This window comes from Temnothorax curvispinosus, unplaced genomic scaffold (genome assembly GCF_003070985.1).
Source record: "Temnothorax curvispinosus isolate PA1 unplaced genomic scaffold, ASM307098v1 QBEX01009666.1, whole genome shotgun sequence".
NCBI classification, from domain to species: Eukaryota; Metazoa; Arthropoda; class Insecta; order Hymenoptera; family Formicidae; genus Temnothorax; species Temnothorax curvispinosus.
The window spans coordinates 8,336-145,623 of NW_020219446.1; the positions used below are offsets into that span (position 1 = coordinate 8,336).

The 137,288-nt window shown below is 42.6% G+C and overlaps 16 protein-coding genes and 1 long non-coding RNA gene across 24 annotated transcripts in view; 6 read left to right on the forward strand and 11 right to left on the reverse strand.

Annotated features, from left to right (window-relative positions):
• LOC112459236 (NAD-dependent protein deacetylase sirtuin-1) overlaps positions 1–150 on the forward strand; it is a gene marked incomplete at its 5' end in the record, with an annotated part of 8,110 nt that extends 7,960 nt beyond the window's left edge. The window contains 1 exon segment of the mRNA XM_025023253.1: positions 1–150. This exon segment is cut by the window's left edge and continues 3,429 nt beyond it.
• A 1,999-nt stretch (positions 151–2,149) lies between these two features.
• Positions 2,150–28,925, reverse strand: LOC112459237 (ankyrin repeat domain-containing protein 17-like). 3 transcript variants are annotated; one of them, XM_025023255.1, is made up of 28 exons: positions 28,322–28,925; positions 20,148–20,588; positions 18,759–18,906; positions 18,317–18,597; positions 17,239–17,524; positions 16,850–17,151; positions 16,499–16,714; positions 15,445–16,140; positions 15,043–15,214; positions 14,359–14,954; positions 14,074–14,235; positions 13,784–13,994; positions 13,283–13,699; positions 12,839–13,183; positions 12,570–12,740; positions 12,010–12,375; positions 11,750–11,904; positions 11,504–11,679; positions 11,295–11,427; positions 10,465–11,198; positions 9,639–9,950; positions 9,335–9,529; positions 8,880–9,024; positions 8,590–8,800; positions 6,871–7,766; positions 5,303–6,622; positions 4,903–5,088; positions 2,150–4,776 (listed from the first exon to the last, which is right to left on the reverse strand). In XM_025023255.1, the coding sequence occupies exons 1-28, from the start codon at positions 28,658–28,660 to the stop codon at positions 4,753–4,755; spliced, it is 9,636 nt and encodes a 3,211-aa protein (XP_024879023.1). In that variant the 5' UTR covers positions 28,661–28,925; the 3' UTR covers positions 2,150–4,752. The 3 variants fall into 3 exon arrangements, with proteins under 3 accessions (XP_024879023.1, XP_024879024.1, XP_024879025.1); XM_025023256.1 differs by having other exon boundaries at positions 4,753–4,776; positions 12,848–13,183; positions 28,322–28,660; XM_025023257.1 differs by lacking the exon at positions 28,322–28,925 and adding an exon at positions 20,701–20,730 and having other exon boundaries at positions 4,753–4,776.
• A 1,908-nt stretch (positions 28,926–30,833) lies between these two features.
• Positions 30,834–34,857, reverse strand: LOC112459268 (phenylalanine--tRNA ligase beta subunit). The gene is made up of 13 exons (XM_025023299.1): positions 34,652–34,857; positions 34,144–34,298; positions 33,960–34,015; positions 33,717–33,871; positions 33,545–33,614; positions 33,206–33,472; positions 32,920–33,099; positions 32,576–32,751; positions 32,278–32,482; positions 32,123–32,203; positions 31,938–32,030; positions 31,285–31,564; positions 30,834–31,172 (listed from the first exon to the last, which is right to left on the reverse strand). The coding sequence occupies exons 2-13, from the start codon at positions 34,199–34,201 to the stop codon at positions 31,021–31,023; spliced, it is 1,773 nt and encodes a 590-aa protein (XP_024879067.1). The 5' UTR covers positions 34,202–34,298; positions 34,652–34,857; the 3' UTR covers positions 30,834–31,020.
• Positions 34,858–35,034: 177 nt separating this feature from the next.
• LOC112459259 (protein cornichon) lies at positions 35,035–36,871 on the reverse strand. The gene is made up of 4 exons (XM_025023288.1): positions 36,702–36,871; positions 36,510–36,578; positions 35,777–36,033; positions 35,035–35,695 (listed from the first exon to the last, which is right to left on the reverse strand). The coding sequence occupies exons 1-4, from the start codon at positions 36,780–36,782 to the stop codon at positions 35,671–35,673; spliced, it is 432 nt and encodes a 143-aa protein (XP_024879056.1). The 5' UTR covers positions 36,783–36,871; the 3' UTR covers positions 35,035–35,670.
• A 278-nt stretch (positions 36,872–37,149) lies between these two features.
• LOC112459256 (magnesium transporter NIPA2) lies at positions 37,150–39,460 on the reverse strand. Of its 2 annotated transcripts, XR_003041295.1 has the most exons (5): positions 38,842–39,460; positions 38,553–38,675; positions 38,329–38,471; positions 37,434–38,229; positions 37,150–37,237 (listed from the first exon to the last, which is right to left on the reverse strand). XR_003041295.1 is itself a non-coding variant. In XM_025023287.1 (4 exons), the coding sequence occupies exons 1-4, from the start codon at positions 38,939–38,941 to the stop codon at positions 37,498–37,500; spliced, it is 1,098 nt and encodes a 365-aa protein (XP_024879055.1). In that variant the 5' UTR covers positions 38,942–39,459; the 3' UTR covers positions 37,326–37,497. The 2 variants fall into 2 exon arrangements, 1 of the variants encoding a protein (XP_024879055.1); XM_025023287.1 differs by lacking the exon at positions 37,150–37,237 and having other exon boundaries at positions 37,326–38,229; positions 38,842–39,459.
• A 2,262-nt stretch (positions 39,461–41,722) lies between these two features.
• Positions 41,723–51,238, reverse strand: LOC112459251 (roquin-1). The gene is made up of 16 exons (XM_025023282.1): positions 51,031–51,238; positions 49,958–50,120; positions 49,559–49,784; positions 49,058–49,291; positions 48,546–48,721; positions 48,102–48,435; positions 47,662–47,944; positions 47,259–47,401; positions 46,761–47,053; positions 46,202–46,333; positions 45,857–46,098; positions 45,613–45,737; positions 45,188–45,356; positions 44,975–45,044; positions 44,680–44,901; positions 41,723–44,421 (listed from the first exon to the last, which is right to left on the reverse strand). The coding sequence occupies exons 2-16, from the start codon at positions 50,117–50,119 to the stop codon at positions 44,287–44,289; spliced, it is 2,946 nt and encodes a 981-aa protein (XP_024879050.1). The 5' UTR covers position 50,120; positions 51,031–51,238; the 3' UTR covers positions 41,723–44,286.
• An 88-nt stretch (positions 51,239–51,326) lies between these two features.
• Positions 51,327–53,873, forward strand: LOC112459252 (XK-related protein 6-like). The gene is made up of 4 exons (XM_025023283.1): positions 51,327–51,826; positions 51,921–52,245; positions 52,498–52,653; positions 52,732–53,873. Exons 1-4 carry the CDS (start codon positions 51,524–51,526, stop codon positions 53,226–53,228), a joined length of 1,281 nt encoding a protein of 426 aa, XP_024879051.1. The 5' UTR covers positions 51,327–51,523; the 3' UTR covers positions 53,229–53,873.
• Positions 53,874–54,259: 386 nt separating this feature from the next.
• Positions 54,260–55,635, reverse strand: LOC112459254 (dynein light chain roadblock-type 2). Of its 2 annotated transcripts, XM_025023285.1 has the most exons (4): positions 55,314–55,635; positions 55,162–55,240; positions 54,829–55,078; positions 54,260–54,345 (listed from the first exon to the last, which is right to left on the reverse strand). In XM_025023285.1, exons 1-3 carry the CDS (start codon positions 55,314–55,316, stop codon positions 54,867–54,869), a joined length of 294 nt encoding a protein of 97 aa, XP_024879053.1. In that variant the 5' UTR covers positions 55,317–55,635; the 3' UTR covers positions 54,260–54,345; positions 54,829–54,866. The 2 variants fall into 2 exon arrangements, with proteins under 2 accessions (XP_024879053.1, XP_024879052.1); XM_025023284.1 differs by lacking the exon at positions 54,260–54,345 and having other exon boundaries at positions 54,599–55,078; positions 55,314–55,634.
• A 508-nt stretch (positions 55,636–56,143) lies between these two features.
• LOC112459267 (NAD(P)H-hydrate epimerase) lies at positions 56,144–57,388 on the reverse strand. Of its 2 annotated transcripts, none has more exons than XM_025023297.1 (2): positions 57,300–57,388; positions 56,144–57,240 (listed from the first exon to the last, which is right to left on the reverse strand). In XM_025023297.1, the coding sequence occupies exon 2, from the start codon at positions 57,214–57,216 to the stop codon at positions 56,389–56,391; it is 828 nt and encodes a 275-aa protein (XP_024879065.1). In that variant the 5' UTR covers positions 57,217–57,240; positions 57,300–57,388; the 3' UTR covers positions 56,144–56,388. The 2 variants fall into 2 exon arrangements, with proteins under 2 accessions (XP_024879065.1, XP_024879064.1); XM_025023296.1 differs by having other exon boundaries at positions 56,144–57,243; positions 57,300–57,383.
• Positions 57,389–57,461: 73 nt separating this feature from the next.
• Positions 57,462–61,144, forward strand: LOC112459266 (anaphase-promoting complex subunit 5). The gene is made up of 11 exons (XM_025023295.1): positions 57,462–57,654; positions 57,940–57,989; positions 58,058–58,428; positions 58,516–58,672; positions 58,775–58,956; positions 59,106–59,222; positions 59,319–59,448; positions 59,527–59,829; positions 59,976–60,097; positions 60,172–60,442; positions 60,508–61,144. Exons 1-11 carry the CDS (start codon positions 57,486–57,488, stop codon positions 60,877–60,879), a joined length of 2,244 nt encoding a protein of 747 aa, XP_024879063.1. The 5' UTR covers positions 57,462–57,485; the 3' UTR covers positions 60,880–61,144.
• A 475-nt stretch (positions 61,145–61,619) lies between these two features.
• LOC112459261 lies at positions 61,620–66,342 on the forward strand. Its single transcript, XM_025023290.1, has 9 exons — positions 61,620–61,886; positions 62,370–63,093; positions 63,171–63,483; positions 63,560–63,900; positions 63,965–64,190; positions 64,274–64,612; positions 64,936–65,089; positions 65,175–65,338; positions 65,413–66,342. The coding sequence occupies exons 2-9, from the start codon at positions 62,444–62,446 to the stop codon at positions 65,710–65,712; spliced, it is 2,487 nt and encodes an 828-aa protein (XP_024879058.1). The 5' UTR covers positions 61,620–61,886; positions 62,370–62,443; the 3' UTR covers positions 65,713–66,342.
• On the reverse strand, positions 66,276–66,985 carry LOC112459262 (26S proteasome complex subunit SEM1). The gene is made up of 3 exons (XM_025023291.1): positions 66,794–66,985; positions 66,581–66,677; positions 66,276–66,386 (listed from the first exon to the last, which is right to left on the reverse strand). Exons 1-3 carry the CDS (start codon positions 66,876–66,878, stop codon positions 66,335–66,337), a joined length of 234 nt encoding a protein of 77 aa, XP_024879059.1. The 5' UTR covers positions 66,879–66,985; the 3' UTR covers positions 66,276–66,334.
• A 2,138-nt stretch (positions 66,986–69,123) lies between these two features.
• LOC112459255 (protein bark beetle) lies at positions 69,124–85,648 on the forward strand. The gene is made up of 28 exons (XM_025023286.1): positions 69,124–69,229; positions 70,004–70,850; positions 74,422–74,591; positions 74,675–74,868; positions 75,077–75,251; positions 75,330–75,499; positions 75,602–75,840; positions 75,940–76,189; positions 76,283–76,668; positions 76,794–77,446; positions 77,528–77,984; positions 78,179–78,569; positions 78,644–79,074; positions 79,143–79,388; positions 79,473–80,413; positions 80,491–80,972; positions 81,186–81,382; positions 81,464–81,862; positions 81,952–82,229; positions 82,313–82,566; positions 82,680–82,891; positions 82,983–83,107; positions 83,168–83,398; positions 83,526–83,651; positions 83,738–83,996; positions 84,104–84,305; positions 84,398–84,645; positions 84,830–85,648. The coding sequence occupies exons 2-28, from the start codon at positions 70,500–70,502 to the stop codon at positions 85,646–85,648; spliced, it is 8,886 nt and encodes a 2,961-aa protein (XP_024879054.1). The 5' UTR covers positions 69,124–69,229; positions 70,004–70,499.
• A 2,187-nt stretch (positions 85,649–87,835) lies between these two features.
• On the reverse strand, positions 87,836–122,278 carry LOC112459270 (RNA-binding protein fusilli). 2 transcript variants are annotated; one of them, XM_025023305.1, is made up of 12 exons: positions 121,874–122,272; positions 108,063–108,257; positions 107,187–107,415; positions 103,670–103,759; positions 100,093–100,147; positions 99,890–100,000; positions 99,146–99,416; positions 98,820–99,035; positions 98,523–98,750; positions 98,235–98,436; positions 91,643–91,845; positions 87,836–91,346 (listed from the first exon to the last, which is right to left on the reverse strand). In XM_025023305.1, the coding sequence occupies exons 1-12, from the start codon at positions 122,063–122,065 to the stop codon at positions 91,164–91,166; spliced, it is 2,175 nt and encodes a 724-aa protein (XP_024879073.1). In that variant the 5' UTR covers positions 122,066–122,272; the 3' UTR covers positions 87,836–91,163. The 2 variants fall into 2 exon arrangements, with proteins under 2 accessions (XP_024879073.1, XP_024879072.1); XM_025023304.1 differs by lacking the exons at positions 87,836–91,346; positions 91,643–91,845 and having other exon boundaries at positions 93,952–98,436; positions 121,874–122,278.
• Positions 104,670–107,172, reverse strand: LOC112459276. The gene is made up of 2 exons (XR_003041297.1): positions 106,215–107,172; positions 104,670–105,080 (listed from the first exon to the last, which is right to left on the reverse strand). It is a non-coding gene; the product is annotated as an uncharacterized LOC112459276 (long non-coding RNA).
• Positions 122,279–132,111: 9,833 nt separating the features above from the next.
• Positions 132,112–134,279, reverse strand: LOC112459273 (GPI mannosyltransferase 3). Its single transcript, XM_025023311.1, has 2 exons — positions 134,057–134,279; positions 132,112–133,893 (listed from the first exon to the last, which is right to left on the reverse strand). Exon 2 carries the CDS (start codon positions 133,808–133,810, stop codon positions 132,344–132,346), a length of 1,467 nt encoding a protein of 488 aa, XP_024879079.1. The 5' UTR covers positions 133,811–133,893; positions 134,057–134,279; the 3' UTR covers positions 132,112–132,343.
• Positions 134,280–134,910: 631 nt separating this feature from the next.
• Positions 134,911–137,288, forward strand: part of LOC112459271 (zinc finger BED domain-containing protein 1-like) — a 3,693-nt gene continuing 1,315 nt past the window's right edge. The window contains exons 1-3 of one of the 2 annotated variants that reach the window (XM_025023307.1): positions 134,914–135,129; positions 135,233–136,347; positions 136,626–137,041. In XM_025023307.1, the coding sequence (XP_024879075.1) occupies positions 135,328–136,347; positions 136,626–137,041 (1,436 nt within the window). In that variant the 5' untranslated portion in view covers positions 134,914–135,129; positions 135,233–135,327. Of the gene's footprint in view, positions 136,348–136,625; positions 137,042–137,288 lie in introns of both variants that reach the window. The other variant, XM_025023306.1, reaches the window with a different exon arrangement.

Consider the following 137,288-nt stretch of genomic DNA (forward strand, 5'->3'; position numbering starts at 1 on the left):
AGAGGAGGAGAGCGAGCGAGCGAGAGAAGTAAATTGATAAATAGCAAATTAAGTATGTAATACACCTCTAATCACGCGACGTAAGAGATTTTTTATTTTTCATTATTCCGCTATGTGAAAGAGGCAAGGTTTTCTCGCGGGAGAGCCCTGTATAGAGACGACTCGGCTCTCCGGAGGACTTTTCGGCTGCCACCCCACGAGACATGCGTTTTGGTTCCTTACAGTAAGAGACAGTTTTTATAAGATTATAGATTACGAGAGGATTATCTTTCGCTTTGTACAAAACGGCTTTATTTATCGCTATGGTTTCGCTGAATATATCCGCAGGAGGCAGATTAGATGTTATTTCGTAGATCATCCTGTCGTTTATTTATTTCATACATACATATGTATTTGCGAGTGTACATACGTATACGCCACGTGGTCGCGTCGAATGAAGCAAATCGTTTTTATTTTAATTTTTTTTTTAATTTTTTTTGTCTCCCGAATGTCGCTCGCGCGCGATTTCACAAATCCTTGGGAATTCGGACTCTCTGTGATCGACTAGATACGCGTATGTAAGGTGTACGATTATCTGTCGGATGAGTTGATTTCTTAAATCGTACCGATCACGCCGTCCGTCTTTAACGACGAATCGGTTTCTCGATTTCTTTTTTTTTTTTTCCACGTTTTTCTATTATACTTACTCGTTTTTACTTATGCGCCGACTACTTAAAGGGGAGTCTAACAATTGTGTGTGATCACGAGGCATGTCAATCGACCGTCATGTAATTATATATTTATTTTGTACGAATATATTTTTTTATATATAACGATTGTAGTAACGATTATATGTAGTCGATTCAGAGAGAGAGCGAGAGAGAGAGAGAGGGAGAGAGACAGAAAGAAAGCTGTCAACTCATGTTTGACAATCAATACCAACTTTTTCGAGCAGTACCTACTTTCTGTATAAAAATGTACTGTCACGTGTAAATAATTATTATTTTTACTGTACAATGTGAATCGCGGGTTTTACCGCATCAGCCGAAACGACGGCGAAATTGAAAAAGGATTTTACGTTGAATTCGAAATCGCAAATGTAATTTATAACAACAACTTGAGATACCCTCAGAGATGTCGGGGGGCTGATGCGGCAAAATAGCGTAAAGTTCTGGATTTTTTATAATTTGTTATTTAATGTAAAAAAAAATGACTGTTATAAAAAATGTTCTCTATTAAAGATGTTGTAAGTTTTATTTTTTTTCTCTTTTTTTTTAGTATATTATTAACGTACAAGCTTATCTCTTAAATTAAACATTTTTCTATGATAAACCGTTGTGCTTGTTTTTCTTTCCACGACCGTCGACGAAAGTCGATTACTCGTGAATATTTCCTCTCGAGAGACTTTATAATTAAAAATAGAGATTTGGAAAATAACTTATTTATCTTCGATAATCTGGACAGCGAAGGCTTCAATGAAGCGATGAAAAGCATGAACAATTTTAACTTTATAAACGTTGAATATTTATCATACATAGCATTATAAACCTTGAGATATTATTTAGGAATGTTATTCGTGGCCGTCTCTGGCATGCAAGGCGACCTTGTGCAAAAGAGTTAATTCACTAACCCTTCCTCGATCCCAAAAAGAAAACAAAAGCTTGGAAGTCTTAGAAACTTGACATTTCCAAAACTGGGAAAAACAGACTCTGTTCTGAAAGTGCTGATTTCCAATTGTTTAAGGTTGTAATAATGGATAATAATGGAACATAATGAGTTAAATAAAAGAATTTTATTTTTTCTACATTTGCACAAATATGTAATATATACATGTACTATAAATAATACGCACAACTTGTTATAAATTTCAGTAGATTGACAAAAAAAATGTTTTCTTATAAATGATTTATGTGATCTACATAAATTTTTCCCCACAAAAATTAACCGATAAAAGTTTTCGGCATTTAATATCAAAGGCGTGTTAATAAATGGCAAGAGACTCGTTCGAGATAATCGTACGAAGAACGAAAAGCAAAAAGTTGAAATTAAATGACATGCAGTTTCAACACGAGGATATTCGCGAAGAGAAGAGTCCTCGAAGAGAAGGCATCGAAATCAAGGGCGGGTGAACGTAAAAATGACAAGAGCTCGCAATGAATTTTCGTCGTCGTTATATTTATTTATTTGCTTTATTGTTATATGTCATATAATAGTTTTATATCATATATCGCAGTTATCATAAATCAAATTTGAAAATAGGCTTTAAATTATAACAATATATCCTTAGAGAATAATTGAAGCGCTCCCTGGAATATAGGTCAAAAAGCCCTCGTACGATTTCCATGAGCTTCATATCATTTATCATCATTATCCCTCACATTATCATCATCTCATTACGCGCGTGTGTGGGGACCGTTTCAATTATAGTATATCGTCGCTATGTATTGAACACTTGCCGAAATCCCCACCAAGAAAGATTTTCAAATGTTCAATCGAAATGAACATTTCATATATCCGAGTGTGTATGTGTGTGTGTGTATATGTGTGTGTTGTGTGTATCTCTATAATATTATTATATCATTACTAAGTCCAGCCGAGATAGCAGGGGTGACCTTTCTTTCTCTCTCTCTCTCTCTTTCTATGTACCTGTTTTTTTTTCTTTTTTCTCTCTTTCTTTCCTATAGTTACGTTTTGCGTGTAATAATAACCATAATATAATAATAAACATTATTACACCACCACAGCAATAATAATATTATAATAGCACTGTCGCACTAGAGACGCACGGCTACATCCTCATGCGTTTGGCGGCCCACTACCACTTTTACAATGAAACTGTATTCATTGATCTGAATAGGATTCGGTATATATAATATATTATTAGTTACATTGCGTATCTCGATTTCGTGACACATTTCCTGTTAACGCTTACGTAAATTCGAGTTTCATTTTTTTTCCCCCGAGAACCTGGTCATTTACGCGTGTGTACGGTACGTAATAGAATTTTCATAAGTGTTCTGCGTGTTCTGTGTGTTGTGGGTGAGCTCGATAAAAATTCGCTACGATCGTGACAATCTTGTGTCCGGTGGGATCTGCCTGGAAAACAGAGAGCACGATCTCGTGCTATCGGCGATCGTTAGCCCCCGATTGAAGGATTGACGTCTACGAGACAAAACGCAAAGATTATAAATGTACCGGAACCGGCTGGACAACGAAAACCTCGATTCGATCGGCTAATCGGTCGGAACAACGTCGTTATCGTATTTTTGTTCGTATTATCTTCGATCGATTTAATGACGCAACACCAACGTACACTCTCGTCGATGGGAAATCTATACAGTTGTTCGTCTAACGCGAAACAACGGACGCTCTTCAAGCGCGATCAGACATAATCGACGCTCGAGAATCTACAGGAAGGAACGCTCCTCCTCTTTGTCTTTTTTTTTCTCCCTAATCACTACATTATCTGTTCTGGGATACAGTTTAAAAGCGACAGTCAGACTCGGAGTGACAGTGACGAATTCAAGCGTAGGTGCAAGAGTGGAAGAAGAGTAATTATGTACCCAGGTGTTCGGTGAAGCCAATGGTTCCCCCAAGATCCCCCTTACATCCCTCCTTTTCGGGTTTTTTTCCTCATCCGGACCGTCTTCCCCGGTTCTCTCAATTTGCAGCATGGAAGTTCTCAGAATCACCCGTTTTGCGAAGCAATTATTTACACAATTGTATCATGCTCGTAGGATTACAGCATTTCTTTACAGCGCTCTAAATAGTAAACACGAAAATATTCACCGCCCTATATCGTTCGATATGGTGCCAAGAGCACAGCTGCTGTCCTCAACGTAAGCGGCTCGTGATTTAAAATCAATAGTGATCCGAAGCGAGAGCTTTATCGCATTTGTCTCCGACACGACTTTCTTAAATGTTCATCATCGCTGCTACAGAGACTGTAGTGGCGACTATATCGAAACGTCATAACGCGTGTATGACCGGATCGTCGCGATCGACCTGACGAACATTTGGCTTCGAAATGTTCCCATCACCACGAATCTGTTTCACAATAATGCGAATTTAACTCAGGCGAAATTTTGAACGTTCATGATCGCCGCGATGCCGATACAAAGCGTAAATTTCACGCGTGTCTAGATTATCGTGATGGATCTGGCGAATATATTTCGCGATGTCTCGAATATCGCGAATTCAGATCTTCGACAATAGAAGAGACATAATTCATTATTATTAGCATTCGATTATTGGTCTTCTTCTTCTTGAAGGAAAAGAAGAAGAAGATTATTGGTGATTGGCATGTCCCTGCTTAACGATAATTGATAACGGAGCTTACGACAGTCCGTGCGGTCAAGGAAATGATGACACAGATCCGAGGTAATTATGCCATTATAATTACGCCGTCATTTATCCTACAACGTAGGATATAGGCTTTCCTTAACCGACACTGACTCCGTTTTCCCTTCCTCTCGCTCTTGAACACTTCTTATACTCTGCAATTAACTCGGGAGATATATTAGTGATAGCAATAAGTTGAGTAATTAAGGATTTGTCGTCTTATCCTCTAGTGTGACAAGTAATATTAAGAATCTGGGTTTGAATGAATATAATAAGATCGTAATATAATTTATGTGCCTACAAATAATTGATCCAGTCCAGACTATTGCTATTACTATCTTTTTCAATTCTCATCGTCAGATCCAAAATATGAAAATATGTTATATTTAGAGGTTGAAGCTGTGCCAGCACGAACGACGATCTTCTCTCCCCTTAATGGGTCCATTTATTCCACGCCTGCAAGTAAACAAAGTTAATATATCCAGTTTTTTTTCTACAATAGCATTACCATATTGTTTTACAGTTTTAAAAGAAGAAAAAATGTTTCGAATCAGAGATCTTGCTAGAGAAGGATGATCTTACCGGATGTTGCTTGTCTTGTACAGCGTCGGGCATTCCCCATGCAGGTGGATCTATCTTATTCTGCTCGTTCGGCGGGATTTCTGTCATTTCGGATGCTCCATACTGTCCCGCTATTAACGCCATTGGCATGAGTGACAATGGCGCATTTCCGTTAGTCGGGAAAGGTTGTTGCGTATTCACATGACCCTAAACACGATAAAGTTAATTACATGTGTGTACAAACACGATGAATTTTCAATTTGTGTAAATTTTTTATCGCTTTTAGCGAGTACTGTTTTAAAGACCTTGTGCCCTTTTTTTTATCATCGTGCGTAGCAATTGCACGAAATAATAAATGGCTCGACAAAAAGTTACGAATAATAAAAAAATTAATCGTGTATGCGAGAGGATCGACAGTTACCTGGAAGGAAGATTCCATCATCTGATGGATCTCAGGATCGACGTTGGATATACGTGGGTTGTAAGTGGGGTTCGATCGAAACATCTGATGCCTGTCGATACCGGGCGCCAGATTGCAATTCGACCATGCTAGCTTATCAGCGTTGAGCATCCAATTGATAGAAGAATCGGCGTCTCCGCCCGGACCCATCCCCGCTGCCGAGTAATTCTTCCACGTTGCCCTTTCGGTACCAATCGGTCGTGGTACTTTGCGGTCCTCAATCTTCAATTGATTCATCTCCTGGGCGACCTGCGCCGGTGACGAGGGAGATATAGCCGGCGAGCCACCGTTCTCCAGACTCGTAATCAGATCGATACCACCGCCGGGTTGGCCGCTGATGTTCGCCAGCTGATTGGAGAACCCCATTTGGCTGATCATGGGATCCTGATGCGGCGGGTAGTTGGTATGCGGCGCCGGCGTGGCGTAAGACCAGCGGGTCGTCTGAGCAGTTGTCGAGATGCCGGTGTTCGCTGCTGGCGTTGCCCGCGAGGGCGCCTGATACTTTCCCAGCGGATAGTTGCTCATCATCCCCAGATTGTTGGATTGTATCGCGGAAGGCGGTTGCGCCGGCACGGGAGCGGCGAACATATTAGCCGGATGCAGTCCCGCAGATCCGGCGGCGGCATTGAACATCGTCACCTGCGGCTTACTGCTCAAGTGAAGCGAGCTGGAGAAATCGGGGGCGCGCGGGTTCAATCTTGACATGCTGACGGTGGTGTTGATCACAGAGGCGGACGGTGCGATAGTCTGAGCGTAACTCTGCATATGAGGGTGAAACGGTAGCATAGAATGGCCGGCACCACTCTGTGTATCGTTCGGTATCATTTTCAACAGGTTAGAGTTTACGTTCGGATGTTCGTAACTGCCGCCGCTGCTGTTCGCCGCCTTGAAGAGACCGACGTCCAGTGCCGGTTGCGACGTGGACGGTATCACGTGCGCCGCCGGCTGGTGCGTCGTCGCGTTCCGCGTTGTCAGATCACCCTGGAAGACCGCCGGCCTGTTAAACTGCGCCGCCATGCCCGTTCCCATATCGATGCTCTGTGGGGGTATTACTGGTCTAGCCACCGCTAGACTACCGGGCGGCTTGTTCGGTATGGGAGGATGCTCGCCGTAGCTCGTCGAAGACTGAAACTGCGCGGGCTGCATAGGATTGTTGTGTACGGAGCCCGTTACCACGCTGCCAATTACGTTGGTCGACGCGTTGCTCGTGTTACCCGGCTTACTGGAAACTGGGGAGCACATGGCTGTACCGCGGTACCCCGGAGCCTTAGATGCGTCTACCTGTGCTCGACAAAATTTAAAACGTGTGATACTTCATTGTTTTTTTTCCTCTTACCTGAAATGTTACAATGTATCATAATACAAACAAGAAAAGGATGACTCCATGTAGAAATTAACTTTTACTGATACAAACAATTGTAATATTCTCGTTTTAATCTTGCCAAAACTATTTGAAACTATCTCGCATGTGATTTCATATAAATAAATATTTAAAAAATCAAAATCCATAATCCATTGTCACAACATACCTGCGGTGGGGAACTGTCAAACTTAGCCGTAGATGGACCGGAGCTCGTGTTTGATGATACACCACCGCCCGCAACAGTCGCAAAATTCATGCCTTTTTGAGTTTCGTTTTCTCTTCCTCCCCACATTGACTGTTGCGTGACTTTAGTAAAAGTATCATTGAACAACGAGTACTCCTGAGGCGTGTTGCTAGATTGCTGCTGCTGCTGTTGCTGCTGCTGTTGATGTTCCTGAGTCACGACCGGCGTAGTGCTGCGAATACCCTGCTGCGATTGCTGTTGCTGCATCGATTGCTGCTGCTGTTGCTGCTGCTGTACCGTTGGTGGCGGCGGCGGCAACGTTTGCGCTTGCAACGGTACAATTGGCGGCGAGGGTGTCACTCGAACGGAACTGGCTGACGTTGAGACAAGTGAATTTTCCGGACAGTTTGTCGTTACCACGGCGTTCGTGGTCGATGACGGTGAAATCGCGATCGTTCCAAGTGGGTAACTCGATTTCCCGGGATAGTGAGATGCTATTGCCGACGGGGCGGATATAATGGGCAGTGATCGGCAGTGCTTCGGCGATGTACTGATTACGGACTGTTGTTGTTGGCTGGTTGTGTGAGCGGTTGCCGCAGATGTGGCTGACATAATAGTCACAGTCGCGGCTTGCGCCATGGGCTTTTGTTGTTTGATCACCGGTGCGGTGTGAGTCGACTGCATGACGGTGGTAGAACTGTGAGTCGAGGCAGTGATCTCGGATAGCTTCGCCGCAAATGTCTGCGTCGTGCTAGTGGTGACAATCTTTGTCCCTGCCCTACCGGCGGTCATAATCGCACTCGTATACGACATTGTCGTCTTTGTGTTAGACGAGGACGCCATTTGGGCGGCTGCGGCTTGCGCGGCACGTTTCTCAGCTAAGTATAACATCGATGCGTAATATTAATATGACTTACGTTTACACGGCTGCTTATAATTCGATTTGATGGTTTAGTTCACACCAATCTCTTGATACGCGTATCAAATAATATATTTGAGCTGATCAGCCAATAATCAAACTAGTTTACTAATTATTTATTATTTAATACGTGTATCAAGTGATCGGTGTAAACTAGGCCAATAACTACTGTGTATACTACCTGATCCAAAATTTTTCTTTTAATTATAACGATCATTTAAAAATAAAACTATTTTGATATTCTAAACATTTAAATCAATTTTTGATATTTATATACTAAAAAAGGTGTAGTAAAATTAAAGAATAATACATGGTGTAATATCTGCATAAATGTTTACTTCTTTTTGTCAAAATGTCTCTATATTTTTACGGGTTGTTTTAGAATTTTTATCCACTGCGTATGTATAGCAATATTTATTAATAAAAACTCGAAAAATCGTCCTAAACTATTTCCCTAGAATGCTTAACAGCATAAATATATTCTTGGACAAATTCAACGTATGTCCGTCTAAATTCCATTGTTGATTGAGTGGATAATAATTCTTCTTTCATCCACTGTAAAAAAATTTAGAATTTTTCGAATAGAAATAGCACTATGAAATTAATAAGGAATATTTTGTATGTATGATAGACACAAATATAAAAGTAAATAAAATATTCGATGCTAATGTATTACCTTTAAACGATTAAATTTTGTAAATTAAATTGACATAAAAATAAACATATATGATGATTGTTCGTTGCAATTAATAAATTATTTATATACATATGCTTTATATTACCTGCGGCCATGAGTCTAGGCGCCGTCGCACGTGGCAAAGAAGTAGGGAAAGCACCAGTGAGTTTCACACTGGACGATGAGCGAATAGGAACCAATGGATTAATAATGGACGCTCCGGAAGAATATCCTGATTTATTAATTTGGCTACTGGTTGTACTGGATGCCAGATTAGGTGCTTTATTAACGGATCCACCAATTTTCGTTTTACTTGTCTGAAAGAAGATATCAATTTATTAAATCGTTCTACATGTAATGGTAAAACTCATTATAGTTTGATTTCTTCGTGCTTACAGTAACATTGGGAACAGACTTGTCCCACGAAGAGGTTGTTGTATTGAGCTTGGATTTCGCAAGCATCTGCGAGACATCTGCCTCTGGATCCCTAATAAGCCCTGATATCAAATGATAAGCGTTCTTTGTAGCTTCAGTTGATCCTCTACAAACAACAGAACGACAATTTAAACACTAATATTTTTACTTGAAACGATCAAGACATCTACTCAAATCGTAAAAAAGAATTTCCTGAAAATTCTCTGATTCTCCAGATATTTTTATTTAATTTCTAAGTAAAATCAGATATATCTATTTATGTGAGAAAAATAAAATGTCGACATTTTGATATTAACTTTCTTTTTTCATTTCTAAATGACAAAAGAAACTAGAAAATTATTAGTGCGATCTATGGTATGCATCTTGTATAAAATATGTAAACTTTATTAAAAAAAATATATTATCTGATCACTCACTTAATTGTGATGATTCTTTCCACTTGGCATTTACTTTGCTTTTCTACTTCGATATGCGCGCCCGTTGAAACACGAATAGCATTTATATTACTGCCTCCTCTACCTATCACTCGGCTGATAGCATTTGGGGGAACGGATACTTTTTTAGAACGGTATGGTGAATTCATAAATCTTCCGGAATCATCAGACTGTCCCCTGCAAATCATGATAGTTGTAAGATTCTATTTGTAAAAAAAATATTAATATACCGAAGCAAACAAAAGAAAAAATTTTAAAAAGATCTCTCCAAGAACGTGTATCTTACTTTCGCACAACTTCCTTCCATCCTTCCTCGCGTTTTCCGCTTTGCTTGGGGCTAGTGTTACTCGCTTTCGCCGACGTATTTAAAGCATCTCCATCGTATTGATTATTATAAGACTTCTTTCCTTTGCCAGGAACATAAGTCTCATTACCGGTCGCTTCAAAATCTTCTCTTTCAGCAGGATGCCTCAAAGAGGATGCTTCAAAAACCAAACCTTTCAATTTTCGATCGGAACTGAGGACGGTGGATGTCCTAGTAGTTGTAACTGAGGTTGTTGATACCGGTACTGCGCTGGTAACATTAGTCATAATTCGCCTGTAACAAATTATTATCGATATGTAAAAAATAATATTAAGAAGGATAATCGGTATTTCAATATCGGTACTTTATTATTCTAGAAGCATAAAAATTACTGTCTTTACATTTTAATGTAAAAAAATAATTTAGCTGCTAAATAATAAAACATCGAATCTATCTTTTCAAACGTAATTATATAAAAAATGAGCCAAGAGATTTTTTCGAGCTAGTTCAGTTCCTATATATATATCGAAATATATTAAATATACAAATTTGAAAATATCAGTACAATAAAATTGTATCTACATTTGATATTTAGAGCCTATTCTGTAAACATTAACGACATCATTATGTGCTTTGCACGGATGTTTACAGAATAAGCCTTTATCCAACATTTTTACATAATCGGTATGTTAAATCTATATCTCTTTTCCGGTGTCTCTTTTATCATTTAAATTCTTGACAACTCCCGAGTTTTCAGATTCTAAAAACAGGCCAAGATACGAAGCAAGGAAAAAATGCATTTACTTACTTCTCCGTAGTGTTATTCTGAGACTTGGTCGATGTCGCTGTGTTTTGAGATAAATTGGTGTTTTGTGAAAGGAGGGTCTTGGACGAACGCTGGGGGGACGTATCCTTATCGTTGTTACTAGGACTATTGTTCTTCTTTTTCTTCTTCTCTTTCTTTTTCTCTCTCGCCTTCACATCGTTGCTGCTACAACTACCCTGGCTGTTCGCATCTATTCCACTGTCGCCCTCTTCTCTGTCGGGATCCTCCGGGCTTCTGTTTACGGGAGACGGCACGCTCTCCATTCTCTCGTCGCCGCCCTCATGCTCGCTGTCGTCCGCCCGATCGCATTCCTCGTCCGATTTCTTTCCGCTTTCTTCCTTATCCTCAAACGGTGTCTCGTTTTTCTTGTACTCCTCATGCAGCTTGCGCTTCTCTTCCTTCTTCTCGAGCTTTTTCTTTTTCTTCCTCTCTCGTCTCCGTGCGGCGGCCGCCTTTTTCGATTCTTCTCTCGTCTTTTCCATGTCGAGTTCTTCTAAGAGTATGGTGGCATTCTTATTTGCTTTAGCGGCCTGCGTCTCTTTGGCAGCTCTTATCACTTTCACACACTCGTTGCATTTTTCCGAAAGTTCTTTGTCATTAACAGTCGCTACATATCTTGTCATCTCTAGGTCACTGGGGAATTGCGTTACATGATTCACCATCCACTTCACCACTTTGATATGACCCTTTCGGAAGGCAGCCATCAAGCAGGAAACCTAATCATTATAGAATATATTTTACACATGTATTTTGTCTAAGATCGGATAAAAAAAATTACGTAGATCTCTCGTCAAACAAATTATCGTGTATACCTTACGATTATCTTGCGAGTCAATATCTGCACCTGCATGGTATAATAAATCTACGACATTTAGATGCCCGCCGTTTGCAGCTAACCATAGTGGACTGTTCCCTTTTTTATTTTTTACTTCGACTTGGGTCCCCCTGGAAAGAAATGACGAAATCTCCGTTACTGAGCTCGTTATTTCATAACGTTGGACATAACGTAGCGACAAATTACCTCGATAATAGAAGTTCTACGAAACGGCAGTGGCCTTTATCAGCGGCAATAGTAAGGGCAGTGTCACGAGATGATGGGACAGGCGTCGCGTTAACATCAGCACCTTTCGTAAGTAACACACGCCCAACTTCAACATATCCACCACTAGCGGCCTCCATCAATGGTGTTAAGCCAGTCTGTGTAAAAAAAAAAGATTATTTCGAAAAGTTATAGCAAAATTACATATATGAATATTAAATATGTTACCTTTGCTCGATGTTCAACGTTGGCTTTTCGATCGAGGAGGAGGCTAACAACCTCATGCCTCCCCTGAAAGCACGCGAGCGTTAACGCCGTATTGCGGTTTGTCTCAATTTGCGCGTTAATATCGCTGCCCATGTCCAAAAGTAGTTTAACTGCCGCTGCACATTAAAATGTCATATATATTTTTTTTAGTGTTTCAGTCATGATGAATTTGGAATTTTTTAGTGTCAAATATTAATTAATTTCAAACTCTGATTTCTTACCAGTATGGCCATTCATAGCGGCTAACATTAGAGGAGATATGCCTAGTTTGGAGCCAGTACGTGAATTAATTTCGGCACCATGGCTCAGTAGTAGCTTTATTATGTTCACATAACCGCCACTTGCAGCCAGGCTTAAGGGGGTGTAATCAGAAACGTTGCGATGTTCTTTGTTCGCGCCGCGATTGAGCAAAAGCTCGACTACTTCGTATCTGCCTCCACTACATGCGAGTGACAATGGCGTATCCTTGGTACGTTCCGATTGCGCTTCTATGTCAGCTCCGTGATTGAGTAGAATTTCAACTACCTTCTGATGGCCAGCCGTTGCGGCCAAAATAAGCGGCGTAAATCCCTTCTTATCCCTATGTTCTGTAAGAAAATTGCTACGTCAGCTTGCTTGCTCGATAAGTTTCTCCATATTTCATAATGCACGCGACAAATATTTCTTTTATATTGCATTAAATTAAATTATTAAATATATTAAACTCGACATATGAAATACAACGCGCATATATCAATAAAAACCATATGACGATACATATACAATGCGGCATTTCACCTACCTATATCTGCACCGCGACTTAGAAGAAGTTCCACAAGATCTTCATGCCCTCCCGCGCAAGCCAAAGTTAAAGCCGTGTCATGATTGCTGTCGGTTTCTGAATCAACATCCATACACGAGAACGGAGCGGGTGGAACTTGGTTGGACGCATACCCTCCTACCGTCGGGACACCTGTTGTACATTGATCAATAACTGAGTGGTGAGAACATTCTTAGCAATTTATTTCGAGTATCATCGTGCTGATTACAGCGAAAATCGCAGCTTCTTACAATTCTCACCTGTTGCTGGATCTAGCTGATAATTTTGCGCAGGAAAATTGGGAGCTTGTTGAGCATTGGCAGTTTGTTGTTGCTGGCAAGATTGTTGTTGAGACAGGAGAGGATATCTGGCTTTCTTGCCCTTGCCGGTGGTCGGTGCAGTGTACACTTGTTTCTTATCGGAGGTAGCTACGTTCGCGGTTGTCGTAGTAGCGGGTGCTTGAGTCTGGGTAGCAACTTGAACTTGATTAGTGCTGCAAGTTGTGGATTGCACGTAACTGCTCGACTGATGAGGAGGTATACTATCTACTATTCCCGTTGCGCCACTCACAGCTGGTAATGTTTGCGTAGGAAATGCTAGTAACGAGAAAGTTTAAAGGAAATAAAAAATCGTTCACTATTGAACGAGTCACTCGGTGACATTAGTCGCACTAAAGACACGTTTTGATAACTTACTTATTTGAGAGGATTGAAGCAGCAACTGAGGTTGGAAAGTATCGCTGGTAATATGCTGCATACATTCGCGAAAATGTATACTACCCTGGCGGAAGCCTTCTTCGAAGGCTCTCAGACGATTCTTCAGCGTCGGGTTTTGCAAGGACTGCGTACTTGTTAGTTGTAAGCCCGCTGATATGTCTGCCTCTATTTGAACGCCAGCGCTGGTTACTTGTAGTGACGGTAAGGCCGGTAAAGAAACCGAAGGTACTGACAGCACGGGAGTAAAAAACTCTTGGGATGCATGAGGACTTCCGCCTTGTTGAACTATTTGGGTGGTATGTAAATGTTGCTGCTGCTGCTGCTGCTGCTGTTGTTGTTCCTTATTATTCGATACGTCCAATCTTTTCAATTCAAGCTTCTCTTGATCTTCAGTTGCTATATAGAAATTAAATAAGATATTAATTTAATTTTACTTTTAATTCTGATTTTCTTTTCAGTTTTAAAAAGATAAGTACTTACTGTCAACCGTGTCGTCGAAGCTAATGGAACGAAAAATTTCAAACGCATCGTCGATAGGAATATCCGTGCCGTCCTCCAATTTCAATACTCTATCATTAGGATTGAAGGTTTTAGATTTCTGAGCGCCAGTAAAAAATGCGCAAGCGCTTTCTCTGTACTTTCGCGTTAACTCAGGATCCGTTTGCTCGGGAAGATTTTCTTGCGCTGTTTGCTGTTAAAAATATATGTTCTTTTAAGTTTAGTTGTCTTACAAAAATAACCGCAGCTAATTATTGAACCATATAAGTTACCTGGCTGTGCAAATGATGTGTGGGATGCAAGTGCGACATCAATTGAGTGGGCATGAGTATGCTACCCGTACTATTAGCAACTATGTTGGTTTGTTGCTGTGAATGAGTTTGTTGGTGGGATTGTTGCGGTTGCGATTGCGGCTGCTGCGATTGCTGTTGTATCTACATCGAAAAAAATTCATTGAAAAGAAAACGGTCTACACGCGTGTGTTAAATCCAATTATTGTTTCGCACGCTGTAAGATTTTTGAAATCGGAATAAGAAATAAAGATGATAGAAATCCACCTGCACTTGATCCAATTGAAGCTGCAGTTGCTGGTTGAGTTGCTGCAGCTGTTGAACCTGTTGTACTTGATAAGAAGGATGCTGACGTTGCTTCTGCTGATATTGTTGGTGAAGTCCAGCCATTATAGTCGCTTGTGTCTGCAACTTTGCCATCCCCATGCTGGACGTAGCTTTCCGCACGTTCTTTCCTTCTTTCTTGGACACAGGCTTAGCTTTTGGACGATCGCTTATAGCAGTATTTTGGCTAACGTCGCTGCTCGCGGTAATAGGCGATTGGGAAACGGCTATAACGGTTGGAGGGGTAGAAATGCTCGGCGGACTCGGCGTGGTTGTTGAAGAAGTAGCACTAATGAGTGACACAGTGGTGGTGGTCGTAACAGGCAACGGTGCAAGAGACAAAGGAGGCGAGGAAGGAAATGTATTTGTGGGGAACGTTTCCGTCGCGGTTGGAACCACGGAAAGCGTTTTCTGGAACTGTGCAGCTTGCATCCCCATTATCTTACCATCGAGGTAAGCACTGCACACCAATGCTGCGTCGTTAGCCCCTGGATACGTCAATGAACCGCCAGACATACCAGTTGTATTGCAAACTAAACCTTTTAAGCAAAATAATCACGTTGAAAATATTGATATAAACATCTAATTTTAAGGCAAATACACATTTCAGTGAAGTGAATAAAATACCATGAGGAGATGTTGACTGAGCTGGCAAATCAATATTCAGCATGCCCGGTAACAATGCTTCTGTCTCGCTAGGATCTTGTGGCTGTTGTTGTTGAGATTGATTTATAATTGAGTTTCGCGGACCAGGAAACAAATGTCCTGCACTTTTCATTTGTAGTTCTCGTTCTACCCTCTGAAAAATATTATTATGCAACTTTACAACAAAGCGCATAACGTACCATAGATTTAAAAAAAAAATGCACCAAATATTTAAATATTTTTTTGTGTTTTATGTGGGTATGTGAGGATTATAATTCTCAGATTAATAAGGTATGTAAATGCTGTCAATCAAGAATTCTTACAATGTTCTTTAAGAATATATCGAGAAACTTTAGAGAATTGAGAATATGACAAAAAACGTACTTGTAATTCCTCAAGTATTTGTTGCTTATGAATGATTTGCTCTTGTCTAGTTATAGTTTTCCGACTTTCACTGACATGTATCACTTGCGTTGACGCTGCTGGCGTCGGACTAAGACTAATATTAGGTTCTGACAAACTTGTAAAACCCCCACTGCCTTTATCGAGAATATTGGTATCGTCCTTGGTAGTAGTGGTTGATTCTCCTGCGGGCTGCGAACGAACTTGTTGCGCTTCGGCAGAAGTAAGGCTCATATCGGGCATCATAGTCACTGATCGATTCTTTCTCAACAATGACTTTTGCGTATTGTGTTTGGGTTGAAGATTTTGCGCTTGTTGTTGCTCGGCGGTTTGTTGTTGCTGCTGTTGTTGTTGTTGCGGATGTTGCTGTGGTTGCGTAGACGTCTGCTGGGAGTGAGGTACATGTTGTTGATGAATTATATGCTGCTGTTGCTGCTGCGGCTGTGGCTGCGGTTGTGGTTGCTGCTGCTGCTGCTGCTGTGGTGGTGGTGGTTGTTGTTGTTGTTGTTGTTGTTGTTGTGGCGGCGGCTGCTGTTGCTGCTGCTGTGGTAATAACATGGGCGCAGGTGCAGCACTATGAGGAGCACTCATCATAATGCTATGAGGATAGTCCAATAATAGTTGAACAACAGGAGTGTGACCCCCCTTTGCCGCTTCTATCAGCATAGTGGAGTTGTCCTATAAATTAATTTAAGTTTTATATCAATACCAATGTAATTAATGTCTTTAAAAAATTATACAGAAAACATTAAAATAGCATAGATAGACCCAGCATTTATGAATATTGCATAGAAATTTATATGTATGACGCGTCAGTGTGACGTGTCAGTCTTATTGATATTACGTTCATATCAATCTATTGTATCCAATTTGAGTATCTGTTTGTGTATACCTATTGCGTTTGTGTGTGTATCAATTTGCGCTTGTGTATGTACCCGTTTGTGTATAAATGTTATATAAGCAAATTGAAGCAAATCGAAAATGCTCGTAAAAATATAGATTTTTTATTTGATTATTTTGGGGATAGATATCTTACTTTTAGCTTATGAAATGGATTTGCAGATTGTGCAAGAAGCAGCTCAACCACAGCCAGATGACCACCAGCGCACGCCAACGAGAGCGGCGTGTGATCATTGTTTGTTGTTTGTCGATTGACATCAGCGCGCTTAGAGATGAGAAATTGAACCGTGCACAAATGGCCCGCTCTACAAGCCTTCATCAGTGGAGTTCTACCTCCTTCTGATTCATGTTCCTTAAATATAATGAATTGGTATAAATAACTCGCACAATGATAAAAAAATTTAAAGACACGAGATAATACATAAATAAAAATATATAAAAATAAAATGTATCTGCGGTGTGTTATAAATCATAAAAAAGGACGTACTAGATCAGCGCCAAATTGCAATAAAAGGTCAGCAACGTCAGTGTGACCGTTCTCGCATGCATATGTCAATGCCGTATCTCCCGTCTGCGTTTGAGCGTGCACATCCGCCGCAGATTCGAGTAAATATCGAACAAGATCTAAATGTCCCTCCTGAGCAGCCTCCATTAGAGGGGTGGATGCGCCCAGCTCGATATCCGCTCCCGCCTTGATTAAAAAATCGGCAACTTCCAAGAAACCTCCGCAACAAGCCAAGGTAAGCGCCGTTTCCTGAGTTTCCTCAGTTTGGGCATTGATGTTGGCACCTTTTTTAAAAAAATCACAATCGATATTACTCACGATCCACAATACTTGCGATTGTCGTTGATTGACAAATAATAAACGTTACGTACCCTGGCTCAAAAGTAAAGCAACCATTTCTTCATGACCCTCGCGCGCCGCTTCCATCAGTGGCGTATAACCTTCGTCGTTAACTTCCTCGATGTTCGCTCCACGTTCGATAAGAAGCATAGCTAAGTCCACATGACCTCCACAGGCAGCTAATGTTAATGGCGACTCGAAACTGTCCGTCGGCATGTTTACTTGGGCACCTGAATCTAAAAGTAAACGAGCGACTTCCACATGACCATCCATCGATGCTTCCATAAGGGCGGTATGCATCTCATCGGTTTTATGCTCCTGTAAAAATACGCGGAACCATCAATGTTAGTAAAATTATTAAGCATTATATGTATAACACATGTGTAAAAGTTATTAAATTACATAATTTTTAATTTCAGAATAGTTCCGTTAACGAATCTTAGACCCCTTGTCATCCATGTTTTCCCTTGCCACGTGTAATTCTTACCGAAAGGTATACTTCAAACTGCACTAAAACGCTTGGGCTAGGTCAATTTTGAGCTCCGAAGCCACGAGGCTTTTCCCTCTCCATTTACAGAGAGTGAGGGAGGTGGAAAGGAATTCATCCACTGGATGAAGTTAAGCAGGTACGTAACTTCATCCAGCGAAGAAATCCCTTTCTCCCCACTCTCTGTAAATGAAAAGAGAAAAGTGTCGTGGTTCCGGAGTTGACTAGGCCTGGATTGGGCGATATGTCGCCCACGTGGCGACATAAGTGTAAGAAAACACTCGATCAACCAATCAGCGCGTCACGGTGAATCGAAATGCTAACGATACAGCGTTAACCAATCAGGTTCACGAGGGCCTCGCTGTTGTGCGCCCATTAAAAACACAAAGCAGGTAGTTCTCGAATAATCAGGAGTGCCGTAGACAAAAAAGTTGCGTTCCTTTCGTTTCCGAAAGTATTCAAAAGAAAAAGAAAACAACTTTTGTATCCACTTTTGTGTTCAGTGCAGTTTGGAAGTATAATATGCGTTTCTTTTTCGTATGATCATTTTATTATCTTTATTATCATCTTTATTATCTCTATACATCAGAGGGAGATTAAGGGCCAACGTCGCATGTTATTACCTGATCCGCGCCAGCTTCTAGCAAAAAGCGGACCATTTCCAAATGTCCCTTATAGCAGGCCAAGGTCAATGCGGACTCTTTAAATTCATTGGAATGAGTATTGATGCCGGCCCCGTTGTCAAGCAAGATCTTGGCGACTTGAACATGCCCAGCACTCGCCGCTTCCATCAGAGGTGTATGACCGTTCTCATTGTGATCCTCAACATTGGCGCCGGCATTTAATAAGGCACACACAACCCCTTCGTGTCCACCGGCACATCCGTACATGAGAGGTGTGTTGCCTTCGATCAATACATAATACATTTGCAACAATAATCATCGACCAAAATAACGCCGCGTAATCTCGACAATAGTTACATATTGGCGAAAATAAATTTGATGCGTCGTTAGAGCTTACGAACATTGCGGTGTTAAAATAAACAAAACTGACGGATAATTTTACCTGATGTAGACTGAGCGTTTACATCGGCCCCATGAGCAATCAGCAAACTCACGATATCTACATGCCCTGCACTAGCAGCTTCCATCAAAGGGGTACAGTCCCCCTTGATGCCGCGATCTTCTACATTAGCGTTCATCGCCAAGAGTACCTGTTTCGTGGAAAAAACGCAATGACAGATAAATTTCATTGGTCTACAAAATTAATTTGAAATAAATTATCTTACGTTATAATTGTACAATTATAAATGCCAACTTCATGTTCATAATTAACATGATAGTTTGATAAACAAGAAAAAAAAGTTGAAGCATAGGAGATTGACGTTTTAAAGAATGTTTCCGCGTACACCGTTTTATGATATTTATCCAATCGTTAACATCAAAGTAACCAGAAATTAATAAATATCAGCGAATTGCAATTAATTTTCAAATATCATAGCCTACAATTACACAAGAATATACAGTTGAAGGTAAATAAATTTATCATAGAAACTCTTCCAACTGTAAACCTAAGTCAGAACTTTACTTTCAAGATAAACCAGCAACCGTGTACCATTAAACAAGAATTCTGATGTCTGAGTGACTGTAATTACAACGTAATATAAATAAATTTTAATTGCGTGAATATTATTCGACACATGCCAACACAGAAATCATTTCATTTTAACAAATTGTACTTTTACGAACATACATCACGTAAAAGCGTAACACCACTGAATAATAACGTTCAATATTATTTATTTTCGGATCTTCTCACGTAATGAGAATTACTGTACCAATAGTATTATTACAGTCATTCAAACTGAACCGTTAACATCGATTACAACACCTGTACAAATACGGTGAGCATATTACGCGTACACGGTAAAATATACATACTGAGAGTTAATAAAGTGACAAAGGAGGAGCGAGATAGCATTTAACACCCAAAGAACACATCGCAATCGAAATGATATCATTTTGACGTCATTTGACTAAATTTGCGTGATTTTTTAGTTAATACAACATCAAAATGTCATTTTGACTGCCAGGTATTCCTCGGACAAACACACACACACACACGCGTGCACAAAGACACTATACAGCACCTTTCAAAATAAAAGGGATTTTTTCTGACGAAAGAGCAATCTTTAGATACAAATTTATATGAGATCGAGTCTACGATTCCACGATCAAGCTCGATGCACACATACGCATGTAAACAAAAATTGCACGTTAAACGTGTGAACTGGAAATTTTTTATCCATGACACGCATAACAGTCAGACACCACGGTGCAACTTAACAAAAAATTTTGCAGTGTCATACACGGTGTCCCACATCAACATTGCAAATGGACGGTTCGGAACTCTACTACGGGAGGAAGGTATACGCGTGCGATTTTGATTCCAAACCTGAGCAAGTTCGTAGTAACCAGCTGAGCAAGCTAGTGACAGCAGGCTCTCTCCCTCCTCGGTGGTCTCGTGGACACTTCGGCCCTCCGTTAACAACTTCCGAACGGTGCCGACGTCTCCGTCGGTGCACGCCTCGACGAGAGAGCGCTTTTCGTTCGGCGTACGCGGATTGTCACTACGCATACGTGTTAGCGCTGCCGCAGCCTCATCCAACGCACAAGACACACTCGACGTTAATCGTCGCAGCACTTCGTGGTCGGGCAGGTGCTTCCCATCGCCCGACGACAGCTTCCCGATGCCGGCCGCTTCGAGCAACGCCTCGAGACGCGCCTGGGTCTCGGGGTCCACGGAACGTTCCGGATCGTCGGGGGTCAACAGGAATTTCGACGAGTCGGGATGATCTTCGTCCAGTTCAACCTGATCGATCGCGAAGCACTCCACCTGCAACGAGAAATATCCGTTGGTAAAACCAAATATATGCAACGATACAAAGAAGAAAAAAAAAGAAGAATACTGAGGAATTGGCTAAAGGGTTACGTCCACGATCTTGTACTTGATTAATCAGCATCGATCGCACGCCCGTCGTGATTGCACGTTTTACGCTTTATCTACGAATCCAATAAAGAAAACGAGATCAGAGGGAAGCGGAACGGTGATGCCTCGTCGAGGAGGGAGGGGGGGAGGAGGGCGACGAGGTCTCGGCTGTCGCGACCGGACGTGCCCGCGGTGGTCGCGTTATCGGCGCAGCCGCGAGACAATAAACGTAAATCGGGAACGCCGGGTGAAAGTATAATTGTGTGTCTTCTAGGCGAACGACGGCGGCGGCGAACGGCGGTGGTGGCGGTGGCAATTACGGCGATAAGTGACGTTACGAGCGCTTTAACGCTCGGCGATGCGCGCGGCCGTTCCCCCCGCGAAGGGGGAGCGGCCCCGCGCGATGACGGCGACGATGACGACGACCGACGGCGGCGGCGGCGGCGGCGCGCCGTCGACACTTCCACGACCTATGGCACCCCGCGTGCGATGCATGCGTCGTTCATCCGTCGCTCGCCTCTCACCCCGTCGCGCCGCGGAGCACGGGGATCGGCCTCGGGGCCGAGGCAGAGCGCGAGGAAAATCGGGGCAACGTACATTCGCGTCGGGGGCGCGCTCGCGCGACGCGGGGGGACGACGGCGACGGAGATGACGGCGATCGAGGTCGGTGGCGGGGGGGAGGGAGACGATTCTTTTTCTTCCACGTCGTCGACGTACGCACGCGGAGGTGGAGGCGCGACGAGCCGTCGCGGACGAGGAACACCGTGCGAAACGCGAGAACGCGCCGTGATCGGGTACGGAATAATATGGTGGCTCGGTGTGCCCGTACGCGCTGCGTTTCGCGTCGCTTCTTCAACGCGCGCATCGACCAGCGCGTCGACGCGCCGCGAAACTCGACGACGTAACGCACCGCGCCTTTACGTACAGCGGAGCCGATATTGCGTGCGAGAGCTCAGCGAGCGAGGTTGGCTCTCCGACACGGACGGGGCTAATCGGCGCCGCGAACTCGTGCGGACCTTCGGCGAGCGAGAACGCGGCGGACTCGCGGCTAGGCCGCCAGGTGGCGCGGCCGACGGCGGTCCGCGGTGCGACGAACGCGCGGCGCACACTCGCCCCGCGCATCCCACGTACCTACGTGTACGTACGCGCGTACGCACGCACACAGCCGCGCGCTCGCGCGTGGCGCGCGACGGTGTGCGTGCGTGGCGGCCGGAGGGAGGGGAGAAGGTGCACACGTGCGAGGCGCGCCTTACGTGTGACCGTGCGCGATTTCCTGCGGTTTACGCGCGCACGAACGGCACACATAATCCCCAATCGTACGTATACGTATGCGTATTATACGTGCGCGCGCGCGCACGCGCGTACTCGCGGCAGCGCACAAGCCTGGCGAGGCACTTTAACCAGCATTTGCGCGACACGGTCGGTCCCCCCTCCCCCCTCTCCCTCCCCCCACACACGGTCGCGGTCCTCTCTCGCGTTATACCCGACACACAACAAAACACGTACACATGCCAGTCATTCTTCTCTTCTTTCGCTCTTTCTCCCTTCATTCGCTCCCACCTCCTCGCCGCGCCGCTCGCGCGCGCGGGGCACGGGGATGGAGGAGGAAGGAGGATGGGAACGGCATTCGAGTCCGAGTGCACCTCGGTGGCCGCGATGCGCTCCCCGTGGACATCAGAATGAAGGTGGAAGTCGTCGAAGCAATGCGCGCACGCTTGCACTACGACGAGAGAAAGGAGCGGAGGGAGAGAGAAAGAGATAGAGAGTCTAAGAGGGCACAGGGGGAGGAGAGGGGAGGCGGAGGAATTGCGTGAGCGAGCCGCGAGAGAGATGAGGCGGCGAGAGAAAAGAAAAGCGAGCCGGACGTCGACGGCCGAACGTCGGTGTCGTCGGTGACGGCGGGGCTGACTGTCAGCGCATTACGTGGTATTCGACACGGATTATATAACCCTTTCCCGATGTGCGAATTCCCCGCTGACGTTCCTCCTTTCTTTCCCTCCCTCCCTGCCAGCCAGCCAGCCTGCCTGTCCCGACTCCCGCGTCCCTTCGTCCCTCAGCTCCGCGATGAGGTTCTCCTACGACGGGAGGAGGCCTTTGGCCATCTACGTGCACGCACCTTCCTCTAAAGCCGGCGTACTCTAGCGAAGCGGAGACCACCACCTGGTGGCTGATACGAAACCTAAACGTCGCGGGCAACGAACACCGGGATAACGCGATAAACTCGACGGTGGGTGGGGGGGTGGGGGGGAGGAAAGATGGATCGCGAGACGGAGGTGGGGAAGACACGTTTCGACGCCTTCGTGCGATCGCGAACCCTTAGGACGACCTCCGGCCAGGCCTCCGATTCAACTCAACTCCGCTCGAACTTGATCGACGCCGATTGTCGCTTAAAATTTCCGACTGTACGATTCGCCGTACACAGGTCCTCAATCTAATCTCTTTTTTCCAGAAAAAAATAAAAAGAATAAATCCATTCACGTTAATGAAATAGTTAACAGATATCGTTTAATATGTCCAATCACTGATTAATTTAATCGAGCTTATTCTTTTTTCGATCCTTCGTTGTTTACAGATTTGATTTGAAGTATTTATACTTTACCGTGCAAAAGGATGTGCGAAATCATGCAGGATTTACAGGTCCTTTACCGAATAGATATATGTGTTTATACATAGGGGTATATATACGTGTATCTGCTCCAAATGTAGAAAGCAAGAAGGACAATTGAGCAAATGGGCCTGTATAAATCGACGTAGTCGACTTTGCACAATACGTTTTTACACGGCGACATAAAGTACAACAATTATATGCGTATGTGCGTATGTACGTATAGACCTTGACAAGAGAGAGGAGGAACGAAACAAAGCCTAACTAAAACCGACGTTACAATATTAGACAAGAAAGAAATAGCTTCTGTGCGACAATGTCGATGTCGATGGAGTCCGTCTTGGGGGTTCGGGATAACGTCATTAATTACCTAATTAACTTTCGCACAATTTCCTACAATTTTGTAAAGATTTAGAAAATTCCAACGAATTTAAATCGGATACACTGTTCAAAAATAATCTTAAAGCTTGTTAAAAAATTACGTAAAAGAAAGGAGAAATTTGATCGAAGAGAATTAGAAATATTGTTAATAAAGCTACGAGATTTTAGAGATCTCTCTTACGCACCCGAGTTACGCTTGTCAAATTAATTCTTTCATTAAAGAATGTCCTTTAATAAAAGAATTAATTTAATAAGCGTAACCTTTTTAAAGACTAATCTTCTTATTTAAGAATATTCTAATTTGCTGCAAAATTAAGCGCTAATTAAATGCCTTAATTTCAGCTTGGCAAGAAATTAGAATAATTACGTTAAGCCGCTCTCCATAAAAAAAAATATAATAAATAAAAATACTCGTTCAATGGACCGTCAAGATATCGAGCCGTCGATTTGGACATCTCGACGTTATGTCAACGTTACGTTAATAAACGAATATTTTAATATCAAGTACATAGAGGAATTTAATTTTTTAACACGGAATCTTTAACTTGCAAGCTGGCTGGTATCTAAATACAAATTCCTATATACGAGTTGGAATAAATTTATTCGTCGGTACGTTAACGTTACGCTAATGAGATAAGAATATTTCGATCACGGATAACGTAAAAAAATCTAACGTTTTAGGACTCAGTCACAATGAGAAAGATAAGGAATAATATTTTTCTCATTGTGACTGAGCCTTTATACCGCGATATGACTTGCTGCTTGTAAATTGGAATAGCTACAGTTAAAAAAATTCTTTTCTTTCTTTTTAAAAAAGAGATTAGATTGGAGATTTGTGCGACACATCGTACAGTCAAAAATTCCAAAAAAGCATACTTTCGATATATGTATTTTAATGGATTTCTTAGAGCGCTCTAATTCTAGCGTGTTCAGTTCTACAGTTTATACATAGATACTTATTTTAGATACTTATTTTTTCATAGGAAAAACCAACTTAACGTTAAGTTAGCCTTATGTATCTAATTTTCTGCTGAACACTTTAAACGCCTAATTCTGGATTTCAGCACTAATTTAGTACTTAATTTCGCAATATGTTAGAATTTATCTAGCGCGGAGAGATTAAATTAATGGAGGAAAAGATTTACAGCCTAGAGAGATAGCACTGGGGAAAAAGCCGTAACTGAGAAATTGGGAACAAATAAATAACAACATTCGGTGGCTTTTATAGATCGCAATCCTTCCTAACTGTGAGGATGAAGAAACATTACATCAATTACGGCCCTTGATTAATCTTGGTGTTATCGGACATCAAGCACGATTGCAAAAGCGTTTGTAATCTGCGTCGAGTAAATTTCGATTAGCGCGACTAGCCGTTTTTAGGTTATACTTATTCGTAAGTGGCGAGAAAGGAGCAAAGTTAAGCGAGATTGAGCGTCATAATCGACAGTAGCCCGAGACATGCCAGGATTGCGCTTGGAATAAATAATTTTATCCAATGCTTCGTTTTTTCTTCATTCTAGGCTATCTTGCTCGCGACGCACAGAAAAGGAAACGGGAGGCTAGAGTTAGTACTCGTGCAACCGGACCTTAACTCCCAATCGCGTAGTACAAGTCAGTTAACACTTCCGGTTAATAATTTCCTATCCTGCTTTTGGGTCGTTTTATTTAACGTGGAAAGGAAAACCAATTTTTTTGGAGTCAACGCTAACTCATATCGACACGATTCGCTACTCGACCTCAGTTGATCAGCGCTAATTTCTCTAAATTATCCTTAACCATCCGCGCCACAGACAAGAATGTAACCCAGAAAGAGCGACGTTATAATCAACCAGTATAAATAGGATACCGTTAGTACAACTTTTCCTTGTGGCATATTCTTTGGTTTTTTTTTTAATCAAAGCGATTCAGGTTGTTCCTTCAAGCAACGACCTATAGCAATACCCAAAAAAATTCGACTATAGTTTCCCTGTAAATCCGCGAAGCTGTCATTCGACACAGAACAGCTGTGCAGCTAGAATTTTGTCTGCGAACCTAATGTTCATTTCTATCACATGCAGATCAACTTGAACCAAAAATTTCTACCGTGTAATTTGTCGTTTATAATCTAAACTTTCGTTCCACGTGTCGGATAACAAAGGATTAATTAGCCATGCCAACGGAAAACAGTTAAATAAGTTCCGCTTGATAGATTAGTCAACGTTCAGTCAGTCATCTTTATTTAACGCGGATTAACTTTAAAAGCGTCGTCTACAATGGCAGTGAGACGTAAGCAGTAAGTTATCGACTAATGGGATTTTTACAATTCAAGAATAATCGACTGTGGTTGGTCAATAGCTCACTGCTTACGTCTTACCGCATACTCCCGCTGCCATTGTAGACGACGCTTCAGCTTAACTTACTTCCTATCTTTTTTTTTTAGTTCTAAGAATTGGAAGAAACTGAATAATAGAAATAAACTGTAAGGACGACTTAGACTAAACGCCGATTATTTACAATTAGTCAAACGGAACTTGTTTAAACATTTCGTTAACAAATTAATCCTTTGCTGCCTAACACGTGGAAAGAGAGATTAGATTAGAGACGACAGATTGCACGGTTAAAAATTTTACAGCGAGGTTCTATCCTCAAAGTTAATCGGAGTTGAATCGAGGTCACCGCCCCCCCCCCCCCCCCCCCTCCAAGCTGGCCTTGCATCGCGTAGTAGCTCCTTTCCGTCAACTGTCAACTCGCGAACACCGAGACGACGACGAATATACCGGTCCAGGGGCATACGTCACTGGGCTCTCCTCGGAGCAGCTCAAACCCAATTCTCATGAGATCTCCGCGCACACATTCCGTCTTCCGCTTGAAACCCGCCGCGGACCCGAGATTCGAGATTCGAGATTCCCCGCGTGACGCAGGCGGAGGAATGCCTCGCAGTCCACTTCACGCGTGTCAATCCCCCCTCCGCCCCTCCCCCTCCCCTTTCCACCCATCGCCCTGCTTACGTACGCACGTTAGACGATTCACGATATCGAAAGGTTTTCCAGCAAAAATCTCGAATCGATCGAAGCGCGGTCATTTCTGAAAAGATTACAAAAAAAAAAAAAAATCAATTCACAATAGGCCTGTGTTTTCTTTACAGCTGAACTTCTCGCACGGTTCATCTTTCCTCTTTTTCTCTTCACGTTGGAGGGGAAAAAGAGAAAAGCTGAACCTATGCTCAGCGGGAAGCTCAGCTAAATAGAACAGACAAATAGTTCCAAAGAAAGGTCAAAGAACTGATTTTACAGAACGCCTCGAAAGGTCTCTCGATGCTATCTCGCGTCGCGCACTTCGCGTTCCTCTCCGCGCGACCCTCCGTTTCCTTTTATCTATTTCAAGTAGAGAACGCGCTGCCAGGTGATGGCAAGTCGTAAAAGTATTTGAAAAATTACATCTCGATCGTCCGCCTTCGACCACCACGGAGAACTACACTTCTCTTCAAAGGCATTTCGCGACGCGAAATATATCCCACGAATTATTTCGCGCAGCTCGAGATGCAGAGAGAGAGGCACAGATCAAGCAGGAAACGATACTTCGGCGATTCTCGAGCGCACCCGCTCGACGAGAGCCAGAGCCCCGTGTCTCGGTATGGCGACGGCGAGTCATAACCTCGTCGCTTTTCCCGTCCGCTCGACATGAACGTCCTCTTTCACGCGTACACACCAGATATATATGCCAATGACACGCGCGAGCATAAGCGCGCACACGTACACGGGAATCGCACGCGGGGTATACCTGTGTGTGCGCGCGGGTAACGGGCGAGTGTAGACGGGGGGAGGGAAAGGGGGAGGCATGTATATTTTACAGACCCCGCGCGCACACACACACACGCACGCACGCTCGCGTAGATCGTTACGATCGATCCGGTATAACGAGCGCGTGCACGCGTAATGTCGCCGACATCCTCGGCGCGACGGCGCGCGGTGCACGCGAAAATGCGCGTTAATAGAAATAGGAAATGCCACAGGAAGCGGCCAGCGTGGTGAAAGAAGGAGCAAAGCAACCGCGAGAGAGAGAGAAAGAGAGAGAGAGCTCGACGGCCACTAATTCGAGATTCAGCGCGTTCCTAGAACTGGCGAGCGCGCGATCCAACGGAGATAGCGGCGTATCCGCCCCGCGACAGCCACGACGACGAAGACACCGACGACGAGGAGGAGCCCGTGTGTTCCTACGTCGTCGTAAAAGCCAGGGAAAGGGGAAGAAAGACGGCGGACGGCCGCGCGGAGGATAAAATCGGCGGACAGCCGTGTTCCTTCTTTTCTTTCCTCTCTGTCTCTCTCTCTCCGTCGAGCAGGAACACGCTCGTTATACGGCGAAGACGATGCTCTCGCTCTCCGAGAAGGCATTTACACGTATGCGCGTACACACACGCGTACATTCTCTGTCTCTCTCCCCTCCCTTCTTTCTATCTCTCGCTCGCTCGCTCGCTCGCTCGTGTCTTCCTTTCTCATTCCATCTTGCCGTCCCCTACCTTCTCTCTCTCTCGCTCTTTCTCTCTCCTTTAACTCTCGCGTTCCGTTCCCGACACGCCGAACGTGCACACGGATAATCTTATCACGTTGCGCCTAGGCGAGTCCCTCTCTCGCACGCTCCATCTCTCTCTATCTCCCGTCGCCGTTTGGCGTTTTACCTCGGAGACGCTGTCCTCCTCGCTCTCCGACGAGTCTGTCATAAAGCGCGGCTGCAGCTCGGAGAAGGTCTCGGTCTCCGACTTCGTGGGGCTCGACGTCGACGACTGGGGAGTCGACGACGTCTTCCCGGTGTCGTGGTGGACGTTCGCCGACGAGGACACCGAGGACGACGATGATGTCGGTGGTGGTGGCGGCGGTGGTGCTGCTGCCACCGCTGCCACTGCCGCCGCCGCCGCCGACGCCGCTGTTGCCGCTACCGCGGATGCCGCCGTCGCCGCCGACGGCTTCTCGTGGCTCTTCTGGCTATCCGAGGTCGTTCCTTGTGCTACATTCTGCATCTTTAGCCCCCAGATAAATCATATATGACACACCAGTTTATCCCCGCTGGTAGAACCGTACCGCGGGGGACGAAGCACACACTCGTTAACACTCGATTAATTTCCCTTTTCCGCGACTGTGCGAACAATAAAAGCTCCTTCGGTCGAGAGCACGGTCGTCGTCATTCACGTAAGCTAACACCCGCCATTTTTCACTATGGCCGACGACGGCGAGAGAGTTCCCAATATCCACCTCTCGTGGCCTGCCTGCCTGCCTGCCAGGGCTGCCAGAATGTGTGCCGCAGAAACCGCCGCTAGAGCGAGCTGAGCTAGCCCAAAATCCGCACATTCCCTAGCAATGTAGCCCAATATCGCTTTTTTTTCGTATCTCATATAATATGATATAATATAATATCATATAATATGATAATAAACCATGCTGTCGCATCGAAGACTGTGTTTTTCTGTTTAGGACTTGCTCTTTCTCGCAATGTTTATTAGATTTCTTATGGGCGATAAGATCACTATGCTTTGCACGCAAATAACATTTGCATAGTTTACAGTATGCTTCCTGCTTGCCATTCAACACATCAATCTCATTGCTTTCTTCAAGCCAATCTATGGACACAGTAAAAATGAAAAGACGTCGAATTAGACCTCTCTTCGACGCATTCGACGTCTAATTCAACATCTATTCTATCAACTATTATTTCTCACTGGGCATATATAAACTTAAATCTCAAAGAATATAATAGAAGCATTAAACAGAAAAAAATAAAGTTAAAACAGTACAGATTTGATACTTACTCTTCAGTTCTGGTTCTATTAACCATTTCTTTTGGAAACGTTTCTTATATTTACCCCATTTACCCATCTTTACTATTGTAATATACAATATATATATCACATTTATTAAATTGCACACGATATAGATACCATAAGACAAATTTAAAACTACCCGCTCATAAAAGCTATCAATAACGATCAGACAAGAAGAGGACTGTGTAAAGATGTCAAATCGTGGCCTTGGTTTTGTGCAGACACAACGACAAGGCACGTCAGTGTGGCGCTTGGCGCTCGTCAATTTGTCGAAGCGTCACACCGACGTGCCATTTCGTCGTGTTCGTGCAAAGCTGAGACCTAGCGTCTCTGTCGTGCAATGTCCAAGTGCGTTCCTTGTCTGTGCGGCGCAAGCGCAAGCGTAGAATGCAGCCATAGATTTGCAAACCAGTGTTGCAAATCTCATAGTGCCAAACTATCGGTGTTTCCACAAATTCAAACCCAGATGAATTGAGTATTTTCGCTCAAGACACGGTGTACTGTAAGATATAATTGTAAGATTACATAAAAATTATATTTTACACCGTGGCTTAAAAAATAGCAAAATGCGGAAATCCTCGTTTGAAAAATTTATACCGCACAAGAGTCCTCTAGATAGCCCAATTTGCGTTAAATAGCCCAATCTGGCAGCCCTGCTGCCTGCCTGCCTGCCAGAGCCGCGGATCTCGCGCACATCCGTCGGCGCCGAACGCTAGGCGATTCCGACGTTCGACGTGGCGCAGCGTCGTCGTCGCCGCCACGTGTGGCGCGTAATTTCAATTGCCTCGCGCGTGCGTCACATTACAAGTATCTCGCAGCCTCCCGTGACGGATTTACCTCGACAATGGTCGAATAAAACTAGAAGAACGATTAAACCTTTGTTTATTTGTCTGGCAGATGAGGAAAAACAATGGGTGGTTATTGCCTCGAGGTCAGAGTTATCCAGCAATTTGGAGGCAGGATATAGTTGAAAATGATGAAAATAATAATCCTCTTTTTTCTTAAAGAAGCGAATTGTTCCCAGCATATTTTTTTAAACTGTGTGAAATAATTTTTAGTCTGAATAATTAGAAACGGATGATTAATTTGTCCTGAGTTTTTACTTGTTACCTGTAACATTGATCTTGAACCAGAAAGCAGGTGAAGGTAACGGAATCGTTACAAGGGATGTGAGGCTGCAATGGCATCAGAATTTTGAAGTACTCTCGCCCGCGGAATCGAATTTTCATCTTTATGTTTTCCTTGGAAAGTATATTTACTTTTTTTTTAATTTTTTTTAGAAAAGTGTCTCTGTGTGACCGTGCCAGCATGTGTAAAAGAAAAAGAGCTAAAACCATGATCTAATCGTTATGTAGTAAACATTATGTCCAAGATGTATCAATCACATAATAAATATATTTCAAATGCTATTTGTAAAGGCGTTTTTACATACGTAACACTAATTATCATAAATAAATCTTATCGGAAATTCTGTTAAAAAAAAAAACATGATAGAAGCTACATTTTGATCTCGTCAAATGTATCATTATCACTGTACTATTTGCACATTTCGTTTACTTCTATTATAAGAATAGCTCGATATCTATTTCCATCGCAGAACATGGAATATTTAATTCGAACTTCGAGAGTACATCGGGATGTAGGACTCCCATCTTTCCTATCACTTTACCGTGACAGACAATTTCGGCGCATCGCTGAGGGAAAAATGTCGGGTCTGCAAAATAGGAACAATAAAATTCTTTCATATCGGCCGATTTCGATTTCATTTTTATATTCTACGATTATTTGATCGAACGAATATATATTTTAGGAACCATGTATCTTACCGTCAGCCGCGCGCAGATAATATCCATCTTCGTCTTTATTAGCGCTCCAAGGTATCTCCAATAATAATAACACTCTGTCCACTAGGCCGTGAATTATCTCGAAACCAGCCGATTTATTAGCATATACCGCGCATAAACGGCGATTGTTGCGCGCACCGACTTCCGCCGTGTCGTCTCGCAATACAACGTCGGAAACTTCGAACAGCTTGTGAGGCAGAGGCATTTTTTTATTCGCAGATATCGTCTTGAGTAATCCCGGTAAAAGCGTAGTACGCGCGACCTGCAACAATTCATATTTATTAAAATATTTTACATTTCAGTGTTTAAACGACTGCAATCCAAAATATCTTAGTTCGTTCAGATAGTCTTTACAGCACGAACTTTCGTATTTTTTATGTTTTCCTATTCTTAACCATCTGAATTTCTACAAATTTAACTTCTCTTTCTGCACTGTTCTCTCGCAAGTAGCAAATGTAAAGTAGTTTGCATTAATTACGTGCGTAACGATATTTATTCTTCATGCCACGTCAGTCGCATGTCAATCGAATGAGTGGGAACTGAAGGAGTTAAGAATAGAACTGCTCGATTCTGATTATACGTTTCCGACGATTTTAATGAGTCCGTGAAGGCTCTCGATGTGTCACTCGTTTTACCTGAAATTCCAAAGTTTTTGGATTGGATATGTGAACTGCCGGTACATCCTCCAGCTTGTGTCTCAATTTGTCTGCTACATCCTCACGCGAACACTGTTAAATAATTAAATACAAATCAAAACACTTATCTTATATATCAAAGATAAGTGTGTTTTCAAGCTTGAAAAGATTTTTTCGAAACGCACCAAAGAGAAGGTCAGCGCTTCGGTGAATCCCGCTTGGGCCAATTCCACTCGTATCTGGTCGGTAAGCTTGTTGAGTGGAAACTGTAATTCACACACGTACGTAAGTATATCAATATATAAAATCGTATTTCGGTATTTAATCGCCGAATATTTACCTCTGCTGCGATTGTCGACATATGTGGTATCGTCTTCTCTATTTCGTTATACCCATAGGCGATGGCGACGTCCTCATAAATATCACAAGGATGTATCACATCGTGTCTCGTCGGTGGTATTTCCACCATTAACGTATCCTTGCCTTTCACCTTGGATTTTAAAGACATCTTTGACAATAACTCCGCCACTTGATCCGGTGTTTGCCTGCACGAAGATACCACGAGCATGTTTTTAAACGACTACCTTGTCATCTGTAATCGTTACTACACGCGTGACGGAAAAGATTTGATTACATACTTGATCCCAATGTAGCTAATTGCTTTATTATGGCTGATCTCTTCCGTTCGATATTTTAATTCTGGATAGTAGAAAGTCTGTTTATCGGGATACACTACTTCCACAATTTCGGCTGTACATTTCGTCTTGCAATACTGACTGAAAGCGCAGACTATAGTGTCCACCACTATCCTTGCCTGCAGGTTATTCATGATAACTTGTAATAATTTGTGATAAAGCATACATATTATTTTATATATATTAGTACTATTAATTATTTGCATCTTATACTTTTCAATCATTAGAGTTTTAGAATATTACTTGTAAATAAAAATACATAAATTAGGACTATACTATGCGTGTACCTTTGTGAGATCAGTTGCTGTGCACTCAATGAAAATATTTTTTGTATCGAGCGTGATCTTTGAATGATCGCCATTGATGATAGGAGGGAGAGATAAAACGACACCATTACTGTCATATACCACCGGGTAAACAGGACTGTCTTTTATGATAGGTAAATATTGTTTGAGCTGCGCGTGTGTCTGTAAACATTAGACGTACGATTACAAATAGGGATTACAAAGAATTTCCTCTGTTACACGTAGAATTATTTACAGAATTAACAAACGGTAAGAGAAGTACACTTACTGCATACAATTCCATGATTTCTTCTCCTGTATATTCTTTATCTTGATTAAGCGGTTTGAAACGTATCTCCGATGGTGGTCTGGCATCATACAGGAATGGGCCTTTAACTGTGTCCAAGTCATGAGTGCCAATAGAGACTAGACTGCGTTTTCTTCCTATATTCTGATGCAGCTTATCTTGAAGATCGATAAAGCTGTTGTAAGACTCCTGTGTTAAGGTAACGTCCCTCAAAATTGCAGCAACTATGTGTCCCCTTACTTTCAAGCACTGAAACACAAGGAGATAAATTATTTAATGCCAAATAAGATATATATTTTTCATAAACACTATATGCAGTACCTCTGGACTCATCACAATCTTTTCCATTCCCGTTTTCGGTTTTATTGCCTTGTAACGTGGAATAGATATCCTATTTAGAAGAAAAAAAATGAATAAATTTTATATGTTGGATTTTGAATATGTGGAAATAAAATTCGTTTTACCTAAACTATAAAAAACATGTGATATTTACTTGTTTAAGAATATGAGCAGTCCAGTACTTAGGCTCTCCAAGCACAAGAGATCATATCTGTTAGCAGGTATATCAATCTTGTAGATAATTTCTTCGGAGGCATCTACACCTTGGTCGGAGCCTTGTTCTTTCGCTATCATCTGTTTCTCCGTTGTCTATTCGCAAAAGATCAAGTAATTCGTTACAATTATCGTGAAGTTTAATGTATGTACATGAACTATTAGTTGAGAATTCAATGCTTACCACTTCGTCTAGCTCCAAACCAAACTTGAAGCATAACGTTTGGAACTCGTCGTCGGCTGGAACAAAGTTTCAAAGTCAGAAAGAAAAGCTTAAGAGTCACATATACGTAAGTATATTCATGTAATAGTTTATGTATATATGATACATAAACCAAGTTTACCAGTAAAAAATATATATAACTTACAATACGTTTTGCCCAACGCTTTGAACAGCGAGTCACGTTTTACTCCAATAGTCGGCATTTTTATATCACAGCAGTCTCAGCGTGATCAAGTACACTCTCGATATTCTTAGCGTTTCTTTTCCCTCACGGAAATGTCAGGTTTCTCGTTAATTCATCTGTAATAATTAGTTACAATCAATTTCTAGGTTAGGTTAGGTCTAATGTTATCAGAACAGATTTTCCTCAGATTAATCTACTCCGAAGTCAATTAACTTTCTCTCGGCTTGACTTATGTCCATTTCCGCGAATATAGAATCACTTTAATCTCGGTTTAACTTACTTTTCATCTTTTTCCAGTTCTAAGAATTAGAAAAGAGAAAATGAAAAGTTAAGCCGAGATTGAAGTTAATTTACAAGTTAATTTACATTGATAAAAATGGACATCAGTAATCCCATTTACGATCAACTCGCAATCGCTTGCATAAGAAATTGCCACGTGCTGCAAAGGCAAAGTGGCGTGTCGTTTTACCTGTTCGTCAGCCGGCACAGGTTCACATCAAGAAAACGCGAAGAAGCACGTAAAACTTTTGCGAGGGAGGACGATATCGAGGACGCGAGACAAGAGGAATAATATCCGTTGATATCGCTGAATTTATTCGTTATTATTCGCGTCTATTCTCTAATTAAACCATGTGTTCATCTCGCGTGTCTCGCAGCAAATGTAACGAAAACCGGAAGTGCGGTTTCGTCATTGCAGGTTAATTTGCGCGGAAGCTGCTGCGCGTTAGAACTCGTCCACGCGGACGAATTTTTGCAAATTTAAATGAAATGAAACTTGTAAAGATATCACAATTTATTACATAAAAGAAATCAACGGATATAACCAACGCAAGTTGAAAGAAATATATAGAGTTCGTGCGTACTTATATATATTATTTATTTCACATTTTATTAACAACTGCTTACGTTTTGTATCGTGATATATATATAAAAAAATTAATTAGAATATACACCTGTCCTAAACGTCGTACATGAAAGAAAGGAAAAGAACGCCCTGCGTACAAAGGTATCAAAAGCTATTACATTTATCGCATCGAGTTTACAATTAATACAGTTTTATCTCCGTCGACATACGAACAGCATTGACGTTTGTTCGGAAATAATGAGCATTGTACGTCTGACAAAAGCGCAAATAATATTCGGACTCGAAATATACGTCTAATTTCTATTCATACTTATGTAGATACCTTACTTGAAGTATAATATTGTACATAATCTTGAAAAATGTCTAGGAGTCAAATATATATTAATATATATTAATATACATCAATATATATATGTATATATGTACGTATGCGTATGGATTATACAGTTTACCTAGATACTAGACAGATGTCAAAGAAACATTCTCCCGCGATACGCGTTGTTACAAAACTCCCATTATTATAAATTAGTTGAAATGTCACTTGTACTTCCAGTGTGATCAACCGTTGCGCCGAACAGTTGTGCGGAGACAATGGAAAATCTTTATAGATCCTCGACAGTCGCTCAATTGATCAACGTGCTGATCATTCTGGAATACGAATCACAAGCAAAGGAGATTAGAGCCACTTATGCAGAGATGCGGAGAGACACGAGAGAAAAATAAACTCACCCGTATAAGTAGTAAAAAAACGACAGAAGATAAAATGCCAGTTTAATCCATCCCTCTCTGTGGTACATGGACAAATCATAGGCGTTCATTATGCTCGTAGGGTCGTAGAGGCCCGATTCTGTCATCAGGGGCCTGTTCATGTATCGCCACACATGATAGGCTATCAGTGGGACGTTGAGGAACAGCGAGAAATATTGCTCAGCGAACAGAAATAAAATACTGCTCACGGCGTGCAGTATGTACTCTGGTAGAACGAGCTGAAATTGAGATGTGCGGTGATTAGACAATCGTCAACTACGGGTAATGTCTCAGTGAGCAAAATGTTAGCAGTACTCTTAACAGATTCTAGCAGAATACCGTGGTATCAACTACAAACTGTGGTTTCCCAGTTTCACAAGTGTCGGTTAACTTTAACGTCCCCTTTTAGAAAGAGACGAAAAATGAGTTAATCTAAGATTGAAAGTTAACCGACACTTGTGAAACTGGGCCTTTAAATCCGCCAACCGGCAATCTGAGATCAGATTGCCGGTAAAAACTGAGAGAACAATCATTGTAAACATTGCAGAATTTGCCCAGTTTTTTGGTCAATCTACAATTGCGTTCTGTTAATAGATTCTGTTATATTTCTGCCGGCGTTCCGCCGGCAAAGTTTGCAGCAGACGCTCTCCGCAAAATTCGTCTTCAACGAGTTTGGCTAACCGAGATTATTCGATACCCGATACACATGTCTTACCGGATTTAAATTGTTGCACTGATCGATCGGATTCTTGTATCCAGTCTTTAACTCGTCGAACGTGATCACCTGAAAAGTCCAATGTTAAAAGTTATTAATCGCATGACAACGTGTTTTAAGGTTATAATCGCTGTTGGGTCGGCGCGCCCTGCGGACCCACATCGCCGTGAACGTCTCACGCGGGACACGTACGTGAAATATCGCGAAGAATATCAGAAACGCGTCGCTGATCAACGCCACGATGTACGAAAAAGCGGCCAGGTTGAACGCCATCCTGCATGTATGACAAGAGCCACCGACGAATCGCGACCCGAGTCCGCTATCAAGTCCGTGATCACGTGATAAGCTCGTATTATCTGATACGAAAATAAAAGTGACTTTTTATTCGCGTCCCGTTACCGTCGATCAATCACTTGAATCGACGTTATGAATTGCAAATTAGATTTCATAATACTGTTTTTTTTTTCTTTTTTTAGACCTACCCAGACAGTCAATTTCTCTGCCGGAAGCAAAATCTTGCCGGTGTCCATGTTACGTTATATGTTAATGGTTAACAGATATATAAACAAAGTCCTAACGAGATCGTTTGACCAAATTAAATTTTACCAACAGATTCTATTTCAATTTGTGAAACATGATCCTAATGCAGACGTCAATTGATGTCGATTTGTTGCAAAATTCTGCTCGATTCTGCTGGCAAACTGTTATGATTGCTAACATTTCGTTTCCTGGAATCATTCCAAGAACAGCAGGATCTTTTAACATGCTTACAAACTCTCTTTTTCAATGGGGGATATATAACTGATTCCTGAGAGAAAACGTTTGAAGTATTTTATTGCTTTCGAAGGCAATATATAAAGCGTATATGCATCCAGTCGTGCGAAGGATACGGGGGAACAATAATTATCTTTCTTAAAAATCTACCTCTCGATCGCTGTACAAGGTTTTGATACGCAGCAGGTTGTATGCGTTTCTATGAGAATAATTTTCAAACGGTCCTAGTGATATCCGAGTTGTAAGTATGATTAAGCAGATGCTGGGACTCCACTCTGGCCCTCGTTCCCTCGTGATCGTCCCACCTGGAGTTATAATTCGAGAGCACTTCCCTCTTGGGCCTCAACATGTGCCTGATGTTACCGTAATTCACGTCCATCTCCTTGAAGGCGTTCAACAGGAATATGGCGATTATAATTACGAGAAAGCCGCAGGAGGAACCTAAAATATTTTCCGCGCTCATCTTCGTCCATTCCTCGAACAAAATCGCGGACGCTATTATCACCAGAGTTGTGAAGAAGACGTAGTAAATTGGCGTCACGATCGACGTGTCGAACAGATCGAGCGATTTATTCAGATAATTCATCTGTATCATGATGCAGAGGATAACGCTGAATATGAAGACCCATGTTAGCCAATTGGCGAAGGCGTTCTCACCGCCAGAGATGGTCTCCTTCAGCGCCAAGCCCAGACCCTTGCAGCTCATGACGGTCAACGAGCCGACGGACGAGCACAGACAAATGTACACCAGAATATTTTGCTTGCCGTACGCCGGGCCGAAGTGAAAGACGATCGACAAGGTGGACATTATTACGATTAAGACGTACAACATGTAGCCCGGTTCTCTTATCTTGACAATCAGCTCGCTCAAACTGCTGACCTCTTCCTCCTTTGGGGAATGTAATACTATTATTGTGGAGCCTAAGATACATAACAAGCAACCCATCTAAAACAAAAAAAAGGCAAATTGCAGCATTATCGTCGCAGAATATATACTGTAAGTTACTTTCGACGTTTAATATTTTCACCTGTGAATATTTTTTACCTTTCCTAATAGATTCAGTTTTTCGTTAAGATATCTAGAGGCTAATACTGCTGATACTAGAACACTTAAGGCTCCCAATGGTGTTACGAGCGACGCCGGGGCGAATGCGTACGCAACAAAGTTCGCCGCTTCCCCTATGCCCACTGCAACATTTATTTCGAATGTTTTTACGTAAGTGTAAGAAATTGACTGACGCCCGGAGCCTTTTTGAGATTCATACGTACTGGATAAAAGGCCAGCCCACCATATCCATTCTTTCAAATAGCCGAAACCACCGGACGACGCGCGCAGTCCTCCATACTTTTGCAGCTGGATTAAAGCCTTCTTTTTTATGATAAAACTGGCACCTAAAAATTAGGAGAAATAATTAAATTCCTTCTCATATTTGCTAAAGTTTCTTCTTCCTAATATTTAGCTCTTTTTTTGCAGAAGCAAGATAAATAATACTGTTAATTGGATGAAGTATATTTTGATATAAAATTCTGAATGAATCAACTTGTCCACGTCACTAACCTATAAAACCGCTGGAGCTAATTGCTAGTCCTAAACCTATGTAAAAATTTGTCGCATCGTAATGTACATCGTTGTTCGTCATTTCTGTGACAGAACTCATGACTCACTCCACCAAGCAGATATTGATTCCAATGATTTCCATTCAATTATACGTTTCCATTTTAGCCGCTTATATTTGGCAGATTATCGAAATGACTATAAAAATATTCACATGACGGTATCAATTGATAAAATATTTCTTACACATCTCTTGACGCAGCGTGACACAACCGTCACACTACTCTTCCCCAAAGAAGATTATCTTTGCTCTTCCACTCTTCCCTACCACTGCCGACCACAATTTCTGTCTTCGCCAGAACTGGCAAAAGTCGATCGATTAATCGATGTTCGATTAATGCTTAAAAACTCGAAATTTTTTTTGTTCAATCTTGTTAGATTTTAATTAATCAGTATTCAATACAGAGTAGTGCAAATGACCGAATTTGTTGATTTTCAATTACTAAGAAATCAATTTGTTCTTTAAACCAGAGTCTAAAGAAAAATGTAAGATCAATACAATTTGCATTAATGTATAAGAATGAGGAAATTCAGAAGTTTATCGCAATGTTCCAGCATTAAATGTTTTTAGAATTGAGAAAAAGACAATTAAATATTACAAAATTTAAATATTATAAATATTATGAAACAGCCAATGTATTTGGTATTAATTATGAACATATTTAATGCCGTAATCTGCTTGCGTAACGAAAATTGAAATACATGAAGTAAAATATTGTTACAGATCAGAGAAACGATATGAAAATATTTATTACACAAAGATCCCGCCGTCGTGAGTAAATAAATATATTTATATATTACACTTTCACACTTACAGTACACAGTCGTTGGAAAATATATGCGAGTATACATGTGTATGTTCACTAATGTGTCTACACGAATGTCTTTACAGCAAATTATCTTATAATAAAGTACACATAAAGAGATTACCTTCGCTGTATTTAAGTATAAGATTTTTCACTATGAAATTATTCTTTTCCTGTAAACCGATCGTTATTACATCATTATTAACATAACAAATAATTTTCGGTGGTGACAAAACTATAATGCTTTGCTGTAATTTCGTAAAAGAATATACTTCGTTTCACAGGAGAGAATAATCTCGATTTATGTCTGATGACAAAATAGAAGAACAGTTCAAGTTCAAGTGGGTAATGTTTAAATTTCACGCGTCGATCAACGTAACTGAACATGGATAGGCATGGATATTAATATTTTTTCCGCTTTGAGAGAGGAATTCGTTCGATCGTGATGGACAAAAATCGAGATTATTTTCTTACGGGAAAGTATAAGATATTTATAAATTTCCGCTTTAATCTCCTTTCGCAATACACCGCTGTCGTAATTATCATTAAATTATATCGCACGATCATGCGATGCAATTTATCTTATAATTACATAGCTAATATAGTACTAAACGTAAAGATACAGAGCAATGTGGAATAAGCGTGTCCCTGTCGTACTGATAAGTGGTAAGTGCGCATCGAGGAGAGTGATGACTATAATATATCACCATATACTCCGATATGTGATATAACTATATATCGTGTCGTATTATCGTAAATGTTCAAACAAGGAACAAGTTATTAATTACATCAAGTAGAATCGTCGTACCATTATCGACACGTGTGTATCTCAACTGTACGTACACAGTAGTAGCTGGCGACATGTTTAACATGCAATATAATAAATCAGAAGCACATGTTGCACAAACACAGCATTGCGCGTTGCGCTCGTTACTTCCCGGTTTTTGTTATTGTTCTTTTTTTTTATCTTTTTCTTCCTTTACACATGGGAGAATCTGACATATTCGGCGAGTGTTCGATTTCTTGTGTCTTTGGCACGCAAAGATGACTCTTAGAAAATGGACTACCATGTATAGGGATCATTTTTGCGCTGGAATTTAAATTTCCGGCAAAAAATAATTATTATTAATTAATATTTTATTACGAGATTTAATTAATAGATTTCATAAACTAGTATTATCACGAAAATTTATTGAATTAATAAATAATTAATAAATTTGATAAACTAGTATTAATACGAAAATATATTAAATTCTCGACTTTATTAGTCAATAATAATTAAGAAGTAAAACAATTTTTCTCTGCCTCCTACTTTATTAATTAGTCTCAAATATTATTATAATATTCGTTCGAGAAACTCGATGAGCCAATTCTTAAAGTGTAAAATATTAAAACATCTTAATTAAAATAATTAGTCGTTTTATAATAAGCGTCGGAATCATTTTCACGCGCCAATGGCACAAGAAACTCTGTGCCGCAGCGAAATTAACAATTATTATCACGAATATTCATCAAGAAATTACGAATTCTGATTAATCGGGAATTCGGTCTTTACACAAAGCCCGATCTTCGCTCTTTCTCTATTCCTTTTTTTTTAAATCAACATTTCATATATAACGAGAGTATATAATAGTAATAAAAAAAAGAGAAAGAAATCAGCGACATGTGACTAAGTGCACATATAACAGATGGTCCTCACTGTGAAGTGACACGCTATAAGAATGATTTCTCATACAAACGTGTGCGCGTGTATGTGTATAGAAAAATAATCTTGCATGTAAGAGGCTTTATTTTCCTATTAAAATTAAAGCCTTAGTAAGAGGTGTGTAGAATTAATTCTCTTAAACAAGAAAATATTAATCGTCAAAATTATTGTCTTGAAAAAAATATATAAATATTTTTAAATATTTTAAAAGTATATTTTTAAATAGTTTAAAAATATAAATATATCTTATATAATTTACCTTGTCATGAGTATTTCTGTTTATTTTTTTATTGAACAAAGTAATTGGAAAAATCTTTCTTTAAGAGAATAATTTTACTTCTTATTAAAAAAAAAACATCTCAAATATTTTGTTTTAAATAATCGCTTATTCGCGCGTTATGTATTATAGTTGTTATATACTGCACAAAAATCGGTGAGAAAAGCACATATAGACATACACGTGCGCACGCGCGCACAAAATTGATAATAAAAACTCATATAATAAACATTTTATCGTAATCATTATTACATACAATAACGAACAAGAACGAATGGAATTGCACTAAATATTTTTATCTAGGCTAGCTATAGGAGAATCTATGCTGATCGATAATCAATTAATTTCGCATGGTTATATTATATCGAAGTCATACGTAATCTTAATGATTTAAATCTCGATAAAAATTAACAATATCAATAATAAAACGCAGGTCAAATAATAAAAATTTAATTAATAACAAAATAGCATCGATTAAATTACGAATATAATTTCTTTTCTTTATCATAGCATTTCTTTTAAAGTGATCCTTCCAAAATAATTGCCACAGATATATAATGTTACATAAAATGTAACTTGAAACAGCTGAAATTTGAAAAAGAATTAATGCACTTTTTTTATTTTATTTAATAATTCGAGTTTAATTTTTTTGCAGGAAATAAAAAATCACGATGTAAAACCATTTAATGGTAATTATGCAAAATTGCCAAAAAAAAGATAAATTTTTAATTTCCATTAACTATTATAAAAAAAATTTTCTAAACAATCTCCAAAAATGTTTATAAAACAAGTAAAAAGATAAGTTTTGGTTGCAGAGAAATTGAGATCAAATTAATGCATTAGTTCCGTAGTCTTTTCTTTTCTAAAAAGATAGAAATTTAGATAACAATTAAATTTAAACCAGCATAATCTATCTCTATTACTCTTACATGAGTTATCCTCGATTATATACAGTACTAAAAAAAGAAACGCATTAATTTAATGATAGATATAATCGTATATCACCGTTAAAGAGAAGAAGATTCAAATTATTCATAGCTCTTGTGATAGAAAAATAAGACAACTTTCGTTCGAGTATATTACAAATATATAAATATATATACGTGTGTATGTGTATGTGTGTACGTATGTATGCATGTAAGTCCTCCTGAGGATTTATAAAGTGGAATCGATGAGACCCCGTCTATATATAAAAAAAAGAAAATCTTGCTTCCACTAAAACTGGAATTGTTTTCATCGCTCTTTGTTATTCCGTAAAAATAGAAAAAAAGAGACGATTTCAAATTGCTATTGCAACGATTTCCTAAAAAGGGTAACTGGACCTCCCCTCTCTCGAGACGGTCCTCAAAAGTCGAGTAAACTCTGGCAGAAAGTTCGGTAATTTTTAATATGTAATTCATCTAATTAATAAAATTGATGTTAATATTAATAATTGACGTAAGGATTATATTATTCCGTGGAGATTAATTTCCTTATATAATAATTAATTAAACATCAAATTTCATTAATTAAACATAAGCACGAGGTTCTCTTCGAGTTTCTTTTCGTGCGTTTCTAACACAGGAAGAATTGCCGATTCTTTTGAAAGAAAAATTTTAAAACAAGACGTATAAAGGGTACCGTCGTCGAGCTGAGACAGCGGTTTCGTTCTCCTTTCCATCTTCGGAATATAGAAATTCTATAAATATAACGTCCTTCAAAAGGAACGCGATTTCTTTTTTAGCACATGTATCTACAATATATGTATAAGCATATAATGTAATAATGTGTCGCTCTTATTATCATCGCAGAGTGTAACCTTATCGATTAGGTCAAGCGCGATCAGCATTCTTTTCGAATGTATTATCCATTACATGTATATGTGATATCGTATCATCAATAGACAGTATACGAAATCTGCATATAATTAAATATGTTAATTAATATATTTCTCCTCGTGCTCACATGTGCCCCGCGGATGTTTATAAAACATTGACCGCGTGTTAAGCTAAATTTTAACAAATTCCGTAAAAAAAAAAAATATATACATACATATATATATATATATATATATATATATATCGTAAATTTCACTATCTCACCCATTCACCTCTTCCTTAAATCGGAGAGAGGCAGTAGGTCAATTCAAGAGATCAATCGAGAAAATTGGTTAATTTGGAAATTAGCAATTATATTCATTTAATTCGATTTACGTAAACGATATGAATTACGTCATGTCTGGCGTTTTTCCAGCTCATGTAGCTATTTAGCCGAGTACCGAATTATCGCTCAATTTCAACTGTCGAGAACTGATGCCTAATGGGGCTAATAATTGTTATTCAGATTTAAAATTGTACAATTTTTACAATTTTTTATCACGTGATATTCTAATTAATGTGAAAAATACTCGAGAAAAGGTTTAGGTCCGCACGCCTGCGTGTACCATGTATATTCCCCGACCTTCACGGATTGAAGGAGTTCTATACTTACCCTCGATCAATATTAATTAGAGGAGATAGAATAGGAGATTGATTTTTGACATGTAAAAATACATGTTTCCCAAAGGAGAAAGGAGAGCAGAGCTTGAGAGGAAAAAAGAAAAGAAAGGAGTTGGCGTCCTATTATTTATTCTTCGAGGTGACGGTGTCTTTCTCGCCTCCACTGGACCAATGTTTCTCTTGCTCGCGCAGCTCAAATTCCCATCGCAGTTCTAGCTCGCGCATATCGTTCGCTAGTCCAGCCTCGTACGTATCTTCCTGCACTCACATCAATCAATCAATTAATTGATAAATCAATCATTCGTACTTCACAATCACGCTAAATTTTAACTTTTATCATACTATAATATTTATATAAATTATATTTGTTCATACAAATAAAAAAACGTTATGAAATTGACCTAAAATCTTCAATAAAAATATAAATTTTCTTGCGCTCTTGTCACACAAAAATATGACTGATAAACTTGTAGAAATTAATTAAATTACAAAGTAAACTGGCATAGAGTGACCTACTTCTTCAGTTTTGTAATCCGTATTATACTCTTGATTTGAGAGCCAATCGTTAGGGGATTGCTGAATCCAAGGAATGGTGGTAGTGCCGGTACCACCACCGTACGGGTTGCTCCAGTTTCGTACATCTCTTTCCCTTTCTCTGATGCCCGCTTCGATCATTCGCAATTCCTGCGTCAGTCGCTCGCCCGCCGTGACGAAAGTAGTAGCTCCTTGCGTAGCCAACTGAACATGCGCATGTAGAATGTGAATTGAATATTTTCTTGCATTTCACAGAATTCAAAACGTGACACATTACCTTTAAGTCATTGATTTTCTTCTCCAGATGTCTAAGTTGCTGCTTCACCTTCTGCGACTCCAAAATCAAACTGAAATATATAATGTATAAGATATAACATATAATATGCATAATGTATATACTTATTATATCCTTTTATTTTTTATCATTAACAAAAATGAAAATTATAAATAAAAGAATAGGAATATATGTATATACATATATATTACTTACTCTTTTGACATACACTCCGATCTCGAGAATTGTGACAGTGATTCTGGCGCAATAATATTGCGGCCAAGAGCGACGTAATTATCGCCAATGAAACCACTATCACCGTCACCATTACCGAGGTTCGTTGACGTCACCGATTGTATTCCATTCACGCCAACCGCTGCGTATGCTGCAACAATAATTAATACCAATTTAATAACTATATCATATGTGTTTTATCTATAAAAAAAATTCTATAAAAAATACAAATATTTGAAGAGAGAAATTACATCCAAAATCCACTTATATCTTGTATAGAAAAAATTATTCATAGATAAATGAAATTTCTAGAATATAATATAGAGTCATATATATGCAATGATTTAGATATATATATTATTTCTGTTGACATATGCTTATCGATAAAAATAATACTTCGCACTCACGTTGATTGCCATAGTACCAGGAGGTTACAGAGTTTGGAGTTCTGAATGCAGTAGACAGCGCGGGAATAGGAGTAGGTTCAATCCCCTCGTTGTAAAGATGTTGCAGAGCTCCGTTGTAGGGAGATCTAGTATTATTTTATTATTATTACATTATAGAATAAAATTAATAAAATTATAATTATAAAAAGTTATTAAGATTATACATATTATTATTAGATCGATAGAATATATTATTTATTATCACCTTATCAGTGTTTTCGATAGTCTTGAGATAGGTCCCTGTTTGCTAACCGGCGGCAAGGTCGCGGGAGATACGTCTAACGGGGTCATAAAGGGACCGTCATCATCAAGAAGATGCGAAGCTGACGAGGGCGGTGGCGGAGATGGATCCGTCCCAGATGAACAGCGAAAGTTATTCGCTGCGGTCCATATCGAATAATTGTTGGGTGTAGTCAATAAGTCACTCTCTTGCTGAAGATCATAATTCTAAGGAAAAATATATAATACATGTACAAAATATTTTATTTTAATCTGTGCAAAACATCCAAATGTAAAGAAAAATAATATGATGACAGGACATGTATTTTACCGTTTTTATTTGTGGCGATATTAATTGTTGCTGCTGCTGCTGCTGCTTGCCGACGATCATTTCTAGCTGATTCAGAATCTCCATTCTGCGTTGCAACAACATCGCCAACATAGTTTTTGCCACGGCCGTTCGCTGTTGCAAAGTTATTTTCATTGTTATTATTATATTATTATTATATTAAAATTATATTAAAACTACCATTACAATCAACTGCCAATTACATTAATAATGAATATTATTAAAATTATATAATTAATAATAGAGTGTTGTAGTTATCAATATTGAAATTAATATAGCCTATTCATGATATATATAAACTTGGTTTTACATTTTTAGATTTCTTTCATTCCAGCTTAAAAATTTATTATTGTGTCTTTTAAACCTGCTCTTTAATTTTTGAATATACAGAACGAGCAAAGAAATTTTTTTTACTCTAATAAATCTATGTTTCTATTACTATTTACATTAATTTATCTTATGAAATTTTAAATTTTGGCAAATTATTGATTGTAAGAAAGTAAGCAGTTTTCTCTCTAACTTTTTTGTAATTTATCGTTACTTGATTTGCCGGTACAATTTGTGGAGTGTCCCACATCCCCAGATTCGTTGCGGTTGTCAACGAAGGTCCGTAGTCGACAGTGGGAACGGGTCCCGGTGGCATTATGTAATGCCCGGAACAATGGACACCAGGAGGCCCTCCACTGTCCATTATAGTTCCTCCCTTTACAGAGCACAGACTGAGGTGTGGTAAGTTTTGCGGGGGTGTAAGCGGCAGCATATAGGTTGATGTCAATGAGTCAATCAAGTTATTTTCCAAGTTGGCCGGAACGGGCGTTGAATGTTGCACTACCGCTGTAACAATTAAGATAAAATCATATAATAAAGATAATTGTTCTATTTAAGTACATTTAAATAAAGGGTGCTTTACTTGGGCATTTAAAACATCTTTTATTACTATTAAGAATATAAACAAATTCTCAAATCAAAGTTGTTGCAAAAGAAATATCTTTATAGTCAGTATATTATTTTATCGTTTATCATATAAATATTCACTTACTATTATCTCTATCGTGTGCTTTGGCGGAATAAGTCGTCAAATCACCGTTTTGCTTGTTGAAAATTTTGTTATTCTTCTCGCCCTTCGATTCTGACTGATTTGAATTCGCCCTGACACTCAACTTACGATTCTTCGATCTGTACCTATGCAAAAAAAAAGATTGAACTAACAAAGGCCTTATTTTAAAAAATATATATAATGTAACCAAACCATTGTATGTAAACAAACCGTTGTAGCAACGAAATAGTTAAATATAGTTTGATACTTGTAAAAAAATTAATTACTCGAAATCATTACCATTATTTCCAAAATATAATACAACTGATAATAAAAATTGCTATTTTTTATAATCCATAGATAAATAAATAGATATATAAAATAAAACTATATAAAATGAACTCACTTGTCGAGCTCGCTGTCGCTGTGAGCAAAGGTACAATTGTTGGATCGTGGACAAGTGCCGCGCAGAGCTAGGTCTCTGCACATGCTGACTTTGTATTTACCGGTCGCCGAACCCGGACACGAGGGGGATCCGCCACCTCCGCTATCCTGCGCCGCCGATTTCCGATTGCTGCCACACGTCCCACCACTTCCATGCTGTCGAACAAAGTCCACCAAAGTAGCTACCACTATTCTTACGGCTTCTAGGGCCGCCCGACATTCGGCCAAGCTCGGTGGTTCTGTCTCTAAAAATAATAAAAATTATTATAAAAGTATGCAAGTAAAAAATAATAATTAATAAAAATACATTCAAGATTCTAAGTGTTCAAGGAGCTTTAACAGTTAATAAATTTAAAGAATTATAAAACGTTTACATAGACATTCATACACAACAGCGCTTACCTGGACTGGGATCAATGGCAGCTAACAGTTCCAACTGAGGCCTGAGACCGCTCAGTTGTCCAGGATCGGGAGTACGTTGCAACGCTATTACGAGCTCTTGAACACTCTGAGCGAACGACTGTGGTGTTTGCAATTTATCAATGATACTTTGCATATGAGACTTGTGAGCGGTATCGCCATAGAGCAGTGCTGACCATTGGTCAGGAGCGATACGTAAACCCGCCTCCGTGGCTATCTGCACAATCTGTGCGTCATGCTCCCGTCTTAGAGCCTCATAAGTGCGAAACTCCTCCTTCAATTGCATCAGTGACGAGTCACCCTCACGCTTTGATACCTAATATGACGTAATAGAAAATGATGATAATAAATGTATAGCAAAATATTTTCTCTACAGCATTTGATTGAGAGCGTTTGAATACGCTTCACGAGCCACTATATATTTACCTTAAAACAGCTTGCCCGATATAGAAGTTGCACCACGTGTCCAATACTGGTCTTACTAGCTTGAGGAAAATGTGGTTCCAGACGCTGCACCACGAACATCACCAACACTTTACGCGATAGAGCAGAACCATCCTCCAGAGCCAATAATACAAGCTTAAGAACCTCTTCTTGCATCGCTAAAAACAGTAATGAAAAGAATACACAAAGACAATTATAGAAATAAAAATCCCAAGAAAAATTTTAGCAAATAAAATATAAAATATCTTATATTTTATTGATAATTATCGATCTCTTTAAGGCTTTATCTCGATTCTTCCATATGCAAAATAGAAAAAAATATATAAAGGAAAATTAATTTAAAAAACAAATGCAATTCACAAATAGATTATCGGAGCTGTAAGAGAAATAATGCCATATTATGAAGTTCTTTTTCTCCGTCTATTGTTTCCTTTATCCATTGTAAGGCACGGCCTATTCAAATGCATGATTCATCTTGTATAAATAAAACTTACCTGGTCCAAGGAATTGACAGCCACGAGCACGCACGGCCGCCCAAAGATTAGCGCTGAGTTGCTGAGGGTTCTGATGCTGCAGTATGAGCTCCGTGACGGTGCGCTCACCGAGACTACGAGCGGCACGCAGCGCGCGTGCCCTACCTTCTGGTTCTACTAGTTGACAGCCTAATAACGTCACTAGTTTCCGTTGCATGGGCCGTGACACCAATCCCCCGCCCCCGCTCCCGATACCTATATGTCAAATATATTTTATAAATATACAATGTAAACATCGCAATAATCCATACATGCATATATATATTTTTAAATACTATATAATTTGTATAAATAAAATAAAATAATTTTAGCAAACTCTACTACAATATATACAAAATATTGTATGCAATATAATACAATATTACATCACTTAATTCTTTGCATTATCATTTCTTACGTGGACTTTAGTCCAAACTGTGTTATCTTTCTCAACGTTCTATATTTAATATTTATGGCACATACCCGCAGAGTTAGTAATCTGACATGGTTTCAGATAAAGGGCGAGCTCTTCAATACAGCTCTTAGCCCTCAGATAGTTAGCATGTTGGTCGACCGGTAGAAGTTTCTGGTAATTCTGCTGCTGGTTAGATGCAGATGCTGATGAGGCAACGGTGGGAATTGGATTGCCCAGCAGTTGTAACAATGCTTCATTTACAGGTAGTTTCTCGATGTCGGTGTTGATAATGCTCTGCGAGAAAAAAAGGAAGAAAGTAAATAAATAGCAAAGGCACATATTTATATATACGCTTCACATACATGCACACATATAAAAACACAGAAATATATGTATTTTTTTATACGTATATCATCAATGTATATTTCTGTGACATATTATTATCATATTCAAATACCTATTGTTACCTGATCAAAAGGGCACTGCTTGCGGTGTAGATTAGCCAAGCAAGCACGACATATGGTGTGGCCACAACCAAGCGATATGGGACCTCGCACGGCCACATCAAAGTCATGGCAGCAAATTGGACATGACAGGAATTCAGTCCACTGTGGTGCCTGTATCGGCATTCTACGTACAGTAGAAAAAAACACAAAATTAGATACAAATCAAAACGAAAAGAAGACCGTAGTTATTTAAATCTATTTTTTATTAATCAAGTATATCTACAGAATTTAAAAAGATATTGTAATATTCATGTCCTTATGACTTTTTTAATAATGTAATTCCACTGCAAATATTTCAAGCAGACTAATTTCATTAATGATTTATTTGATAGAATAAATGGAAAGTCTACTCATCCAAGCATAAATTTTTAATTTGTTAAAAATGTTATAACTAATAATTATATATGTATATAATTAACAATAAAAAGATAAAGAGATATACAACACGCATATTACTTTTAATTGGTTCCTTGTAAAATATATCTTAATTCTTTCTTTCCTAATTATAAAGTTTATTGAGCGAGGAAAATACAAAATTTTAGATAAACTGTACATAAGGTAGAAATTACGGAGTAATCTACAGAAAACGCAGAAACTGCAGAAAACTTTGGAAAACGCATTCCAAAGGCATAAAAAATTACGTATAAAATGCAGAAGAAGGTGGAAAATGTAAGGATACGGAAAACGGAATTGAAGAAAGGCAAGCCCCAGCCCGCAGCAGCATCCTGCTTCGCATAACCATATTTCACCGAGGTCCATGGATAAGGAGATCGACGGACACAAGATCGTGACACGGTGAGATCGTCGTGTCGATCGTCGATCACAGTCATTGTTGCGACATTGTACGAAATAGGAGATTACGGAGATGTCAGACGTGGGGAAACTCGGCCAGGACATGCCCGTACTGCGACGTGCCTGACGCGACCGTGTCAGGCCGAAATTCAGGATCCGGGGATACCCGACGACGACGGATCGATCGTGGAAAGGAGAGGAAAAAAAAATATGAAATCACCGCACCAGGATTCACCACCCACCTCGTTATAACCCTCGCAAAACATCACATCGATCACACTTTTTGCGCATCACGCCTCTCGCGCAGTTTTGCGCGATTCGCACGACGACGGTCTCCTATTATACTATAGAATGACTATAGGCGACTATACATATAGATTACGCGTGTATACGACCGCGGCGACGACGATGACGGTCGACGTCACGCAAAGACTCTCCCCGACCCGATTCCTCTCTCCCGTCGCTCGCGCTCGCAATTGCGAGCAAATCGATTCTCGCTCGCGGCTCGAGAGTCGAGAGTCGATCGACTCCGATTACTCCGAATCCGTCGATGGCGGAACGCGGGGAAGGGGGAACTGGCGGACGCGGACAAACGGATTGTTTCTCGCGACTCGCGACGCGGAGCGGACTGCGGAGGGATGCGGTCAACGCGGACAGCGGACGAACTGTCACCGCGTCTTGTCCCCGGGGGAAGGAATTAGAGACATCGGAGAAAACGACGACAGGCAGAGAACCATGGAGGAGGGAAGTTACAAACGTCGCTCTTGCCATCTCGCCAGCGTATTTCCGGGCATCAACCTCGACGACGACGTCGTCGACCTGCCGACGGACACCCCGTTCATCACCAGGCTGGACGTCTTCTGCTTGGTCTGTTCTATAACCATGCACATCGTGGACATGTGTTTCGATTACAACATTGCCATCCGATACTACCTGGGCGGCAAGGTGACGTACTTCGCTTGGACAATGTGCCTCATACTCATTCCCTCCCTGATCAACGTCGTCATCAGCATGAGGATGCAGCATCAGGATAAAGAGGTGAGTTAGCACGTTTGTGGCACTCGTCCCTCCGTCTAATCGGGTTGTAAATTAACCGTGACGTTTCGAGTGACGTATGTTCCTTGGTACACAGATGAGCTCTGGCGTGGACGCGTCGAGTGATTACAAGACGACGCGTTTGCTGATCAAGAACGGGCTGTATTCCACGATCGCCGTTCTCCTGCAACTGGCGCCGGTTATACATTACTGGGAGACCTTGAAGTGTGCGCTAAAAGCACGTAAGTGCGAGAAATCTGGGGACCGCGTCGGCCAGAGGAGATATTATCGGAGGATGCTCAAGGAGGATGAAGATGTCGCCTTGCTACGAGTATTTGAGTGTTTCCTGGAAGCCGCGCCGCAGCAAGTCCTTCAGCTAACTCTGATGCTGACGCATTACCATAATGAGATTAATCTTGAATGTACCTATATTATTTGGAGTATATTTCGCTTCTAGTCTTTAATATTTTGTATAGCCACAAGAGATTTATATTGGCAATATTTGATAGAAAAGAATTACCAAAGGTCCAGTTATTGCTTCCAGTTTGTCGCAAATTATAGTCTTCTACAATTCGACAATCTCAGAATTTTTGCTTTTACATTAAACAATCTGTATAAATGTTTTTGTGATGGGTACTGTTACACGATGCATTTATTTTTATATTGCTTTTCAGTTGCACATCAAGTAGGTAGTATTGTCAGCTCACTTGCAAGTATGGGTTGGGCAATGGCCAGCTACCATCGTAGCATTCGATTAGCTCAACAAAATAAGTCGCATATTGACCTTATGGGAACTGTGTTACAATTTCTGTGGCACTTTTGCATCACAGGTATATATTCAACAATTAACAGCTAAAATAAGAATGAATATTTTGAAAAAAAAAAATTGATTATCTCACTGATTGCAGTGGCAAGAATCTTATCTCTCGGTGTTGTTGCAAGCATCTGGCCTCTCTATACCGCAATCTGTTGCCTAATACATTGGATATCCATGACAATATGGATTTTGATCGACTCCCGTGGGATATTAGAGTTCTGTCGGATTTACAGTCACCCACCGCACATGCTGCCAACGTTTAAAGAATATGTTTATTCTGTACTGTTTGCCACAGTTATTGGGATAGTTCACATTTTCATATATCTAAATGCCGTAGATAGCAACACATTTTGGAAACATCTATGTTTCTACGTGCTCTGCTTTGCGGAAAATGTTACCGCAAATCTGTTGTGGCGATATACGTCTCCACCTGAAGTTCAAGAGGCTTGGTACTTTAATGTATTCTTTAGTATTTGTATCGTCTCCTTTTTTATAGGAATTACGGCAATGATAGTGTATTACACCACATTCCACCCCTCAAAAAAGCAACAAGCTTCAAATTCAATTCAAGTCAATCGAGTCATGTGATTGTGGATATCTATTTCTTATTTAAAGATTAAAATACTCGATCCTCCCTATATTACAGTTTATAAGGCATTTTTTGATACATTATCTTGAAAGAAGTCGAAGAGAATCTCAATATTAAAATTTTTTTAGTATATATATATATATATCTATATAGCTCAAGTTCTCTTACTAAAGACTTTGTATACGACATATATATCTATTCAACTCTCTTTCTGCGTACTGCAATTTATAAAAATTTAGCAAAATGAAGTAATTCATATGTTGTACATATGAATATGGTTTTCTATAATTCTACAAGATTTTTCCCCAGACTGTTAGTCATTCATAATATAAGCAAGACCATATTTTGATTACATTTGTAACATAGTTTCAAAATATCTCATAGACTGCGCAGATGTAGACATATACCTATGACTGTCGTGATTAATAGAAGCCAACTAGATATTACTTTTTATATTGCAACTTTGATAAAAATCGTTTTTTACTCTTAATAATATCTCTCAGGGATATGTATGAGTATATATAAACTGCTAAAATATTATATACAATTTTCAATGTATATAAGATGAGAGAGATTAGATATAAGTTATGTGATATTAATGTATATTAAAGACTGTACGTACTTTTACAACGAAAGAATAAATTTTCTGCATACTTAAAATAAATAAATATTTTTGTAATTATTTCAATATATTCAAAAAAGATAAATTTTTTTTTAAATATGGAAACTGTATTGATAAAGATTTCATTATGCTTATGCGTAACTTTGAAAAATAACAAGAAAAATAGTCTCTTTTATAACATATCATACGTTCATATTTATAAGTGTTGGAATTTATATCTTTCCTCGCACTTTTCACAATAAATTTTTGTCATCCTGATGTCCATGTCCATTTTGCAATTTTAAAAAATTTTGTACACATTTTTAAATGTGTTAAAATAAATACAATAAAATAAAATACGATGTGACTTTCTAATACATTATTTACTAATATTTATTAATTATATGGTAAAACAATTTAAAAAATATATATCTTGTCATTGATCTAAATTAGATCAAATTGATTTTCAATTTATTTCTGCTCCTTTTCCCTTTTATTCTGTTCATCTTTTAAATCTGTCAAAAATGCATCATATTATTTTGTATTCCTTCATCTTCTCAAATAATTACATATATATTGATTTTAAAATATATTTTCATGTACATAACAAAAACATGATTTCAGTCATAAAATTAAATCATGAAATAAAAGAATACTATGATACAATGAGTATTCTACAATACGCACTGTACTGTAGAATATAATAAAATAAATATATGTAAAACAAAATTATATGCACATATACAGTTGTGTTGAATAATACAAAGATACAGGAATAATTAGTGTTTATTCAGAATCTATTACTAAATTGATTTGTAAAAGTATCATGAAAACAGCGAAAACTTTTAAAGCTCGTAGCTTGCTATAAATTATCTAACTAAATATTGCATTATATAATATTCAAAGCTTTGCTCTTTCACTTTTTTTAATTGAGTAAATATTAAAGTCAAACGCAGCACGAGTGGAATAAATTAATAACCATAATAAAAGGAATGAACCTCGATTTTGCAATACACACTTCCGTATCCTTCAGACATCAGTCAACCGGATTTTGCACTACTATTAATATAAATTCCTTGTCGGGCGCGACCATGATCTCATGCTTTTTGCTACGAATGCGCAGGAATGTTAAATCATTGGTCGGATCCAGGTCGCGCACGACGGAGCGAGCCTTGTCCGACAATTGACTTATCAAACCCGCGTACTGAACCGTCGTTGTGTTGTCTAACGTCGATTTTATCGGAATGCCTGAAATCGAAAACGTAAAACTCGATGAAATGTCCTTCACGATCTCCAATACGACCTGCTCGTGTACGATTCTCGTGTAATACCTTCCGCGTTTACCACTATTGTTCCAACTACTCCCTTGTGAGACTGAATCCGTTTCATAGTTTCCTCGACTTCCTGCGCCTGGGAAAAAAATGTAACGCGTTCCATGAGCAATCGTCCGATCGCGCGAAATTCAGCGAATTACCGTACGTACCATTTTTTAGCGGTTTTGAAAGGTGGCGCGATCGCAATTCGCAATGTAAAAATTTGGGTCTGTTTTCTGTATTGGGTGACAAAACGTGTCAACCGTGCTGGCGTGCTGCAGATCGCGAATTTGTACCTTGCACTTTTTCTTCGTGGCCCGCTTTTCAGAAAGGAATGCCGCTCTATTATGCGCGGTCACGCGTTAAGGCATATATCTGATAAATATGTTAAATGTACAACGTTTCCTTGCGCACAGAAGACAGAATTCGGCAATGCAGGCCGTTTATACTCCCTCCGACATGTTTTTTGCCGTAGTGAAGCAAGCTCCGAGCGTGATGTCACCAGCGGTCACCACCCGCTACGGTCGGTAAGGCAGATTTCTAACCTCAAAGTGCTGAGGTTAGATTTTCTAACCTAAAATCACTGACACGATCGCTATACTTCGTCGTTCTACTGAATTAACGATACTTTTAATAAAACTCATTATAAATAAATACAATTGCTTCAGATTACACCGGAAGGGTTAACGGTAGGAATCCTGGTAAAAAAATCTCTTATATTTTCTCTCAGAAATTTTCCAAAAATTTCACATATGTTAGATTTATGAAAGATTTTGAAAAAATTTAGAAATAGATGAGAATTTTTGGAATAATTCAGCATCTGCATGCACAAAAATTGCTAATAAATTGCGTGGATTTTTTTAAATTTATTCAAATTTTTATAAAAATGGCGAAAAAAAATTTGAATTCAACATTATTAATTATTAATTAATTTGTATAAAAAAGTGTAAAATTTCTGAGTCTTAAAAATTTCTTACAAAAATTCTAAGATGTTTTTCCATTAGGGAAACATTGGGTTTTATTTAGAAACAATTAAATACAAATTCAGAGGTATACATACTAGAGTTCATGCTTATCCATAATAATGACGTATGAAATTGAATGATAATTACATTCACAGTTGAAAACTTGAAACGAGAAATGAGTTGCGATTGGTAATTGCAAGTCTCTTGACGTTTCTCAAGTATCTAACAAGATCCGTCAAATGTTATAACGCACTCTCTTCACGCTTTCAACAACCCTTCGTTAGCGCAGCTGAACGACGAGGTCCGTGCCGGGGTATTTCGGTAAATTGAGATTGTACTGCGACTCCAGCTTCTCAGGGACAAACCTACCGCCCAGATAGTGAAATCTCCCATCGAACTTCGACGCGCACATCTTCGGGGCCGTGAGAGATATCAACATCTGCGGCTTTATGCCGCCGTCCGCGGGCGGCCCCTCCTCGACGTTCCAGCCCGACGGGATGTCCACGCTGCAAATGGGAACGCTCGTGCTCTTCAGCAGGTCGACGATACGGACGAACGGCTCTCTCACCGGCGGCCTGAAACTGAATCCCATAAGGGCGTCCACGACGATCGCGTATTCCTGGAGAACTTCGGAATCGGTTGCCCTCTCTATTCGCTGATTCTCCAATATCGGGATACCGTTCTCGACGCACTGATGCAGCAGCCTCTCGTAGAGCTCGTTATTCGTCCGTTTCGGATAGTAAATCTCCGGCGAGTATCCGAAGTGCTTCAGGTGCCTGGCGCAGACCAGGCCGTCGCCGCCGTTGTTGCCGGGCCCGCAGCACACCAGCACCCTGCTGCTCGGGTCGCCGGGGCCCCCCGATAGTGGGTAGGATTTCGCGATCGCGACAGCACAGCTCTGCCCGGCTAGCTCCATCAGTTGGTCGACGCTGAACTTGTACTTGTCGAACAGGTCCTTGTCGATGTTGATTGCTTCCGATTGATTTAAATACCTCGGCATCCTGCCGTAGCCCCTTCTCGCGAGCGGGATGAACGATTTGTTATCTACCGGCCGCTCGATCCACTTGACGCTCCGCGATCTCAGAGTGCGAGATACGAGTTGCAGCATCTATCGACGAGCTCGACCCTCGACCTGCTGCATTAAAATCGCTTGATTTCAGAGTTTATGCACGCGACCAGGCGACCTGTTACCTTTTTCCTGCTGAAAGTCCGTGTCATCGTGTTATCAACAACAACAATCCACAGAGCGGAGAGCGGAGACCGCGCATCATCTGGCGGAGATCTTTTGAAACCTCGCTGGACTGGCAAAACGTAAACAAACGGTCAGCTGGATGTGGCACATACGCGCGTGCGAGAAATTTGTAAATCCTGCGAAGAATGTCGATGAATGACAGTCGGTTGTACACGGTGAACGACATATTTAACAGAATGTCTAAGGAGTTCGTGACCGTCGATGGTAACGTGAGGAAGACGGTAACGACGGTAACCCCTTATAAAGTGGCGACCCTCATTCTGATTAAGGAATATTGTAATGATACCACAAAAGGTACACTTCACATTTTTATAACATATATTTTATATTTTACATATTTCATGTGTTATAACATGAACAAACTATTTTATCATATTACAAAGTATCATATTATATCATACTTTATCACATATTCGTATCACAATACATGAAATATATCAAGTATTATAAAATATAATACTTGAAATCGGTGAGGAGGCCACTATTCTTCAGATTTACCCAACTTACTTATCAGCTGGTACTTGTTACATTAATCCATTTGTGTTCCTTCGAAAAAGTCTAATCTCTGATGTTTTGTAGTGATCAAGGACAGACGTAACTTCTGTTTAGCGTCGTTAAAATTAATTCAGGTAATTATCTTGTAACGCCAAGAAAAGAGGAATACTTTATTGACAGATATTTACGATAATTATTTCAGTCGGCGGACATGGAGCTGGCCGCCCTGCTGAATATGCTGTACGAGCCATATGATCTGCATCGGTTTGCGGATCAATTGGAAATAAATCTGGATGCCATACACGAGAAGGGGATCGATGAACTGTTAGATCTGTTTGATAATCTTCGCCGATTAATGGAATCCAAGGAGCATGCGCTAGCTTCACCGGTGTTAAGCAGAAACTCTGTTCTCGGATTGTACGTTCGTAGAATGCTTATCTTCTTTGAGAAATTGGCGTTCGATCAAGTGGTCGCTCTCTACAACGATATGGAGAAATATGTCGTGAAGAAAGTCAATATGGAAAACACCGACATCTCTACAATGTCTAAACCGGAAGATATTGGTCCGGATAAGTAGGTTTCCGTAAAATATAATATTGTTATGTAAAAATTATATATTTTAGAGAATATTTTGCCAATTAATGTCGACGCTTCTTACAGTAAGGCGAAAACGATTTGGGGTGGAAGACAGGCGGAGTTACTCGTGGCGCAGCAGGCGCATGCCTTACAAACCGACGACCACAAAGCACTGTCGCCGGAGGAGTTGCAGGCTCTTGTGCATGACCTCTTAAAGTCTAATCCTTACAACGCGGATGCGGTAAGCACGGGCGCAATGTAGAATCAATACAAATGTGAGATAAACATTTTTCTCGCGAATACGAATTAGCGCAATAGCTGAACGAAGCTGTCTTTGCTCTAGCATTACCTGAGTTACCTGAATTGCATCCGCGTGAACGACTTCTGCGGGGCGGTAGACAGTCTCTACCACTGTTTCGATAGACTGGCACCTCTGGAGAATCGATCCACTCCCGAGGATCGATCTCGTACCTTCCGATATGCGGCACTCAACTTGGCCGTTTTACACACACAGTTTAATCACAAGTAACCAATTTTATCTATTTATTTCTCCTTAAGTCTAACTTTCTTTGTCTATCAATCTAGTTAACGAACAAAATTTAGTTTGTAAGTTATTGTATAGCGTTACATTTGTTTTAATTAAATAAAATAATTCTTTCGGCTTTCTTCGAAAGGGAAGTAGCACAGTACGCTTTGAAGGAAGCTATTAAATTGGCTCAGGAAGCTGGAGACAATGTATGCTTGCAGCTCGCACATTCTTGGATGTCCTACTTGCTCAGCAAAGAAAATAAGTAAGCCAATACAGAAATGACATTAAAAAAGATGTTAACGTTACAGTTCCTTTATTTAATTTCATTGTATATATGCGTTTATTTATTTTTATTTAGAGGACCTCTGATAGAACGCTCAGTCGGCAAAGCGAGTCTGCTCGGAATTACACATACGACAGGCTTAAGCCTTATTTCGCACGCGCACAGTTATGCCTTAGAAGCCAGGAATCCTCCTCAAGTGTTCGACGTGCGTAATAAAGAATAATTAATCTGATATATACAAATTTATACAGAAAATGATATTGCAATTATATTTCTGTTGCAGATATTAATGAAGTCAGACATGCTAAATTGTCAGCATTCGATGTCCGACTTGATGTCTGTCACTTTCGCGGAGAAATCGGCGTTATGGGCATACTACGGAAAAACGGAGATGGCCTCCCTATGCGCCCAGCTGCTACTTCTCCACAATACGGGTGATAAGAAGCAGCACATGTTCAACGGACCGTCCACGTGCCAGGCGATCGTCACCGTCGCCAATATGTTGATCGAGTTTGGCGAATATACCCTCGCCGACGTTGTGCTGGCGCACGCCAAGGAAAGATTTCCCAACAGTCCTTGCAACAAGGTGCGTTCTCTTACATATGAAATAGACGTTATGAAAAATTCGTAAAGACGGCCTTTTTGTTCGGGAAAAGACTGAATTTCCGAATTTTTAAGTGTTTGGAAGGATTTCCTTTTTTTCCATCCGTGATTCAGTTTATTGCATCGTAGATCTGGATGTTGAGCGAACAATTGCACATGTTCACGCAACTGCTGCGACAAGAGAGGTGGAGCGAGGCGGAAGCTGTAGCCAGAAATATCTTCAGCTTAGATCAGTTGGAATCCAAACTCAAGTACGAAGAATTTATTTTACAAACGAGCCGAAAAGTAAACTGGAAACTTTCGTACAATTTAATGAAATTTCCAGATTGGCGGAGGTTTGCCTGGCAAAGGGAGATTTCCCGAAAGCATCGGAGCACATCAGCGCCATCGAGGAGTATCCGGACGTGACGGCGCCGTATGTGATACGCGCCGCACTTCTTTCTAGTCAGATAACATGCGCCTCGTCTTCGCCGGACAACGGAACCGCGGTCGTCACTAATTGCATAATGCGCCTCTGTTCGGCCTTGGAATTGGCTGCGCAGAATCACTTGTCGTACTACAAGGCGCTCGTCAAGATGCACCTCGCCAACATACAAGTGAGTTTTCTTTTTATTAGAGGTTTATATAATTCGATTGAAATACATCTTTTCAATTTTTCCAGTTGTTAATGGGTCTGCCTGTGTTGGCCCTGAACCTGGTGGAGGACGCTATTCCCACGGTCTTGGGTCACGGTGGTTGTTACGATCAAGGCAAGGCGTTCATGCTGTACGGCAAGTGTCTGATAGCCTCAGCGCCCGAGAGTCCTTTCGAGGCCCGGAAAGAGGTGATCCTAAGCGGGATAAAGACCCTGTCGAAGGCACAGGCGCTCTTCACCAAGGTCAACGCCATCGCCAAAGTCAAGAGCGTCATGCACCTGCGATCTGTATTTTACAACGAGATCGATCTCCTGCCCGAGAGAAATCAGTGCGCTTTCGAGTTCCGTCAAATGGACGAGCAATATTTAACGTCTCCTACCGATCCATTTTTGTATTAAAATTCGCGAGGTTTTTTTGTATAAAAATATGTAAAAGGAAAGATGAAAAGATGATATGGAGTTTTTTTTGTATGTAAATATTTAGTTTAAGCTGGTCGCTGGTGATTCTGATCGAAATACGCTCGCTCAAAATTTTTTTGCATCAATCTTTTAACGCAAAGAACACAGGAGCACATCAAAATGAGCGTATTTTTATCAAAATAAAAAAATGAGGGATCTAGACTAAACTTTTACCACCGTTTACTCCACCGGCCATCCTTTTGTATTTGAAACCACAATTTGCAATAGTTAATTTATCTCGTTTACAATAATTATGTTTAACTTTAATTATGTTACTTTTGATATAAATAAAATAAGAAAAATAAAATTGAAGTATTTTACAGAACAATGAAGTACTTTATTCTATTTTTCTCTTCTTTCCTTTCCTTCCAAAAAATCTTGTGGATCCCATATTAAAAATTCTTTATAAACTCAATAATTGAAAATGTTTTATGTTGATAAATCAAGAATCGAAAAATTCTTTACGTTGATAAACTCAATAATTGAAAATTCTTTATGTTGATAAATCAAGAATTGAACATTCTCGTCGAGTGTTGTGAATTCAGATTTCGTGCTAAAATTTTTTAATTTTAGACAGCCAATAAGCGCATCTCTTGCGGAGCGCACAGTATATCTACCTGAAATATCAGCCGCGGGTAATAGTATCCCATCGGTGGCTCCGGGAAACGAATAACGGGCCGAAGTCCGGAGTTCTCACGGAGATGCGTATTCCGTGGTCGCGTCGTACTTAACAAAGCGGGTGATGTTGAAGGAGATCGGCTACGCGAGCAAATCGACGTAAACGGGGTCGCCGCACGATATGGATTTATCGTAACAGATGACGAGGTGCAGGCGCGTCGGACTCTCTGGCGACGTACCCTAAATCGCGTTGATGGCGAGGATAATCGCCTATACGAGGAAATGGCGATAAAGTAAACAGCTGTGCTTGAAGCTGAAATGCATACGTGGTACGTTCTCTCGGGATTACTAATAAATTCGAATAAGACGCGTTTAATGCTGCTGCGCGAATTTGTTCCCGTATTTTACATTGGCATTTTTAATAAAAATATCCAAGATACACGCTTGCTGATTATCAAATCGTCGTTTCCCCCACAAGTGTTGACAAGTAATTCAAGTGATTTTTTTAAATAATAGAAAAGGAGTAAGTAATTTTGCCAACTTAGGGCTGGTTGTTCCAACCTGTTGGTAAACTACCTAATCGTTAAATCATATATATGTCTTTGTTTATCCTTTACATTGGACGAAGATAAACATGTGATTTAACTATCAGGCAGCTTACCAATAGGTTGGAACAACCGGCCCTTAATAAAGTAATTTTACTGGTTCTCAGAGCCAGCGTGTATCTTGTCTCCTAATTTTGTAGTCTGGCTTCGCTGATCATGGTAGATAACGAGCAGAAAAAGAATTAAATGTATCTCTCTTCTCGGCAGGTTCCGGTTACTGTAGCACAAAATGTAACGCTTAAGTTGTGTCGCTAATTAAAAGCACCACGGTAGCATGCAAGATGGAGAAAGTTATACCAATGAGTTGGTTGAACCAAATACTGCTAGTTTTTAGTGTGGCAGCTGCAATATTGTCCTTGGTTGTGCAAGGGTGGACAGGTCTCACGTCTCTGCCGATCTACATTTCCATCTCTTGGGCCGTATTAGTCACGATTATATCCGTATGGCTGAGTTGCTGCTTGCTACGTCTCACGCTGAAAGCCAACAGTCCGATCGCTCTAGGATTTATGAACAAATGGATACGTGAAAGACTGGTAGGCCAACTAGGTCGGGATTCTTCCGTAGACGAGGACGGAAGTACAGAGATCACTCGCAAAAGTGACGATGAAAACCAAAAAAGCTCGAATTCTGCACAAAAAGGTAGTGTTAAGCGCAATGATGGCGCGATGTCGTCCGACAACTGTAAGAACGAGATCCCCTTGACGAGAAGAAAAAAGCTAAACGTCGCGGAAATGACGCGAGAGATCAATGCAAAGTGTATAGAAATTTGGTATAAGAATATCAGTAACGAAAAGTCATTCCCCGATGAGGCGCAGGATTTGTTGAACAAGTTCTTGACCAGACTTGTCTGGAAAGCCAGTAAGATAGATAAGATAAAGCTTATTAATAAGTTGGCAAATGTGTTGCTGTTACACTTAAAGGAATATCGCAGGTAGGGATATATATCTATCGAGAAATATTTTTGTAATCCCGGCAAAATTACCCTACTTATTTGTATCTGTTCCACAGAGCGTTACGCAGAGTCGAGAAAGGTGCTACAGCTAGCGTGGAGGAGGCGTACAAATATTTACACCCTGGTTCTCGCAGTGCGTCAACATTGGAGCACATGTTACATCGTTTAGTTACTGTTCTTGCACAAGAGTTTTTACAGTGGGAATTAACTAGCTCGTTACCGTGCAAACTTTTGTTATCTATTTTATCAAAGAGACTCTTAATAACGATAGACACAATAAGCTGCCCAGACTGGTTGCTCGAGAACTTGTTAAGATTATTGGAAGCACCACCAAACGAAGTTGCTACTCCAGTTAAACAGAATATCAATGTAAATTCCAATAGTGACAATGTCACACGCGATAATTACGCGATAACGATAATATATTAATAAATCGTTCTTTCAGGGTATTATAACTGTTGCTCTAAGCGACGGTATCACGTCCGCGACAGCGGCTGTGATCCCGCAGCAATTGCCAAAATCTGTATCCAAGTCTAGTCCAACTGCAGCTACTACGAGTGAAGACGAGAGTGCAGTTTTAACGGCAGCTCCAGAAAGGCCGACTCTGTGCCTGGAGGGTCTCTCCACGGAGCACAGAGGCCTGTGGGGAGACAGTATAACGGACGCGGATCTGGAATTGGAAGAAGACAAGATATCACCGGTGTATGAAGAGCCAACGGATTTCGCGACGACTATCGCTAGGCTCAGAAATCTGTTGCAACAGAAATCTACGGCGACCACACCACTGTTAGTAAAGACGACGTTTAGCCTCGCAAGTGTCTTTATCATTACATGGCCCTGTAAATTTCAGACATGCTGAAGAAAAATCCTACGTAATATATGAAGGCAGCCAATTTACAAATTTATCGATTCCCTGGACTGAGTTTCACACCGCGACGGACGGCTCGCAGCAACTGTACTACTGCATACAATTTGACGATGTCGAGCAACGTGGAATGGATCTATTCGAAACAACCACCGCTACGGTCAAAAGACAATATGCCGATTTTGTTCAGTTGCACCTCAGTTTGGAAGAAGTAAGGCTTGCAAAACATTGAACAAATTCGTACAAAAATAAAGAAGTGATTCACGTTTAGTAATTACGCTTGCCAAATTCTAGATGCCATCGTTAGCGAGCGTTATGTCGGAATTGGTATTACCCGAGGGTGGCCGGATCGAACTGGAGACATATCTGAAAACGTTGTGTACGCGATTGGCGAATGAATGTCCGCCGCAGCTGCGTCACTTTCTTCGACCTAGTAGCAGTGCGGGCAAGAAAGCCGACGCGATAGCGCCTCGTTTAGATCGATTTCTGGCCAAAACCGTGACCGGTGTCTTCAATACGTTGAAAACCGTTGTACCAGGCTTCGAACTGGACCAAGAAGAAGAGGCTACCCCTCTACCTACTCTAATGCCCTTGTCTGACATACCCTGGAGATTTGTCGAGGATATAAAGTCGGTAATGGAACCTGTATATCGTAACACATACATTTTTAGAAAAGAAGTATAACTGAGAATTTTAATACATGTCTCTGAATATCCTCGAAAAATCAAAATTATTAGAATATATTCGACGAGCGGTAACGTGTATTAAATCTAATACAAATTTTACACTTTTCAGTTGTTTTACCTTTTGCACGTTACATTTTCCTAATATGAAAAATTTGATCCCTAAAGTTTGAATTTGCAACTTACTTGGTTCGATTTATCTCTTCCAAAAATCTCTTCCAATAATTTTTTGTATAACATATATAAAATTTATATTTTGAAATATCTTTCTAGAAAAGTCTAGCTTCTGAACTCCAGCAATTGATCGCAGAAAGGACAGAGTATTGTACAGTAGACACAGCTTACGAAGCAGTTGACTCGATGGAAGCAAGTGGCGATTCGGAGTTACTGGATTGCTGGTGGGAGACCATTAATACTTCGTACGATGGTAACTATAATACTGCTTTTTGTTGCATAAAGTATAAAATTTATATATCTTGTAACAATAAAAGAATGAATATTATGTTTTCCAGACGAAGTGGACGAGTTAGATTCCAATTTAACGCTGACGTGTACGACGATAGACCTGATTTGTGAGCTTTTAGCAGGCATCGCTAGTAACAACACGTTACAGCAAGAAGCTGTCGTTAGATGGACTAAGTTGCTAATTGGAAACATTTCAGAGCCAATCCTGCAGGTGAGAGTTACGTTTCGAGGAATATTGTAATTATTTTTCACAAACTATTTAGTTAACTTTGAAATTATTTACAGAAAATAATTCTTCGGTTATTCGACTCTCTGAGCGGTTCTTCGTTAATTTGGGATGCGTCACGTGATGTCACGAATCAGAATGGCACGCAGTTGAGAGACAAGTTGCTACGTATATTGGAGGAGAAGATATCGTACGATGTAAAATTGATATTCGGCGAGGACGACGTACACAAGGCTCTGAACTATCTGTTGAGTTCATGCGAAATCAAAAAGATTAACTTAGATTTAAACATGCAAATGTTGGACGCACTAGTATCGGAACTGTTGATTTCCTGTAAAACGAATCATGACCCGAATTAACTTCTCTATTTTTTATTCAGTTCTTTAGATCGATTTCTTAGAAGATCGCTCGATGATTTAGCAAGACCTCGCACACTATCTTATTCTCTTGACGACGTTGTGTGTGTCTGGGGGAGTCATTTAGATACTTATCATCAAAATACTTCTGTATAAAGGACAAATTGATATGTGCCATACGATAGAACATATATGTTGATCATTTACGTTCTCGTGGAAAAACCCGGCGGATTTTTTAAAACAAAGACTGTACCTGATTATATATTTACAATAAGATATGCCAAGTATTTTTTCCATTAGAGAATAATGGCTCCTTTCGATTGACTTGGCTTTGAAAAACGAGTCACTCTCGGGGGAAGGCACTATACGCATTTCTGGACTTACTATAGCATTTATATTTAATAACTAAGTTTTGTACAAAGGAATTGCGTGTGTGTTCCCACAAAACGTACGGTGCATGTTATATAGTGTATACAAAACTACAGCCCTGCTATCCACCTTCCAAAGATTGCGAGGAGTTTTACGCGTACATAACGCATATACAGAATATAGATACACACGAGCGCTTAGATATTTAATTACATTTATTTATATAAAATAATAAGATTAAACGTACATCACGATCTTAGTTTTTCTTGATTGTTTCACTCGCAGCCTTCTGTTTTTCTAGCTGTGCTCTGAAATTAATTACAGCACTGTGAGTTCTATGTACAACATTTTGCAGTCTCGTCCAGATTTCAAAGGGTTATAATCTGTTTTGCGTACCGCACTTAAAACGTTCTTTGTTTAAAATATATAAAATTCTACGTCGTCTCCTGCGCGCGTATATGGAATTTTTGTTCAATAAATTGATTTATGGCAAAGCAAATACCTCAACTGTTGATTGAAGTCGTCCTCGACGTCGTCGTCGTCCCAGTTGTCCTCCCAAACGCTGATATCGTCGCCATCCTCGTCTTTCGCGGTCCAATCTGGTCAATAGAATCAATTTAAAGTCCGAAATCCGATTTTGGGGTTCTCGATCGCTGATGAATCGGCGATTTTGAGGTTACGTCGCGCAAACGTCACTGGGTTAAGAAACACATACCTTCCGCGGGAAACTCCTCGAACTCGTCGTCTTCCTCGAGAAGTCCGAGATCGACTTTCGCTTTGTCGTTTTTGCTGTCGGTCATATCTGCAAGCTTCTTACAACGAGCGACTTTCGGAAAACTTTGAGGTTATAGCAGGTTACAGGTCACATGCAAGATCGAACCGCTCTGAAACTCTGAAGTTCATTCAGCGTCGAAATGACAATAAACGTCTGTTCGTTGGTTGCACTTCTTGCACTCAATCTTCGCTTCCTCTCTGTCTCTCTTTCTTAAATTGTACATCTATCTCGTTTTAAGTGCAAACATTTTTGCACTTTCTCAAGCAACAATAAATTTATTTCTTGCTTTATTTCTTCGTATGTATATAGCTGTGTAATTTCTTGCATTTAAAATGCGATAGATATGTGATTGGAAATTAAACAATTAAAGAGAAAGAGAGAAAAAATGACAAATCCTGCTACAGAAAATAAATTTATTACTTCGTCGATAACAAAACCGCCTTGCTCTTTCGATTCGCTCCAGCGTGTTTCCGATTGTCGGTGCATGGCGTTTCCAGAAGATGCCGTATCTGACTGCGCGAGGTAACGTTACCGTCAGAGCCAGGATTGTGGCAAATTTCATTTTTCATCATCGAATGAGTCGCGAACTGTTGTTGTTTTTAAAATGCACATTGCACAACGATTTCAGGCAAGTCCATCTACCTCCTGCGAAAGGCTCGTTAATATTTCGATAATGGAGCATCGGAGTGACGTCTGCGTCCCGCCTTTCGTCCAAAAGAGTTTTAAGGAATTTAGGTATCCCGATATTAAGGCATCCCGTTGTGTTGAGGTTTACAGAAAGTCACCGTCCGAAGCAAAATCCGTTCCGGTACACAAAGAAAAGGGACAAAGGCGTCGAGAAGAGTCACTTGTTGAGTTTTTGTAAAGTTTGTTAAGAATCTTTTGTCGAGTGTCTCTCGTTAAGTAGTATCTCTTTTCCCCTAGGTTCTCCCTTCATCGGCAAATTCAACGACAGAGAGGCGACAAGGTAATTTCTCTTGGATTACATTAATCGACGACTCGTTTACGAAAGCGAGATACAAGCTGAGATAAAATTCGGATCGTAAAATCTCGGTCATTAAGTCTGGTTTCTTATTGTTGAATTTTCAGAGTTGTCATACCAAATATAACCGAAATATCAGGTTCCCTGGTGTTGATTAAGATAATTCATTGATAAGAGACTTCTCGCGCACGGTTTTAAGAGACATTCCACATTTGTCAGCAGCCCCTGCAGGTATGCAGACACGGAGACGACTGGCGACGCGACGTGACGTATACAGGGTGCTCCAGGATCGCCGGATATTCTTTCAACCGCAGTTTCCTCGAGCAACGAGCTCGGAGATCATATTTCTTCGGTAAAAAACGGTGAGAAGAATTCAGTGCATTTTTCCAACCTTTAATACACCATATATTCCGTAACTGAGCTTCAAATTAAAATTCTGTCAGAGCAGGAGCGTTAGATCGCCCACCAACGAGTCACACTCCTCTCGCCTGCTGTTTATCTTGAAGCTTGGTTCATCAAAGGTTCCTCATTCGCTGAAAAGCTAATCGTTGGAAAACCGTAGATGCGTCAGGACCAACGAAACGAGCTGGAGTCCAAAGTCGACTGAGGAATCTGCAGCGAGGACGGTGTGCTGGAACACCCGGTACATCGGCGCTGGGAGGGACTCACCTGTTTCACAACCTGCGTGACGTGCACGCTCGGGTGCGTCACGTGACCTGGACTACGGCTCCGCTGTAGTAGGTGTAGCGTAGCGTCAGCGCGCTACCAGAGCAAGCGCACCATGGCGACCGCGGTAGTAGCCGTAGCGCCTCTGTGAGGGACGGCGACTGGTTGCGCAAGGGGAGTGACCGCGGCGGAAAGTGCGCGTATATACGCGAGCGGACAAAACGCAGTGACAAAACCGCGCCCACGATTCGGACGGTGGTGCTCCAGATGGGGGAGAGACCTCGCTCCGCGACCGACGATCGACGACGGCGTCGCGTACGAGAGGCTTTAGCGGATTCGCAATTTTAATGAAAGATCGATCGATCGATCGGCGTCGTCGGCAATGATCTACGGGGGGACTAGCGCTGATCTACGTCAAGCCCGAGCGCTATATTAATATCAATGTGATCTCGACGAGATTGAGGAAAAAAGAGGAAAGACGGGAGGAGCGAGGTGGTGCGTCACGGCATAACGCGGCGAAAACGGTTGCGCTCGCGAGAGATTTTGAAGCGCGACGTGAAAACGAGAGGAATCGCCAAGCGGAGCGCGGAGTAACGGCTGCGTTACGCGCACGGTCCGCCGACGCTGCCGCTGCCGCTGCCGCCGCGGTCCCTCGCGCGTGAACGAGCGGAGGGTTAACGCTCGAATTCGAACCGCGCGACGTACCCCGCGTCTTCGGTTAGCCATCGGTAAGTGTCCCCGAAGGTGGTCATCATCGCGTCCCTCGCCCCGCGGCCAACCGCGTCGCGTCGCCTCGCTTCGATTCACACAACACACACGTGCGTGAAGGGCGCGATGTTGACGAGCGGTTTGCCGCGGCGTATGCAACCGTGAACGGTGGTGAATGGTCAGGATGCGATGAGAATTCAAACGAGCGGCCGACGTTGCCGGATCGACGCGATCGAGAATCGTTACAGAGCCTCCTCCGAGGAATTTGAATTCAACAGGCAGTGCCTTTCGAGTTGAAAACTTGTAAAGAAAGATTTATTATTATTTTTCGAACTTCTCTTTATGAAAGATGCGAATTTCGATCAAAGACTTATTTATCTTTGCTTTATGAGCAATCGAAAACAAAAAAGATTCCGTGAATTAAGCTTCAGAGATAAACCTGATGATAAGAGATCGTGTTCCTTATTTAATTTTTAGTTACAAAGTTTCGGAAGGTTTAACAAAATATCCAATATTAAAAATGAAGAAATTAGAAAGCGAGAGCGAGTCGAATTTTCGCTGAAAAGAAATCGACTTCAAAATTATTGGACTACATTTAAAAATTTGATTTAGTATCTTTTTGTAATATTCTCAGGACGTTTTTCCGTTACAATAAAATGACAGCGCTACAAATAGCTCATTAATTTTTACTTCAGTACTTTCGGTGGCTCTCTCTTTAAAACTCATCACGTCCTGATGTCGCGATTGTTTTCGAGAAACGTTTCAGTAGTTAAAATTCTCCAATTGTTCTCCAGAGACGATCCACCGGATGGTCATAGTGCATTCGACGAGGAGCGATAAACGGTGTTTCGATACGGACAATTGTCTGTCGAAGCTCGCTGCCCGGTGAAAGTATCAGATGTTCCGCGGGACGAAGAGGAAAGACGGTTCTGACTCACATGCGGATCGGATCGACGAATGACGCGTCCGTGGATCGGCGATAAGCGGATGATTCTCGCGAAGTGACGGCCTCATCAACGCGAGTGCATCTCCGTTTGCGTAATGCTCAGCTAGTATACGCGCTCGTCGCGAAGGCCGTGAGACCGTATCGAGAAATCGCGGTGGAAACAACGGTGGGCCTGCAAAAATGTCAATTACGCTAATCTTCTATTCTTTTTGAACGTTAAGTCTCGAGAGTGTCGTTATCGTTTCAGATTCATTTAATAATAAATTGCGGACCACGGTGGGTGGAATTTGTCTCCAGTGAGTTCAGTGTTTCATATAGATATAGAATTGTCCGACGGCGAAAACATGTGCCGAAGAATGCAACGGTTGTGCGTCTCCCTGTTGTTCCTGGCCGTCCTGGTCGGAGCCCGGTCGGACAACAGGTACGACCAAACGTCGATCTACTACACGGAACCGACGACGCTAATGAACGCCAGCGGGGTGACTGACAATTGGAACAACGCCGGCGGTCTTCACGAGCTGCACGGCGGCCGCATTGTCCGAGGTCAGAGACTGCTGTCGAGATCGAAGAGCCCTTACTTGCTGCGGGAGGATTTGTTCGTCGAGAAGGACGGCGAACTCGTTATAGAATCCGGCGTGGAGATTCGCTTCGGCCCGATGGTCGGCATCACCGTTCGCGGTATCATAACTGCCGAGGTAATAATCCGTAAAAATCGCGATAGAGACTCTGAAAAGCGGGAGGGCACGCCGCCCCGGAGAAAGTCAGGCTTTGTTCTCGAGGCGAGAACAAAGGCGATCATCCGTCAAGTTCCTTAAGCCGCGTCGCCGATGTCAAAACGTGTCTCTCGTGACCACTCGTGACACAAGTAGCGTGGTACAATATTTATTTATCGGGTGACAGCGAGATGTTGGACATTCGTCACTGGGATAACACTCTTCCCGAAATGGTCTGCACTTAAGTAAATTTTCGAGATATACCTTTGGGAAAACGTTGTAGAAAGGAAACGATCGAACAACAGTTCGCCCAAGGTAGCCGCGTCTTGTTTGGACGACTCGCTGATGCATCTTATCGTACATTGTTATGCTTGGCTCCAGGTGAATTCTGATAAACATCGTGCGAATAGTCTCGTTCGCCGTAAAGATCAGTACCGTCGCACGTCGCGGTGCGCGAGCAGTAGATTTTCCAACCGTTACTTTTGTTTGCTAATGGTGCTCCGCTGAGGTGCACGGGGTCTCGAGACACGTACGTTTTCGCACAGCGGGTCATTCTCGGGCGTACGTCTTGGAGTTCTATTAAATTACGCGACTCCTAATCGTCGAGACTAATTGTAAATTTGAAGACTGAGCGTAAAGCTAAATTTTGGTCCATTCTCTGCACATGTATGTACATTTGTATTTCGTTTGTCATTACTTATTTCGCATATTTATGTCAGTATTGAATATTTGACAAGAAAGAATCCGAAAGTGTAAGAAAGAGAGTTGCTACAGATACTCCACGACTTTTATTAGATATGCGCAGGGTATACCAACGCGAGCGTGGATAATTGCGAACAGGATTCTTACAGCTGCGAGGAATATCGATGGGCGTGTGTACGTGTAACGTTGAATGGACATGAGTCATCGCGGCGTGTAACTGCACGTGTTACTACATGCGCGCGTGAGAGAGAAGGAAACTTAAAAGCAAATTGCTTTCTCGGTAAACCGCGCGGATTGCGATTCCAGCGAAATTTCGACATTATGCGTAAGAAGTTCAAGTTGAAATCTCACGGGAGGGTGTTATTATCGGCAATAAAACGCCGATCCAGAACCCACCGGAGACTCGGTTATATCGTCATTTTGTCATTTACGTTGAGAATCGATAGCGCCGTTGATAGCGTTAACTGATAATGAGATTGGAGTCATACCAACTTCGTTATCAGCGAAGTTTCATAATCACTTGGGAGCGAATAGCGCGGAGTGTATAGAAGAACGTGATTCATAATTATACGTCTCCTGTCGTAACATTTTTACAGAACGATTTCAACACGAGATTTGATATGCTTTACTTCTTTAATTTTGATTTTCTTTATTACATAAATTATATATGATAATCGCTCATTAAAATTGTTAATTATTTGTTTAATTGTTAATTAAGTATGATAATCTATCGAATAACATAAATTAAGTGAGTTACATTATAAACTATTAGAAAAGAGTGTATTATTGCAAGAGTACATTATTGCGTATAGTAATCTCGCACGTTATTTTAAATACTCGAGATGGAATCTCGAGTAAAATGAATCCCCTCGCGTATTCGTGGTAATCTTACACTCTCGCTCGCCCGGTTTTAACTCATTCATCCGGTGTGATTATAATCGTCATAACTGTCGAATGTCTCTACTTTGGTTGGGTGCACGTTACGGACTACTTGTCGATGTTTGCCAACGATTTATCGCCCGTTTTTTCCTGCGAGTCGAGTCATCCGTGAAATTTCCGGTAAATAAACTTTTACGATTAAACTAAATTACCTCAGAGGTAATTGTTGTTAAGAAACCAACAGTAATGTCGCGAGATTCATTAGACGTCATCAAGTGACGAAGCGACGTTTAATAATTGATACAAACGGTACGTTTTTCTATTTCCTATTAAATGTTCCACTATATTAAATCATCCGCTATCTCGCGAAATCTGTCGCAGTTATTTGATAAAACCTGTCCAATTTCTAGAAAGATGAAGAAGCCATTTGATAACATAAAGAACGCTACTTCTTTTTAGTCTTTAATTGTCTTACCGAGAAGGATAGTGATAGTAATATCAGTTATTTTGCAGTGTGGGCTTTCGTTTAATAATAACAAAGCTAGAAGTAATTTTGTGAAATAAAGAGCGCGTCGCGCTTTACTCCAGTCCGGTAAATGTAATCGCGAAAGAATGCAAAGCGACAGGAAAAGGGATCCTTTCCCGCGCGGAGCGGAGGACACCGGTTGACCGGAAACGCCACGGACACGCGAGCATCGTTGCTTTTATTGTTGCTTTTATTATTGGTGTGGACGTATCGGCGAAATAGCGCTCGCTACCTACGCGTTAATGCTTCTAATAAGTGTTATTAGGTGTTATCTTGTTGCTATTTTAATTGCGAGTTGCGTCGTGCGTAGCAATTTTAAAGGGGGCACGCGCACTCAATCGTTCTACAGATACAACTCGCAATTCAGAAAATATTTTAAACAATTAAAAGGTTGAATTTTTCTGAGATATTAGACACGCGATATTTAAGCAACTTAATATAGTCATGGAAGAAAAACCTTGAAACGGGTGAGTCATCAGAGTTTCCGAAAATAATATGAAATAAATTATCTCGTTAATGGGAGAAAGGGAGCTAAAATGTCATGTGTGTGTGGTTTCAGTTTTCAAGAAATTTGCTTAATATACTCGCAGAGAGAAATAAGAGAAATAAGAGAGGACCAGTGTGTGATTAATTCATTAACGAGCAAGCATTTCCCACTAATGACCTGTCGTTCACACCACCTGGGGAAGCCGTTGAAGATTGCTGAGCGTTATCGCTAATAGAGAAAACATTTTGAAACGTTTAAAGCCGAGCGAACAGTTGTTCTAATCTCTGTAAGTGGACACTCGCCCGTGCCGTTTCCGCCCGCGCCGGTATCGGGCCGTCGAGGGGTCTCGCAGAAAGCCGCTAATCGGATAATTAAGAACGGGATGCGAACAACGCGTGCACCGTATACGGGGCTGAGTGATTCAGCAGCGGCAACCGCCTCTAATGCTCTAAGCGATGCGTTTCAGGTCACGCGTCAACCGGCGGTTCTTGCCCCCGCGCGATTGACCCACGACCCTCGGTAATCCTCTTATAGACTCGAGACGTAGTGCCAAGACCTTCGGCACGATCGCTCTTGGCACGGATCAAGCGGCGCGGCTGAAATTTTTCGGCCTTTTTAACGGGAGCGCCTCACGCTGCAAGGAAACGTAGAAGCTAAATCGAGCGAAAGTAATTAGCAGTCCGGCGGGAGATCAAGCAACCCGTAATCTCCGTATATTATTGAATTATATAGGATTTCCTTCCTTCTGTTCCTAGTACATTTAATATAGCGATATAATCGGATAAATTAGGAATGGAAAGTATGCAGTCTTTTATTTATTTATTTATTTTTTGTTTGTTACGATTAATGATTCTTCTTGCGGGAATGTCTCTCTTTTAGCGCGACTCTAATTGACAAATACAAAGACAAATAAGATTTTGTGTTTGACATTTCCTAATGATTGTTAATTCTGTTGAAAGGGTGAAACTCACGCTCCGATCCTACTGACCGCGGCGGAAGTGGAAACGCAGGTCTCGGCTTTTCGAACATCACCTACGATACGCCTCGTTGACGGACCGAGTCCGCTAGCGGGAAGGCTGCAACTCTTTCATCGAGGTGGCTGGCGTTCCGTCTGCACGAACTCGCGAAAGTACGTGGCCAACGAACGTAATCGACAACAGACAACAATGGGGGGGATACCGGCGCAGATATTTCATGCGAATCTCATTGCAGTTGGACTCGCGCGGATCTGGAGACGGCGTGCCGACAGCTCGGTTATCAGGGCGGGCAGTGGTGGTCGTGGATCGATAGACAATGGCCCTCCAAGCCGCGTCTTCTTTACGAGGAACCAGGCTGCCGCGGCACCGAGCCCTCGCTGACGACCTGCGAACGTTGGCCGGATAGAGAATTGGGCGCCGGTGTTTGCGGTGAGTGTTCGCAGATTTCTCTGCGAGAAACTTTCTGCGAACTCTATGAGCCTTTCGAAGTATCGAAAGAAAAATCTTATTGTAAAAATCACGATATATATATAATTTGTGCATTATTTTTAATTATTGAATGAAGTAAATTTTTGTTGCACGTATTGTGAGTCAATGGCGGCGTCCGATTCTAATCTGCCGATCCAACATCTTACAGATTATCATCCGGACCTGGGCATTTCTTGCCTGCCTCGCCACGATGGTGCGACCAAGGCGATCAAGCATTGGCGGGGAATACGATTCGAGGACGCGGTGTACTATAAACCGCTCATTCAACAGAACACGCTTTACGTGCGTCGGTCGCGGTCCATTCTGCGAAATACGGTGATCGAGTGAGTAGTAATCTCTTCTTCAAAGAGGATTACTGATCGATTGTTCCTAATGTAAAACTATTTCAATCCTTGAAATAGATATGCTGGCACGGGGAGGGAGTACAATATAACATCGGCGATTCATGTGGAGGGCGTGCCACCGATAATGGAGTCGATTTCTGTTCTCCATTCTGCTCTCACGGGTATCAACGTCACCACGTCGGACGCACCGGTCGTAATAAACAATTGTACCGTGCAATATAACAGAGGTAAGATGCATTCCTATCGATCTTCTTCCCGTCTGCTCCAATAATTTATTTAAAACTATTGCGTCGAATAATATGTTTTAATTTACTATGGTTTTATTTTAGGATACGGGATTTACGTAAATAGCTCGTCCGGCATGGCGCATATCAATAACTGCACGGTGTTCGAGAACGGTGCGGACGGAATAAAGTACGTGCACGCGGATGAGCGACCGGACGAAAAGCTGGATCGTAACGACGTGTACGATCTATGCACTTTCCCCACAACGGCCAGTCAGACCTTCCCCGTCACTATATCTATGGAGCAGAATAAATACGCGCCCAACGTAAAACGATGTCCACAAGTGAGTTGACGGATGTTTGTCGCTGGCGAAAGTAATGTTACGAAATTTTAACGATAACGCAAGAACCATTTATTAACGAGTGGCAATAATATTATTCAGCATATCTTCACGAGGCCAGGCCACGTCCTGACGGTGCATTTTCTGCAAATGAAAACCGACAGGAACGACAGCGCCGTCATAGAGGTGCGCGACGGTTTAAGCGGAGCGGACAGACTCCTGGCGAGCGTCAAAGTCAGAAATGGAACTTTACCGCAGAGCGTGACTTCAACGCGGCAAAATGTTTATGTGAAATTCACAGCTGACCCCCGAACGAACACGATCGTGTTCCTGCGAGTGTCGTCGGGCTACAGTAAGTCTAGCAAAAATGCACAACGTGGATCTTTCTCTTAAGTTATGAGATGACGAAAGATATTTAACGTTCCATTTTTTTTTCTTTTTACAGAGAAAACGTATGATCTCAACGTGACCGGCAGTACAATAACAGGCAACAGTGGCCGTGGTATCGTCGTGGAGAAACTAAGATCCTCCTTACATATTCACGAGACCTCGGTGTCGAATAACGATCACGTGGCGGGCGTGCACGTGCTGAATGGCGCGATGGATGTTAACATCACCGATAGTCGTATCTCGTTCAACCAAGGGGATGGCGTTAACATCACTGTCACGGGCGGCAATCGCAACGTGTCGCGCAGCAGCATATCGTCCAACAGCGGTTACGGTTTCGCGGTGTGGTTAAACGATAGCCTCGCCACTGAATACGTACACTTTAATCAGTCAACTGTGATCGAGTACTCGCAGATATTTCGCAACAAGGACATCGGCGTTCTGGTAAGCGCGAACATATATCGATTTTAATCGATTGCACATCATTACATTGCAATTATATAGCTGATTATTATAATATTGCTATGTACAATACACGAATAAAATTCGGCATCTTTTTCGGTCGATAGATCGGTAATTCAACCGGCAACTCGTACGTGAACGTAACTGGCAACTGGTTCAATACCAGCCTCGAAACGGCATTGCAAGTGGAATCCAGTTGGAGGAAGGACAATGGAATAATGAGAGTACAAATCGGGCACAACTGGTTCATAAAGAATGCGAAATTAGGAATCAAACTGAGCCCGGCGCTCAATCTCGATGCTGTTATAGAATACAATCATTTCAGAGAACAAGCGATCGGCGCGATTCTGATAAAAAATCCGCTTTACGAGGAGTTTAACATTTTACCCGCGGAGGTTGTGATACGACATAACGAATTTTACAACAATCGAGGTCCCTTCGTAGTCAGCATTGGTCTATCGCCTTACAATGACGCGCAAAAGTTGCTGTTCACGAGAAACTTTTTGCGAGAGAATCGTGTCCGGGAGCTCTTTGACAATGGCGACATGCTGAATGTCAAACTGATACCACGCTCCAGGGTAGCCGCCGTCATCGTCGTGTCTTCGAGCAACGTTGAAGTTTACCGCAACATTTTATACAATCCCGAATCGCCTTACGAGATCGGCTCTCATCTGGAGGATCAGAGTAAAGTTATCAATTGTACGTACAACTGGCTAGGATCTGGGGAAGAAAAGAGGATATTCGATCGATTATTCCACAGGTACACCTCATTACTTGTAACATTTTTTCTAATTGTCGCGATAGTAACAACGAAATATAATTTATAATTTTCGTTGTTCAGGAAAGACCGATACAATCTTGCCAAAATCGAGTATTTGCCTTACTTGCTGCACAGCAGCAATCCCGGCGCGAATACCATCATTCCGAATCCGACGTTCGTGCCGCAGTTTGTCACGCCCGGCACGAATCTAGTGGGGGGTGAGGTGGATGGCCAGGAGGAATTAAAAGCCGGAGAGTACATTGTCGAGCGTGATATCAATGTGAGACCGGGCGGCAAGCTAATATTACAACCGGGCGTTACGTTACGCTTCCCACCGGCCGTGGGAATGATGATTGCCGGCAAATTCGACGCGCGTGGCAAAAAGCCCAGCGACATCTTATTCACTCTCAAAGAAGAGCTCGCTGCGTTACCAAATAACGACACCTTCATGGATGAGGATACGGTTCAGGTCGACGAGACGGAAACCGTGCCAGTGAGGCTTCTCGGTGGGAAAACGAATCTCGAAGGGAGACTGCAGGTAACTCAATTCTTTTTCAATTTTCTTTCTAAGCGTTTGCGTTTATAAAGCCGACTTATTAGTTTTATTATAAAAAAACAAGATTTACTAGTTTTAAAAAAATTGATGAACTATTAATAAACGTTCAAACAAAATAGAAAAAATCTACATAATTACAGTTTACATAATTTTTAATGATACTTTTATTCTGAAAGGTAAAAATTGGAAATAAATGGGGCACTGTGTGTAACTATGGATGGACGATTCTGGATGCAGCGCTCGTTTGCCATCAATTGGGCTTTATCCTTGACTTCGAGAATTGGCTTATGGAGCGATCGCATATTCCGAACGCGGGAATCAACGAGGATATACTTCTCAGCAATGTGCGCTGTACCGAATACGACAACGATATAACTAAGTGTCGGGCGGAAAGGGAGCAGGATTTCGAAAACTCGTGCACTCACGCGAACGACGTTGGTGTCAGGTGTTTGGAGGCGGCATGGGCGGGTCTCAGATTGGGGCCACTGGCTCAGAGAAGCGACCTGCAGTACGTGACAATCGAAAAGGCAGGCTTGCTGGATTACAAAACGAATTCGTTTAAGCCAGGTAATTTCGAGATTTTCGTTAATAATCGATGGGTTGAGTATCACGTTACGAATAACTGTTGTATTCTATAACAGCTTTGCAAATCGATTTTGCCCGGCATTCGTTGGACGGTGTCAAGGTCCTTAACAATCTGCAAGACGGCTTGGGAGTTCTGTATTCGGACATATATTCGGCGGACGCGATAAATACCGTGACAAACAGCGACTTCTCTCTAAACGGCGGGAGCGGCATCAGCTTCAAGCAACTGGGCATGCGAATCGTCAACTCGCGAATCGAGAGCAACAAGGTCGCGGGAATAAGGCACAATCCCGCTCTCTCGGCCGTTCAGCAGAGAGAATTCGCGGGATGGTTCCTGCGCGCCCCAGACAGCACGATCGACTCGCCGTACAATCCGGTAATCTTGCCGGAAACGAACGAGAACATTGAGGTCGCTAACGGAGAGACCAAGTACATTATAACGACTAAAGTAACCGGCACACCTGTCCGTCGCACCATCGACATTAAAGTAAATTGTTTTTTTCTCGCAAGATGCATCTTGTTGCCGCGATCAAGCTAACTTTATCCAAATTACAGTGTACACCAGGCTACGTCATCGGTATCCAATTGCTGAACCCGATAGAGAATCGAAGTACGGAACAGATTATACTGCACGACTCGCAAAGTTTCGACAAGAATCAAACGATTTGGCACGTAAAGCGGGACCTGAGCGTTTTCCCCGTCTCATCCAGTTCCTTCGTGGTAATTCTGGAGTACGACAGCGGTGAAAATGCCTTCGGTGGAGCAGTTATAGTTGTCACGTCGCTCTTGGCTCCAATACAGGTACATACATTTCAAGTGTGAATATTACATTTACAGAGATATAACATTGATTTTATATTAAATGTTACGGTTACGCGTTTGCAGAATATTCACAACAAAATAGTCAGCGGCCCAATTCCCTCGCTAATTGTCACAAAGACGAGGATCAAGAGCAACCAGAAAGGTATCCTCGCGTCCTACTACAATCGATACCTGAATGAAATCGGAGAGCATTTTCTGCGGAAAGCTAACGAGACTATTCAGCTAGTCGGATGCGAGATATCGCACAATCACGAGGAGGCTATTTACGTTTATTCGCCTTATTGGAACATCTACCAATCCAATCTGTCTGAGATCTCGATACACGTGAATAACACCTTGATCACGGATAACGGTAAAGGGATACATCAGTTCAGCCGCGACGCGAGGCACTCCAACAACCTCTTCCACTGGATAATGCAGGACAGCACGATTGAGAGAAATCGCGGCGGTGGATTCGAGGTGTTGTTACCGGACGTCTGGCAGTATAACGAGAACTTTACGCACTCTTTATACTTCGGCAACAATACCTGGCGTAATAACGAACAGTTCGGCTTCGTGGTGGATGGACACTTCGCGCATCTCAATATATCCCACAATCGTTTCGACAGCAATCGATGCAAGACCGGTCTGATATCCGTCCGCGGAATGGAGAAGAGGATGAGAATAGATAACAACCGTATCGAGGGCAATAGCGGCGCCTACATGGTCGAGTTTCGAGCGGACAGCCAGTCCGAGATCCTCGGCGACGTTTACGCGCGCTTCTACTTTAATGAGATCAAGCGAAACGTGTACGATCTCGTCAGCATGGGACCACGCCGAACGTTCGACGATCCCAGCTACGTCGTCGGCTTTCACGGCATACAGAAAGTACGAGTCAACAGAAATCTCTTCGGCGAGAACTCGTTGGATTACGAATTACTGGCGGGTATCAGGACAGCCAAGATCAACAACGAGGTGGATGTAATGGAGAATTGGTGGGGTAGCGCAAACGACACTTCTATCAGGTAATTTTACATAAACAATTCACGTTTTCTGCAGACTGCGTTTGACGCTGAAACTTGAACTTGTTGTTCCTTCGCAGATGGAGAATCTTTGATTTCGACGATTGGAACGATCACGCCGTGGCCAACTATCGGCCGTACTTGATAAGCGACTCGTTCGACGCGTCTATCTCCGCGTCGTGGCATATAAATCGGGAGGTTGACCTGGACAATCTGGGCGGTCGCATAGTGGACAGTCTATCGCTGCACGCGAGATCCGAGCCCTACGTCATACGTTCCGACATCACGGTCATGCCGGAAGCTACCTTACACATCTATCCCGACGTCGTGATGGAGTTCGCTCCCAACGTTGGCATTTTGGTTCTGGGAACGCTGAAAGCCGTCGGCGTGCCCGGTCACGAGATCATAATGAGACCGATGAGACGAGTCGACGCGAGCGCGAACTCTACGCGCGAACTCTTTTTCAAGTCGACACCGAGGACTTCCGCCAATCTCATGGCAATGCCGGATGAGACGATCCGTCTATGCAAGAATGGACATTGCTCCGCATTGTACAACGAAGGTAGACCGAAAGATAAAAAACTCATTCCAAGAGAAACCCGTCGTTTATTAGTATATTTTTTATTTTCATATCTTTCATAGCTTTTTTGTATAATTTTTTTATATTACGTATTATCATATTGCTTTTATATATTACTTATAACAATAATAATTTTCTTTATTAATTTTGTATATTACTTTTATATTCAGCTACGTTTTTTCTTTCTTGTAACAGGATTCCTGGAGTACTTCAACAGGACGACTCTTCAGTGGATTCCCTTGTGCGATGATCGCTTCACCGAGCGCAACGCTCAAGTGGCGTGCCGACAACTTGGCTACGACACTCTCAACGTCTACGTGTCGTACGATCGTAGATACGAGCATCATCCTGGATCGTTAACGCGCGTCTGGTCCTGGCCCGAACCACTGCAGGTGCGATTAATTTCGCCTCGGTTTTAAGTCGTTTCGGAAAGTCAACGAATTCTCTATATAAACCTTTTAAACGTTTTACAGTGTTCCGGGAAAGAACAGAATCTCGAAGACTGCCAGATCAGATTGAACGGTCAGTTGTTCGGTCATCGTCACGAGTGCCCGTGGGACGGGCAGTTCGTTTTCCTGCATTGCGGCAAGCGAAACCTGGACGACGCGTACGATTATTGGGGCGGGATACGCATCGCGAACAGCGAGTTCGAGCATCATCTGTACGAGCATCGCATCCACGACGTCGTAACTCACGAGACGGTCAGACGCGTTGAATCGGTTCTGCGATTCATCAATATAACCGGCGCCGGAATTTTACACTACGAGAAATCGTCCGCTATACAGTCGATCATGAAGTCTCCGGCGGTGGTGCACGTAAACATAGAACGCGGCGCTTATCACGGCATCAATGCCGTATCTCCGACGCACACGGTATGCGGAACACATTTGTATGCGGGAGAAAACGCAAAGCGGAATAATTATCGTTTTGTTCTAAACCTACGTGTTTATGTATATTACAGGTGGAATTATTATTCAACACTATTAACAACGTCCTCGGCAACGGCGTGAATATATTGTCCTTGACGGGAGAAGGCCGCGAGGCGGACGAGAGCTCGTTCACTCCTATTAAGGACCTCAATATACCTTATCATTTATTCAGCATGGTTGATATATGCGACACCACAAAAGAAATCACGATCGAGGAGCGCGTGATCGTGTACTACAAATATGACAATTATCCTGTGAATTGCGTGAAAATCTTCCGCAGTCCTTATAGAACCAAACCTTTCGGATTTAGGTACGTCAAGAGCTTTCCTTTTTCGCGAGAACGGCATTCGAATGGGGGTTGCAAATTAAAAGGCAAATATTCTGATTTTGCAGACTCTTGCAATTTAATCTTTACAACTCTACCGGCAAGCCAGGCCGTGCCGATGCTATAACTCTGTACGACGGAGACATTTACAATATCACCACCAAGGAGATTGCCCATCTGGAAGTTAACACTCCTGACGAGAAGAAATTGTTCAGAACGCAGAATCCCAGTATTAGCATTCGATTGTTCGCTAACGGCGCCAGTAGCGTGCACGGATTTATCGCGGAAATCGTGACTCTCCCGATATCCGCCATTGGTTTCAGTAAGTGATGTCAAACTAACGTTTTATCGGCGAAAGAGAATAATCTTCTCGTTGTACGTCTCGTTTCGAATCACGTATTCCTCTCGTCACTCGTTCACTTTTGTAATTGGCAGATCGCGACGTGCAGCACAACGTTTCCTACTCTGTGATATCAAACTGCCGCGAAGGGGCCGTAAAGTATGCAAGCGCCGGCGAGGTGAATGCCATAATGACGCTCGAGCGTAATCAGTTTAAGAATAATTGCGAGAAGCTGTACGGTAACTTCACCACCTGTAAATCCGCGGTGTGGCTCGACGTCCAAAATACTCAGTCGCTCTATTTCAGAGTAAGTACAGGGTGGTACGGCCTAACTGTTTTTCATGACGTTTTCTCAAAATCATGATCAGATTTTTAATCATTTAAAATTCACGTTCCAGAACAACTTGGTGCAGCGGAATCAAGGCGGTCTTTCTATCCGTGCCGATTCGAGAGGCTCGGCAACGTCTCTCAAGGGATGGATTCACAACAATCTCTTCACGGAGAACTTCAACAAGCCCGCATTGTAAGTACAGCGTTGTAACTCGTTTGTAAAACCGAATGGTGACACCGCGGAACTTTTCAGATACATCGAGGGTCGACAGAGCAGCCCCTACCAAGAGGTGACTATATTCAGGAATTACTTCACCAAGAACAACGCTCCCTACGACAATAACATTATCTTGAAGCAAGTGGTCAGCAACATGACGCTCAATTATTTACACGGAAACCTCGGCATGCATTTATTGGAGATCTCGGGATTCGAGAAGGTCCGCTTACCCATCTATCAAAGCACATCTCACAACGGCTTTTACAAGTGAGTCGCTTGTTCTTATATTCTTTTCATGCCTTCCTGCTTCATAATTCTTTATCGCTACGCGCGCAAGCTATTTATAGAAGATTATCCAAGGAGGTAATTAAATATTTATAACTTTTTTTTATAGAAACTACGCAGTCGATCGTGAAGGCCGTAGCACTATCATTGCCGGTACGCCCGGCCAGCAATACGTCGACAATGTGTTCTTTAATCCCGATAATGATTACGAAATGCTCACAATAAACAGATCTCAGTAAGTCAAAAACGAACTTGATCCAAATATAGAACACAAGATTACTTAAAGACTATTTAACATTCATAAACGAATCGCCCATTTAGACAATTAGAAATGTGGAGATCTCACGTGGACGCGCGGCACAATTGGTGGGGCTACAACGAAACTTTGGCGGTGGCCGGACGGATCAGAGATCGCGGAGACTCACCTGAACTGTTGCAGGTGGATTACCAACCCTTCCACATGAACAATAAGTCGGTATTAAGCGGCAAGTGTCCACCTGCCTGGGATCTCGTCGGCGACACGTGTTACATATTGATCGGCGCACCGATGGACTTCTACAGCGCGCGAGACTTTTGCAGAGTGAGTTATCCCATCCAGATGTATGATATTTAATCTCTTAATGTCTTTAGTCTGTTACGCTCCTCCCATTTTGTACTGTCTGTTAAATTGTCTCTCTTTCATCACAGTCGGCAAACGCGTCGATGCCGTTTATCATGGGGGATTATCTGGGACTCTGGAAATTCTTGCGTAAGCAACAGGAACGATTTGATTATTCGGAGCGTGTGTGGGTGCAACAATTGGACCGCGTGGATCAGTGCACAACGTTCACGTATCAGACGATCGAGATCGATCATTGCGCGCAGCCTAGTGAGTTCATCTGCGAGATCGGTACGTATGGAATACCATAAGAAAAGATAACGAGGTAAAGAGAAATATATAAAGGAGAGAATAGTGAAAGATTATTCTCCGATTTTTCACAGATCCCAGAGTTAACATCGATCCTCTGTCGTGGAGGAAAGATATCGTTGCGGTGGGTGTTTTGGGAGCTGTCGGTGTCGCGCTCGCGTTGCTGACCGCGGCTATCGCGTTATGGGCGTCCAAGTCGAAGAAACGTAAGCTCGAGAGACTGGAGCGACGTAACTCCATCAGGCAGTCCCTACATTCCCTGCGATCGGTCGGCTCCACGTCCGGCTTTACGGAGCTTGCTTATCGGCGAAAACCTATCGCGGTAAGTATGGATTGCGAGCAAATAACTGCAAATGTTTTTAGAATTGACATGTAATAAAAATTAAAACTACTAAAGTTTTAAGCATAAAAGTTAATTAAAGATTTCAATGTAAGTGATTTATCTTTTAAGAAGTTAAGGAAATTAATGGAGGGTTCTGAATAATATTCTTTTTCACGTGTTTCAGACCAAACATTCCACGGATACGCTGAATTCAAATTACAAGCGCATGTTAAACGGCGGTAGCCTGGACTCGATGGACAAGTCGCAATTGAACTCCTCGATAGAGGACAATCAGAGTTACGACGTGTACGAGGCTCACAATCCGCGATACTCGCCGAGCACGAGCGACTTCAAGAGCACGGCGCAGAAGTACGGCGCGGCGCAGAGCGTCGACAATCCGGTCTTCGACCTGGCGTATCGCAATGAGGGCTTCCGCAATCATTCCACTTTCGCGGCGAGGAACGGCAACCTTGTCGCCGCTGCCGCCCCTGCCGCTCCTAACTGGCCGTCTCAACCGAACGTGCAATCGACCTCGGTCGACGAGAGTCCCACGGTGTATCCCAACAACGAGACCTCGTATTTCAACAATGCGTCCACGCTGCCGTTGCACTCCAGCCTCGCGCTCACCGACTCGATGAGCGAGTTGAAACGCGACATCGAGACATCGGCCGCCTACGATCCCGTGGATTACGACTCGAGGCGCACCTACGACACGGCGACGCTGACGCCGAGCCAGGCGTCCGAGCCCGTTCCGGAATACGCGGCGGACTTTCAGCCGCCGGTACCGCCGCATCCTTATCACTACGAGGCCGAGAGCAGACCCAGGAGCGAGGCGCTGCTGGAGACCAACTTCGACACCGGCGAGGAGAAGCCGCTGCGCTCGAAGAGCGAGGCCTTGCTCGAGACCAATCTGGACGCGTTCCTAGTCAACGAGCCTACGGAACTCACGCAGCTGTCGACGACCGCGCGAAGCAAGAGTCAGCCGTTGGAAACGGCGATGTAACTTCTCCGAATGTTGGCGACTCTTAGACCAGCCGTTGTTCACAATCGGGCACAACTGAAGCGTGTGCCAAAACGTCTTCTAGCGACGAGCACTGCCAGCTACCGCACAATAAGAGATTTTCAATCGTTCGTAACAATATGCTGCCGATTTAAACGACTCGTGCCATTTCCAATGATCGCGAACTGGATATTGGAATACACGTGCCCAGTGAGTCCCGATTGAAGTGCTCGGAACAGAGTAAAGACGCCGACAACACGATGACTCGTTGACCGTAGAAACTGACGAAGAGTTTCGTCACGTCAATGAAAAACTCTGCGTTAAAATACAATCTGATAGATAACGTTGCGATAATTATTTATAACATGTCGCATTATCAGATAATCAGCAATATGCTTGGACGAATCCGCGCCTGGGATGAATGCATACAGACGAGTTCTGTGTAAGATTTTCGATAGGAATAGTATCGTGTTCAATATGTACAATGTCAGGAACTTAACGTTTTCAGAATTCGACGTTGTTAGATTTTTTTATATTAAGACGTTGATAGTTCGGCATACATATATGGTTGAAATGGACCGAATGCTTTCTTCACACGACGTCGTAGAGATCTCAACATTTAATTCGGTCGATCTTTCGTTAACGACTCTCGGAAGTTGACGCGTACTTGTTGCGTCACACATTCGTAGGTGTTCCAAAGAGGATGACTGTTTGTTACAACGACGCGTTACTTAATCCCAATTACGTCCGCAAGCGGTATCTAATACCGCTAATTTAATAGACTGTTAATAACGACACCGTCGTTGGTCGAGTGACGCGAGCGTGAATCTCCAACTCGCCGGAGACAAAGCTCGTAGGTAATCTGTAAGGATAAGTCGAATTTTTAAGACTTTTCACGGTACAATGAATATTTACGAATTTCATCAAAATTTAGATGTTAAAAATTTTTTCGATATAGATACGTTGACAAAAGGTTTTATATAGGAGATATATATAATGTTACGAATGTTGTCCGACGATGAATATTTAGCGTCAGAAATCGGACGGAAGGATGTATATTAATTTTAACGATATAAGTGCAAGAGGAATTAATTGACTAATTTGTTGTTGACCTTATTGCGATAAAGCTGTGAGAACAAAGGCAGACCTCATAATTAGCAATGTACACTCTCGTTGCTGTTCGAGGTGTACGTCGAATCGATCAAAGTTTCTTAAAATTTAAGAATACAGAGAAAAACGAACAAGATTTCTTTTTTTTTTAATCCGATATCTCGTACTAGCGACATCAAGAAGTTGGAGTTACCAGATGTGGCGAATCTGTTGCAGATGCACGATGATTACACTGCCAAGCGTGTCCAACGTCGTATAGTAATTCTCACGAGTATTAATAGACTAATAGATCAATTTTCTTGAGGATGTCCACATTACGAAGCTGAGCTGTAAATAAGTACGCGCTATTTATCGAATACTACTCGTGCTCAACGCGGAGATACGAATTTCGTGGGGATATATCCCCGAAGAAATTTGTACTCGCCCCGTAGGAGCGTACGTTCTTTCCCTTAAGATAGACTTACCGTTTCCATTAAGCAAGGTGATCTCACCAATCTTGTTTTTACCGAAAAAAAAAACAATGTTTTTATATACCTGCCTTTAGCAAAGTATCCGTCCATACACGTAGGCTTAGCGCGAGCGATAATCGCCTTTTTACGAGGCGCGCGATAAATAAGTAAAAATTCTAAGTAAAAATTTTCGCTATGTTAAAGATCGCCTAAGGAGTTCACAGGATTCTTGTGAGAGGAATATATATGTATGTGTGTGTGTGTGCATGACACGTACCTATTAGCAGAACGCGAAGTAGCACTCGCAACATCCGCAATATATATTCAAATATTTGCAGCGTAACTCTCATTAAAATTCTAATGAGCTTTAATTGTCGTGTTGCGAGCTCTCTCATAGGTACTTGCGCGAATGGAACTTGGATGTCACAAGGCTGCCTTACATGTACATGTTGCAGAAATTAAATAAATAAACTAAGCGAATCCAAACTGACGAGAATCACGACGCCGAATAATCTTTTTCAGTTGCAAACTCTCTATCGCTTTCAGGAGACGACCGTTGATCTCGAAAATAGGTGATCACGCTAGGAATATATGGGATAAGTGTCTCCGGCAAAAGGAACAACGTAAGCGCTTCAAAACAATATCGAATATATTAATATTAATATCGTCAAGATAACATAATTAAATATCAGGTTTACTATTCGTCGCAGCCGTTTTTTCTCGGACCGCTGAAACGAACATTGGCATTGGGAGATTCTTTCTACGTCTGACAACACGATCGACGAAGAAATTCCGCGGGTGCCACACTCGATGTGGCACCGACGCGATTTTACGTATCAGCGAAACGGCTCCACTCCGACTTTCCGCCGCGCCCTTGGGACGCGGCGCACATTTCTTCGGCTGGTAGACATAACATAATCTTATAACGTTACAGATATGTAATTCATAGGTGTGCGCTTGTGGGTGTATATATATATGTATATGTATATATATACACAATTCTTTCTATTATATCTATATATAAGAGGAGGCTCATCTCGAGATCGCCCAGTCAGGTACCTCCGTTGCTTACGGATGCATTTGGATAGCGGTATACGCGTTACTTACAAAGACGCGTATGTGCAACGAGTAAGAGATAACTTGATTGTAATTATCAGCATCAACGCGCGGTGCAAGCAATCAAATGAGCACCGGGCATTGTGCGCCCGGTTTCATTAGCGATAGACAAGTTACTCGCGAAGGAGACTATTGTCTACAGTTTCCTTTCCTATCATATATATATAACGTATATATCTCGGTATTAACTATTTCTAGTAATAATATAACAATATATCAACGTAGAGAGGAAAATTAAGTGTTCGCTCAGCAAAGTCGACGTCGGTCAAGCCAGACGACTCGACTCGAGTCGTTCCTCAGCACCGGAGGCGCACCTGCCTTGATCTCTATTGCACGAATTACCATGAGGCGATTATCAACTATTGCACCAGTCGTGCGTGATCACACGTACGGTAACGACGGCACGGCGAGCGAGCACCCGGAGGGGACAAGAAGCCGCATCCGAGTCCCGGAGGTCGCGTGCCTAAGTCGCGCTCGTCAGGATCGGAGCATTGAAGCGCGACAAAGTCGCGAGATTGCCGTTAAGAGACTAAAGAGGAGCGAAGAAGGACCACGCGCCAGGACGAATCGTTCGCGCGTGATTTCGTTTCACTTTCGTTGCGTTTGAGCGAAGCGGAATGGACCGCACGGATAAAAACGTCGCAGCGAGCAGGAGCGAAGGACATATCGCCAGCCGATCTGGCAAAGAAGTTATAGAGAATGATATTGGAAGTTTATATATAGTTCGTTTCTTTATCATTATTATCATTTTCACCATGAAACAAATTGCATGCTACGATATTATTCGTCTCGATATAGCGTACTTCTGAGTAAACACTTCAATAGGAAGCGAATTGTAAGCTAAAGAAGCTATAGAAAATTACAGAAAATATTTCTTTTCTTCATCATAGAACAAATTGTACGTTACAATTTTATTTGTCTCGATATGAAGATAATGTATTTCTAAACAAACGCTTCAAGATGAAACAAATTGTATTTCACAGTGAGACCTTTTTACAATGAAATACAATTTGTCTCATATTGAAGCGTTTGCTTAGAAATACATTATCTCTGTATCGAGACGAATAAAATTGTAACATACAATTTGTTCCGCGACGAAAATGATAACGGTCTCATTGTGAAATATTCTCGCTTCGTCCCTTCTCAAGATAAATGTTTTCCTTTTTTTTTATTATTATTATCTGCAATATCTGCCTCGTCTCGTTTTTATCCGTGTGACCCGACAAATCTGACGATTTGAATTCGAAGGAAACTTTTGGCACGCAAGTCGATACACGTGCGCCTTAATTAAACCTCGGCAATTAATATCGCGACTTTCCGCGAGGGCGGGGGAAGAAAGTAATCGAATTCCACCGGCCCCGGCGAAGTCAATTTGCCCGGACTCGTCGTCCGCGAGTCCGGAATAATCGTGTAGTTGAGCTAATACAGGCCGGCAATCTGTCGCAGCCGTATCTTTAACGAGTTTGTAAATTCGGCGAACGACATTACGATATTTCACTTACGTCTACATACTCCTACGCATTTGTCGTATCGTAAAAGTGTAAACTGTACGCTAATGTGCTGATCGTTGATTAATATATGTCGATATACCTCTAAGATCGATAGTGATGACGCGGATTAACGAACGGGACACGTGAAATTTGCTCTCTGGAGCGGGAAACGAAAGACTAACGGAAGACTTTTGTAATATTTGCTGTTTTAACGTGAGAAACGAGCGCCGTCGTCGTTCGACAGCGTTACGCATATTGAAAGACAATGAGAACGCGCGATTCGGAAAGAAGAAAACGAGAAGAAGGCGCGACGCGAATTGAACAATTCATGGTCGAACGACGAGACAAACGACTGATAAAACATATATATAATATTTGTATATATATATATATATATATTAAATTCTCATCTTCAAACTTTAAAAATTAAATTAAGTAATATTCGTAAAACAAGTCGTACGTAAAATTTGAAAGAGAAAACTAACGACTAACGAGACGTAGTTCCAAGCTCGATTCTAGATACCGTCCGCGGTATTCGATAGAAATCGGGACGCGTTTTGGACGATGATTGCTGACGCTAGTACGCGGCGCGGGCTACATCCTCAAACATTGTCCAATTGGTATATATAATTATTATTTACAATCTATTTAATGCGTAATTTGTATATATAATATATAAACCCGAGACGCGTGCGAGTCGGTTGCTCAAAATATATATCTATTCCCGCGAGCTCTTTCAGCTCGACGCGGACAAAAGTACGCGAGGATCAAAGTCCAATTGCCGTCATCGCAACGGGAATGATAAGAATGTAACATGGTAAAAGAAATAAAACGAAAAATAGGGAGAATAAAAGGAGGAAAACGCGATACGCGGTTCGTCTCATCCCCAGAGGAGGGGAAATCGGAACAAACGACGAGAGAGAAATGACGCCGCTGTGCATCGCGCCACAACGGCTCCTATCTATCTCTAGACTAGAAAGAAACGCGTCGCTCTCGCGGCCGGCGCGTCGAAAATTTACGTGGGGAGGATTTCTTTCGGGTAAACGCGTAGAGGGGGAAATTACGCTTTTGCATTTGCACTTTGCCGTGTATGTCTAGGTCTACGTACGTGGTTCGTACGAAAAATTCTCGCGTGAAAAATATCGCTAAGCCTAGTCGACGATGACGACGACGAGGACGGGGACCGTTCTCTCAAGGATTCGCGTGGGTGTCCCTGAAACAACGGTCTTTTCTCGCGCGACCCCCGTTTTAGTCGGTCCTAAGCGTCGAGACCGCTCGTCTCGCCGACTCGAGGGGAATCGCGCGTCTACGAGGCAAGGAACCGGGACGGGCAAGAGGGTCCAGCCGAGGAGATCAAACCATGAAAACTTCAACGAAGGGATTGCACTCGGTCTGCGGTGGAGGCAGCGCGGCCATGCGTTTATCCAGCTCCACTCGTGGTAGATATGCTTCGATACGCGCGTCGGGTCCCGTGGCCGTGGACGTTGGCAGCGTCGTTGCCCCGGGTGCTAATTGCAGACATTCAGCTGGCGCCAACTGAGATCACACAATTTATCTAGTTTTAACTAGGAACGAAAAACCGTGTTCGCAAACAAATTGGTCATTAACAAAAAAGCTAATACAAGCTGAACACGCGGTGTCTCGTCTTGACAAGTAGAGCAGTTTAAAGTTTCAATCTTTATTTTGAAGAAGCTTTTAGTAATCAGTTTTAATTTGTAGACGCTGGATAATTTACGCCTTTTCATTAGAATTAATTTATAAAAATAAGTAGATGATAAGTTATAAGAGATATACGGTCGCTCTTGATTTTGAGAAGACAAGGCTTTACTCACCAAAGCAGCTTGCTGAGGAATCTGCGCGATACCGCCGACGCTCGCGGGGGTGTAATAATTGGTCGGGCTGACCGGCGGCGAGGGATAAGGCCAGTAGAAGATGGGCGGCGGATACGGCGTCGCAAATTGCGGCGGGCCGCGGGGCAACATCGCGGCCGCAGGCGGAAATATCGCCACGGTCGGTGGTGGCAACATCGTGCCCCCTAAGGAAGAAAGAAAGAGAACGACATTCAACGTTCGATCGAAATGATCCGCTCGATCGGCTTAGTTAGAGCAACGCGAGTGAAAGGAAAAACGCGGTCGTGCTCGTAAGATTTTTTGCGATTCGCGAACCCCTCTGCTGACCCCTGATCGTCTGACTCGAGGTCAGCCTTTCGCGAATCGTAATATCGCGTAAGTCTCGAACTTGGCGTATCATTGACAGAAAAAAAAAGGGGACTCGCAGTACCCACGATCGTCCGTTATGTATGTACAAACGTAAAGAAGAGTGCCCACTATGTAACCACTCCACAATTACAACGAGTGACATCGTGCAGATCCGCAGAGATGTTTTCTAGAAGCACACAAAGCGTTCTCAATTTAGTAATGCGCCAGTATACAGTCGACCATGTTCGACAGCGTGTCTCTCGCACTATGAAAGTGAATTAGTGAGATAGTTTGTATACATATTTTTAATGAAACAACCACTAAGATCTTCTAACTTCGCACGCTGCACGATTTCACTTTCAATCAGACTGGTCTTGCACGGTTTGAGCAAACGGTTTCGCCGGACCGGTTTCTGGACTCACCCGCCACCTAAAAATTCAAAAGCAATCCTTTTCGCTATTTTTTAAAGGTATAAAAGTAGACTCTGAGATCGTTGCCAAGAAATAATCATCCCGTGCCGCGATTACTGTGCTCAGAACGTGCAAGAACGCAGTCATCCAAAGGAATAATGACTTGGACTTGGCCTACCTGGAAGCACAGAAGTTAGTATTTGTAGGTCCCGCTACCATAACAGCAATCGACACTGCACCATTGTAACACGATAATATAATGTATCCTTTTTTATATATATAATATGTAATGCAGCACCAACTTGCGATTTCGCCCCTCTGCCAAATCACCAGATACACGCACTCTCTCACTCTCTTTTTCTCTCCCCTTCTACCCTTCCTTTCTTTCTCTCTTTCGCTCTTTTCTCTCTTTCTCTCTCTCTCGTTTCCTTCTCTCTCTCTCTCTTGCCCAACGAAAAAGCCTTTTTGCGTGCGCCTTTTTGTGACGAAAGTACAGCCCACTTGCGTGTCACTTCAAGAAACGTTGCTTTAAAAAATTCTGAAAAATGAATAGTAAATCATGCAGATTAACTTGAAATTATTCCGTCGAGTAAACATGGTTTGAGCAAAGACGTGACATGGACGGCAGGCCGTACATTTCGCACAATTCAACGTGAATTCGTATCGCATCGGGCAATTTGCGGAGATACAGGGAGGAAACGTGTAACACGATGAGAGGAATATAAGTAGATTCGCTAGATTAGTCTCTAACAGGCCGCTGGGATGATCGGCATAGGCAAAAAGCAACGGTTCGTAAGTATTGACCACATTGAAGAGTAACTTTTGAGTAGCGACTTGAGTAAATCGAGAATTTTAGTATCTCGAAAGAGCGGGTAATCACGAGATGGGAGAGGAGAGACACTTAGAGATCTGTCTTCCGTTTGGAGATAGAAAGTGGAAGACTCACGTACAAAAATGACAAAGAAAAGAGAAGGAGAGAGAGAGAGAGAATTTTACGCAAGAGAAAGAAAGACAGAACAAAAAAAAAACAAGGCGAATGAGCGAGAGAAAGAGAGCTAAGAGTTACGACACAGAAATCTCCAATTTGATCTGTAGATACCAAAGATACCTGTGAGCCCAATGAAAAAAAAAATGTATAGAACGTAACAAGATACCGCGCGGTGGTTGCAATCTTCAGCGGGTCTCGCGAATCCGGGCGCTGTCTAGTGTCTATTTCTACCAATGTAAATTAACTTCAATCTCAGTTTAACTTATACTTTTTATCTTTTTCTCAATTCTTGGAACTGGAAAAAACTGGATATAAGTTAAATCGGGATTGAAGTTAAACTACATTGGTAGAAATGGCGTTTAAGGAGGAAACGCGTTCTCCTTTAAAAACCCGATCGCTTAAAGTTATACGCGTCGCCTCGCCTCGCGGTGCGGCGAGCGAGACGGCGCAACGGGACCGACGTTGCGAAGAGTGCAACCACCGGTGCGACGGTACATAATATAATCAGGGTAAGAGTCCACCAACCCGGCAAGCAAAAAGATATATATATCCACAAGGCACATTTATTAAACATGATCGTTCTCACCGTCGATATAAAATCATCGATATACAGAGTGTGTACAGAAGATAAAAAAAAAGAGAGTTACACCGCGTGTATACGTGTATGTATGTATGTGTGCGTATGCATGGATAAACACGTGTTATACCGCGTGCGCGTGTCCTACGTCTTTCGGGGGAGGGAACGGGGGGAAAAAAGAGAAAAAATGAAAGAGATCTTGAGGAAGATATCGGCGGGAAGATGAAGAAATGGGAATGATTGTCGTTAACGCTAGGACACCTTCACGCTCTCGACATACACTTGTGCCAGAACAACTCCGAGATGCATTCCCCTACGGAAACGATGCGAAAGGCGACCGGTTGGCGCGACCGTCCTCGATGAACGATCGCCGGTTTCCGTTTCACATCATCCCACCGTATCTCGCTATCTCTATAATATCAATTAATGCTACACAACCGGGGGGGAGAGTCGGAAGACACGTAATCCTGATATTAAAAAAAAAAATGACAAAAAGATGCACGACCCCACGGTTTCTTAATCCCAGGACGCCCTTCGGAACGGCATAATAATTTACAGTTGCGTCTTCACGATTGAAGATTTCTATATTCTTTGACGGTGTGTGTCTCTCTCTCTCGTTTCATCTTAGCCCCGTGGCCAAAATTCACATCCGCGGTATCTCGCCGGTCATCTCGCCTTTAGCGTCCCGAGATTAAAACGAACGATCGTTTTTACCGTGCAATTGTGCTCGACGTCCGTTCCTTCTTTCTTTTCCTTTTCTCTTTTTCACAGAACGGCCCTCAATTATCCTCAGGTAAATTATCTTCTGGAACAGTTACGTTATTAATACCGAGAACCGGATCGAGAATGTTTAATGTAATAACAGGTACTTTACCGCAGCGGCCGCTATGACAAGATAGAACGTAAGATTACAAGACATCAAGACGCACACTTTTGCTACCGTTGATTCTGTACGTTAGTGCTACCGCGTCGCGAGATAATCGCAGGATCGCTCATCGAAAAAAAGACAGATAAAACGGAAAACTTGTTACGAGGCGGTTCGGGAGAAAGGAGCGTGAGAGGCCGATTTCTTTTTCTGTCGGATAAAAAACGCGACGCCCGGAGAGACAGTTACCCGCCGTAATGTATGTAACCGCGCGCGCGAGGGGAAGAAAAAAAGAAGGAAAAAAAAGAAAGAAAAAGATCGGATCCGTTACGCGATCGCTCGCGGAACGCGACCGGAGGAAAATTATAATATCCCTCCACGAAACCACACGACATGCAAGCCAGAATCGTTTTCGCATATCCTCGCGGACATATAACAGGGCTAATTATGACCGTCCTGTGTTTGTGTTTACAGCTATATATGTCCCCCTACTATTCTAATAACACATATATATGTATATAAAAAAAAAACCGTGGCAAGAGGAAGAAGTGAAATTACCAATAAACAACACTTTGCGATCCGCGCGACAGATCTCGAGGATCGGCTTCGCCGGAGGACCGCGGCTCTTCGTTTTTCTCGCGTTTTTGTTGCGAACAGTGGAAGCCCGTTTATTGGCGTGGCAGTGCGTGAGGTATCTCTCCGAGGTCCATCCCTCGCGAGAATAAAGTCGGCGAGCTGCGTATCCTCCCGGCGAAGCCGATGCTCGATTCCCTGATACACCAAATCTATATCCATCCGTCTCAATGTGTGTGATCTCACCAACTACACTATCACAAAAGGTATTAGGCCGTAAGCCCAGCTTTGAAAGAGTAAATACCGCCGACACCACAGTTAAATCACAAGCCGCGAGAGCGTATACAGAGACGTTTTTTTTTTTTTTTTTTTAATTAATTCCGCTTTCTTCGCTCCCCGTTATCGTATACTCTCCAAAACCAAAGTCCGATTATTATTAATGCACATACTCGGTATACTAAGGTATTATCCGTCACACACGATGGAATTAGTGCTGGATCACATTCGTGTATGTGTGTACGTGGGCGTGATTATTAACGATATTATTGTACTAAATGCAGTGAACGCCATGTGTACGAAGGTGTGTGTGTGTGTATATATGCGCGCGATTTTCCCCAAATATAAAATAACAGGGCAAAACGGGTTTTATGTGCTTTGTTGTAGGGTCTGATTCACATATATTAACTTTCTAGTTATCAAAGCTTGTATGTTACAATCCTTTGAGAAAAAGAGATAGACGGAAAAGAGATAGATCCGCGACGAGGCCAACTACGAGCGAACTGTGTGATTCGTTCGCGAATAATATAATTAGTGACGAAATTTTATTTACACACAGATTGTAACATACATGCGCATAATAGATGCCACGTATTAAAGAATCTACCATACGTCCGAGAATTAGAACTTTAGAACATGTAACATTGGATGGAATGTCCATTTTATATTACTTAGTACTAATAAAATATTTCTAGCAAAATATATAAATCATTCTCATAAAAATATATGTATATACGCATACATATATGTATATAAGTGTGTATATATATATATATAAATGGATATTTCTGATAGTACCCACTTGTAGGCTTCTCTCAGAGACAATAAGCATTCTCGTTGGACAGTTTTTCACAGATACCAGTTAAATATCAGACATTAAAGTCATAAGTATCCAAAATTGCTTAAATAACATCATCATTGAAATACAAGATAGCACGAGCGACGTATTATTACGAAATCATATATTACATTAACAAAATTTTACAATGATTATTCTCATGGAAGGAAGAACTCACACAGACTTTAACATTTGATACGTTGAAATGCCTGTGATAAAAAATGTCCAGAGAATATTAATGTTCAAATAATTCCTGGCTTTCGGTAAAACCCAGAACTAATCTGCGTATACACTATGATAATTCTGAAACGCTCTGTATGTATATGTATATAAAAAGGAGCGCGTATGGATCATAGAATTTTGAGAGCTAGACAAATTACTTCGTGTTCACATTGCATTAGATAAGGCACTTGGTTACGCTCACGTGGAAGAGCGTTTTCTTCAATAGGTACTCCATGAACACGTAACTACGAACGAACGTATGCGCACGCCAAAAATGGAATTTTATATACCACTATCAGTACAGCTAACATGCTTACCGAAATTAGCTTTGCTGCCTAAATGCATTAGGATAAGAAAAGTAAACCGACTTGCGAGTTAAGTACCGTCGTGTAAGTAACGCCCGAATTTGTACCAAGCATTCCCAAATGTTAGGTACACTTCATCAGCTGGACAAACGTTGTAAATGACGTTCTGCCAGACTTGTACGGAATACGAAACGGAATGTCGTAGATATTCGCGAATAATTACAACGCTTACTCGCTAAGAATGTACATAAATCCGTCAAAAGTCGTATTGTCGTAACACGGCGATTCCCACGTAGCATGCGTACTTCCGCGCGAATAACAAGTTCTTGCGGAGAAACCGAGGCAATCGTTTCCGTTCTCCTTACGAGGAAGAGTCTATAAAAAGCTAGAGATTGACGCAGTGGCGCATCAGATCTGGGGATAAAACTGAGCTGGATAAGGGAAGCCCGGGGCTGCGGTTGGGGCTGGTGCGTGAAACGCCGCTGTTGGTGCGTGCCAAGCATGCGTACGTTTCGCGGCGACGCTACCCGCCGTCGCGTCGGCAGGGAAGGCGGCGTCCCACGTTCGCTTTAGACCCATTAACGCGGCCGGATTTAAGGTCTGCGCAGTCGGCATGATAGGCGCTAACAGCCCATGCGGCGCCGGTGCCCGCAAGAAGGGATAACGGGGATGATGGGGAACATTGAAGAACAAAAACGGCGTAGCCGCCGCAGCTGCCGCGGCCGCTGCTGCCGGATTTGTCTGTGGTGCGTGGAGAGCGGCCGCGACGGCAGCTGCCGCTGCCGCCGAGGGTCCTACCGCGTAGGGTATCTGGGCCGAATGGACCACCGGATTCGAGCTCGTTAGAGCTAGAGACTTGCTCGTGGCGGCGGCAGCGGCAGCGGCGGCGGCGACTGCCGAAGTGGGTGAATGGGTGGTCGAGGTAGGAGACGGATTCGATGCCAAGGCCATCAGCCATAGGTCCTGATTCCTGATAGCCTGCGCCTGGGCGGCCTGCGCTTGCGCCTGAGCCTGTGCTTGAACGGCCTGAGCGGCCTGGGCCTGCACCAGAGCGTGAATGTCCCACAGGGGTGGCGGTGGCGGCGGCGGCTGCGCGGTCGGTACCGGCACCGGCACCGGTGCTGGCGCAGACGGATGTGTGAAGGTCGCGGGGGACTGTGTGGTCAACGTACCGGGTGATAGGAGTGCCTTGGTCGACGGCGGTGTTACCGCACCTGTCAATACCAGATTCATGTCGTCGCCGCTGCACTGGAACACTTCGATGTATCGCTGCTTCTTGCCGTAGATCATGTACCGGTGATGCCGCTGGGTCGCACATGCGTATGCCGATGCCTCGCTGTCCATTTGGATAAATGCCTCGCCAGACGGTTGGCCCTGGTGAAATGATTACAGAATTGAAGATCAGAGAGAAACGAAATAAATAATTATCCGCACATAAAGTATAGTTGACCGAAACCTACCTGAGCATTATAAACCATGTGAACACCCTGGTAGACGATATTTTTAGAATGTTCACCCATAAACTCCAGAATGTGTTCGACGAGCGCCTCGTACGGTAAACCACGAAGTCTAACACAATCCTTGCGCGTACCGGACGTAATGATATGTTGAGGAAGCAAGGGTGGAAGTTGCGCGATAGGCGGTGGTGGTAGTATTACTTGCTTCGGATCTGTCGCCCTATTTAGGACCTGTACAAAATCGGAATTCAGGTAAAAATGCACGTTTCTTATCGTCTTGAGATTCACGTTCAGATCTACCTGTTGCACTTCCGCGGTTGTGCTTCGAAAAAGTTCTATATAGCGACTGCCGATGCAGTCTCTATGCTTGCTCAAGGCTTTCACCGCGTCCTCCTCCTTCGCAAATAACACGAAGGCGTCACCCGTCGCTCTGCCGTCCGGTTTCTTTACAAACAGCACACCGTCCTCGCCGTCCAACACTTGACACGGTTTTTGTCCGGATTGAAAAAATTCCAGCTATAAGGAAATCGCTGCTGGTGTATACAGTAGAAAAGTGATAGACGATACGTAATCGAGAAGCTCGTTATACGCAAATAAGATCTTAGATCATTAAACGAATTATGTACCACTTGTTTAGCAACACAATCATACGGCAAGCCCCTCATTCTAACGATGACTTGAGCCCCGCGTGACAGAAAAGCGTGTGCCTCCCCGCTCGTACCACCAGCAACGCCAACAAAATCCTCTCCGGAGGCCTTGTATACCTCTATGTATCGTGCACCCATGTGATGTTTATGCCGCTTCAGCGCCATGTCTCTGTGTTCTTTATTAATAAACCGTACCAATGCCTCGCCGTTACGCCTTCCCATAGGACTTAAACAAAGAGCTACACCACCCCTAAAAAAGTTATTACACCAATGTTAGCGTATAATCGTCGCGCAGCGACCAGCTCCTCTATTCGTAATTACGTCATTAGAAAATTCGTAAAGACAACAAAGATTAGGAACACTCTACGAGAATTTCTAATCTTTAGAATCGCAGTTATAGATCCGGTACAGCGTACAAGATCCATGATTCCAGAATATATAATGTTCGTCATTATGTACAACAGCTAATAAGCAAGTAGGAAGGTCTCCTCGAGATCGCGCTTATGTTATGTCAACGTAAGAGAGACTAGAATGACAGAAACCTAAGTGCGTCTAAGTGCGTTATAGAAATACTGGCTATCTCAGTTACCTGCTTCACGCAGATCCACGTGGCTTGTGCACAAATACCAAAAAGACAGTTAGAGAGACAATTAATTTATCTTGCTCGAGGCTCCCGTTAGTCGTATATATCGATTTTGCTTTACGTATCTGAGAATCACTTACTTGGCGACATTGAGTCCGCGAAAAAACTTGGCGATGTCCTGATCTGAGGATTGCCAAGGGAGACCGCGCGCTCTCACTACGCAATCATTGTCCACCTCCTCGTCCTTAGAGCTGAAGGCAAGTTAACGTATCGTTATTCGACAATAAATAATCCACAAATTGGATATACAAACAAACTATGTGTACGAAACTCATGAACTTACCATATACCGGGTTCCAGGACAATGTTAACCACCTCTGGATTCTTAAAAACGTGACCTGAAAATTAACGCACAATTATACACCGGTTATACTACAATAATTGGCGTACATTAATTAAAAATTAAATATTCATTAACTACTGCACTTCAAAGTGATCTGGAAGGTACAGCTCGGAGTCCAGAAGAGAAAGGAATGGAAGCCGAATGATTGTGTGACAAACGTGACGTGTAAGAAGCGTACACACACGCGCGCGCACGAAGATGAATGATGATTTAACCTCAGAAATCAATAAACGTTCTTCATCGATCGATTCGGGATCGATACTGTTCGCGAAGAGGCGATCCTTCGAGTAGTTCCCCTTCGACGAAATCGCCGATCGAAGCTGAGAACGCGAATCCACGTGAATCGAGAGGTATGTCCACCACGGAAGAGCGTGGGACGCGTCGCGTGTAAACAACGTGAACCATATGAACCACCGGTTAGCCCGTCGCACACGCGTATTCGCTTTCGCTTCGCTAGCTACACTTTCTGTACTCTCTTTCTCTTCTTTTTCCTCCTCTTCTTTCGATCTTCGCCGCTCGCCGGGCGGTATGCAAAAAAGTACGAAAAAAAATGCGACGAACTAATTTTCAGGATAGTCAAATCCGTCGGAAGCAAATTTTGCAGTGTCTAAATTCTGTCAACAGAATGTGAAGAAATGTAACAGAATCTGCTGACGGGGAATGTGATGACAGATTCACTGTCGAAACTGTCGAGCAGAATTTGTTTGAAATTTTAAAGAAAGACCATTTAAATTTTAAATGGTTACGAAGTAATAAATTTCTGGCGACTTTTAACATTTTGTTTACCGAATTCTGTTACGTGTTGCACAATTGCTATCGTAGAATTTTTAGATTACTATAATATATTCTCGAAGCTTTTTCGAAGTAATTCCCCATCAAATGATGCCTCAAGTATCATAATCTTAATATAATATTAAATCTTCTGCTATCCATGTTGAAACCTCATAAAGATAGGACGTAGTTTCTTAACTCTTTCGAAATCGTCCGACACTGTAATGATAAGACTTATATATCTATCTACCCCTTTCTCAATTACTGAATCTTATACAATTCTAATCCTCTTTTCTAGAAATTCTACATTTTCCTTTCCAAAGCGAATTAATATTTATTTTTGATATTTGAACGTTTTATTAGGAATTTATAGGTATACGTTGTATTATTTAATTATAATATTCATTATCTTACTGCCCTATTTTTTAATCTTTGTGGAGGTCCGAAAACCTTTCTTTCTTAATTCACGAAAATTTAACTTGCTCTAAGAAAATATATTTAACATCCGTTGCAAAATATGACACCGATTTCGAGACATTATAACGTCTCGCGGTCCTCTAAAGACTAAGCGACCCATCTCGAGCTCAGTTTTCGCCAGTAATTCATAATGAACGAACCCTCGACTCAGCGCATTACTGTAATCTCGCTTGCTTGAATAAGACTTGATCGAGAAAACAGTGTTTCACTTTTCCCAACACTCTAAAATATCACGCTCGTGCGTAACAGTGGGGCCGTGATTCAGCATACAAAATCTACACGAGGAGAAAAAAATGACCAGGACTGCCTCGCAAACCCGAGTATTATCGGCGACAATGCGCAATATGTCTTCTAAACTTGCGCTTATGCATTTCCTTTCCGTAACCCTATACCCGCCGGTTAGTCTCCGATTTCTCATACCTGCACGAAACGATCATTCGATTCGCGGCCTCGGCAAAATGTGCGCTGTCGACAAGTAGAAATTCGTTTCTTGTAAAATGCGAATCGATCGCTGTTTCCTTGTTTAGTCCCAAAAGTAAGCTTCGCACTTATCTGAAATTCTCGAGATGAGCATCAGAAAAATCGAAAGATTGAGAATATCGCTCATCAAAAATACCGTCTACATGATATATTTACCGAAATACGTATCCAAAAGTTTCTCAAATGAAATGAATCCTCTTATTTATCTTGTAATTTCGACGAGATCAAAAAATCACATTTTGCAAACATTCTTTCCAACTGTCATGCAACGAATCTGCGATAATTGTAACGAAAACTGAAGATCCGATCGTACAGAACCTTTTGAATTTAATCCAGCTGCACTGTTAAATTAATATTTAACATTTATATTTAATAATTTAATAATTAATTAATAAAAAAATAAAATTAATAATTAAAATTAAATTTTAATAAAGATGAAATTTGAACCAATATCTTGAGTTGAATAACATTATTTCGTTACTTTTAATAACCAACATGTGTGTCAAAATTTAATATTTTAACACAAAATAGTATTATTATAATAATAATTTAATTAAATTAACGACATATTGAGTAAGAGCAAAGGCAACTTACAAGAATGGTTAAAAATGACTCAAATTGAGTTTAATTTGACACTACGAATTTAACAGCGTGCACGGAGAAAATTTTATATTAAATTTTACTATGCTGTCGCACCACCTGCGGACCATCAAGACGCACAAGTTTAAATGCTATAGTTTTGTAGTAAAATTACTATGTCCATAGCATTTAATGCTACGATCATAGCATTCAATGGTATAATTATAGCATTAAATGCTATGATTGTAGCACTAAATGCTATGGACATAGTAATTTTACTATAAGACTATAGCATTTAAACTTGGGCGTCTTGATGGTCCGCAGCTAGTGCGACACCATAGTAATATTTACTATAAAATTTTCTCCGTGTGTATATAGTTACCGTAACTATTAAGCCCGTAGCGTTTCTGTCAATAGGGCAGACTGAAAGATGGAGCGATGTCAAAAACGAAATTCATCTTCCTCTCCTTTCTTCTCACGCGCGTATTATCACGATAACACGCGTTAACGCGCGTGTATTAACAAGTGTATTGGCTTTCCGCAGGTTGAGTATCACTGTAGATAAGAGAGCCGTTACGCTGTTTAGAACGTATGCCTGGCTTGACCTGCGCTCGCTTGCGAACTAGAAAGAGAATGTGCGTTCGTGTATAAGACAGTTAATCGATCAAAGACTGCTGAATCTCGAAACTCAAACGAGCTTTGTCCAACAGTGTGAGATCTCGAGAGAACGCACGACATTCCTCGCGAGATCGGCGAGCTTCTCCGGAGAGGAGAATGACTTGAGCTCGGAGGAAACTGGACTCCTTGACGAGAGCGACTTAATCAGCGGCGCAATCGCGACCTCCAAGGCCATCTCGTTGTCGAGCGTAAACATATTGCACATTATTTGGAGAAATCCGTACAGAAACGCCACACCATGCACGCGCCAGAGTTCTTATCTCTCTCACGAGAGAGAAAGAGATAGAAGCGAGAAGAAGAATATGCGCTGCCAAGTCCAAACATTTTAAGGACCAAGACCTTCTTCATCCGTTTCAGAAGGTTGATAAGATTCGTAATCTTCAGGATTATACGGATTACACCAACCGAATCTTGTTTTCCATTTTTTTCCCTCTAAATTTCGAGACGTCCGATATATTTTTCCTGAGCGCATTCCTCACGTCGGTAGATATGCATACTATAGCTGTAGAATTTCCGATATTTATTGGCTTACCGTCCTTGATCATCCTCTGTACCACGCTGACCATGTCCTGTATCTCTTTGACGTGAAAATCATTATCGGTATCTGGCGGCAGTCCGAAATCTGATTTTTAACTGTCAAGGAGAAATATGTGTTCGGGTAAACAATCAAATCTCGATTCTGATAACGCGAATCGAGAGGCAAAACGACTCGCTCACGATAAGTTCGTAAGAAAGGCGAAATTTTAAAGCGTAACTTCAAACTAGAGCTCCCGCGATCTTTGCGCCGTGCGCTGACTCAAATTTACCAGAAGTGGCAATCGTACGTGGCTCTTATTTTCAGGCGTGTCTCACGCGTCTCTCTTCTAGTCGTCAAACTATGCATTCCAATACGATTGTAAAATTTACGGTGAAAAAAAAAGAATGTATCTTATAATTGAATAGTCTTTGGAGAAAAAGGTCCGCCTTCTTTTAACGAAGTTATTAGAGAACGTATAAAAACGCAATCTGGAAAGATAAGACTTCGAAATAATCTGAGAATATAAAAAACAATAATTCATATAAATTAATGTACTTCATATCTTTCATGAGGTTTCCTTTTTCGTGCGCACTCCTCGATTATAAATGACATCGGTGCCACTCTGCATGTGACCCTAGCGATTATACAGACCTTACATAACGATAATGAGAGAGAGAAAAAGTATATACGTATAGTAATAGTATATAAATAAAATTTCCTGCGTATTTGATCGAGATACGTAGATTTTCTCGCGAGTACGACGTGAGTTAGAAACTTCGTGCGTGCCAGAGGCGGACGAGTGGAAGAACAGCAGTTTGGTAAACGATGTTACACCGATAGAGCGTAAACGAACGATACAAAGAACGTTCCATACTTCGTTGTTTATGAACTACAAATAAACGAGCGCTCTCATAATGACCAGGTAATACGCATATGACGTGTAAGCACGGATTACGTATAGAGATTGATATCGAGCACTTAATCGGAAACTAGGGCCGTCGAGGAAAAGAGGAAAGAAACATAATAATATATTTATATAAGCGTATACATATTTATATACACGTGACGTGACGTTCTCGCTCGTCACTGGCCTGTTACCGATATCTTCATCGCGGAGCTGACCTTTAAACCACGTCCCGATAAGACGGCATCGCCTCGCGGAGGTTTTCTCTCAAGTCATCTGGTCATTATTGATTGTAAAATGCGACGTTCCTTTTTCCTCGCTCACGATCTTTTCCACAGCCGCGAACGATCCGAAAATGTGCCCTATACTTGGGGCGCACGACGGGGGGAGAGACGTAGAAATCGAACCCGCATTCCGACACTCTTGAGAGAGACGAGGAAGAATATTTCACGCGTGCGAGTTCCTGAATGAATCGTCCATTCTCCCACTACGAACACGTTAATTCTGCTACGCACTTTTTGCCTAGAAACGACGATAAGATATAGTATTAGACCTCTAGTTCGATATAGGAAAAACTGGCCCTTTACATTCGTGATTCTCTTTTTATCTTAAGCTACAAACATAAGACGAAATATTAAAAATATTACACGTGCACTTGATAATATATTCATCCTTATCAGTGTCACTCGGGAACGAAAGTCTTTAATCGTGATAAAAGTAATGAAAAGACGTTAATTAGTATCAGTTAGATAAACGAGGACGGCAAAAAAATGCGATTCTGTGATATCACAAGTTCACAATTTTCAAGGAGATATTTAAAAAAAAATGAAATTAATGTTTAACTAACATTTATATAACACTGACATTGAATGCAAATGGCTAATCTACGATCAAATTTCCACTTTAACGTAAATCACGTCGAATGTGCAAATATCGCGAATCTGCACGAGTAGATATGCGCGTGTTCGTGAGAGGAATGTAGAGAACCGAAGTCCGGCTAATCTCGAACGCGGCTCGCATTGGAACAGGTGAACGAGTGAGTCGATCGATATGCATACATGCATATTCGTACACATATGTCTCAGACGGCGCAGGTGGTCTTGTTTTATTAGTGCCAGGTAGATACGGCACGACGCATGCTGGATATAAAAGGGAGACTGGCATCTGACGTGCATCGAGATCGGATTTGAAGACTGGAGCGACAGTCGTCTCATTCGGGCGCGCTTCTTATTACCTCTGACTTCTTGGAAATCTCTTCTCAACTTCGCGATTCAAATCTCCATTACAAATGGAAGTGCACTCGGCACAACGAGCACGATGTCCTCGCGTTGTCGTAGAACAGGAGTGAGATGAATCAAGAGAACCGGGAGACCGCATTACTATTCGCCGTTAGGACGCAAGTATCGAGATAAATTTCATCCGCGAATAAAATAAAGACGATAAGTCTTTATCGAATCAAACGTCACCTTTATAAATAAATAAAAATCGCGATTAATTTAATTAACATGTGGGATTAAAAAATCTCCTCGTATCAAGCTTGAGGCGCGGTTGATAACGGAATCTTATTTTTCAAACGACTCTTCGAATGCAATTTAATCAGATGTTCCAGTTATCTTTTCACCCCGGCCCGCAGGCAGACGCGGAACGAAAACGTACCTGTCCGCGGCTTCGATTCCGATTTAATTTAAGGCGCGTCAAGCCTTAAATTAAAGCTCAGGAAGAGTCCGTCACTCCAGAAGGTTTTGATCTTTTCTAATCCAATCCGCGACAATTCAGACACGTCGCAGATCAGGCAGAGACGGCCAGAGAATTCGTCACGATCGCGTTTGAGTCCGCGGATGGCAGCGACACGTGTGCTCGTACTCCGTACGACCGCAGAGACTACTCGCTACTGGCTCCGCTCGGGGCGGCCGATGCCGTCGTCGGGGATCGCGACGAGTGTTACTTCCGTCGCGCCGTCTGACGGCCACGCGACGCGAAGGTCCCCGACGTGGAAATTCACAGGCGGCCACGGACACGTGGGTGAATTTCTTCGTCGGACGTGCCCGTGTCGGCGTTAGGCCGCTTAAGTTCGAACACGAGACTGCCATACCATTCTACGGCCGGGCACCGTTACCGATACATCATGGGCGAGGACGTGCGCATTTGCATTAGCATACAATACCGCGTGAGATTCCTTAACTGGCACAGCACACTTTGGAGTACGGACTGCTCCGAGCGAGATTTTATTCGACCACGGCCGATTCTTCCGTGAAGAAATTGAGGATCTAATCTGAGGGGCGCGATAGATCGCTTTTCGGAGGTAATTGTTGTCTGAGAATAGCAACGGGTTAAAGAGATCGTTAGCTAAAATAAATTGTCCCACAATTTCCTTGATATCCTCTAAATCGAAGACGAGAAAATTCATATCGAAAAATCGCAATAAAATTTCTGATATGTGTATGAATAAATTGTTAAATTGGTCGCATGCAGTGGCACTGATGTCAAAGATAACGTTACAAATTGTAGACGGAACGAAAAAGAAAAAGAGACTAAAAATGTGTAAAAAGACACGACATAGGAAACATATACGCAACGAAATCAGCACGACGACCGATGACAGTTTTTACGTAAGCGTGGAAAGGATACATTGCAGCATCTCTTGCACTCCGAGGGTCGATAACTCCCCGTGAGACGAGTAGCACTCTACGAAATCCTTCCGAAGATCGTGGAAGTAGTTGTAATGTTCCGGCAGCTCGATGTCCTTGTTGCAAGCCTCCGGATGCAGACACTGCCTCATCGGCGCCTGGCCGTCCACGACGAATCGCGGCTTAACACCGGAAGTTACGCCAGACACGGAGCTCCACCAGGTCTCAAACTTGAAATAGAAATAAGACATCGATATTGGATGTGCAGTTAGATTATTTTATCGTTATTATATAATCCCTTGAGAATATTGTTGACGAATATCTCGCGCGACATATCAGCAATCGATACATGTATAATATCTTCAAAAGAAAGATAAATTTCAGCTTTCAAAATACTTCAAATATTCCGCGATTTTCATATTTTTGGCGCAATTTCTTATATAACTTACTAATAATGACTGATATAACTTATTCTTATATTCTTCTTTCTTATTCTGCGTGTTTTGATGTTGTAATTATAATCGTACTATGTGCACTAAAAGGATCTCCTTTAATCACGTTTATTTATACATAAATAAATAAATAATGTCTTGGTCGAAAGGCATTGCACTTTTGATGCCAAACAAATACTTTTTGCTAAAATTTCGCTCAAGGGATTATCTTTTAACCAAAGTCTCCTGAAATATTCATATCTTTATTTCTCAATAGACAAGAAATGATGAGCAAACTTGTCTTTTCTATTAACTTTCCTTTAGCAATCTCTCGATAAATAATGAAAATTTCTATTCGTCGAGCATTTCAAATAGCCTGTGGCTCTTTAATTAACTTTTCAATGAATATCTCAGATCCGTTTCATTTTCGTCGATATAAGGGGCACCTTTTCGATAGCCTGCTGCAGAGGAATCCCGTACTCCCGGAGGTTTCGCTCGGTCAAGGCTGGCGCGTGTGCCAGCGCGGCCTCGCTAATGATCCCGCTACTTCCGGCAATCGCTGGGTTCTCGCTGCCGGTCCCGGGCGTGCAACTCTCCTCCATTACCATCGGTCGCACGATGTACTGCTGCCTGCCCAGCACCTGCAAAAAGAATCGTGCCCGAGTTCGTGAGGAAGCGACGCCGTGGCAAAAAAACTCCTTCGAGCGGCGAGGCTGTTGCTATGCGGCGCTCGAAAGACGCAATCAATTACTTATATTCCACGCGCAGCACAACGGGGAGAGACGCAACCGACGCAACTTAAATTTTATCTGATATCGGACGGCGCGGGTGAACAAAAGCGGGGCGACGACGTACGCTTTCGCTTCCGTGCTTATCGAGGCGAGTCGCGAAGTACGAGGCAGAAAAAAATACGCGAACGCGAGCCGCTTCCGCGCTCAAAGTCGAAACACTCGCCGCGCGAAAGTAAATGTTATGAAAAATGTTATTGCGAAAGGAAAACGAGCGACGCGCGGATTGTGCGTTACAACACTTCGCGCGACTGCATTAGGTCCCATCTGTCCTAACCATTCGTGCGGGATAAGATTCGTAGTAAGAGAAAAGAATCGTCTTTGTGAAACGAGCATGTTTTTGCCTCGTTTTTACTTCGTTAGACGGTTCCGTTTTATTTCCACCCGCAGATGTGAATAAAAATTGGACTCATCAACTTTTAGACTTATGACGTAGTTTGGGCACAATGTCATAATTACAGAGATTTTTTGTGAGTCTACTATATTACAAAGTCCACTAATTATTAAATACTAGAGGATTTAATAATTAGTATGACTCTTTAGACTTCAAATAAATGATCAATTACTAAATATTAAAGGATGAAATTCAAAACAATACCTTGAGTTAAATAACATTTTATTTTTAACTACCAATGCGTCGAAATCTATTATTTTAACGCGAAACAGTATTATTTTAACTCTATTGGTTTAGTTAAATTAACGACATTTTTTAAAGGAGCAATGGACATGTAGAAACGGTTAAAAATGACTCAAATTGAATATAATTTGACAGTGCGAATTTAACAGTGCATGGCTCTAATTTACATTTTGAAAAAGATCAAAATCCTTGGTCGAAACGTTATAAATTTTATTCAATAAACTTGGCCAGTTAGGCCGAGAGATTAAAATTCACTTCCGTGAATAAAAATCTCAGCGATCGCACACGATCGGCGTTCCATTTCGTTATCGCTACGTGTTTGTTACGTCCCCGCACCGCTCCTCGTCGCAAGCGTTACTTACAGTTACTCGACTTTAATCCATAAACATACGACCCGATACGAATAAAATCCGAACGATTACGCGAAGAGACACGTTCCGTTTTGTTATCGTCGCATGTTTCGCTCTTTCTTCCTCCCGTTTGCAGAAATATGCTCTGTTGAAACATTCCGAAGGGGGACGAGAGGGGGATCCGGGCAGATTCTTTTCGATCGAAACGCAGAACCGGACGGTCGGGGACCGGGGTCTACGACAGCGCGGTCAAGGTCACGAGCACCTTGAACCTGACCCGTGCGTTTTCTCGTGCATCGATAATGCATCGCGATTAGCGGTGTTAACGCCTAGATGCGCCTGCGACGAGACCGATGCGTTTCCGCCGCAGCTGCAATGATTGCATATCGGAAGGGGCAGCTGGAGGTGCATCGGTGCCCCGACAGCTTGGAATAGTGATAATGGGCATAATTGCACCGGCGCTGCTAGCTATACATTTTTTGGAGGAACGTTGAAAGTTAAAAAGAGTTTCCTTAATTTGATTGTAAAAAAAAAGGTTTTTTTTACAATCAGGTTACACGTTACACAAGCTACATGATGATATTTCAATGTCGAGAGCAAAAATGAGTTGCTTATAATTAAGTAATTAAAACGTTACGCGAAATTATAGCTATTGGTTCAGGATCTCGCACGTATAAAAAGAAGCAGAACAATAGAGAATCGTAAATCGTCGAATGGGCTATTCAGACTTCTTTCTTCAACTAATAATGAGAAAAGAAATCGCGAGGCCGAACGAAAGGCCACCGAGCGAAGGAAATATTACAAAACGTTACTTCAAGACGTCAAGACAGTCTCTGATGATAAAGAGATTCTCTAAATTTGCTATTTTTTACACCGCAAAATTTCGCATCCCGCGTTGTTACTGTAAATAAATAAAAATGTATATTCGAGAATTCCCAGGCTAATTCCGTTTCTCGGAAATCGATCAACGCGTAATGCCTTACTGTTAAATATTAAAGGATGAAATTGATTAACGACATATTGAGTAGGAGCAGTGGCGACCTACAGGAATGGTTAAAAATTACTGAAAGAGAGAAATAGTATAATTTGACACTGCGAATTTAATAATGTTCTGATGATTTCAGTTTTATGCGAATTTTTTTTCCAAATTTCGAAGGAACCTGAGACCTCTTATCGCAGCATCAAATCTTTCGAATCGTCTTGCAAGACTAGTGCGACAAAGTTTGCAACATGCACGTCATGTTTTAATTCTGACGTGGTCTAACGACGCGACGCGGTCTTCGAAGAACGAATGGACAAAGTACGAAAGCCCCTCGACCTTGCTGAGCCCGCATATCTTTTATGCAGGTATACACGTGAGTACTAAATCAGCATAAACATATACGAATGATAATACGTATGTCTCCGATGATTACCATGTGCTCCGATGTACAGAATGTCTTAAAATTACCGTCGCTATTAATAGTGAGTATAATAATAGCTACCAATACTAACAATAAGAGTAATAATAACAATGACGCTAGCGCCTCGAAAGCAGTTACGAAGTCATTTTCCGAAAATAATTTTCCGCGATAACTCGCGGAGACGCGCGGGAAAAGCTTATCGCGCGGACTTTTGCGCGCGTTTAAGCTTTCCTTTATGTATTTATTTGTGTCTTGGTTTACGTCACGCAATCACGTTCAACCTATAGTTATATTCTTATCGCGCCGCGACTTCTTCAAATTTAAGAATATATTCGGACGTTAATGTAAACATCGCAGTGAATTCGGTGTTAACCCGGATTATGCTCACCGTCCTTAGAACTATCGATGATTAATTTCCGCTAATTAATTATAGTATATCTTTGAAAGAAAGGATGAAGAGAAAAAGTAAATCGATCAATTTAATCATTTATACATAACTATAAAAGTCACGAAAATCTCAGAAAGTGTCCCAATAAAATCGATTAATTTTGCGATTAAAATTAAATGATTGTAATTTAAAAAAATTATTTTTACTGCTTTGGTCACATTATTAAATTCGTGTCAAATTATACTCAATTTGAGTAATTTTTAACCACTGTTGTAGGTTGCTCTGCTCCTACTCGATATAGCGTTACTAAACTAATGAAGTTAAAATAATATCTACTGTTTTGTGAAAATAATAAATTTCGACACGCATGGTAGTTAAAAATAACAAAATGTTATTTAACTTAAAGTATTGGCTTGAATTTCATCTTTTAATATTCAACAGTGTAGTTGCAGGTCTAACTTGTATCGAGATCTGTTAGATATGTGACTTCCTGTTAATCTTTTATCCAATCCTCCCTTTAATCGCCCAAAAAACTTTCGAATAGCACAAAATCAACGCGCAGACAAATAGTCGAACGTATAATTCAGCTATATTTCTATTTCCAGCGCTTCAAATTGCGCAGCTTTTAATATAAATCCTAATTTTTATTCATAGAGATATGAGTATTGGAATATTTATAACTCTATTCGCGTTCTACAGCTCGCGACGACGTATGTTCGTGCAAGAAATATAATAGGCAGGTTCTTTGACGCGCGGGGTTAACAGATCAAGGTGGTTCTGCCGGAGGCACTATTTATCATCGCAACATTCGCAACCGCGCAGCGCGGATCAAGCGTCTTCGAATGATGCCGCGTCGATGAAAAGCCGTGGCGCAATACGAGAAGGATCTCTTTCTCTCTCTCTCTCTCTCTCACCGAGCATTACGTAAATATAACTTGCTCCTTCGACCGGCCTTCGTCGCTGCGCGAGATCCTTTTTGCACGCACGCGACAGGAATAACTTACCGAAAAACCGCGGAGCCGGTCCCGCTTTCTCGGAAGCTCGCGGGAGAAGGACGTGCGTTTGTTTCAAACTGCATAGAAAGAAGGTTCCGCGAATATCCTTTGGAATTCTTAAACGGCGAAACGGTGCGCGAATTCGAAAAGACGCGAATCGTAATCGCGGTTTGTTTTTGAGAAGATTATACAAACGATGCGTTTTTCCTCGATAATTATAGCCATCAATTTCGGTAGGTTTTCGCAAACCTCGCGTTATCAGAGATAATCTTCGATTCGTCTCAATATGAAACTCGCCGTTCGTTCCCATAACTTTCGAGAAAAGTTAATTGTAAGAAGAAACGACGTTTGTTTTACATACTTGACAGTAAATACTATTACTGGTATTATACCAAATACCAAATCCAAAAACTAAATACTGAATACTAAATACTATAAATATTAAATATATATTACTAATTATGCTGTAAATACTATTACTAAATAAATACTACTAAATACTATTAACAAACGAGCTTAATTTCGTACTCGAGCGTCTTCCGGATCCGATGCACAAGAAAGACAAGAGCTTTCCGAAGGACGAGGGTTCAATGAACGAAAGAGTATTCCACCAATACTATCACCTCCAAGCTGTAGCGAATGGCGCTGAAACCGTGGCACGCGCCGTGCGGAGAAAACAAAGTAGAAAATAGGGGGAAAAAAAAGGAGGAAAAGGAGAGCAGAAGAGAAATCGGCGGGGCGAGAGTGGCGGCGACGTATAACGTTCTCTCCTTCTTCGTTTTGCCGACGACGAGGATGTTGCAACCGTATATAAAACCCGCCGCGGTTGTATACAAGGTCGAATCAAACGTTATACACGCGAAGTACTCTCATAAATTGCAAATGCACCGGTCAAACTGCGACGTTGCGGGATCGCGGTGAGGTGAAGTCCGGGAGGGTCAAAGGTCCCGCTTCGGGAGACGACAAGAATATCCGTCCTCCTCGTCGAGAGAGAGAGAGAGAAAGAGAGAGAGAGAAGAGGGGCAGAGGGAACGAGAAGACAAATGGGAATGCAAACGTGACGAGTTACGTAATTCGACGTCTACCGGGTCACGCTCGACGTCGCGTCCCTGCGAGGATGACATAACGCGAGTTGTCATTACCGTCACGTGTCCATCTCCAGGTTGATCGAACGAGACGACCGGCCCGGGGCCGGGGGGGGGGGGGACGATCCGCTTCTCTCGCGGACCGGAGAGATCTCTCGCTGCGATTCTTTTCTTAACGTGGGATTAGCGAGGGCTCGTAATGGAAGGCCTAATCAATCCCGCGTTACAGGCGTACATCTTGTTCTTGATATGTGATTGCGTGTCCCGGCGCTCGCGCTCGGCGAGTCGAGACGCAATCCCGATTCGCAGCCGGCGACCATGGTGGAAGCAGGACCGGGGTGGGAGAGACCATCGCGAGCGAGGAAGGAAGGTGGGAAGAGAGGAAAGAGTTAAGATGGTGGACCGGAATGGGGCGGTCGGTCGGTCGCGCGCGCGAACATGTGTACCTACGGCTCGCGGGTATACACGGAGCGGAATGTTGGTTACGGAAAATCGGAGGCGAGAGTCTACGAGAGGGAGATTTGTGTGGAGAGACCGGCTCATGAAAGATGCACGTCCTCCTCTGTTTGATAGACGAATACCTAAGACCTAAACTGACCTAAAGGACCCGCGCACGCGCTCCGCTCCTCGAAAAACACGACTCCCCGGACTCCCTCCACCGTTCGCCCCGTGTACATATGCAAAAGTGGCCGCATGTATAATTAAGCGACGTTAATTCCCGTGGAAACGCGTCTCGTTCGAGGAGGAGGAAAAACGCGAGTTACGACAAACAAGCGACTTTCCGGGCCGCTCAAATATTAGCGAGTCTCGCTTGAGCAAAGATTCGGGTGTAGGTATTGTACTGTACGTCGAGTTTTTTGAGCAAAATCGCGAGAAGCCGGATGCCGCGGAAATCCGCAAGATTTTCAATCTGCCGGCGGACGTATCGCCTCGTTTTGCGTCCCTGACGCCGGCGGCGGCGCGTTTCGAGATACAGAGCCGCAGCCTTGCTGTCAGCATAAGTCAACGTCCTCTCGCTTCTCACGAGAGAGAATGCTCCAGCAAATCTGCGACGGGATATACCGGCGCAATATATACCTGGCCGGGCATCAACCAGGCTCACCGCAAAGAGTTATGAAATTGGTCGTAGAGTAAACCGTGGTTTACTGACGCTTGAAGAGAGTAATTGAATCCCGTCGCCAGACGATCGTATTTCATAAATAACGATATGTTTCTGTGGGCATGCAGTTTGCTCTTTCTCAGCTTTCTGTTAATTAATTCCGTTTGAGAAGCATCGGCCAAGAGGAAGACTCGTAAATTGTCGAAACCGAACCGAAACTTTTCGTCGCGATATACGAAAATTATTTATTTATCCATGTCGTCGTGTTAATCCTTGAAGAATGTATTGCTCGAAAGAATCTGTAATGTAATGCGATAAATGACAGGCGAGGAGACGAATCTATGTGATATGGATGTATTATTGTAGACTATTGTATATTATTGTAGAAATCTGGGATACTATTGACAGTTGTAGCTTACAATTAGCCTTCAGCAGCTGCACGATATCTGATAAGTTAGTTAATTTATATACGATAAGTTTAGATAAGTCAGTCTTTGTTTGATAACTGTAGATTGTATAAGCAAAATATATCAGTAAGTATATAGATAAACGCAGATTAGTAAAGGATTCAAAAGGAAAACTCAAAAGACTTGCGCGTCCATTCAGTTTGTTATGTAATTACTTGTAATTTCAAATGTCTTTATAGCATCATTTACTGAAGAAGAAAAAAGATGAAACTCCCCGATAATTTTCTCAAGCTTCTTCTTTTTTGCGCGCAATTGTTTTCGACGTAAAAAAAGCTGTGTAAAAACAGCCTGTGCGTCAATTTACAATTGCAAAGTAAATAGATAGTGACTAGAATCAAGATAGACAAGTATCTTACTCGTCACGTGAACAATTTTTACGCTTGCACTTCCTCTCCTGTCGAACTTAGAACTTGGAATTACATTAATCGTGATAAACGTTATGTACTCCCGTTGTATCGTTATTCGATTGTATAGGTAGTTTAAGAATGTCGTGCGTTAATTCAACAGTTAACTGATTAGTTAACGTTCTTTATTCATGTCGTCGTTAATCCTTCAAAAATTTGTTTGAAAAAAATATGCAATGCGATAAAAGACAGACGATCAGACGAAAATTCATGAGATGGATGTATTATCGCAGAAATCTGGGATACTACCGACATTAACTCGACGACAATCCGCGAGAGCTGGCAGACACTGCCCTGGAAAATCCGAGTGGCAATTTTCGAAGCGAGGCATTATGTCAGATACCGCTATCCGAGACGATATCATAATCAGCAACAACGCGACAACTTGCTCTTATCGTTCGATTTCCTCTCCGTAACCGGGGGGGGGGGAGACCGGAGAGGAGCGCCTCTCGCTCGCTCGATCGCTCGCGGCCGTTGTCCCCGATCGGGGCACCATTCGAGATTATAGGTAGGCAGGTATGCGACTCGAGGAGGGAGGAAAAAAAAGGAAACTGCCGACCAGATGGGACCCGGGCGCACTCGTGCAAGACACGATTCGCAACGAAGAATAAAGGAAACCGGGAGCACCTGTTGCTGCAACGCGCGCGCGCGCGCGGACGCGCGCTAGATTTCTCGAAACGAGAGACGCGTTATGTCGCGTGTCGCGAGATTGATCCAAGAAACGTGAGGAAGAACAAGAACATCGGCGAACGTCGATGTAGAATCCTGTAACTAGTCTACAGCGTTTTTTGCTCGTGACCAACCAAAGACCCGTTTCCTATTGTTCCTCTTCCTCTGTTCTCGTTGCTTGTATATGCCAACCAAAAATTCCTACACATCTAAAAGTGCCTCGCAATTTTTTTCTCCAAATTTTAGGAAATCAAGTAACAGTATGAAAGTTGAAGAATATTTCCTGTTTTATACTTGCAATAACTTTGTCTATAACTCAAAAAAGGAATGTACAAATTTTTTTTTAGTATCTTGCCTTTTGCAAGGTTTTATGGCCCTGTTTCTCTTACAATAGAAGAGACCAGCAATAATAACCCATCACGTTTTCGTCCCTTTTTGATAATAACCTTCCCTAACTGATAGAAGTCTCCATAGCTCTATTTATAATCATAATTTATTTTTGTAATTAGTTTAAAATGTTTTAAATATATTTAAATTTGTGCTAATATCACTTGTCATACTTGAAAAAAAATTAAATAAGATATGTGGTGAATTTTTCTTTTCCTTCAAATGTACCTTATTTTAAAAATTTTATGATATTTATTGATTGAGCAAGAACAAAAATAAAAATTTGCAAACTAGCATAATCATTATGCGACTGAATAGCTAAGAAAGAAAATAAAAGCATAAAGACTCGTATCCTATTACAAGTCATTACAAGATATCTGTTTAAAAAGATCGAGAACTTCAATTCCCGTAGAATTTCCTGTAGAATTTCCCGTAGGCTCGTTTAGATTAGATTAGACAGGTAAAACCCTTAGCATCGTTGCGGGACACCATTAGACACGATTTTTCGTTTTTAACGTTTTTTTCTTCAACGTCGCTGGATTACGCAGCGTCGCCGACGCCGCGGCCGGGCCGGGGCGAAATTGCGCGGAACGTAGAAAATGTCTCAATCGCGGAAAGGAAGAGTATCGCAACCACCCTTGCGCAAAACCGGCTCAAAGCGATCGCAAGCATCTGCACTTTCAAATTAAATTTCGTATAGACGCGAGGGAGTGAAAATCGAAATCGAAGTACAGACAAATTGAGAAACTATACTAGGCTTATTCAATCTGAGAAAAATGATGCAGCCGGTATAAAATTAAAATTCGAGGGAGATTGTCAAGCCGGCAGTTATAGGACGGTGCCATTTAAACGAAATCAGGATTGAGAAAGGTCAATCGGAGCGCGAGGGGGAGGGGAGAACCAGCGCGGAGAAGAAAGGGGAGGAAAAATAAAGAAAAAGAAAGAAAGAAGAAAGAGCGTGCGAACGGCGCCAGGCGCATAACCGGGTGATCGCGCCGGCACAAGGCTGGAGGTAATGGACGACCTTTCGAGGGCGCGATGCTCCGCCTCCGCCGGATAATTCGAGAAACAATGGCAGCCGACGACACGCACGGGCATAACCGCGCAAGCGTCTCGCACCACGAGAGAGAAAAGGAGAGAAAGATAGATATAAGTAGAGACCGGCTTCCGCGGGAGCTCGAGAAGCCGCGGTTTTGCGTAACCGCGAATTCGTCGGCGTCGCGAGATTCACGATTCACGCAACCCGGGGTGGCACGAGAAACATCTCGTGTCTGGTATACGGTACTTACATCGCGACACAATCCGGTATACGTGAATCCTGCGATTGCGTCTGTATAATCTCGAGCTTTTGCCTACTCGGGCCAGGAATCGCGAATGCTTGAAATAATATACGAGTCCGTTTCGCAAAATGAAAACGAATTCCTAATTACAATACATAATTATAGTAATTTTCGAAATCGGGGAACGATGATCTCTGCAGATCATCGTGGAGATCCTCCACTTTCTCCTCGTCCCGATTCCATTTTGATTTTATTTCCAATTTTAATAAATCGAGAATATTTCTTGGCTCGATTTCTTCCAATTTGTAAATTTTATATGATTTTTAAGGAGAATATGAAATAAAAAGATTTAATTGCGCTCTGGCTTTCACGAAAATCTTTCGCGACGAAACGATCGCCAAGACGAAGATAGATATCCCGCTTCTGAACATTCGTTTAAATTAAATTGAAAAGAGTCGTATATTAAATTGCATTGAATTGCGTATGAATACAGTTTTCGAAGGAGAAACGTGAATTTTTACGCTAAAACCGAAAAAAGTGGAAATACATAAAAGGATAATGTAGGAAAAGGAAATTATATAGATATTTTGGAATATCTGCCTACGTTTTAAATTAAAATAATTGCTCAGTAGAATGGTAAAAAAAATGCAATAATGCTTAAAGAGTTTTTGTTATCTGCGAATGCAATTGCTTCGGTAAAAATTTAATTCAGTTTGGTAATATTATCTTGGCAATTTTGTTATCGAGACAGATAGCATTCAGAATAGAACAGCTGCAGAAAAATGCTAGTTAACGTAACCGTTTTCTGAGGAATAAATATTTTAATGATATGACCTGAAATATTAATATTCATTTATTCTAAATATTTCTTACATATATATGTATTCCTACGTCACACTTTTCGAAGGATAAAATGCAAATACTTAAGTCTGATAAATCAACAATCGAAAATCTATAATAAAAGATGATGTCCAATATTTTTCATACAATTATTAAAGAGTCAATAATTTAAAAATATTTGACTAAGATTTACTGAAAACTGCGGCGCGAGACATTAAATTCTAAGGGAAATAAATCAACCTACATGAATAATCCAACGAATATAAAAATCATTGAGAATTCATGGATGAATAAATGACATGGAAAAACGAGAAAGTCAGAGATAACCGACTCGATCAAGCAATTGGAGGTTCGAAAGTAAAACTATTCTAAGTAGACTTGGAACTTGGAAAATTTATTGAGTTACACCTCGTATATTTGGCAAAATCAAATATTTGTGCAAAACCGCGTTGCTCGAGACCACATCTTGATGGCCATAATTTAACTCGGATCTCTTAAATTTCTACATCTCTTTTCTATTCGTGACGAAGTTTCTAAGCTGTTCACGAAACCATAATAGCCCCGTAAAAGATAAATCATTTGTCCGAGCGCAAAAGAGAAAATTTCTCGCTTTCGTCATAAACAAAAAAAAATCACTTATGCTCGTATTTAACCGTTGATTAATTGTACAACGCATCAAGCGAGTGATTGCGGAGAATTACAGTCGAATGAGGTATTAAATTGCATAAAAACTGAATCGGTTCTATTAAATTAAGAGTAATAACACTTTTAAAATCGCCCGGGGGGGAGTTCACGCGATTTGCGCGCCAAGAGATCGCGATCCACCGCGCAAAGTCCGCGTGATCTCGATAAACTCCCTTCGCCCCTCTTTAACCCTAGACAGACTCATTTATTTTTCTCATACGTGAATGACTCACTGGGGTAATACGTTACCCCAAACTTGTACCGCGTGTATAATATTTCCAGAATGTTCTTAGAAAACTTTATAATAGATAATTTTGTTTGTTGTTTAATAGGGAAGACGACAGTAGTCATCAATTTGCGGTAGTAAAAAAAAAAACAGTAAACAAATTTCGAAAAACAAAACAAAGAACCAAAAATTTGGCTGAAATGATGCGAATTTTAATTTCGCGTGGGGTAACGTATTACCCCAGTGAGTCTGTCTGGGGTCTCTTCTTTTTTTCGGTGAAAAACATCTGTCAAAAGCCCTCCTTCGTCATCACCCGATACGCGACGATTATCGCGACGAACGCGCGATCTGCTCGGCGAGATCGCTTCTTTTTTTTCGTTTACATCTCGCGTGTCGAGAGTCGAGACGAGGCCCCGTGGTACAACGTTTTAAAAAAACTTGCTAATCATGATACTTAATCGATGCGAGCCCGATGAGCGCGCATCGCGAAAGCGCCTTGATCTTTCGATATAAAATCAACGATTCTACTGACGTCGATTGATCTTTATCACATTTTCGAGAATCGTTCCTCGACGTAATTCACCGATTTCTTTAGCGTGACAAACGTAACGCAAAACAGAGGCGACGGTAAATCAATTTAGCCGACTTATCTAACGCAAGGAGGATCCTAGAAGTGGAGTATCCGTTATCGGGCAATCAGAATTGAGTTGGGCAAACCGCAATTCACGACCTCGTGCCGTCGCGGAAACGATCTTTAGCATCAATTACGATTTAGCGGAGAAAAGCATCTCTCGTATCTGTTTTAAGCTGTTTAGGACCGCGACGAATTTCGAGGCTTTTAGGCCGGCAGGTCTGAATCACAAGCGGGTCTCGCCGAGCGCGACTGGCTCCTCTTTATGTTCAGATTTTACGCGCGATCGTCTTTAGTCTTTACGATGTACGGAGAGAGAGAGGACATTTGCATAACTAAAACCTACGTTCGAAAGCGGACACGCGGGGCCGCGAGCTGTCTACCGGCAATAGAATCGTCATGGTCGTGCAGTCGGTGTAGACATTGCACGCGAAAAGCTAAAAACTGTTAAATGAATTTCGGCAGGTTGACGAAAGTCTCCCTGCGCGGATCTACGAGAAATCGTGACACATATTTATGCAACTCATTTAAAAGGAATCTTCATTTATTTCCGGAGAAGCGTTCTCCTTTTCTGTAAAAGATACGCAGCTCGCGATAAGACGTAGTTGAACTTTTTTTTTTATAAAAAGAATATTTTACTTCAAAAGTATTCTACTCTACGAAAAGTATCGCGAGACGCGCTGTATATCGATTGATTATTCTTAGATGCGCCAAAGCATGTTTTTCGGAAGGTAATAAATTCTGTCGTCAGCCAGATACATCTTTTACAGACAGCTACGTAACAAAAACTAGTCCTTTTTGAATAAGTTATGCAAACGCATGTCGTGGTTTCAGTTTGCCTTAAATGGCACTTTCCATTCACCTCCGTTTCTCTCCGCCGAGTCGCGAAAAGGCGGATTCAGGCGTCTTCACCTGATGAGTTTCTCACTCGAATCGTGATTACAAATGCGACGTCACGTATATTGACTCTCGAGATTCGTCTGTTGACGCTGTCTCGTTTCGAGACTTGGAGTTTCAACGGAGTTTCTCGCGCGGAAGCGCAATGACAAATATTGGGCCTCATGCTCATTTCTATCAAGGTAGATTAACTTTTTCTCGGTTAAAAAGATTGCTTTTTATCTTTTTCTAATTCTAAGAAGAAGATAAATCTAATTCTTAGAATTAGGAAAAGATAAAAAGCAAGTTAATCCGCATTGGTAGAAATGGACATTTTAAGGGTCAGACACGGTCTCCCATTTTGAACGCGTGACTTGAAGCGGAAGACACGATCCGCGTTTCCAGAAAATGTGAGAAAGCACGTTCGAAACGAACGCATTTTTCGCTACGACAAAAGTTATCGATTCGCATCAATCTCCACTCGATTCGCGCCAACAATTTGCGTTGGCAAGTTCGCTGACAAATTGACATCAATTTTTTTCTATCAATGCAGAGATCAACTTTAACTTACTTCTTACCTTTTTCCAATTCTTAGAACTTAGAAAAAGACGAAAGGTGAATTGAACGGAGATTAAAGTTAATGCATATTCGTACAAACGGACATGAGAGGAAGACTTCGAGCCGCTTGATCGGTCGATCAACCGGCGGAGCTCGCGCTCGCGGCGAAATTTCCAATACAATCTCGTCGTCCCCGATCGCGAAACTCCCCGTTTGACAAACAACGACGACTCCGTCGCGCGTCAACAAAATACACGCGTCGCTCGACAAGTCGCGGTCGGCGATTCGGCTAAATCCCGGGGGGGAGTTCGACCGAGGTGCAGCGGGGATTCTCGCGGCTGCGAGGACGATCCCACGGGGAGGAGATGAATCTCATCTCAACTCGTCCGTGGCGAAACCATGGCACTTCCGCCTCTCGCGTGCGCGCTCGCGCGCGCAATCTCTCCTTCTCCCTTTCACCCGCTCGCCGCTCCTTCCGCCGTTAGCTCACCTTGTTCTGCAGCTCGTCGATGAGCACGTAGACGAGCAGCGTGATCTCCTCCTCGTCGGAGCCGAGCGCGTTGCCCTGGAGGCCGGCGGTCGCCACGTACAGGGTGACCAGAATATTTTGCGAGCTTCCTCCTGCTCCACCACTTCCTCCTGCTCCTCCATTCCCGGTTCCTCCCGTCCTCGTTCCCGTCATCGTTCCCCGCGGGAGCGCACCTGGCGGCTCCGAAACGACCCCCTTGCTCCGATTCCTCCCCTTTCTTCACCCGATCTTCTTTCTTCCCGCTGCTTCTCGATGCACAGGACGCGCGGCGTCGCGACGTCCCGGGAAGGGGGGACGTCTGTCACTGATCCGCCTCACTGATTATCCGTCGCGCACGACATTATTTTTCTCTTTCTCTTTCACGGCTCTCGGACGGACGCGGTGGACTTTTGAGGTTATGGGCCCGACGGCGCGGCGGTCCGACCGACGGCGGCGCGCACCTGGAGTAAGGAGTAACCGAAAAGAGAAGATGAAAAAAAAAAAGAAAAACAGGCAGGATCGATTTCGAACAGGCGGGCGCGTAACTACGGGTGTGCTTCCCGTCTCTTTCCCTCGCTCACTCTCTTTCTCTCTCTCTCCCCACGGTCGGTCGGTCGCTCGCTTCGGACGGAGCGCCGTCGAAAGTCGCAAGGTTCTCCGCAGCACTGACCGCGCGATCCCCCCGTATAACGTGGCGAACACGTCGTCGTCGTTGCCTCACCTGGCGACTGCGCGTCGACGCGGCCCCTCTCTCTCTCTCGTTGGCTGGAGTCCCCCTCGGCTCGCTCGGCGTCTTACGGCAACCGAGGAGGGGGGAGAGAGAGAGAGAGAGAGAGAGAGAGAAGGAAATGCTTATTGCGGGCCGTCCGGAAGGTGTTCTTGTCGAGCAAACAGCAAAAACGAATTAATATCACGTGGAATTTCATGCGGCGTTAATGACGAGTTATGCCGGTGCGCGGTGAAGATATCGAAGCACGCGGAAGAGAGCGAGAGAGATAGAGAGAGAGGAGTGGAGGAAGAGAGGGAGAGGAAACACTTGTTGCGCCAGCAGCCATAGGAACGGTTCTCTTTTTCTTTCGCTCCTTCTCGCGAGGCGAATAACGAAACAAATAAATATCTGGCGGAATTCCGATCCGCGTGGGTTAACGACGGGTTAGACAGGTGCGCGGATCGACATCGAACCAAATAAAAGAAAAAAAAAGAGAGAAGGAAGGGAATATCCGTTGTGTACCTCGCGGAGAAGAATCAACCGTCTCCCGCGAAACGGCGAAAAACGTTCGGCAGAATTTTGCGCGTTCAAGTGGCGCGTCAATCTGGAGGGGGGAGGAGGGACGGGGACGCGCGCGAGCGCGGTGAAGATAACGAGCATTCGGAGATCGGATTTACCGTAGATAAGAGAGAAACTCGGAGCGAGGGAGAGAGAGAGAGACGAGGCTATACCCGTATATCCGCCATATTGACCTGAGCACCGTTCGTTCTCGCTCGCGGTTATTTACTCCTTCCGGCGCGAACTTCCGAAATATATCGCGTCGCGCTGGTATAGGTGTCGCTCGAAAAAGTGTGCGGCTGTATTTGGAATCGGGCCACCTGAGGAAGATCCGCGGGGGGAGGGGGGGAAAGAGGACAGCATCGAGCATGTATGTACCTGCCTGTTCGCCTGCAGAACGAAAGAGGAGGGGGACGGTGGCGACAGAGACGGGGAGGGAGGGGAAGGGGAAACCGAGTGAGAGAGAGAGAGAGAGATGGCGAAGGGAAGAAATGGAGGATACCTCTCGCGCGATGTATACGCGTTCGGGAACGAGGTGGAAAATACGCGCGGGAGACGGGGAAAGGCCGCGGCGGATTTCTCGACGAGGAGAGCCGCGGTGAAAAATCGCGGTGACGCGGCGGGAAAGGTGCAAAAGCTCGATGCGGCGCGCGCGCGCGCGCGCGCCAGGTGCGCAGACGCCCCCTTCCCCTGCTCGCCGAGTATCTCGTATCTCCCGGCTCCCCGCGCTCTCTCCGGCCGCATCTACCGATCTACCTGAATACGACGCGGCGTTTCGCCTCGCCTCGCCTCTCCGCGCCGCGTTTACGCTCATGGCGGATCCATGTGGCACGCACGTGGAACGTTGAGACGCGCCGTTTCTTCCCTCGACGTCCATATCCGCGTTGTCCGCTGATACTCCCTTTACTCCGAAATTTTGTGCGACGTGAAACGTGGACCGCGGTGAGAAGGGCGCGGAGCGCGCTCTCGCTCGCGGGCTGTCGAGCGGGAAAATAATGCGAGTGCGCGCGCGCGCGCGCGCGCGATTATTCCGGGTGACCGCAGGACAGGAACGTACCGATGTATGAGAGTCCTGGACTAGGCTTATATAGATGACTGCGTATTCGTGTGCAACAGCTGACGACATGTCGAAAGACAGAGATACGCGTGGTCGGACGCTCTCTCTCTCTTTCTCTCTCTCTCTCTCTCTCTCTCTGTCACACACACATACACTTTCGAGTAGGGAAGAAAAGAATGAGAGAGAGAGAGAGAAAGGGAAAGAGAGGGAAGATAATGCGCATCTCTTTCTAGGAACAAGGACTGACTGCTCTTCCACTTTCCTTCTTTTCTCAGCAACTGTACAATTAGATAAAGCATCTGATTCATTAGTGTCCTTTTTTCTAAGAATATCTTTATATCTCCAACTTGAGCGTATAATCGATCTATCTACGTCTGTCAAGTGAACAGTAGTGTCTCGCGTCAAATGTACTTACGCGCGGCAAGACACAAATCGTCCGTCTGTTCTTTTTCGAAGAACTTCCTGAACTGATGCACACACACTATTGCAATAAGTTAGAGTGAGGCAAGTATATTTTAATTCACTCTAACTTATCGCACCAATGTGCATCAGCTCAGGAAGTGCCGAAAAGATTGAAAAATTCTTATTAAAAAGATTATTGATTGTTGCGTAATATACGGCACAATACGAACGCGTTAATATTTAATTATTGAGTATATAAGTTTCGATTTGACATTTTTTTTTCTTTCTGTGTAGTCTTGGACAGTTTGGATACCTTGCACGATCGCGACCGCGGCCTTGACGTCGACCGAGGCTCGTACACGAAGTGTTTCGCTCTCGTCGGGGTATTTATTCCGGCACGCTCGCTCCGATGCAATAAGGCATTGAGGTGTCAATAAAGACGTTACGGAGATGCTTGGCGACGCGGAATCCAATTGGAGGGACGAGAGCCCACGCGCAGACGTTTCAAAATTTCGAGAAAAAAAGACTCCCTTTCAGAAAATTCGCCGGAGCGAAGCTCGAAATGTATTTTTTTTTCCGTTATTCCGATTATCAGCCGACTCGCGCGAGTGTCTCGTGTCTTTTTCCCACCTCTTTCCACTTTTCTTATTCTTATGATAAAATATATTCTGTGCGGCTATAAAGCGCCGCGAAGCGCAGCAATTTCATATTCCTTCGGCGCTCGTGCTATTTCGTAACAAGCCCTGCGATTTATGCCGCGACATCGTCGAATTTATATGCGACTTCCTGCCGCGTATAATACAAGGTGTATTACGGACAGTGAGAGAAAGAGAGAGACCTCCCCCCGACCTTAATTTCAATGACGAATACCATCGGTAACGTTGCAATCGCGTTGCAAAAACGGAAATCGCCGCCGGAAATCTCGAGTCTTCGATCGCGCGCGCGCGCCTGACGCTCTTTCCGTCGCGGTTGAATCGCGGCCTCGAAAGAAATCGCGAGGAAGCGATTGCTTTTTTTAAGCATCGCCGCAATTATGAGAGAAAGTGCGGAAAATGGCCGAGGAAAGCGGCGCGAGGTTTCGCGTCAGCCGACATCAATTAAGGGTCGATTCAGACACAGCCGTGCCGTACCCGTACCGTATCCGTATCGTTAACATTAGACAAGGATAGAGACAACATTAGACAAGGATGGAGACAATAGGTATCCTTGTCTGATGTTTCTGTTTCGTGCACGGTACGGATACGGCACGGTTGTGTCTGCATCGACCTTAAATGGGCTCCTATACATTCGTCTGTTTGTCCTGCAGTTTGTCGTCAATTTAAAAACATTTGTTTGACGCCTACTTGTTGTTGGATCGATCTCTCGCTTGTCTACGATTGATCGTTGACCCTTAGCACGATAAAGGCCCTCGCGCAATCAAAAATGTAAGGATCGAACATTAGTGATTAAGGATTCAGGAATAGAGCTGGATGCACGATGAAAAACACGGGCGCACCGAGACAGGGAATAACACAGGCAACAGATTTCACGTATCATTGGCCACGTTCAGCAGAACGTTTATTTTGTAACTGTTGAAAGTTTTTTGAGCCTAGATTGGATTATTTCTCTAGATCTAAAAGAATAATTCAATCTGAGCTTCATAAAATGTCCAACAGTTGCAAAATAAACGTTCTGCTGAACGCAGTCAATGCTATACCCAGCTTTATTCCTAATGTCGCTAATATCTGTTCCTTATATTTTTGATTGTGCGCGTGGGCCTTAACGCTCTCATCTTCGGCGGGACGACGGGACGAGGCACATTTTCATCGGAAACACCGCAACGTCCGATTCCGCCGAGTCATAACGCCGCGACCACTCGAAGCCGTTTCCTGCGCGTTTCTCAATCTCCACAGGCGAGTACGTCACGGACGGCTGCAATAAATTTGCACTTTTTATATCCATAGTATATCGACACGCGCGCAGTCGACGATGACCCAGTCAGATTGCATGTATTCATGCATGTTTAATTAAGCGCGCTCGCATAAAATATTGCCCCGTTCTGCCCCGTTCCTATATGCAGCAATCGTTAATTTGTGTGCGCGCGTGCGCGCGCATGTCCGGTCAGGTTTGAATGTTCGAAACGATCGCACGAGGACAGATATATACGGAATTACGCGACACGGGTCATCCTCGACGCTCTCCCGCGTCTCGTTCATCCCTTATCTGGATCCGCGCGCGCGCGCGGATCTAAACGTAAACACACCGGAGCACGCGACATTTACGCACGCGTCGCGTTGTGTAGAAGAGAGATTAGAGAAAGAGACGCGACGTCTCTCCGTTTCTCTGATAATTGTTTCTTTCTTGTTCAATCTACTGTTAGAAAAAGGCCGGGCGTTCTTTCACTTACCAAGGAGCGAGAGAGAAAAGGCAGGAGAGAGAGAGAGAGGAGCATGGGCTGCATGGGACAGCTGTCGGCGTAGGAATACCTGCCTGGAGGATCGAAGCGCCTCGGTACCTCGGTTCCTAGACCGCGTCGCCGGAACGGGGATTGGTCGATCACCTGTTGCCCGCCGGTCGCGATTGGCCGGCCACCTGTTGCCCGCGGGCCGCGATTGGCCGGCGCCGGCGGCGTTCAAGCGGCCCGCTAAAGAAAGAACGAATGTGCAGGTCGCCGATGAACGCGGGTCCACGGATGAATGAAAGAGGTGTCTTTCAAATTTCACGCGGAACCATCTCGCGGGACCGCGCGAGAGATTTCGTCAGGTTCTCGTAAATTGCGTCCAAAATCGTCGTCGGATTAGATTTGGAAACGATCGAGCTTGAATCATCGTTAGCAAAGAGTTCCCTTTTTAAACAATCACAAGGATAGACTTAGTCGTTTCTCGTTTCCCATGCTTTCTGTACCGAAAACCGGAGGTCCAAACTCATAAATTCGCAAATCGAACTCATAAATAATTCCCTCGATTTGCGAATGAATACTGTTCTGTTATGCGCGAGTCATTCAAGTTCTATTTCGAGTTCTGTTACGAAAGATCTTGAGCTATCTTTGAAAAAAAAATATATATATATTTCTTTAACGAATTGTTGTGTTATTATTCAATAGAGGAAGATAAGCTTCGTGCGATAGTTAAGGAAAAAAAACCGCGACTTTCTCGCGATTATTTTCCGACGACCGTGCCACTTGTCGTTGATCTCGGCGGATTCTCTTCATCTGGCATTATCGTAGGCAGGACACCGCAATCCGGGAAGAGCTATAAGCCGGGCTTTAATTCAGGGAACCGCTGGCGCAACCGCGTCTTAATCCCGGATAATACGTCCCTGAGAGATAATTAAAGCGGCGTTGAAGTCCCAGCGAGAGCAAAGTCTGCCTGGATTCCAGCATCGAGATCCGGTTTACGCTCTCGGACTCTGTCCCATCGATACTCGTCACCGCTTTGAATATATTATTAATATGAATATTGTTGCGTGTTATTTTGATTATGACGTACCACTATCGCTCAAAATTTATCAGGCATTACCATTTCTTTTTTTTTGTCGTCGACAGTTCTTAATTCATCATTAGCGCCGTTTGCTTCACGCAACAGCTCGATCGACGTGGCGAAACTCGAAATTCCTGGCCATCAATACCGAACGGGAACTAGAAACAAACAAGTAACTCGACATTCGCGTTTTCAGGCCCTCCGCAGCTTTCGAAAGTCTTTGAAATTTTGTTTTAAAAATTAGAGAAAAGTAAAGTTTAAATTTTATAATTAACTTATTAAAAAAAAGATGTATGTATAATCGATGCTTGTACTTTTTCGAGCCTTTATTTAATTATTAACGTTCAGCGATAAGTATGCGATATTTTTTGTTCGTCATCCTCACTTATCGCGAGCCTTAAATTGCACGTGCACGTGAATATGTTATCGCGAGCGCGCGTGAACATGGTCGGAAGGACGTTCCGCGTCTAGAAATCACGCGACTTTTATGACATTTCAAGATCCGGACTCTCGAAGTCCGGTCGACTACTCCAGCATTCAAACTGGAATCTTTCAAGAATTATTATCAAGAATCTTTATCAACGAGTCCGTAATCCGAGTTCTCTCGGCCATAATAACGGTTCCGCCGGTCTATCGGAGCTGAAGAGACGAATGTCAATTCCGTCCGCATAAAAATTCACGAAAATCTAACGGTCATTTCTCTCTCTCATTCTCTCTCTCTCTTTCGTTCGTTCGTTCCGATGCCAATTAACTGTAACCAACTGTAACCGTGATTCAATTGTCTTCTCTTGGCTTTCGCAGAACCTGCGGGAAGACTGGCAGAGCGTTAAAGGGACGACGAGGTCGATCCACTTCGGGATTCTCTTACGCGCGGCGTAGAGGATAAGAAGACGGAGAGCGGATTCCCCCGTTGCGGGGAACTTTCTCTCGGACGGGCGTTCAACGCTGGTACATGTATACGTGGCTCTTGTGTCTGGCCACGTAACTTTCGAAACGACAGGACAGGTCTCTCGCGGATTGCCCGTGCATTCCTTCCAACGATGCACACACGGGACTTGATCCTTGCGCCGCGACTTCATCGAGGACTTCGCGTATAGATAATCTGCAAAAGTGCATGCGCGACCCGTTAAAGTTATGAGAAAGTTGCGTAGAAACGATATTTCGTAAGAATACACTCAGCATTTATACCTTTAAAGTCTGTGAAAACGTTTAAATTCTTTGTCATTTAACAAGGCGTTTACGCTATGCCAGGATAATAAGCATTAAAGCTATAGAATACAGTTTGAAATTCATATAATATTTATATTAACAAGTAACAAGGAAAAATGCTTTGCATGAGTTAACGCTATGTAACGTTTAATTAATAATTTGATACAAATTATATAAATCGTACGTTTCGGCTCTATTTTGAGCCATCTTCAGCAACGCGATGATAAATGAATTAAATAATCTCAAGTTTTCCGACAAGCGTAAATATGAGAAAAATTCTGCTAATATTCCTAGTCTGCAAAATATTTGGACTAGATATTAAAATTAGAAGTAAACTTACACAGAGAAGTGAAATCCATTCATCAAACCAAGTCCAGAGAGAGAGAGAGAGAGAGAGAGAGAGAGAGAGAGAGAGAGACGTGAGATTGACAAACTCAATATTTATATGTTTACTTCTTCCTTTCGTGTCAATCAATTTCAGACGTCCTCTTGCACCGTTCATTATGAATCGCGAAAGAACTCTGCCATTTTCCCCCGCAGCTGCGTCGTGATAGATCTTTGCCTCTACTACCTTGAACAAGCTGTTATCATGTTTGTTATTAAATCTACCATTAAGCCAGGCTTAGCGATTAGCATCCCTATGTGAAATATGAATGAAAGTTACAGAAAATAACGCGCGTACTCGCGCGTTAACGAATCGAATCGGTTTCGAGCATTGATCAGCTTTGATGAGCGAACGACTCGGTTTCCGGCTTTCCGCAAGGACGTATACTTTTCATAACAGGGAGAGAAAGAGAGAGAGAGAGAGAGAGAGAAAGAGTATCGAGGCTTTCACGAGGAGGCCGAGAGGATTCCGTCCCAAGGAAGCCTGGCCTCTTCCCGGGAAGCGCGGCGGCGCGGGAGCCACGTGAAGACGAGGAAGGGAGAGCCGAGAGGAGGCGATCGGGAGAGAGCGAGCGAGAGCATTGTGGTCGCTGACCCGGCCGGAACGTTGACTCCATGTAGTCAGTCCTCCCTCCCTCCTCTTTACATTTTCCCCGAGTCTTGCCGTGTAGCCGTACCTTCGATTACGCGGAGTTACCTTACCTTACCTTCCCGCTCGTCACGTCTCGCCTCGACTCACCTCGCCTCATCTCGCCTCGCGTCGCCCGACGCGTTTGCCCGACGATCTCGCGTATCTCACCGCGTTCCCGAGGAATCTCCGGTTCTCTCCGATCCTCTCGTCCCGCGACGCTTCCTACGCGTTTTTCCTCCACGACTTTTCCAATGGGTATACCTTACTTTCCGTTTTACCTCCTCCGCCGATCGCCGTTAGTCGAGGCGCCCATTCATTTTTCTCTCCGCGTCCGTATTTCCAGTTTCTCGGGGAGAAAGAGTGGTTTCCGCCGGGACGGAAAATGCGAAATGACACTGGCATTACGATATCTCAACGATGTTACGTCAACAATTTCGATTTGAATAAAGCGTCCTTGACATTTGTATCACATTGTATATTTGTCTTTCTTTTTTTCACAAATATATGCAGGGTGCTTTAGAAAGATAATAAAATTTATATGGAAATAACTTTTTTTTTAGAGACACGGAACTGATAATACAAGATATCAAATGTAAAAAATGTATTTTATTTTCAAAGAACTTGCTCGCCACTTGTTCGCCGTTATTGTAATGTGCGAGATCTCCGACAGAAAATTGCGACTATGATTGCAACAATAAGTACCCAAAGAAATGTGCCTCAGGGATCCGGAGACAACCTGGAGAATATTCGAAGAATGTATTGACAATGAAACACATGGAGATTCTTCGAAGACGATTCATAACAAAATACATTTGTTACTATATCTTGTATTGTCAGTTCTGTTCCTCTAAAAGAGTTACTTCTATAATAAGTGTTAACATTTTTTAAAGCAACCTATATTACAATATACAGCGTTATAACGGATATATTAACACATATACATATAACATAATTTAACGGTAAGGCCATATATGTATAAACATATCCGATGTAACGAGACCTGTAATTTCATTCAGTTACCTCTCGTAAAGCGGCAATGGTAACTTTCAAGTTTTCGCGATGGATTCCACGCTGGTTTCCCTTCCACTCGTGATTTCTTAAGATCTATGATTAAATTCGAGAGAAACGTGTGCGACGCGCAGCATCGGCGATAATTGCCGCGTTTCGGAGCGATCTGTAGGACGACGCGAGTACCGTTAGCGAATCGTTATCGTTCCCGCATCGGAGAGTCTGGGATTCGAGTCCTACTTAGTAACGGTACCCATTTATTCCAAGCGGGAGGGCTCGCCTCCTCTTCCCGCCTCTGTGCCCCTTCCCGCAGCTCCGCGAATCGTTTTTTTTTTTAGCGGTGGAAGATCCTCTCGGTTTACGACTGCCTCGCGATAATCGCTCTAAGCGTTATTGATGGCCGGACGAGCAGGAGGTGCTGCTTTTTGTCGTCGATAACGAGAACGCCGACATTGACGTCTTCCATGGCATTCCTCCGTCCGCGCCACGCGGAAGCTGAAGACGGCTAATTTAAGAAATCGCAGGAAATTATGGCCTAATTTGTCCGGACGGTGGAAAAGAAAGGAGGGAATTACAAGACGAAGAAGATCATCCGTGCAAAATTCACTGCAACGAATAAAATTGATTAATATAACAAACAGAAATTTGTTGAGAGAAAAAGCGACTTTTTCGACGTTAAATGTACATAAAATACCAAAAATTCCTTTTAGACATCACATACTCTATGTATTTCAATTTTTATTATACAAAAGAGAATTATGTTAATCGTTTGACCCGATCGATCTTAGTTTACGATGCTTCGAGTCAAAGATTATCACTTTGATAAAAAACATTTTCATTTACTGTATTGCACGTAATTGACATGTACCGTATATAATAAATATTATGCCTGTACAATATATTTTTATTATACAGAAGAGAATTATGTTAATCGTTTGATTCGAATAATCTCGGTTTACGGTTGCTTCGAGTCAAAGATTATTACTTTCATAAAAATATTTTCATTTACTACATAACGTGTATTATAAAATAAATATTATATATGCTTGTACAATAATATACTTTTTCCATAATTCTGTTCTGGAAAAAATGTATGAAATACTTTGGCAATCAACTTATACGTACGTAAAAATTCAGGTATTTCGTTCGCAGTGTTATCAAATACTATCACATAAGTCGGTAACGTGACTTTCTTATTGTTAATATAATTATCGCTGAGCCAGGCAGGCGCGTTTGCGAAAAACTGATCCGCCTCGTCCACGTAGTCTTCGATCTTGTACAAATTAGGCTCGCACGTTAGAAATCTTACTGTCGCGTTCACGTGCAAATGACTGTACAACGGCGTGCTGTGACACGGGGTCAGGATCAGCGTGTCCGCCGACGTGGCGTTCGCGCGAGTGATCTCGCCTCGCAGGACCTCCGTTATCGTTAACGTGCCGCATTGGTGAAGGGTGGAGAAGAACAAGCCGGGTACGACGTTGCTGAGCACCATCAGCGCTACGTACCATTTACGCACGCCAGCCGTGACCCTCAAACGATTCAGACAAGTGAAGCTCGTGTAGATTAACAACGGCAAAAGGGGTAGGATAAATCGAAATTCCTTGTGAGACAGTAACGAGTAGACGAACAAAGTCCAGCCGATTACTATCAGCATGATCGATTCTCGAGGGTAAAGAAGGGGACGCTTAAATATGAGATAACAGGCGAACATGAACGGCAAGATGTGCGGCCCGAGCAACACTGGTAGAGCGGCATAGATGTACCATAACGCGTGCTTGACGCCGTACGTGCTTCCGACGTTCCCGAGCACGTTCACCTGGAAGAACTTCCACGGGGTTATCACGAATGTTCCGTAACAGTAGCTATCTATTAATACAGAAATGGCGGCGCAAGTAAAACATATTAAGATGTATTGACCGATCAATATCCTCCTTCCCGTGCTCGTACAAATATGATACAGGCACAGGGGAAGCCACAGAATCGCAGCGGTGGGTCTCGCCATGCAGAGAAAACCCACGATCCACAGGAACTTTACGCTTCTTACGTGGCTCTCTCTCCACGGGAATATCGACAACGCTATAATGGTGCAAGCAGTCTCCACTGAGTTTATCAGCGTTCGCGTGGCGCAATAGTACCAGTACCAATTCAGGCACAAAAAGGTCAGCAACCACTTGCTTCTGGTCCACTTATAAAATCTGTAATCCGAGTAGGCGACGAGGATAGCTTGAAAGACACGGGGCAGCGTCGTCAACAGCAGCGCGGAGTCCAAGGAAAGGATGGCGAGCAGCCGATAGAGAATTGATATGAGAAATGGATACACGTAGCTGCGAATCATCGTCCTCCACTCCCACGTGAGGTATCCGTAACCGAAGGCCAGGCGATGCGCCACTTCTAGCGACTGCCAGTACTCGTCTGGCACGTGGACAGTCTTTATCAGGATCACGTTGATCAACCGCCATAATATCAGAAACGACAGCAATCCGAACCTTCTCGGCAGACGCATCTCGGGCCGGCAGTCTCGAATTCGTGTGTGTCACTTGCACAAGTCTCTCGAGTCTCACTCCATGTCCACAGGGCCAGCTCGATCTGAATAAAGAAACCGAATGCATCTCTGGATAACCTCAGTCTCTTACAGCTACTCCTCGACGCAAAGAACTGAACGTGTCAAGAGTTAAATATCCTCATAAAAAAAATACTCCTCGACGCAGTGCTTTGTTATTTAAAGGGAAAAGAAAATTGTCATACATACCTGATGGATGTATCGTAGTTCATAAGATCGAGGTATTGACCGGTTCTTGCATTGGCAACTCTTGCAGCTTTGGGATTCGGCTCTTGTCTCTGTCACGGTGGAATAATGTGTATATTTCTTAAATACATCATTCGACACTCAACCACACTCAACCCTAACCCCCGTAACATGCCGGGAAGCTGCACCGAAAATTGCACCATTTGCACCCCAAATCTCAATCTTTCTTTATCGATCGGCGTCCCCCACCAAGCTATCCTCCCCACTCTTCGGTCCGAGTTGAACTCGAATCGAGCAATCGATAGCATATACCATAGATGATGTAGAATAAAGAATAGACAAGATCGTGACAAGATCCGACTATGAATATACCGGCCATAGAGGTATTGGCCGGAGCGGCCGGAGCGCGCCGCTTCCCCTGTCTCGCGCGCGCGTCGTGGACAAAGGAAGCGGAGCAGCGGAGTTGCCCGCACGTCGCCGCTTCAACGATCCCCCGCACTCCGCACTTTCCGCAGACGCAGAAGCCGCCGCCGCGCCGTCGTCCACCCGTCCGCCATTACGGTGATACTCGAATCGATCAGGCGAGGTCTATAGATAACGATATATACTCTTCGCGAGCGAACGGCACGAAAGTCGATATCGCATCGTCGCAGGTAAGTCGATAGCTGATCGCCGGGGCCATCGCTGGCCTTTCGACGCGAGGGATTGAATTGAACTTCGATAGCCGCGAAATCGGCTGACGGAACGGAAGGCACGCGGGGAGGAATTGGGTATATCGGAGCGTGCCGTGGCCGCGCGGTAAATTCGTCGCACTCCGGGGCGACGCGCCCCCGGCGGGGCGAATGACGCGGGATGCGTCCTGCCGCAGCCCCGTGGCACGAATCCTGAGATCGGACACGAAGAGAGTGACAGAGAGAAAGATTATCCTCGAGGTGTTGTAACCGATATACATATATATATATATGCGGACGCCGGGTCGAGCGTCCCGAGCGAACGCAATGGAGAATAACAAACAGGCGCTGCTGAATGGTGCGAAGCCGGGCACGTCGGACGACAGCAAGAACGACATACAAATGGTACTGGCGAAAATGATGGAGGAGAAGCACACGTATACGTATAAGAAGCTGGTGGTGCCGCCGTCGATGCGGAGTATTTACTGGAAATTCTTTGGGTTTCCAGCCACCGAGGAGGGCGGCATCATCACCAAGGTGAAGATCGTCTGCATACTGTGCAAGACCCAGATCGCCTACAATCGTAACACCAGCAACCTCCGCATGCACCTGCAGAACAAACACGCGCAGGAGCTGATGGATCTGGAGACGTCGAGCCTGCCGACCACCAGGCAGGTCGTGTCGCAGGACAACAAGGAACGTAAGATACAGAAGAAGCTGCTGAAAGCGGGCCTGAGCCCCACCAAATACATCTACACCACCAACACGGACGGCACCGTTCAGATAGACGGTGACATACAGTTTGTTACGGATCCTAACATAAGCCTGTCGAACATGGAGGACGACATCGCCATCGGTCAGCCGCTGAGAGTGATGATCAAGGGTGGATCTGGCATTAACGGTAACGGCCAAAACGTCGCGTTCCTCATGTCCGAGGACAACGCGACGAATCAGTCGTCGGTGGACGTGAAAACCGTGTCGGACGCTATAGCGGAATTCATAATAATGGACCTGCAGCTGCCCGAGATTGTGGAGGGACGTGGATTCCAAAGATTGGTGGCGACCCTACGCTCGCCCTGCGAGATTCCCAGCAAGAACAAGCTGGAGGAGGAAATAATACCGAGGATATACGACAATTTTCGGGAATCGGTGGTGAGCTCCCTGTCCTGCGTCGCCTCTCCCGCGACGGAGCTGGCGTTGACGATCGAGGAGTGGCAGTCCAACAACGACGAGAGCTTTGTCACTCTGTCGGTTTATTATCAGAATACCGGTGAGGCTACCTTGGAATGTAAGATCCTGAGTACTCTTCACGCACCGCTGGACTGGGAGGAGAGCCATTGGGGAACTACCATAGACTCCCTGTTACTCGAATGGGATCTTAAAGTGGAGAGAATAACAGCGGTGGTTGTTAGCACCTCCAGAACAGACTTACACACGGCGCTGACTAACCGCGGTTTGACTGTAATTCCATGTTTGCTTCATACTTTGCAAGTGTGCGCGCAGGCTTGTTTCGAGAATCCCGAGGTATCCAGCACGTTAGCCAAATGCAGATCGGTCATCGGAGCCATCATAAGCCATCCAGGCGCGCTTGCGACATTAACGATGCAAGAACAATTGTCAGAGGTATCTTTGCGATGCTATAAGTTTAGTGTTTGATGTAAAATACTTTGTAACGCGTATAAATACGATTTGATATCTATATGTACATAAAAATTGGCAAATGGCATTTTATAAGTAAAAGTAATATAGGAAAGATCAAAATATGAATAATAAATCTTTAGATTTGTAAATATTTATTTTAGCCTTAACTTTCTTATATTGTTTTTACGTATAACGAGCGCGTGACTTGTTTATTATTTTCATTTTACCAGTTTTCTAATAGTTACTGTTCTCATTTCTAGTTGGATGAGGGGTCTATATTGTTGGATTATCCGGCTGTATGGATATCGACGTATACGATGCTGGAACAAATGATCGCGCGTCGTAACATGATCACATCTATATTAGAAGGCATGGAAGGGATAGATCAAGAGATGTTTGAAATCTCCAACGAACAGTGGAAAATCATGGAGGACATCGTCAATGTCCTCGAGCCATTCAAAGTTACCATCATGACGTTAAGCGAGGAGAAAATGCCTCTGATATCCCTACTCAAACCATTGCTCTGGCAACTTGTATCCTCGCATCTTAAAGTGAAAGAAACGGACAGTGACACCGCAAGGACGTTCAAAGAGTCCTTGTCAGATATGTTGTGCGACCGATACGCAGATTACAACGTCACGCTGCTTCTACAAATTGCCACTACTTTGGATCCTAGGTATTTTGACACAGAAATCTTGATATTTATTTATTTATTTATTTCTGAAACGGGTTACCGTTTACTCCATACTCCTCTTAACCTTCGACTCTTTAATTTCTTATAAAACCGAAACATACGTGGGATGAGGGCCGAGGATTGAACCCGGAACTGTTGATTAAGAATCGGCCGCGCTCACATCGAGTCATACCTCATCCCAATTGGGAGTAACCCGTTTCGAGAATATATTTCATATTATGTATATGTA

What these genes read in the sequence shown, in the direction of transcription:
- LOC112459237 (XM_025023255.1), bottom strand. Translation starts at nt 28,660, where the DNA reads ATGCAGAATGTAGCACAAGGAACGACCTCGGATAGCCAGAAGAGCCAC. An exon ending in CTTCGACGACACGGTTGACA is followed by an intron (nt 13,700 to 13,783) that starts GTAAGTACTTAT and finishes ATTTCTATATAG; the next exon opens with CAACTGAAGATCAAGAGAAG. An exon ending in GCTTCAATCCTCTCAAATAA is followed by an intron (nt 13,184 to 13,282) that starts GTAAGTTATCAA and finishes TCTCGTTACTAG; the next exon opens with CATTTCCTACGCAAACATTA.
- LOC112459268 (XM_025023299.1), bottom strand. Translation starts at nt 34,201, where the DNA reads ATGCCGACTATTGGAGTAAAACGTGACTCGCTGTTCAAAGCGTTGGGC. An exon ending in ATTAGCTACATTGGGATCAA is followed by an intron (nt 32,483 to 32,575) that starts GTATGTAATCAA and finishes ATCTTCGTGCAG; the next exon opens with GCAAACACCGGATCAAGTGG. An exon ending in TTATCTGCGCGCGGCTGACG is followed by an intron (nt 31,173 to 31,284) that starts GTAAGATACATG and finishes CCTATTTTGCAG; the next exon opens with ACCCGACATTTTTCCCTCAG.
- LOC112459259 (XM_025023288.1), bottom strand. Translation starts at nt 36,782, where the DNA reads ATGGCGTTCAACCTGGCCGCTTTTTCGTACATCGTGGCGTTGATCAGC. An exon ending in TATTCTTCGCGATATTTCAC is followed by an intron (nt 36,579 to 36,701) that starts GTACGTGTCCCG and finishes TGGACTTTTCAG; the next exon opens with GTGATCACGTTCGACGAGTT. An exon ending in AGTGCAACAATTTAAATCCG is followed by an intron (nt 36,034 to 36,509) that starts GTAAGACATGTG and finishes TCTCAATTTCAG; the next exon opens with CTCGTTCTACCAGAGTACAT.
- LOC112459256 (XM_025023287.1), bottom strand. Translation starts at nt 38,941, where the DNA reads ATGAGTTCTGTCACAGAAATGACGAACAACGATGTACATTACGATGCG. An exon ending in TAGCTCCAGCGGTTTTATAG is followed by an intron (nt 38,676 to 38,841) that starts GTTAGTGACGTG and finishes CCTAATTTTTAG; the next exon opens with GTGCCAGTTTTATCATAAAA. An exon ending in GTGGGCTGGCCTTTTATCCA is followed by an intron (nt 38,472 to 38,552) that starts GTACGTATGAAT and finishes TAAATGTTGCAG; the next exon opens with TGGGCATAGGGGAAGCGGCG.
- LOC112459251 (XM_025023282.1), bottom strand. Translation starts at nt 50,119, where the DNA reads ATGCCGATACAGGCACCACAGTGGACTGAATTCCTGTCATGTCCAATT. An exon ending in AGCAGTGCCCTTTTGATCAG is followed by an intron (nt 49,785 to 49,957) that starts GTAACAATAGGT and finishes TTTTTCTCGCAG; the next exon opens with AGCATTATCAACACCGACAT. An exon ending in CTGTCAATTCCTTGGACCAG is followed by an intron (nt 48,722 to 49,057) that starts GTAAGTTTTATT and finishes TACTGTTTTTAG; the next exon opens with CGATGCAAGAAGAGGTTCTT.
- LOC112459252 (XM_025023283.1), top strand. Translation starts at nt 51,524, where the DNA reads ATGGAGGAGGGAAGTTACAAACGTCGCTCTTGCCATCTCGCCAGCGTA. An exon ending in TAATGAGATTAATCTTGAAT is followed by an intron (nt 52,246 to 52,497) that starts GTACCTATATTA and finishes ATTGCTTTTCAG; the next exon opens with TTGCACATCAAGTAGGTAGT. An exon ending in GTGGCACTTTTGCATCACAG is followed by an intron (nt 52,654 to 52,731) that starts GTATATATTCAA and finishes CACTGATTGCAG; the next exon opens with TGGCAAGAATCTTATCTCTC.
- LOC112459254 (XM_025023285.1), bottom strand. An exon ending in AATAGTGGTAAACGCGGAAG is followed by an intron (nt 55,079 to 55,161) that starts GTATTACACGAG and finishes TTTCGATTTCAG; the next exon opens with GCATTCCGATAAAATCGACG.
- LOC112459267 (XM_025023297.1), bottom strand. Translation starts at nt 57,216, where the DNA reads ATGCTGCAACTCGTATCTCGCACTCTGAGATCGCGGAGCGTCAAGTGG.
- LOC112459266 (XM_025023295.1), top strand. Translation starts at nt 57,486, where the DNA reads ATGTCGATGAATGACAGTCGGTTGTACACGGTGAACGACATATTTAAC. An exon ending in TTGTAATGATACCACAAAAG is followed by an intron (nt 57,655 to 57,939) that starts GTACACTTCACA and finishes GATGTTTTGTAG; the next exon opens with TGATCAAGGACAGACGTAAC. An exon ending in ATCCTCCTCAAGTGTTCGAC is followed by an intron (nt 59,449 to 59,526) that starts GTGCGTAATAAA and finishes TTTCTGTTGCAG; the next exon opens with ATATTAATGAAGTCAGACAT.
- LOC112459261 (XM_025023290.1), top strand. Translation starts at nt 62,444, where the DNA reads ATGGAGAAAGTTATACCAATGAGTTGGTTGAACCAAATACTGCTAGTT. An exon ending in TGCACCTCAGTTTGGAAGAA is followed by an intron (nt 64,191 to 64,273) that starts GTAAGGCTTGCA and finishes GCCAAATTCTAG; the next exon opens with ATGCCATCGTTAGCGAGCGT. An exon ending in TTGTCGAGGATATAAAGTCG is followed by an intron (nt 64,613 to 64,935) that starts GTAATGGAACCT and finishes ATATCTTTCTAG; the next exon opens with AAAAGTCTAGCTTCTGAACT.
- LOC112459262 (XM_025023291.1), bottom strand. Translation starts at nt 66,878, where the DNA reads ATGACCGACAGCAAAAACGACAAAGCGAAAGTCGATCTCGGACTTCTC. An exon ending in CGAGGAGTTTCCCGCGGAAG is followed by an intron (nt 66,678 to 66,793) that starts GTATGTGTTTCT and finishes TCTATTGACCAG; the next exon opens with ATTGGACCGCGAAAGACGAG. An exon ending in GACTTCAATCAACAGTTGAG is followed by an intron (nt 66,387 to 66,580) that starts GTATTTGCTTTG and finishes AATTAATTTCAG; the next exon opens with AGCACAGCTAGAAAAACAGA.
- LOC112459255 (XM_025023286.1), top strand. Translation starts at nt 70,500, where the DNA reads ATGTGCCGAAGAATGCAACGGTTGTGCGTCTCCCTGTTGTTCCTGGCC. An exon ending in TACCGTGCAATATAACAGAG is followed by an intron (nt 75,500 to 75,601) that starts GTAAGATGCATT and finishes GTTTTATTTTAG; the next exon opens with GATACGGGATTTACGTAAAT. An exon ending in GCAAACGACACTTCTATCAG is followed by an intron (nt 80,414 to 80,490) that starts GTAATTTTACAT and finishes GTTCCTTCGCAG; the next exon opens with ATGGAGAATCTTTGATTTCG.
- LOC112459270 (XM_025023304.1), bottom strand. Translation starts at nt 122,065, where the DNA reads ATGACGGGAACGAGGACGGGAGGAACCGGGAATGGAGGAGCAGGAGGA. An exon ending in ATTGTGTTGCTAAACAAGTG is followed by an intron (nt 99,036 to 99,145) that starts GTACATAATTCG and finishes ATTTCCTTATAG; the next exon opens with CTGGAATTTTTTCAATCCGG. An exon ending in ACATGGTTTATAATGCTCAG is followed by an intron (nt 98,437 to 98,522) that starts GTAGGTTTCGGT and finishes TCATTTCACCAG; the next exon opens with GGCCAACCGTCTGGCGAGGC.
- LOC112459273 (XM_025023311.1), bottom strand. Translation starts at nt 133,810, where the DNA reads ATGCGTCTGCCGAGAAGGTTCGGATTGCTGTCGTTTCTGATATTATGG.